Source organism: Fistularia commersonii, chromosome 2 (assembly GCF_037954325.1).
Source record: "Fistularia commersonii isolate RoL2024-O1a breed Wild chromosome 2, RoL_Fcom_v1.0, whole genome shotgun sequence".
In the NCBI taxonomy this organism is placed as follows: Eukaryota; Metazoa; Chordata; class Actinopteri; order Syngnathiformes; family Fistulariidae; genus Fistularia; species Fistularia commersonii.
Genome location: NC_141285.1, coordinates 21,042,594 through 21,184,960, shown reverse-complemented (window position 1 = coordinate 21,184,960; position 142,367 = coordinate 21,042,594). Strand labels below are relative to the sequence as shown.

Genomic DNA, 142,367 nt, shown 5'->3' with positions numbered 1-142,367 from the left:
AGCGACGAAGAGGAGGAGGGGAAGGCCGAGGGAGGGCCGCTGTGGCTCAGGCTGCCGTCCGCTGACAGACCGGGGACGCCTGCCATGGCCACCGCCAGCCCCGGCGGCGTGGAGACGGAGACGCAGGGCGGTGAAGGGCTGGCCGCGGGCGGGAAGCTGCTCTCCCCGGCCGGCAGCCCCACCAGCTCCACCGGGTCTCTCTCTCAGAGGTCCCAGCGTTCCGTCGGCTCCCGCGGGGGCCACAGGGGCAGGAGGGTGTCGAGCGACGCGGCCGACTGCGTGTTGGACCTGTCGGTCAAGCCGATCGCCGGGAGCAACCACGCCAATCACCACCAGTCCTATTTCAGCGGAGCGGCGACGCCGGACAGCCTCCAAAGCCCATTGGCTGTCAGGGTGAAAGTGGAGAGGGGCGTGGCGTCGGACGAGGAAGAGGAACTGGGAGGCGGGGACTACGACATGGAGCACAGCGGCATCGCCAAGGTGACGACTCCCAACGCCAACGGCGGCCTGGCCCACCACGGGGTCGGAGGGCCCCTGTCGGTCCAGCGGCGACTTGGCCTGGAGGCGCACCTGTCCGCCCTGCGAGAGGCCTCCCTGGCCTCGGAGCTGGAGCGGGACGAGAAGCCCTCGGCCACCGCGGACGGCGAGGACATACTCGGGGGCGAAAACGAGCGCGCTCAGGCCGAAGCGGCGAGCATGGACAGCTCCCTGCTGCCCTACGTCTCCAACATGCTGTCGGCCCAACACACCCAGATCTTCATGTGCCCGCTGTGTAACAAGGTTTTCCCCTCCCCGCACATCCTCCAGCTCCACCTCAGCTCCCACTTCAGGGAGCAGGAGGGCATCCGCTCCAAGCCCGCCGGAGACGTCAACGTCCCCACCTGCACCATCTGCAGCAAGACCTTCTCCTGCATGTACACGCTGAAGCGCCACGAGCGGACACACTCGGGCGAGAAACCCTACACCTGCACCACCTGCGGCAAGAGCTTCCAGTACTCACACAACCTCAGCCGCCACGCCGTGGTGCACACGCGCGAGAAGCCGCACGCCTGCAAGTGGTGCGAGCGGCGCTTCACGCAGTCCGGGGACCTCTACCGACACATCCGCAAGTTCCATTGCGAACTGGTCAATTCGCTGTCAGTGAAGAGCGAACCGCTGGCTCTGCCCAATGTCAGGGATTGGGCGATCGAGGACAGCTCCCAGGAACTGTGGAAGTAGATTCAGAGCGCGGGGCAGGATCAGGAGGGCGGAGGGTGGAAAAGGGGCGGCGAGTCCCGGGGAGGCGTTAGGGAGATGGAAAAGTTAATATTCGAGGGGTTTAAGTGAGTCATGTTGTATGTTGCAAAATCTCATTCAATTGCACTTTAATAGCACATGAAAATGTTACTACTGAGTTTTTGTTTGTTTGGGGTCATTTGTTTTTATTCTTATTTTATTCAGACTTTTTTTTTTTTTTTTTTTTTTTTTTTATTCGGCGCAAGTTCTGCTCGGTGGCGCCCCATCGTGTCCCCTCCCCTCTTCCCCCTTCCCCCCCGCCCCCGGCACGGGCTTCTACGGCACCGTCCCCCCTTTTCGAAAAAGGGGCGCACCGTCTCGGCCTCATCTCTAGACCCAACGCTCCCGACCCCGGCCGGCGTCGTCCGACACAATCTGCAGGTCGAACACACTGAAGCGAGACAAAAAAAAAAAAAAAAAAAGCATTACAATACACTAAACGGGTATCTGTGATCACCGCGAGTCGATACCGCCACACACGGGTTTAAAAGGTGTGTGCGTGTGTGTTTGCGTGGGTGTTTGCGTGGGTGTGTGCGTGTGTGTGTGTGTGTGTTGCTTTTTTTCCACTGGCATGGAAGTGTGCTGGCGAAGCGCTCCCCGCTTCTCGTGCTAAGCTCCTCGGCAATGTGTGTTCAGGGGAAAGTTGACTGACAGACAAACTGATGTCGCTCATGCAACGCACAGCCTCCTTTTTTTCACTTCCAACCAATCTGAAGTATTTTCTAAACCCGAAAAAGATCTTTACAAATTATTATAATAATTATTATTGTTGTTATTAATAGATTTTTTTTTCTTAAATCTAGCTGGCAGTCTTTTAAAACATCTCTTCTTGAAAAGGTATTTAATTTAAGGTTGTTGTATATTGTTCTGCTATAGTTTTAAATCTTAATTTTTTTAAATTAATGATTATTATTATTCATATTTTGTTACTTTTCTTTTTTTTTTTTTTTCGGGGACCTGCTGTTGTTGCATGACGTCCAAACCTGTATATTTTAAAAATAAAAATGTGAATTTGCTGTATTACTGTACACATTGTAATTGATCAAATATTTGACCACGGGCTCTCCTTTTCTTTTGTGAATACTACTCCAGGGTGCAGTCTGTTGAAAAGCTGAATATATTTCTCACAAATATAGGGGGGAAAACAATTGCATGAAATTTTGATTTTTATTTTATTTTTTCGTCCTAAAACCTTTTTGAGTTGTATTTTTTATTTTTTTTTTTTTCGTTTTGCATCGAGGGGAGGGGTCGAGGGAGGGTCGGGGAGGGAAACCTTGAAACATTTACACTCAGCAGAATTGCTCTACTCATCTACGCACGTCTTGTCGCCGGGCTCCGAGAAGAGTGTTACAGAATGTGATTCTGTTGGATGTCGAAGTGATTATGATGAAGCATTTTTAAGCCTGTTGTCTATATGCACTGATCTCTCTACTGTGCGTGTGTGTGTGTGTGTGTGTGTGTGTGTGTTTACAAGCGTGCGTGACTTTGTTATTACTGGTCAATTGAACCTCCCGAGGCTCTGTCCACCCAGCACTTCCTCCCCTCGCTCCCCCCTGGCGTTTGTTTTCCATCTTTTGCCTCCACCTCCAGCCATTTCACAGGCTTTTTTTTTTTTTTTCTGCCTATGGGGCTGAAGTCTGGAGAGCGGAGGGGAAAACGGGCGAGGGAGGCCGAAACCGAGCTTTCTCGCGTTTGTCGCCGAAGGGGTCAGGTGTCTCCCGGCACGCCGTCGAACCGAGCAGCGCCGATTCGGTAGCGATCGACACTCAACATTGAACACGGCGGCACCAATGCCTCGAGGCATCGCGTGTGAGTGCCTCTCCAGGTGTGTGTGTGCACATGTGTGTGTGTGTGTGTGTGTTTCACTTAAAACATGATCAAGAGATGGAGGGAGAAATTGGCATGCCTGAATGCACCTTCTGAAGCTAAATCTGATTTTTTTTTTTTTGCTGAAAAGATGCTTTTGATAAAACAAACGGACAGATTTCTGGCCGTGTGGAAGAATTTGATACTGTAAACGCTCGTTTAAAAGAAAAACATTGACATTTATCGAATATCAGAAAACAACGTCTTACTATATTTTGACCATGTAATTGGGAACTTTTTTTTTCTTTTTTTCTACGCTGAAGTTTAATTTTTTATCCCAATCTCATTTGAATTAGGTTTAAATCATTTTCTTTTTGCTTGTCTTCAGAATAATGGTCCAGCGTCAATACAATCCAAGAGGGGGGGGAAAATATAAAAATGAAAAAATTCACGCGGAGGTTTTACCGAAACGCTCGGCGTTTCGACTCGTAGGCACTACTTTACGATGAAGCTCTCAGATGAGCGCGTTATTGAACGCGCATATTCGCGTGTTCATTAATGTCCCTTTGACGTGTGTATGTGTGCGCGTGCGTGCGTGTATGTGTGTATGTGTGTGTGCCGCCCTGTCATCTGGTGGCACCTACAGGCTTTGCCAATGCAGCAGTGTGGGTGACATTGCGGCAGTTTGCACTGCGTCGTCTCATTTTTCCCAGAAACATTCTCTTATTCACTGGCAGCGTCTCTGCATATGGGCTCACTCCTTCCTGCTGTTGTTTTCATCGTTCACTGCTGTTTTTCCGTTCTGTTCCTCTGGTTGTACTTGACCGCCTTAAACTGCTGTAGTCTGCTGTTTTGTTTTTTTTTTTCTTTTTTTTTTTTTTTCTAATTTAATTTAAATATTATAAGTGTGAGTGTAGGGTGGAGCTGTGGGAGTGACGTCAACTGTTCAAGACGCTGTGAACTAACCACCCTGATGTAACATCTCCCATCTTTTGCTGTGTTTACTTGAAAACTAACGGGAAGAGGGGGGTTTCTTTTAAAGCAAGGTATAAAGAAAATGTCTTAGACAGTTTATGGGGTAGGAGGGTGGGGGGGGGGTGGGCGTGTGTGTGAAATGACTGAGTCTTTTAAAAAGGACAATCATCGTCTGGGGGGTTAAAAAAAAAAAAAAAACAAGCGGATTTTGATTGAGATATATTTGCTCCCCGTTGAGATTATTTTCTTTCACTTTTATTTTAATTTTTTGGGGGGAGATTTAGTCATTTAGCTTTGACAATCATAGTTGGGTTGATTTATGTTTTATTTTTTTCTCAAGGGGAGTGAATTCTAATTGTGTTTAGTTTTGTAATTTTTGGCGTGCTGTTATTGACATTTTTAAATTGTGTGCAAACTGCAATAAATTATAAGAATATTGAAATTAAAAATCAATGCGTGAAGTTGTTTTATTCGTTCTTTGTAGTCGTGGCGTGACTGTTAGACGATGAAATGAAATTAAAACGGGACGTATAAATCATAGTTCTGTGCAGGGACACATGAATGTGCCAGGTTTTCATGTGCGCGCACAAACACACACACACACACACACACACAGTTAAAGCTTCCAGAAGGGCTTGTGCAGGAGGTTTTGGCGTCCACTTACTCAGTAGCTCGTGATGTGGGTGGAAGCTGTTTATGTGTTTGTGTGTGCGTGTGTGTGCATGTTCGTGAGCGCACCCTCCGCGGTGAGCAATGCTTGGACTCAGCATGGCGGCGAGCGTCGCTCGGCCCCTCATGCGCACATGCATCGGCTACCCTCCCGCCCCTGGCGAAGGTGTGGGCTGCACTTCAGGAGAAAATGTGTAGCCGCTTCTCGAGAACCCCACCGACACACACACGCACAGCAGCGTGCGCACATACACGCGTGCACATCCAAAGCTCCTCAAGTAGTTTCCAGAAATCAGCTTTAGCTCGTGTCTCGCTGCTCAGAAAACCTGCTCTTGCAGATGCATTAAAAGCCCCTGCACTCAGAGGCCAAGGAGCAGCGTTCATTAGGCCACAGATGGTCTCCTCGGTAAGCCCCCAACGCACACTCACGCGATAAGCTCGCTCCTAATCTTCAAGACATTGTCCGCTGTCTGATGACTGCCTGCTTGACGCTTTAGGAAACTTTGAAACTGCAAAACAAGTTAAACCAAAGCTCGGGACGGAGGTGAAGCGTTAGACGGACGAGCAAAATGACCATCGGAGGAAAGGTTTTTTTTTTTGGGGTGGGCTCAGAATGTCTTTTTCAAGTTTTAAATTAGCCAAAACTGTAATAGCACTCCGTATTTTCAGTGTACCTGCCTTCCTCTGCGCCATAATTCCAGCCAGACCGCAGACATTATGATAACTGCTGCAGAAAATACAACAACCCCGTCCTCTGGTTGCGCGCTGCTCGCTGATCATTAATTGCAATCTGCAGTGTTGTAAGTGAACATCTGCTTGTAGACAACTGCTCTCTCCCCGTGTGTGTGCGTGTGTGTGTGTGTGTGTTTGTGTGTGTCTCCGTGAGGAGGCCGTGCGAGGTTTGCCGTGAATGTAGGTCATTAATTTGTTTCTGTCCTTTGTTTACTTAAGGAAGGGGGACAAAGGGGCAGCTGCAGAACCATTTGGCTGTGCCCAAGGCGGGCCAGCTCAACATGTTGGGAGCCTGAGACCGGCTTTGGCTCCTGTCTGGAGCCCGGGCCCCTGCACTCTGCGGCTTCGCGTGAGGGTGCGGCCTCTGCCAAGCTGCCAGAGAGGGCTCCTGTACCCGGAGAGGAGATAAAGAAGAGTGTCATGCGGACTGAAGCCTCCTGATGTTTGACGGTCACGTCACATTCGAACCAGTTTTTACAGTTCATCTCTAAAAAAAAAAAAAAAAAAAAAAAAATGAAACCTCCGGATATCTGTCTCCTGCAACTTTGCGCTCATGTTCAACTTCAGTTGATCACTCTAGGCCTGGTGCGGTGCAATATCTATTTTTTTTTTTCAATTTTCAAAACAACAGGAAGAAAGCGGATCCTCCAAATGCAACACCCTGTGTGAACACAGACTAGAAGAATGAACGCATTGTTTCGAAAAGATGATGCGTGATACATTACCAAACAAAACGTCGGCGATCCCTTTTCACCGCTCACTTGTCGCTATAATTCTCATGCACTGGAGTGTGGGGATAAAGAGGGGGAAAAAAAGCAGATGCTAACTTAGACAAGAGAACCTGAATGCAACACTCAGAGCGTTCATTAGAGCTCGGAGCGGTCTGCGTTTTGTTGATGGACACACTCTCAGGTCTGACTGTGGAAGAACAGACAGGGGCAGAGAAGAAGACAGGGATAATTGTGTGTGTGTGTGTGTGTGTGTGTGTGTGTGCGCGTGCGTGAGCTGAGGGACATGCATTCATGTGTGTGTGTGTGTGTGTGTGTGAGCGATCAGGGATTGTCTGCATATTTAAAAGAGCCCCTTTGTCAAACCACTCAGCACAGCAGGACAGAAGGCAAGCAACAAGCGGCCCGCCTGCAAGTAGACAATACAGTGGCACTACACTGGTTGTGGGGACGGGAGGGAGGGGGGGGTAGAAGGGTAGGGGGGTGGAAGCTGAGTTTTTTTTTTTTTTGGGCCGGGGGGGGGGGGGGGGGGGGGGGACTTGAGGCACAGTGTCCCAGCAAGCCATCCATCCAGCCGCCCACCGCTCCCTCCTCCCTCACCCGAAAACAAAAGGCGATGCAACTCCCAACTTGAATATCTGTGTGTCTCTGTGAGAGAGGGGAGCCCCCACTATATTACTTACCCATAACCCTGCTCTGCACCCCACTACACACCCTGTACACACACACACGCACAAAACATGCATGAGTGTCATTCACACATTTGCAGGAGCACACCCTGTAGTTGCTCATATGCACGCACACACACAGGTTTATATAACGCTTGTGCCCAGACACACACACACACACACACACACACGTATGCAAGCATAAAGGCCTCCAGCTGGTCTGTCTCTGGGGCTGGGCTACGATGGGATTAAACAGTACTTGTCCTTTGTGTGCTTCTTGTATGGAGGCAGAGCAGCCATGAACTCTCATTATAAGATGGAGAAAAGAGACATAAATCTCTCATTCAAATTGATTCATTTGGGGAGGAGGCATCTGGATAAACAGACAAATTAATCGAATTTTTTACCGCAGATAACGCAACAACGCACAACTGAAACCTTCTTTTCGACCCCCACCACTACAACCGCCGCCACGCCGCATCTCCATCCCCTCCCTCCAACCCCCCCCCCCCCCCCCTTTTGCCATCTTCTCCCAGCTGTGTGTGCGTCTGCCAGATAAGGGGCACTACCAGGGCGTGTTCGGGGTGTAGCTGGAAACTGCTGGCACTGGGACACACACACACACACAAAAAAAAAAAACACACCCCCCCATCCTCATCATCATCATCATCATCATCATCCTCATCTCGGTGACCTGACCGCAGGGGTCACACAGGGAGGGGTTGTTCGCCGTCGGCCCTCGGATGTGTGGAAGTTAACGGTTTCACCGGATGATATGTGTGTATCGGACATCTGCCGCACCTGCCCGTCGAGTGGAACACACGCGGCCAAAAAAAAAAAAAAAAACACAGAATGAGTGAATAGCAGTGAGCCAGCTGTGGTGTTGTGAAAGAGTCAAATTCATGGCTTTCCTCCCGCTGTAGCACCGTGGAGGCACGATGAAAGGGACACACAAGGTATTCTGGGTAATGGCTTTCAGCCCTGTAGGTATCAAAGGCCGCGTCGTACTATACCTTTTTAAAGCATGACAAATGACTACATTTACAGTTGAATTTGACGTGTCAGAGCACCGTTTTGCTCAAATTTATTTGTTTTTCTCCCCCCCCCAAATCAGACTTAACGAGCAGTTCGGATCTAATTTTTTTCCTGTGAGCAAATATCCTTCAACTTTTCAAAGTTCTGGATTGAACTGTCGCATGAAAGTGTTTTTTTTTTTTTTTAGGTAACCAGTTTAGAGCAGCTTTCAGGTAAGCATCGCAGCGGGTAGAACTCTCCCAAAAATATAGTTTTTTGTTTTTTCTTTTGTGCAAAGAGTCATGGTGACGGATTAAAAAAATAAACTTACAAAATACTTGAATATGATGCACGGCCCTATAGTATGGCATCACTTCATGCAGTTCAATGCACCATAATACATTAATATTCAGGTAAATAAATGTAGTAATAGGATATGAACACACAGCAAAGCATAATAATTGATGCAATGCTGGATTAAATGATTTCATGATGTAATACCTCGTCACGATGTGAGTGTAATGTGAGGAAAAAAAAAAAGAATAACAGATTCGCCGCGATGCCATTGGATGCCACGTGACGTGATGCGACGGGATATGACGCGGTGTGATGTAATAGGACAGGAGTGATATCACGTTGCAATTTAATGGAAGCATTTTTAAAGATCGTCCGTTCCTCTGCGACTCATCGCAAGCAGAAATGACACCCGGCGTATTGAACGATCATCCCGCCATCCCAAAAAGTGATCTCGGGAGTAGGCAAAAAAAAAAACAGAATGTGGAAATCTGTCTATTTATGATATAGTCCCGATTTCTTGACGCGAGCAGAGGAGCTGAAAACACTCCTGGCAGCAGAGTGCGCGCGTGAGAAGAGTTAACCGGCGTGCACGAGTGTGTGTATGTTTGTGTGTGTGTGTGCTCTCTCACCCTGTGATGCCAAACTCTCCGCTCCCTCCCAGCTCTGGCCAGGCATGACCCATCTGTCACATTCCTCCTTCCATCCATCCTTCCATTCCACCCCCATCCGCCACACTGTGTCCATCTCTCCGCGTACCTATCCCTCCTTTTTCCGATCCCCCCGGTTTCCGCCTCCGTCACCCTCCGGCCGACCTCTCCCTCACTCCCGACGATGCCTCTCTGCCAGCTCGCTTGCGATTGTTTCCCACCTCAGCTGAAGTTAGTTTCTTCCCCCGTGTCCTGCAGCCAGACGCGATGAAATTCTCCTTGATAATAATAATAAAAACACGGGCCAGCTCCAGCTCGTGTAATAATAATAATAATAATAATAATAATAGTGATAATGATAAGAGTCATCTTCAAAAGATAAAACAATCGAGCCCCAGAGCTTTTTTCCGTAGCAGCCCAGCCTTCTCCAGGCCAATGTGGGGCCTTGCAGGCCCATGTAGAGCCCCGAGGCCCCGTGTTCCCGCTCCATGCTGAATCAAACCGATCCAATCTGGGCCAGAGAGACAGGGGTCCAGCCTAGGGAACTGGCACTGTCTCTGTGCATGTGTGGTTGCATGTGTGTGTGTGTGTGTGTGTGAGTGGTGTAGCATCAGGGGTGTAGCCCGGGGTGTACTGGCATGGCGGTACATTGGATTATTGAAGGCAGCTTGGGACCATCTGTATAGTGGTGGGGAAGAAATAGGAGAGGAGAGGAGAGGAGAGAACCGAGTCATCGTCGTCATTATCTTCTACTAACTTGGGATGGAATCCCGACTGGTTTCCCAGCTCTCGCCGCGTCTGCATGGACACCCTCCGGGGTTTTAGGTCGGCCCCGCGGTCCAAAAAACATGCGGGAGGTTCATTGGAATGAGAGGGTGAAAGGTTAGGATAGGATTCCTAGAATCATCCCCAATGGGGAAATGACAATTTACGCGTAGCAGAAAGTGGCTGGTGCAGTAGAGGTAGTTGCAATGCGATCAATATGATATTTAAATGTCAAGAAAACACACTCACGTTAATTCCCTCCTGTCCTAGCATAGACGTTTATCCATTTCGATCCCTCTACTGCTATTGTCTTTGTCCTTTTTTAATGTCTCTATTTATATTGTTATTGTTTAATGTCTTTGTCACCCGAATTTCCCCTATGGTGATCAATAAAGTGCTTCTCTTAAAAACATAATGGTAATAAAACAAGAAATAAAGAATATAAAGATCTACAACCAGCATGGCTGATGTGGGAATGAAAGTGAATGGTTATATGTCTCTATGTGACATTTGAATGGAGACTGATTGGTTTACAAGTCAAAGTCAATTTCTCTGAATGTCCTTTGAGAAGTTTCTCACAATCTCACGGTGAAATGAAATTAACAAAGTAATAATAATAGAGTGCAAATTAACAGTATAGTGCATTGTTACATTGAATATTAAACTATAAGGTATGAAGAATAAATTGCACGCGGATACAAACTGACAGAGATTTGAGAGAGTAGCAACAGAGGTTTTGCAGAGGTTTCTTTTTTTTTTTTTTGTTTTTGTTTTTGTGGATGTAAATGAAAGAGTGAATGACAACCAGTTCAGGGTGAACCAGCTGGAATTGACTCCAGCACCCCTGCGTGCAGGGGAACCGGTATAGAGACTTGAATGAATGAAAGAGGAATCTTTCCCCTTTCCAGACGTCCAAGCGGAGTCAGAGGTGGGGCAGGAGGCTGAGGGGAATCATACACACATTCAGTCAGAGTTCAGGGTCAGCATTCATGAATATTGATGTGGACCCCAACACCCCCCCCCCCCCCTCGCCCCTCTATCTCTGTCCCCCAAAACATCTGACTTCCTGTGAGGTTTAAAAAGTTCTTCTAACACCACTTCCCTCCTCGTGAAGTGAAGCCACCACTCCACCGAGTGTCCACCGTCTCTGAAAAAGAAAGAAAAAACAAGCTGAGGGAACACAATGGGGGATGCTGCGGTTGCCGTGGTTGCGGGACGGGGAGGCCGTGAGGGCCCGCGAGACAGGAAGCGTCTTTTGCTTGTTGAACCGTAGCACCTTTGCTGTTGTTGTGCTCCTACATGGAGGTTTTCCTCCTCTTCCTCCCCCCCCGCCGCCTCTGTGATTGGACGTCCGGGTACAAAGAGACCGCGACGAGTGTCTTCGGCGAAGATGAATGGGGTTTCTTTTTTTAAACTCCTCGCATCTAGAAAACATTTTTTTTTTCTTCCCAAAGGCTCGGGAGTCTGCGGATGAGACGCTCGTTGGGCAGATGGCATTGTGGCGAAGCGCGGCGCTCCCTTTGCAAACTAGTCCCAAATTATGCCAGTTTCTGAAACGGGCCCCAACTTTTTTTTTTTTTTTTTTTTTTTTGACACCCACCCCCCCCCCCCCCAAAAAAAACCAGTTCCAGTTCTTTCTAAACAAAATCGGCGACGTCCCGCTTTAATAAGGTCATCGTTTTCCGACGATGGATCTCCGGAAACTTCTTTCATCGACACTTGAACAATAAGCACCGTTTGAAACCCTCAAGCGGAAAAAAAAAAGATGTGAAAGTCAACATTACCTCAAAGATTCTGCATCTCATACGCAGGAAGTACATCAGATGAATAAACCATTAGCAGATTATCATTACAAGTAGCCAAAGACAGTGTGTGTGTGTGTGAGTGAGTGTGTGTGCGTGACATGTGACATCAGAAGATCTCCTCAAGAAGGCAAACAGGCTGGCAAACAGCTGTGGTTGTAACTCACACACACACACATACAGAGAGAGAAAGAAATAAACACATACACACACACTCATACACACAAGCTGTTGTTGCTTAACGACTGGGCTGCTCCGGAGCACATCTGCACTCTGCATTATCATTAGCTCTCTCTCTCTCTCTCTCTCTCTCTCTCTCTCCTGCATCCCCAGGATCGCTGACAAAGTGAACAATACCGACAATCACCCCCATCAGCTGTGGCCATATGGGCGCCATCCATAGCCGTAGCCCCTCCTGGCTGGTGGTGGTGGTGGTGTTGAGGGGGGTTGATGGCAGAGACGGTGGCGGTGCCGGTGGAGGGGTAGTAGCGGTGGTGGTGGTGGTGGTGGTGATGGTGGGGCGACTTGAGCTGCAATTGTACCAGCATCTGTTTGGCACTCGGTGACTTCATCTAGAAATTTTTGAAGATGAGCTGGATCAAATGAAGAAAGTTTCTATTTGGTGGTGGTATGTTTATCTGTGTGTGTTTGTGTGTGTGTTTCTTGCCACCCTTAATTTTCCAGCCGCCTGTCACCCCCCCCCCCCCTCCTCCCTGCCCCGGACAGTTAAATGTATTGCCAGGTACGCTTCTGTCGGCTGCGTCTCGTAATTGCCACCACCTTAATCCTCCGTCCTAACAGTCTGGGAGGAGGAGGCGTCGCTGGAGGACCGGGCGGAGGAAGAGGAGGGGAAGGAGAGATGAGTGTGCGTCGACGGTGGAGGATTTGGCCCAGATGGCACAACAAGGTGCGCTCCGCCATTCCTCTGCTAGATCCCCAAATCTCCCCTTTCCTGTAGCCTCCTCTACCGTCTCCTCTCCTCCTCGTCTCCTCTCCCTCCTGGACTTTGAACCCAGCTGGCGGAGGTGTTTTTTCTGGGATCAGCAGCAGAATCCTCCACTGCTGTTCTAATTATCTTTCAACTCCAACCCCCCCCCCCCCCCCCTCTACCCGACTGTTGGGGCCTCCATCATTCTTTTATATCCACATTTCTCTCTGTCTTTGCATTTCTTTCTCCTTCTCTGTGATGGATCAGAGGCGAAAAAAAAAAAAAAAGCTTTAGTCACTTCTGGGAGACTTTTAGGGGGTAAAAAAAAAAAAAAAAAAAGGAAGGAACACAACGCTCCGAGTCTGCGTGTGTCACCTTGAGATGTGTCGATGCTTCCCTTCTGCTGTTGCAAAAAAAAAAAAAGGATGAAAATGTTGACTGCAGGTGCAGATATCCACTTCACCTCTGCTGCGCCGCGTGGATTTTTTTTTTTCAAATTATCCGTGACTACCCACCGCGTGGAATGGAAGGGTGTCGTGAATTCCTCGACGTCTGCAAGTGGGGTGGAATTTTATGCAGAAGAGGCGATATGCCGCGGCACCGTTTACACGGGATGCGACGGGGAAAGGCTAATAAATAATGTAACGTGGAGAGAAATCAGAAACTCGCATAATCTCGCATCCAAGACTTGAACAAACTCTTTACAAATGTGAGGTTTCAGTCGTAAAAACTATCCTCAAACAGCTCGAGATGTGAACTTAAAAGCTTTGAATCGTCACTGATGTCATTCTTTTGATGGGAGGGGGCGCAAAATTAACATATATTACAATGTAGTAACAGATGTTTTTTCTGCTCTTGTCCTTGGTTATGCTTGTTTACTTTGCAATAGGTTAAAAAAAAAAATAGCTGAAGTAAATGTCATTCAGGTATGATAAAAAAAAAAGAAGGAAAAAGGACGATGGTTACTTCAAGGTTACTTCCAATTTCAATATATGGTAATCTTAAAAGGATTAAATAGAGACAAGCAGGGAAAAAATACCGAGGTTGAATAAAAATATTGTGAAATGGTTCAAATGCGACAGCGGGTCGGTTCACAGGGCTTTTAAAAGTTCCTGCAAAGCAGTTTCGATGACATGGGATCAAAATGCACAAATTCACCAAAAGACGGCCGGTCCTTTGTTTTGATTCGAGATTCTGGGGCAACTTAGCCGCAAAATGCTACAATATGGCCGCCGTTTGAGGGAAACGACAGCGAGCCGCCATTTGGAAACGGATGCTCGGCCGTAAGTTGGCATGAACCTGCTCAAATAGAGCTTGACGGACGGCCGCTTTGTGCAACAGAAAGCTAAAAGAGCAGCTGTGAAAGGAGACTCAAACAGCACAATGGCGTTACGGGGAATGTTTGCATGTATTTGCAAGTTCCGATCGGTCCCGTCGTGAATTTTCGGACGAAAAAACACGGCCTAGAGGCATCTTGTCTCCAACCTCGCCGTGTGTCTGATCCCCGTGACCCTGTTACCTTACAGTGCGTGCAGAGCAGATAAGGAGGTTTAGGGTTAAGCAAAGAGAAAGTCATACGGAGGCCAATTGTATTTAAAACAAAAAGTCGATCCGGACACTGCTTTGCCGACTTGGTGTGCCGAGAAGAGATGGAAAACCGAGATGGTTGTCTCCCCGAAAGGGAGTCAGAGGGTTAAACACACTTCAGACCATTAAAAAAAAAAATCAAAAAAAACGAACTGAATCACAGAGTCCGGTGACAGTCGTTCCTCGGCCGGTTTTGCCACAAAGAGCTTCTCGTATTACGCAGCGTCACTCGATCTTTGCAAAGACACACACAAAAAAAAAAAAAAACCCAACTGAGTTTGTTCTCGGAAAGCGTCTGCCTTCCGTATTGAGGCCCGAGCGACTCCTCGCTGTTTGTTCACGCTATCAAAACACCTTTGCGTGACGGTTTCACTTCAAGAACTTTGGTGAACCCACGGAGAGACACGTCGGGTGGCGTTTCTTTAAGGTGCCGTAAAGAAGAAAATGCTGTAAAACATCCATTTGCTCTCACCTGTTGTGCTTCTCCCTCCCAGCTGTCGGCTCCTCGTCTTCATCGTCGGGGGCGACGGATCGGCGGACGAGGGGGTTTCTTTTTTTTTTTTTTTCCTTTCACCTTTTCCACTTTGTTTGCCCGCCGCTTTTAATCTGGTGACAAAAAGAAACAAACCAATACTTGCACCTCTGCACGTACAGGTGTGCATACATGGTTAGATGTGGACCAGCATGCACATATCATTACACAAACACACACACACAGACAGAAATCTTATATGTGTCAGGTTGCAAGCTGACCCCATTCTTCCCCAAACAGAACATGCGCCTCCTGGGCAAATATTTAAAGTCAAAACAGGCCGGGCCCATAAAAAGCTGAGAGGTGGTGGTGTGGCTACATCTGTCGGGGGGGTGGGGGAAGCGAGGGACGGGAGAAGAGGGGAAGAAAAGGGGTGACAGCAGCTGCCGAAACGAGTCTGGACACCGCTGACGCCAACACCTGTCCTCGCTGGAGACATGCAGCGAGCAAATGTCCGGCCGCAAGCCCCCTCCAGCACGCACACACACACACACACACACACACACACATAAACCCGCGCACACACAAAAGGAAAAGGTGAATTTGTCCGGTTGTGGAATAATCTATCGGTGAGGCTACACGCGTGCAGACAGAAAAATACAAACACACACCTAACCGAGGCCTTTGTAGCCCGCCACACCCCTCTCCTCTGGCTGACCCCCATCTGTTGCCTCCCTGGGGATTGTGTGCATGCATCTTTGTGTGTGTGTGTGTGTGTGTGTGTGTGTGTGTGCAGGGGGTCAGGGGAGGGGACAGGCGGGCGTTGGCCCCGGCTGCCCATTGATCAACAGCTGCTAGTCCTCTCATGCTGAGCTGGACGGCTGGGAAGACGACAGCCGCGGGGTTGGGGAAGAAGGCGAGAGCTCGGGGCCGCAGGCTGAGACCCCGGGGTTGGAGTGCAGGTCGGGGGCCGCGAGGGGAAGGGTGGGACCCCGGGAGGAGGGTCCGCCGGGACTTCGCGAGCGAGTTCAGGATTGGGGCCGGCGGGCAGGGAGCTGCCAGAGATGGGCAGTGAGGATTTGGACGGCGGCCAGATGCCGAGGAGGCGTGGATGCCAGAGAGCACTGAGGTTAGATAAAATATATGGGAGGCCAAGATAGTTCATATGAAGCGCTATCTACGGCTTAGGAGGTAGAGCAGGTCATCCCGTCCCAATTTTCCTCCAGTAATGAGAAGCTTCCTGGTTTGATCCATGTCAAAGTGCCCCCCCCCCCACCCAAACTGCCCCCGCTGCCTCCATGATCTGTGTGTGTGTGTGTGTGTGTGTGTGTGTGTGTGTGTGTGTGTTCCAAGCTCTCTGAGCGGTCAGCCGAGTCGAAAAAGACTATATAAAAAGGAGTTCATTCACATTGTCTGAAGGGAGAAATGTTTTACAGCAGGACGCTTGAAAAGCCAACGCCTGCTGAACTGCAGACGCGGCGCCGCGTTCACTCTCGTCGGCATAAAAAGCAGCTTTGCAAAAAAAACAACAAAAAAACCCATATGTGATTAAAAAGAAAACCAAGATTTTTGTCCAAAACTATAGTTATTACATAAGAACAATGAGCATTTTAAAACAAGCGAACTGATATGTATAACCTCGAAAAATAAGCATTTAAAACATTACAATTGAAACAGCAAAGGAGCTCAATTGGGATTTTAAAGACATTAAACAACTCTATTCCTTTATTACACATTTAGGATGAGAGTGATGTTAATAGACAGAAACAGAATGGTTAAATCTTTTTTTTTCCTGAAAAGCAATTTTGTTTTAGCCCTTTTGATGGGTTGGTCAAATATCAACGAATGATCATTTTTAGACACACACACACACACACACATAAAAAGTCTTTCGCCATGCTTTCGACCTTGAAAACTTGTGCGTGGACTGTAGGGGGTCTTTGTGAGGCGGACGTATCGGTCGCGCTCTGAAACCAAACAGGAGCTGATATAAGAGCCAGCAGCTGCTGAGAGTGTCGGTCGTCACACATCTGCTGCATTTGGGGGCTCTTTTACAGGGTGGCACGGCGGCGGGGAGGGCGAGGAGTCGAGGCAGGTGAAGGAGGGTCAAGAGGGACGCAGAGGGGAAAGGAAAAAAAAAAAAAAAAACAACACCTTTACAGACCTTTTACAGCGCATTCCACAAATGTTCCAGCAACAGATCAGCTGCACAGCAGCACCTCTGGATCAGAAATAACCAATAACCTTAAATCACTGTCAAGGTTTTTCTTCTTTCAAAAGATAAATTTCACAGTAAAAAAAAAAAAAAAAAACAAAAAAAAACACAACCTTTACCCTCCTCTCAGGTTGGTATTTCATCGAGGGGGGAGTCGGCAATATTTCAGACGCCGATTCTTTACGTTGAACTTGCTCCGGGCTGGAATGCCTCTTTTTCAACATGTAGGGAAATGTGTCTCGCGCTCGGCCTGAACAAAAACACATGTGACGGCTCCGACGCCGGCGGCCCGTTGACCTTTTGCAGACCAGACACACGGTGAGAAGGCAATGCCGGCTAATGAGATCGTTCATCTCCGCTCCGCGGTTTTGTTTGCTTTCTCATGGCGCCAAAATACAGGTCGTTATTGTTTGGTGTTTTTTAAAATCACGTTGAATCCTAAAGCGCAAAAATCAGGGAAAAATATACCCACGAATAGACCTTTTCCTGATATATTTAAACCATCTAAGGTTCACGTGTAATATATGTGAGTATTTTCAAGTTGTAAGAAAGCAACGGGTCAGGGGGAGAATCGCTACATATTCATCTGGATTTCAAAAATATTTCAAGGATAAAGAAAGAAAGTGCCGCCAAATGACCTTCAGCTCGGTAGATTTTCCTGAAAGAAAAAAAAAAGACAGGAAAATTCCTAAATTAGATAGAGAAAAATATTTGAAAACAATGTGATTATTGTCATCATATACTAAGCATCACATTTGGCTTTAAATTGTGGGAAATGCGATAGGAATATTCTTCACGAAGCCCAGGGGTTTCGAGTCATCGATTCTGGTTTTGATAATGCTTCTATGATTTTTCACTGCCGAAACAAATATGAAATAAAAAAAAAAAAACGACAAAGATTTGGAAAGATTGTAACACTCCTTTTGTGTTCTGCCTCACCGACAGACTCGCCCCGCGCAAAACACATTCCTTGTTCAGAAAGACTTCACAATACTTCTGTTGCACAGTGGGGGGAAGAAAAAAAAAAAACGTTGCCATAATGAAGCTCAGAAATCGACATCAGAAATCGCTTCGAGTTCACGGACGAACGGTGCATTTGAAGTACTTGACAATGGCCGAGGATCACGCATTTCCTTTCCTAAAGAAGCCTTTATGTTGGGGGGTCAGAGGGTCACAGACGAACACAGCAAATACATTTAATTTGCTAAGATGCTTCAAAAGACAACCTCTGCGAAGCATGCGTCTATACTTTAATGTTTGTGTGTGTGTGTGTGTGTGTGTGGGTGGGTGGGTGGAGTGCATCGGAGCTTGTGCATGTGTGTGCTCGGACGACACAGTTGGCTGAAGGAGAAAACTAATTTGTTTGTCCATGTTCTCTCCTTCCTTTTGCAGCACAATGCAGTGGCAGCCAGTGGACAAAGAGGCCTCACTGTGGGATTCAAATGAGGGGTGGGGGTGGGTGGGTTGGTGTTTGGAGGTTGAGTTCAGAGGGGAGGGTTGAATGAGTATGTACAAGGAGGGGGGATTAGATGAAGAGGAGTAAAAGGAGGGGCGGCGGCTGCCCTGACCCACATGGTGGACGGCGGGGTCGCGGTCCTCGGGAAAGCCCAGCTCGCTGCCAGATGCCACCGGGGTTTATTACGCTTCAAGGTGACACGCTTTACCCGACACGGTGACCTTTTCGCCGGACACCGGCGGCTCAATGTCCACCAAAGAAGAAAAACCCCTGTTTTGTTTTTTTTTTCGGTCACATCTGGATGGATGATGTGCGGCCCCGCGAGAGCCTGGAAGCAGGCGTTGCATTCAGATTTAGTCAAAACAGGAGAGGTGCAGGGAAATCAGCTGCAGGTGACGCTGCGGTCTCAGGAGTTTTGGTGAGCTGAGATGGAACTTGGGGAAAGAATTTCTCTCAACTTATTTGATCTGAAAAGGCAGACCAGAAGTAATCAGATCCAATACTTTAAGTAAATCCAGTCCAAAAATACAGTAAAACGCACGACTTGGATGTTACCTCAGCAAATACAGAGATATCCTCAGCTAGATTTAGCCAGTATGTACTCATGAGGCAGACATCATATTATCCTTGTATTTTTGGCATGAAAAACATTTAAATGATGTTATTGTTGCAGCTAATTTGGGGAGATTAATGACAGTTGAGATTTCTCAATCACATTTTTCACATGTTTCATACAAAAACAAAAAACTAGTCAGATATATACGCTTGCTAATAAGTGGAGGAAAAATAGATGACGTTTCCAATAGAGCATAGCAAAAATACTCATGACTTGGGTAAAACTATGGTCTTAGGTTGTTTGTTTTTTATTTATGATGATGAAAAAATGTTATAAATATTAAAATAAACTGCCGTATCTCCACAAACCTAGTAGGTGCTTAAACAGCAGGTAAGTGGGTTTCAGTCATTTACGGCCACACAGCGCTCTCTAGTGTCACTTAAGGGAATTTATAGTCGTGTGACACAGATAGCAAATAAGAGAAATTAGGATTAACACTGCTATAACATCACTTTCTTATACTGTTTTTAAAGAGCTTGATAATCGAAAGAATTGTGTTCATATAAGAGAAAAAGGGTGGCAGATTGTGCTGGAATGAACCCAATCTTTTAGTGTGAACACCTTGTGTGCGTGTGTTTGCACAAGAAACCATAAAAGAAGAAACGGGCCCTCATTTATGTGAGTCTTGAGGTCAGGGAGAAGCCACGCGGCTTCGAAACAACCCGGTGACCACATATTTTCCATTTCTTTCCCCCGATGGAAATAATCAGCGTTCGTATTTGAAAAACAAATAAAGCCACGTGGAAAAACACGTGTATTTTTTAAAATTTTTTCAAATAATATAGTTCTGCATTTCAAGCGGTGACTCGCATCCACGCAGACGCTCACGATTGAGGTCATGTCAAATTAATCTGAGTGAAAGCTGCTGACTAAATCTATTTAAATTGTAAGATAAATAACCAACTTCACTGTCCAATTCGCAGATGTTGTTTAACCTAATCCATGTGTTTATGGGGAGTTGGCTATTATATAAGAAAACGCCAGTTTAAACACAGGATGGTCCACATCCTGATAAGAACCAACTTTGGTGTGTCTGGAATTCATGTCATGTGGAGTCCTCATGACGGCCAGGGGTTTAAAGGTTGAATATTAACCGAAGGATGAGACGGACGGAGGTTGCCGATGGCTGTTTAAGATCTTAACAGCGGGCCAGAGCAAACAGACAGGACAAAGTCTCTGCAGCCAAACTTTGTTCGAAGCCACAGAACTTTTATTGGAGATTCTAGTGGCGGCAAAGTTTGCAATGACATTAAATATGTCAAGATACAGTTAAAGGGGAAGTGGTGGTGGGGCTCTCGGTTACTGGCAATAAAGTGCTAAAATGAAAAACAAAACCTGCTGTTGGAGGGATTCACTTTAAAAGTGCCTGAAACATTACAGCTTGAACCATGAACATGACCTAGAACATCATCAGAGGTCGCGAGGGACGCGGATGAGACACTAAGCGCTGTAAAAAAGTTTTGATCGGTCAAAAATCCAAGCAGATGTTGGCAGTGTGAGCGGGTACTAAAGGGTAATTTCACTGTAATGGTCCAAGACGAGAAAGCAACAGCGTCAAGACAAGAGGACGAACCAATGCCACACAAAACACACATGGCTGACCAGAGGATACATCTTTGTACTTTTTAAGACCTTAAAACACTTTTTAGCCTTGACTTTGACACTTTATATTTTTATTTGTATTTCTTATTCTCCCTCTTTCCTACTATTATTGTTATGTTTTACTTGAAACTCTGGCACAACAATTTCCTTCAGGATAAATAAAGTTGTTCTTATTCTTATAAGACCCAAAGGTTCCCACTCGAAGGATCTACAGATCACCGACAGCCATGTTCTCTGGGGACAGGTTTTGTATGCTGGAACACTAAAAGTGGACAATTCTACGCATTTTCTGGGTTTATTAACAATCTCAAAGGGAGTTAAGGTGCTGGCAAGCCCATAAGGAGTAAAGCAGGTTCATCTGAGTATCTGTATAGTTTGACTATTCAGTTAATGAGCTGAAAAGACACATTCATGTGGATCCACTGACTTTTGTTTGACAATTCTTACTGTCTCCCCCCCGCTATATATATATAAAGTCACAATTCTGAATGACAGTTGTGAAAGGAGAGGAAAAAGTCATTAACATAACAGAATGACAAAAGAGACAAACTTAATCCTCCTCCATACCTTCCATTTTGCCGCTCTCTTCCTCCTGACTTTTGCTTCCTCCTCCTGCGCTCCACGCCGTACCACCGACACTGCACATGAAGATTCAAAGCCTGGGCTCTTAACTACAGTAATATTTCCTTGTGTCAAAACTCTACATTCAAAAAAAAAAAGGAAACACTGAGATATCAAGGTTGGCACTTTGTCAAGGTGAGGGCAAACAGAGAGGCTGCGTTAAAACGTAACAATCAATTTAGTGGAAATGAAAGAAGTTACCATTTATTCTCAACAATTGTGATTTTTTTTTTTTTTTTCCAGCCATCTCTTAGGTCACATTTGTTTGGTGTCTTTACCACCTATATCTAGAGCGTGGTTAGGTTTCATTTTTGAAATCATGCAGACTGGATGAGCTTGAATTACATCTGAAATATGGGGGCCGGAGAAAAAAAAAAAAGGGTTATTTTAATTAAAAGGTTCTTTGCGTCTGTGGCACTTTGACCCGGGCATATAACCGTCTTCAGAAGAACGGCTTGGCGCTTCGTTATTGTCACTTCATCAAAATACCTTGTTCATCCCTGACCCCTCGAGCAAGTGTCGACATTTATTTGTGCTCCACAGAGCTATTATAAGTCTGTTGAAAAAGTTTTTTTTTTTCTTCCCTGCAATGTTTTCACTCACTGACAGGGAAAAATAAAAAGAATATTGCCCAATGAACAATGTTGAAGAAAACAAACAAAAACTTCACACCAACTTCACAGTATCTGCTGAGGCACAAAAAAATCTGTGTGATATACAAAGGAAAATATAACACAATTGTATGAACACACATTCATCTCCAGCATGACGAGCGGAGGAGTCGTCTTCTGAAATGTTCACAAGATTTTTGATGCAAACCACCTCTTAATTGAGCTCTTCCTGATCTTTCTTTCTTGTTATCATGTATGCTGCAATTCAGACACGGCTAGTAAAATAAGGCATCGCAGTTTCCTTTATGGAAATCCACAACGCAATATAGATGGCTTTAGCTTTTTTTTTTTTTTTTTTTTTTCTCAATTCAGGCCAATTCAGGATCCTGGACAATTCTTGATTATGCTGAACAGAGCTGTAATACAAGACAAAACATGAAAACCTGTAAACTTTTATCCTGTAGCTCAACACACTACAATATTTTCCAAGAAATTATGGAGGGATTAGCAACTTGTCTACCAGTCGTCCTGTGCTAAATATTCCTTTGAACCGAATCTATTTGTTTGTAACAGATCGTGAAGTCAGTCAGCTTGGGGCAGATTTGGTCTGCGTGAGTAAAGCTGACTTGCAAAATTTCAAAAAACGTCAAATGAGGATCCGGTGAAAGGGATTGTTTCAGCGGAGTTTCGGCATCAGATGAAAGGAAACTCACCTGTCGAAATCAAAGATAAAAACCTTTGCAACATCATTATCATCATCATCATCACCAGTATCTGGGGATGAGTCATCACCATAGCAACGGCTTTCAGAGGAGCGACGTGCTCGCTTTCGAGTCGTCACCGTACTAAACCATTTGGACAGAACGCAGCAACTCAAGATGCTTTTACACCCAAACGTCTGGTAGATGACAACAACAAAGAGAGAAATAGAAAAAGTCAAAATTGAAAATATTAAAGGATCCCTTTATCGTGTCAGCACGTGCAGTAAACCTGGCAGAGTAAAACTTTAAGAAGATACAGTCCAAAGCATCTCAAATGCAGGGAGTCGAACTTTTAAAGTGATTTACAACAGACTGGCACAGCGCATTTTAAACACAGCATAGATTAACAAAAGTAGACAAGTTTGACCGACTGAGCATCCATATACAGTTCCTCCAGAGGTTTCCCGCGTGTGTGTGTGTGTGCGTGTGTGTGCGTGTGTTGAATCTGTTTCATCTGAACTAAGTCTGCAGCTGATGCCACAGTGTTTCAATGTCTAAAATAAAATGCTACACTACAAAATGAGGGAGGGGGTGAGAGCTCGAGTGTAAAGTTTAAAATCCTAAAAGTAGACGGTCATTCATAGGTGGAGGTCGGTCTGATGCAAAGGTCGAGCCAGTGACGTCTGACAATCTGACGATTAGTTAGAAAGCATTAAAAACATGACAGTCATGTCTCTGTCATAGAGCCGAGTCAGATAGGTAGGTTTGTGTGTGTGTGTGTGTGTGTCTGTGTGTGTGTGTGTGTGTGTGGGGGGGGGGGGGGGGGCGTAACAGCTGAAAGGCTGCGGTGCATTCTCTTTGCTCCAGGTTCTTCTTCCTCTCTCTAGAAGAGCTGGATCATGGACTCCCGAGACTTGCCCACTCCGATCCATTTGACTGAGGAGACAAAGGTGACGACAAAGTCGAGAGTTTCAGGTGATGTCGATGCGGGTGACAACAGGTAATCTAAGCCAGAATGGTCTCCTGGTGTTTTAACTGGAAGAAAGAAGTCAGCATCTTGCACCCATGTTGAGCGTTCGTGTAAAAACTGTCTAAACCAGACGTGGGCGTTTTACGGCCCCCGGGTCACAACCGCTCTCTGCCCGGCCCCCAGGAGGCGAAAAAACATTTAGTCCGTTAATATTATACAAGTGCGTTGCTTTTATTTAGAATTTTTTTACGTTATGGCGCGCATACGTACATCTATGTTGTGAGTGCGTGTGAACTGAGACGATTGATGCTAGCCAGTAAACCCCTTAAAATGTCAGCTCATGCCCAAAAAAAAAAATAAAGAAGTTGATACCGAACATTGCGTCTTCAGCAAGACATGGACCGCTAAATATTTATTTACAGAAGCCAAAGGTAAAGAGGTCGATAAGGATTAAAATTTGAGTGGTCACTCCGTGACCAAATATGAAAACTGATACAAAGACTTGTCTGATGAAGGTAATCAGATATTTTACTTGCGAAACCGCAAACCCAACAAAGGTATTTTTTCTAAAGTTTTGCACACCAAGAAATGTAGCTTTCAAGGCAACTTATGCCATATCCCACAAAATCATGAGAAAAAGTAAGCTGTCTTTGGACAGACAGTTTACTAAGACGTGTTTGTTGCAGCAGAATGCTTGCTTTCATATAAGACCAATATAAAGCACTTTTTGCTTTTTGCATAAAGTTGATCAATTTCATATCCTTGGCATACTGCGAAACACCTTTTTAGTGTTTGTGACGGTAAACACGTCGGGCCCTCTGAGAACACTGACGTAATGATTGATTTTGTTTGTATTGTTTATTAGTTTATTATTTAGATAACCAGTAGCAGCTAATCAGGATATGTAATTTACGGCCTTTTACAATGGAGCATAATTAATATTGAGCAGAAATAAATTTAAGCCCTTGTAAAAATGTATTGCCCACCAATGGTCTAAACCCAACCAGATCCAATAAATTATTCATACTAACAGTGATAAAGAGGGGGAAAATGCCATCAAAAATGATGTTCTCTCCTTCTTTCAACCAAACTGATTGACATACAGTAGAAGCTAGCCATGCGGACATATTGATCTTCTATATGATCAATAATGTACGCGTCCCCAAATACTTAATAAAATACTACAACGGTCAAGAACACCTGTAGAATGCAGGTGCCAAACATTCTTTTTGATTCGGTGTATTTTATTTGTATCAGTGCATGGATTCATACCAGGCACTCTCACGTGCTCCTCGATGAAGCGGACGTATCTCTGAGCGTTCTCCGGCAGCTCGTCGAAGCTTCTCGCGGCGGACGTGTCGCTCTTCCAGCCGGGCAGGGTCTCATACTGGACCTCCACGTTGTGCAACACTTCCTGATTGGCTGGCAAGTGATAAGATAACAGATCAATACGCTTCTGCCTCGCAACTGAGCTGATTAATAATGCAATAATGCAACATTTTGTTGTTAAACAACAGCTGTGCAATAAAATTACATCTTATTGCTTACCCAGTGACGTTATTCAGCAAATGTCTATGAAAAGGCTCACCTGGAAAGTGAGGTATAGTTTTGTTGTCAACTTTGTAAGCCACACCCACTTTTATCTCCTCCAAGACGTCAAGTATGTCCAACTTGGTCAGTGCTAAACTGGGGAGGGGGACAGGAAGGTCCTATTAATGTGAAAAATGGAGCCTCTGATCATCATTCTGCAACTTGACTTGTGAAGATCATACATTGTAGGCCATCGTTTTCACCTGCATTACCATTAACTTGCACATCTGGCCTTACAAAAAGTTGTGTGGGGATTTACAATCTGGTGACAAATAAGGCAACTTCGAACTCTCCCGTGTTCTTTGACGATCAAGGCCGGCATGCTGTATATCGAATGGTTCATCACACTCACGCTGTAAAGCCATTAATCATGTGTGCATATTTGATGAGCACCAGGTCCAGCCAACCACATCGCCGCTTCCTGCCTGTGGTCACACCCACCTCCTTCCCACGGGTCTGAAGCAGCTCTCCAATATCCTGACGAGGACGAGAGAGGAAAGCAAAGACACCGTTACACTCTTGGCTGTGCCATTCTGATTTGGCCTGCTCGGAGAGTTATCCGACATCTGACATGACTCGATGACGGTTGGATCTAAAGAACAATTTTTAGAACCGCTGACAATTTGCAGACTGTGAACATATCTGACTCTTTGCACAGGCTTCAGTTTCAGCCGTGGGCAGCTGTCACAGACAGACTTCTAGAGGTTAACCAGGGAAGCTTAGCTGGTTATTAGTGGCAGTGTGAGAAGACCTGCTCTGGGTGGTGCTGTTTGAAAACAAACCAGCTCAGCACCGTCTCAGTTTGGGTTTCATCACCATGCAGTGGTGAGAGAGGCCTGGGAGATGTGAGGACAGAATTAATCTTTTTATATCCAGAGGCCTGTCTCTTCTATGCTGTTGCACAAAAAAAAAAACAAAAAAACAATTGTATGTTTATGAATGAAGAAAAGTAGAATCCACCGTACTTTTATCTGATCTCGCTTGGAATTTATCATTTGATTTTATCATTTTTGACTTAATTCCTCGCTAATGTTCAGGTCATTTCTTTTTATGATTTCAAAAAAACAAGCAACGGCAAAGAGAAATAAATGAAAATAGCGACAAATGCATACATTTATAAAATTAGCAAAGAGTAGTGGTAAACAAAAAGCATGGGAGAGAGAACGATTTGTCTATGCATACAAATTGCTAATCTGAGATAGGAGTTAATTAAAAAAAAAAACAATTTCGATGACATCCAGTAGTAATATTGATAGTAAAAAAAAAACAAAAAAACAATAATTTGAAAAATTGAAAACTAGCACCTTTTTTATTTGATCCTACATTCCATGAGAACATTGTCCTCTGGGCCATTTTGTCATGTCTGCATATTCATAGTTGATGTAAGTTACTGGGGGTGCCTTCTCACATTGTGCTGCTCCGATGGGAAAGCACCGATGCCCACTCTGGTGGTGTAAGCCTTGACGACGCCATAAACTTCCCCAACGTTCTGGGGGGGCATGCCGAGGCCTGTGCACACGCCGCCCACAGTGCAGTTGGACGAGGTCACGAACGGATATGTCCCTGCAATGACATGGTGTGTGAAAAGTGATCAAACTTTTTCCACTAATCGCGAGAGGTAGATCGTCAGACGTAAAATTGAGAACCACAAAGGCGGGGCGATTAGGTGCTGGTGTTACGCCTCTTGGTGTAATGAAGTCTCGAAATATTCATGGCATTGAGGTGTGAATGCTAGCAGTGAGTTCTTTTTAAGATAAAGGCCCTTGACAGCGTAGCACGTTAATTTTAGCACACGTCCTGAAATAACTGTCTGACTTGTGCAGCCCAGACCGTCACGTGACCATGAAATGCTCTTCTTGTCAATCTGGAAATCATTCTGTCTTCAGATTGTTCATTGATGCAATCTGAAATGCACTGGTTTGTGCAAAAAGCAGACTGAAAAGCCCTGGTTTACATTATGAGATCAAAGTGCGAGAGCAACATCTCCATTGGCCTGAACTGAAGTTATCTTGTGAAAAAAAAAAGACTAGGACTTTCGGGTAATTTTGAAAGTTTTTTTTTTTTGAAAGATTTTTTTGCCACTATCATTGAGTCTGAAACTAAAGGAACTCAAACTAACCATGGGTAAAACCAGTGAAAACTACAGAAGCCAATTTTTATTATTAAGTAACTACACTAAAAATGTACCCAAGCATAGTCTCAATAACTGAGATATGTACTGATAATTTACTTTTAGACCCCATTTGAATCTTCTTTTGTTTAAGACCTTCTTCATCACAAGGACAGAGGAATGGCATCAGAAAACAAACTGCAGGAGATCCAAGGACCTTGTGAAAATGTTTGACAAAATATGAAAAGCAATACTTTGGATGAAAGCAGTTATAGGAATTGGGACTTGGTGTCAAGGATCCCGATGGATAAGATTCTCAAACATATGTGAAATTTGAAGATTTGTCTTTTGTAACAGACAGGCAGGAACACTTGGGTAAAGCTTCAACTCCACTGTGCCTTGTTGTGCAAAAGCTTTTTTTTTTTTTTCGGTCACTGTGATACGTGTAAATAGGACTCGAATTTACGCCCTCGGATGTTGGAAGCTGCCCACATGCAGTGCATCTGAGGGGTGATTCCTTTGTTATGTCAGCACAGGGCCGCAGGGCTGATCTCTGCAGCAGCACAGCGTGGTCTTAAAAAGGCTAAAGCGTGACACCCAACATGCTCTTGACTTTATCAAATAAACCCGCTACAGAATGATAAAATGAAGGCTTGATGCCACCATTGCATTCAACGTTGTTTCTTAATGGCTAAGTTACTAAAACTGTTTATTTATTATTATTTTTTAAATCAGACACAAGGACACTGTGACCTGATATAAGTGGTGACCCAGGAACAAAGTGGAATTCAATCTGTTCATTGTCTGTGAAAGACGACAGGGAAGCCGTGATAAGACGACACACCGTGACTCCAACAAGATTAGTTGGGGCCGAAAAAAAGAAATTGCTTCGATAATTCCAAGCAAAACTGGGTTTCATATGGTTGCTCGCTGACAGGGGTGCCATTTGTGCTCATGCACATACCGTTATGGTTTTTATCTTGTGAGCGTGCCAAACCAAGCCTCTGTGTCATAGCACACTAGTAGCAGTTAGCAAACTTACCCTCATCTCTAGTCACAGCTCCAAGCAGGCTTTTTCTAAAGAGCACCACAAAGCTGAAGCATTTCAGGGCAACACCAGCGGGTGACTGCTAATGCACAGCACCATGTGCGTCGCAATTAGAAATGACATTGATGAGGGAGAGTACAGGTTAACCCAGAGAAAATAGCTGCTTATTCGATAGTTACAAAAAATAATATGCAGAACCATAGGAATTAGTAGAAAGGAGCGTGTAACAACAGTGCACAGGCAGGCTCACACTTCCACAAGGGGCTTAAATACTGACCAAAATCAATGTCGAGCAGCGCTGCATTGGCACCTTCTACTAGGATCTTCTTAGGGGGACCGTGGAGAGCCTCGTACATGTAGTGCACGCCATCCCTCACCATAGGCTTGACCTGGTCCACATAATCCTTGAACATGAGAGCAAAAAAACAAACATATAAGCAAACAAGCAAACAAACATATAAAGAAGACACTTTCTACCACGTTCGTGTGCAGGTTTTAGTTTTCTTTTTTTACCTTTAGTTTGACCAGCTCTCCCTCTACGTCAATTTCCAGGGTGGGGTACATGTCTTTATACTGCTGGGCTAGTACTTTATACCTACAACAAGCAGATATTTAAGGTTTATAGGCACCTGAAGTGAGCAAGTTCAAATCAAAATCCCCTCCCCTCTTTTTTTTTTTTCAAAAGCACCACATTCCAAGACTTTAGGATATTTTCAGTGACAATCCAGCTGCTATGATAGATGAGCAAAGTCACTGAACTCTATGTGTAAGTTTAATGATATTTTCTTATACTCATTGTATCAGATAATTAAGGGCTTTGAAGATACTTTTGGAAAAATGTAGCATTATTTTAAGCCAACAGACTTACTTCTAGTTTGTAAAAGAACAAAATAATATAAATATACATTGTTAAAACAAATCAACATTTAAAGAACCTAGTCCTTAATGAATGCTATGATATTGATGTTAATATGTTTTGGACTTTACTGCGCCAGATGAAATGTTTTTAATTTCTGAAACAGCAACCATTTAACTGAGAATCGTTTTTTTTTCTTTTTTTCTATCATTTCTATCATTCTCTTCAATTACAGAAAAGAAAGACAACTGTTTTTCAGGCACAAAGTTCAAGTTTAGTTCATATTTTAGTCCCTGTGGTTTTTCTGTGGCTGAGGTGTTCGTTTGAAAGCATCACACATTTAGTTGTTCTGTATTTAGTCGAGGAAAGAATTCCCCAATTTCAAAAGGACATGAAAACTGAAAGGACCTGTGTAAAATCTAATGCACTTTAGAAAAAGAAAGAAAATACACAACGGTGCTATTTAAGATTTCTAAAGGCTTCTAGGAGTGTCAAAAGTTTAATGCTGTTTTATATTCACAGTCTCGGTAATTCATTTAGGACAGTGTCTGTAGTCTTTGAAGAGTTGAACACACATCAAAATTAAAACTTTTAAAGCTGGAGCAAACCTTTCAGAGAACTGACTGAAGTCAGCCAAAAGGTCACATATCCTGAGGCCGCTGCGGGCTGCCTTGGCCGAGTACACCGGTCCGATACCCTTTTTCGTCGTCCCTAAGCTAGGAGAGAGAGAGAGAGAGAGAGAGAGAGAGAGAGAGAGAGAGAGAGAGAGAGAGAGAGAGAGAGAGAGAGAGAGAGAGAGAGCAAGGGGGAAAAACAAGTATTACCATGTGATTTCACCATTACATGCCTTGTTTTATTACAATTCCACAAGCCACTAAATTTCATCTGAACAGAAACAGAGGTCATCTTGTCTCAGCTCAGTTTGACAGTAATTATGTGATCAAAGGTTAATGCGCTCAGACCCACAAGAAGAATAACATAATCTCAGTCTAATTCAAGAGAATTTTTTTCCATGAACAGACATAGGGAAAAAAACAAACCCAGACTCAGATATTTGAAAGGCCAACAAAAAAACGATAATAATAATACTATGCTGAATATGGATGGATCCCAGCCCTTAGAAAGTCATAATGCATGGCGAAAGCATCCCACAATCTGTTTATGACAGCGCAGTCTGTCTTGTCTTGTAGGCTGGATGTGCACGTCGACAGGGATTTTGTCATGGTTTGTCATTAAAAGGGCAGCATGCGCAAGTATTTGAAATACTTAAACAGAGCTTAGCTTAACGAAAATAAAAAGAAACTCAAGAACGACTTACGATCCCAACAAATAAAAAAATATGAACACAAACATATAATATAAGCTTAAGAACAGTACATTCATGGTCCTGGCTTATCTTGAGTGAGTCACTGATGAAGTTTAATTTCAGACTACTTTTTTTTTTTTTCATATAAAAGTATGGCAATCCTAATCCTTCAATCTCCCAGACCCCTGTTATCAAATAGCTCTTCACACTCCTGTATCACATGAGACTGCAGACTTTTACGAGTTTGGCACTCCAGATTACTGACACAGCGCAAACATAGCAAGCGAATTTAAAAACCTTGAAAAGAAATATGTAATACATCATTTTTCAGTGTCACAAGTGTCACAAGTACCGTTTTGCCAGGATCTTATAGCAGCCCATGCCTAAACATGCCATATAAGTTTTGATCGGCTGCAAGCTTTTTGTTAATGTATAAAGAAATGCTATGACTGTTTTTTTTTTTCCTTATATATAATTTTTGTCATATGGGTTTCAAACGGTGTAAATTGAATCAAAATATGACCAATTATCCTGTGGTCAGACCCGAAACTAAGACCCCTTCCAGCTGAGAGTCTTGGCTGATCTTTCCAGTCTTATATGACTCTCCTGACTTCTGGGAGCAGAGCTCGTCTGAATGCTCTGAGGTGCTGGAAATCCACCCGGCTGTAGTAGCGATCCGCTTAAAGCTCATAATGACTGTGACTAAGGCACCCTTCTGAAAACACATTCTTACAATCTCCTTCACATCCAGGCACACACACGAGGCGGCTTTTGTTCTGAGCTGCTAAAGACAGCCCAGCTCTCGACAGGAATACTCAAGAGTTTATCTTAATATACTGCTCACTCCACAGGTTCACCTTAACATTCCTCACATTCATGGGATATGACTGACTGGATTGGATTAACTTGTATTACAGCAAAAACGCTTTACCCCCTTCAGATCCCTTCCTATGGACAGAACAGTTGCAGGGGTGATTTACAATTCCTGCTGTCGGACTTGAAATCTATCAACAGCACACACTGTGCACACTTGTGGTAGCCTCACAGGAAATCATACCAATGTTGTTACATATTCAATGTAGGGAGCCTCATGCTGGGCCTAATGCTGGGCTTAAGGCTCACGATTTTCAGTCGCAGACTTAAAACTGGAAGTTGGAAGGAAATCTTAAGAATTGTAGGGTCGCAGCACGCTGCCATCATCTTATCGTTAAGTGTAAGCGAGCAGTCTTAAAGTCTTAGCGCAATCATAGCTCAGTCTTTGTCTTGTCTTGGGGCTTATGATGATATCAAACTTGCGGGATATCATCTCAGGTATTTGTGTTTTGTAACCGTAAAGACTGAATCAACAACCAACAGAAGAACTCCAGCAAAACCGCCAACTGGAAACCTGGTACAGTCTATAATCTCATAAAGCCTGAGACTAGGGCCTCTAAAATCAGTCTTTATATGTGAGCTGGTGCGAGATGATACTTTTACTTTTCAAAATCTTCTCAAAGTCTAAAGTCGTGAGCCCAGCATGAGTGTCCATGACACCAATGACTAACTGTCTCAACAGCATTCAACCAACAGTCATTTGTTTAGTACCACACACACACAGGAGCAAGTTTGCAGATTATTGGTAATAATCCATATACACCCCCCCCCGACACCAGGCACTTTTCTCCCCGAATATTTTGAATATTACTGAAAGCATTTTCACTTGAATGGCGTTTGTGTTGCTGTAAAGGCATATTCATTTACTGTAATTTCTATGAGCCACTACTTTTTTCACGCACTTTGAACAATGCGGCTTAAAACAGCTAACTTATGGATTTTTTGGGATAATGAGCTTCATGCCACCAAAACACTTAGCCTCGTCACATTGGACCAATGAAATTACCGTGAAGTTCGTTCAATTCAGACACTGACGATTTTAATGGTTTTAGTGCGTAGGAGGAAGACGAAGATAGCTATCAGCTGGAGTAGGACAAAGCGGGGATGAAAATGGATGGATGGATGGACTTTTCCTTGTGTTATTTATAATTAATCTTTTTCATCAGCCGTGTTAAAGGCATTGTTTGGAAAAAGCATTCCCAGTGCGCATTTAATTAAAAGTTAAAAAAATGTTTCTGTGTAATATCTTTCTGTGTAAATATCTCATGTTACAACGTGGACACCTGCGGATTACAGACAAGTGCGGCCTATATATCTACACATATATATATATTCATTTTTAGCCGGAGCGGCTTATGAGGTGTGCTCAATAGTCCGAAAATTATAGTAACTGACAATGTTATGGCTTCTGCAACACGCTAAAGAATGAAAATTGTGCAGAATTACATCAGTAATTACCTTACGTCAAGCACACGTAAGGTATGTTCCATGAAAGAATCTCCAAAATCTATTAGGTTATATTAAAGATCAAACAGTGAAAAGTAAGAGGAGTTGAGGGTCTATAGTCCTCCTCCAGTTCCTGTTTCATGTACAAACACTGCGTGAAGGAGGAAAAAAGTCTCTCTTCCTGGGTGTTTCATGGAAACACATGTGGTGAGCAGCTTCCTCAGATCTATCCCCCAGCAATTTAATGATTGTGTGTATGTGTGCATTGCAACCATTCTGAAGTAGCTGATTTCTTACTTCTTGCCAGCTTGCGCTTGCCTCTGCTGTTCCTGAACGCCATCAACAGCTTGGTGGAAGTCAAACACTGCGGAGGGAGGAGAGAGTGGACACACACACTCACACACCTCAAAGAAAGCTGGGCTTGTGTGTCCAAGCACACATTTTTTTGGCATGTCTTCATTCAAACACACACAAACACACACGCACAAAATTACAAGGACTCCAGGTAAAGACCCGGTGAAACTTACCGATATGTGCTCTGTCTGAGATGATCAGTCTCTTCTCCCAGCCTTTCAAACCTAAACATCAAATGTAGTTACAATCTCCGCACAGGAGGGAATATTTGCTTCTGACAGACGGTGTAAATTTTCTAAGCCCTACCCACCATTTCCTTTGCGTTCGTTCTTTTTCGCCTCTTCAAACAGGCCTGGAAGGTGGATGACTACGCCATTACCTAAGGTTAAAAAGAAAGGAGAATTAAAAGGAGAATCGAAAGATGCGAAGATGGTGGAGTTCATTAATAGATATAATTGGAAAAAAAGGAATAATAACAAGACTGTAAGATCTCTAAAGGTTTAAAGTATTGATTTATACATGTTTGGCCCTACAGTTCTTCATTATTCTTTAAATTTAAATCTAATGCAAATGCAAAATAAAATCCTGACCCTTTGATGGGGTCTCATCATCAAAATATGAGAGTGGCTCTAGGACTTTTTGCTCGGTATCTGTCAGTCATTGCAAAAGAACCATAGTGACTGCTGTATCAGGAATGTATTTAGGAAATATATCTCGTGACCCATTTATTTCAGTGCACCTGCTTGACTGGTACACCCAGTCAAGTAGATGCTTAAACAAGGTATCGGGCTAATTTTCTTTACTATTGTAGTCTAATCCAACAAAGCTAAATTTAATTTCAGCTTTTCCTGCTTTACTCTGAATGTGAGACATAAGAATAAAATGCCAGCCGCATGTGCGATGAGTGAAACATCAGTCCGTTCGCCTTTGAATAATCTTACCACCTTCTGTTGCACCCTTTGGGTAGACTTGATAAGATACCCTTAAATTAACCTGTATTAATTTAGAGTTGATAGACTCATAAGAAAGACTGCTTTCAAATATGCAGTCAAGGCAAAAAAAAAAAAATTAATACACACAATGTGATGGGCTTCAGATTCTCTTCATTTGATGCAACAGAAAGGTAATTAAAGAATGAGAGAATATATATATTAAAAATGCCAGTGTATCTGCATTTCATTTGTCCTTTTCCCCTTTTGTGAAATTGATAAGTAGATACATAGACATTAATAAGGAGAAGAAACTGCAGTGCACTTAGTATAAATTGGGCTGTCATGACATCAGACATCTCTGAGAAAGGAGGAGCCTCAATTGATATCCCCAGATCACACAGATGCATGTTATAGTGTAGATGTGTGGACTCTGAGAAGCCCGAAAGAAAGGAGTAAGAAGCCATTAGCTAATGGAGTTACTGCAGACGAGTAGTTACACTCTTGCCTGAAGTCTGCAGTCTGGCTGTAAGTCAAGCTTAGTGCACTCTGTGTGGTTGTCAGAATGGAGGCTGTTCCTCTAGAGACGACGAGTGCGCGGCTAAAAGCCGCCTCAATCAATTCATCAAGAAAATAGCAAGTGAGGGTGTCCTTGGTGCGTGACACTGTTGATAATTGTTTGAGCAAACGTGCGTGTAGCTAAATTGTCCATTTGGGTGACTGGAATTGTGTGAGTGTATAACACACCGATGAAGGCGGTGACCTTGGGGTTGATGATGCCGCTAGGGAGGAGGTGAAAGTCGTACTCCACTGAGTCAACCACCACCGTGTGACCTGCATTGTTGCCGCCCTGCAGGGAGAAATAGGGACCAATGAGAGGAGGCAAACACAGCTATATGGGCCTTGTGGAACGTCTTAAACTGTTTGGCGCTAACTGGAAAAGGGTCTAGTTTTGCACGTGTCAACATGCTACATACATGAAGAAATACGCTGCTTTTAACTGTTGTTCGGAGACTCACGCTCAACATGAACTCCAATCAAAACATAACCAAAGCTGTTAAAGCAATGTAAACACAATGACAAATATGTAAATAAAGGAGTTGACACTGCCGTAGATTAAAGTGGTGTGAATAATATTGTGTACGCAATTTCAAAACAGTTGACAGAGCCTGCCAAGGCATTCCGCTCCAAACACCTCTGTACACAATATCATGAGTGGATTACAGTTCACAGCCCTCTGCTGCTTATCCTCAAAAGGTCAAAAGAAGATTAATGAGAGTGTACTGGTTACACATGTTTACAATATTCACAACGATGGTTCTGTTTGTTTTTAGGGATCGGAAAGTAAGAATTGTCGTGTTTTCATTTGCTGACAATCGAACGCAGATATCCACAAAGAGTTTCTTTTGTGTTTCCATTTAAAACATGGAACACTGTTACCCTTCTAGTTTTAGGGTCGAAGAAGCGCCATGATTTGGATGGTCAATGCACCAGTTTGAAAACTGTGTTTAAGTGAAAACAACAGTTTGGCAATCCAAAGTTGCACACATGGAGACCCACTATGTGACTAGAAATAGCACAGGGCAGTGAATTCTCACAATTAAAGCGGCATCAGTAAAAGGCAGCAAAACGCAAGGGCTGGTTAGGACTTTCACAAATGAAATTTGTTAAAAGGCAGAACAAGACGGTGAAACTTGAGCTTGGCAGATTCATGTGCTGCCCGCTCGTCATATGGTCACTCTGGATGGTATCTGGTCCAGGCAAGGTCCTAGCTGTGTTATATTTAGGTTTTATTCTGATTAAGTTATTTATTATGTTGTGAAAGTATCAAACGGATCCAAAAGTAAAGAGTTAGACAGACCTCATTGTGACCAGAAAAATACATTTTTTTTCATGAAGCTGGTTCTGATTGATGCGTGCATCTAGGATTCAGCGGTTTATTGGGGTCATGGTTGATGAAACATTCAGCGGGTTTAAATATTTGGGCTGTGGTTCTGACTCTTGCTCATTGCTCTGACGCTGAATGTTACAGCTGATATTCGCACACACATGAAAAAGGAAGACTTCATTGAGCAGAATACAACCAGAATATTGAGAAGAAGAAAAACCAGCCTCTATTTAGCTTCTGGGCGTCCAGGCAAACTGGGAAGAATTCAACTCTAATGAGGCAGTTGTGGATCTTCTCTTGCTACTGAGGAGTGTATTGATTTTCACTACCTGAGGTGCCAGCTCTACTCTGCACTGTCCTGTGACCAGGATGTGTTTTTAGCCCCGTAGCCCATGGGTATAAAACAAGCCCAGCATGTGCTTCTACCGCATGGTTATTCCTGGCACAGCAGGGCCCTGGAGGATGAGCTGGGACATAGATGGGAGAGTGGAGTCCCCACGATTTAAAATACTTTAATGATTTTCTTTCAAGGTGCCCCTCCCCATTAAAAAAAACACCAGCTGAAGTTAAGTCCAGTTCTCACACAGCCCCATGATCTGGCTCTCATTCCAACATTTTTAAACCCTTGTTCACCTGCTACTGTGCTGAGCTGCCGCAGTAGCGTGGGTTACCCGGGGTGCTCCAAGATTATGAGTAAATGTCCAAAAGATTAACATACCCGTGTCTGGAAACATGATCTGTTTGGAAAGCTCATGGTGATGAGGATACACAAGGTTTCACCAGGACATGGGCGGCTCTCACAGCAGAGTGAAGACACGAAACAGAGTTAAACATGTTAGTAAAAAGTTCTTTGTACTAAACCTGAAAGTGACACTTATAGCTTTAAAAGGGGGAAGACCTAAGAAAAGCATGTGCCCTGTTAAGTGAGACATGTTATCTGATCCAGGCATATGACCCTGCTCTTGACCAGCAGAATCTTTAATACACAAGGGCAAGCACGGCATATATGGCTGACATTAATAATTTAAAATAACCAGGTCCATGGAAATGTATCACTTTCAAGTCTCTTCATAGAGTAATACATGACTGACGTGACAGGATTAGGCGTTTGCTTGCAAAAATATTTAGATACCTGTCAATTAACTTCTTTTTTATAGAACCAGCCATACACACCCTGAGAGCAGAAATTTTAATGAATAAATAAATCCATTTATCAAATTCGTTCCTGTGTATATTTGATGTGTTTGTTAGATGAATGTGTCCTGTTTGAAACAGAAATTGTGTCACACTCCTTCTGAGATATGGTGGTCACAGTGACACCTCCTGAATAGATTCGGGTTATTAAGTTCGTAACCCTATGTTGGCAAACACCTTGCAATCTGAAGTTTATTTTAACAAGCAACTGAAAGCACTTGAGTCATTCAGCTGTGGCCGAACTAACGTTTGACCGGACCTTTCGCATTTTGACGGATTTTTTTTAACACACCTCTAATGAAAAAAAGCCAAACAGACACACCAAACCAGACCTTGACTTAAGCCTGCATTGTCATAGCAACTGTGTCAAGGGCATTAAATCTGCATTGAATACAACTGTGTGTGACAGATAAAACACACTAATCAAAGGTGTATATACTACACTTGAACTGTCAGGCATGCCCCAGCAGGCCTACATATCTTCTCTCAAACTTGAAAAGCTTGTTTTAGAGGCAGTTCTCCTGTTCTGAGTGGCATTCCATCTGAAAGGGCAATTATATTATTAACTATCCTCCTTTAAAAACATCACCTCGATTGAGTGACAAAGGTACATTGGCCTTTTACGATACTCATTGACAAAAGCTGGAATGATGACAAAATTCATAGATATGAGCATGGAAAATTTCAGATATTAACAAGGTTTATCAGCTTGGTTTCTATTCTCATTTACTTCACCTCAAAAAGTTATTCTACAGATTAAAGAAATTCATGCTTGCTTTGTAGCCAAAGAATGTATAAATCCAATATTAATAAAATTAGAAACAGCTGCTTCAGCTATTATTTAATTCAGAAATACTTTCAAGACAAAATTGTACTTGATACTGTAACAATTTCTGAGTTGCAGCTGTGATTTAAAGTGGCCATATTGATTAGATAGGACTGGATTTGAATTTGATTGTGCTTGCAGTAAATGCTGCCTGAATGAGAATGACACAATGTAAATAAATTCACAACATGTCAACATCTCTGTCAGTCGTACTTGAAAATTCCAATCCTTATGAAGTGAGGACTGAAACGTGATTGCGGGGCTTATTATACTTCATTAGATTTAGCCAGATGTACCCAATTAACCACAGAACAGATGTTACATTAACTTTGTACGATGCGGATAGGTTGTATTTCATGATAATGATGGCCACCTCCCTTGTGTGTTTCATACCACACATCTGCTGTAAGGAACACCGCACAAGACTGCTGGCAAAACCCATTTTATGAAAAGATCAACACTATACAGCCTGACAGTGTTAACTCAAGCATCCATGAGCCCCCCGCCTTCTCATCTTCTCATTCTGAAAGACACATGCACGACATAATGCGTGGAGGGGACACCGTGCAGAAGAACACTGTCAGAGTAGAGTTTATTTTTACACGTCTCCGGGCCTTTGGTGGAACAGTGTTCCAAGACTCAAGAGGGTCTCAGCTGTGTAAACAAACAGTCCAATGGTCAAACGATAACCACTTGGTTTTCAGCCTTTTTCCCCTCTGCAAACTTCCGATCTAAAGACGTTTGTCAAATTTCCTCTCCATTCAAGTTGAAGGAACAGATCATCCAAAATCTGCGTGTTTCTCGGACATAAGAACCCCCAGAGATGGGAGTACTTTTTCTTAAACGCAAAAAGAATTTGACGGTACTGTCTTTTGTGTTGCTCAGAGTAGCATTTTCCACAGACATTGTTTGAGGCATTGAGGAACTATTTCCTTTTTGACTGCCTTATACCCCCCACCATGTAAATGAAACTGCTCACAACAAAGTCAGTGGATTATCTTGCATGACTGAGCTGTGATTTTGGGAAAAGGGACTTTGCCGTTGAGATTTTCTGAATGTCAACCAGTTCTATTGTATTTGCAAGAGAGACATATCTTCTTTCACCATCTCAAAAATGCTGCCACTTACAACAAAAAAAATCTAAATGGATAAATGGCAGCACACACATTTGGGGAAAAATATTATTTAGGGAGGAAATATCTTTCTGAGATATTTCATATGGCTTTTTTGGTAAGATTTGGAAAATATTTCACATTTTATACATCAAAAAAAGGATATGTTAATAAATGTTATCAGAACTGTTGGTAGTTATAACAGTAAGTAATTTCTGTAAGCGTACAAAAATACCAGGCCATGCATCTCAGCCCAGTGAGGGGGGTAAGAATGTGTCTGATGAGAGGGGAAGAATCAAGTTGCATTATCACAGCAAATAAGCAGCCCCTTCGTATCAAATTCATCCTGAATACAACTTTGCAGACAGTCTAACTATGGACAACCATTTTAATGGCAAAAGCCATAAACATCCCAAAAAACCTGCTTGAAGCAAGTTTTCAGTAAAATTTACCCCCTCAGTCAGAGATGTGCTACACGCCAAGCAGGCACTACAGCAGGTGATTCCAGCCACTACTGAAGACTTTGAAATATTTTCGAGACGCACAGGGAGTGCTACAGATTTGTATTTACTCCCCCAAACAGACCAAAATGGCTTAACCACTACTGTCAAAACATATAATTATATGCTTTTTGGTGATGTGTTACAGAAAAGTGTTGGAGCTGTCTGAACACTGATTGAAAAGATAGATCTGAAGAAACAGCATGACCATTCTTTTATTTTAACAAATGTTAAATATGTGGCTCAAGGCTACTAGCGAACAAACATTTTGTCCAGATAAGGGCATGTCAGTCTTTTAGCTGTATCAGAAAAAGGCACAGCCTTGTCACCCCATGGAATTAATCTGGTCTAGCTGTATTTGAATATCAAAACAAAAAAAGCCATGTAAATTCCAAAAAAGAAAAACAGCAACCTGATCAGAAAGCTCTGATGCCACGAATGTAGAGGATCTGAACATAGTAAGGGGATTGTGAGAGGGCAAAAAAATAAAAAAAACACAAAAGATAAAAACAATCACCATCATTCATTGCACGGCAATATACAGTACACTCTCTTCAAGGCTCATAATAGACAGCAATGATCCATTGGTTCTGTAAAAAGGCAATCTTGGTTCCAAAGTTCTGTTAAATAGATATAGATAGATGGATGGATGGATGGATGGATAGATAGAATGTACTTGACTGATCCCATAATTGAGAAAATATAAGGGCAACAGCAGCACAACATGCAGTAAAAAAGACTGAACACAAGGAATAAAGTACATATTAAAATAGAAACGTGACATACTTTAAGAAAGACCTCCTTATACGTAGGCATTATACACAGTTATGCAGAGGGGTAGGTTACCAAGCAAGGCCGTAATCTTCAGTCACTTTACGCTACATACTCCCAATGTGTCTGAAGTGATAAGATGAGGTAAGTTTAGGCCCCCTGCACAACCCGGATCAAATTGGTTCAGTATGCAAAGGACTGGTTCATAAAAACACTTATCTACATGGTCTGTATGAATGATACGAAAGGCTCTGTAAGTAAACCCCATGTCATACAATACTGCAAAATGTTTACAGGTTATGATGACACTTGAACAAATTTAAACAGTACAATTACATACAATTACCCTAAAATCCCTCAAGACGGTTGCCTTGGGGGTGAAAAAACTAATATAAGTCCAAGAATTTGACTGTTTTGTTTTCCTCCAGTGCCACAGTTGACCGACCCTCGAAAGGGAATGGCTCCATGGGTCGGGTATTACTCACAGGAGGTTTTAACCGATTTCTTCTCCATACTGTTACTGACAAGGAAGAAGTGTCACTATCTTGGTGTAGATGGGAAAAAAAAACACAGCAATTGCACAAAAAAAGCCACAGACTTGATATGTTTTGTCGTTATATCGAGAGTAGATAAATTGAGGATGCTTGTAATGGCAATGTAAATGGAGAATAGGAAACGTTTATCTTACCCCACTTTCATCATTGTCTACTCAAATGTAACGGTTTAAAAGATTAGGTCGTTATATTATGACATTTATATAATTATAGGACATTCGTCTTCTTAAATTTTAAGTCGATAAGTATGTGTCTGACAGCGGGAGTTAAACTGTAACTGCTGCCAGCATTAGTCTTCCTGCTAGCGAGGTTAACCGACATTTCATTCCCGTCCTGAGTCAGCTTCGATATACCTTCGGGAGCCTCCGCGACATGTCATGTGTAAACGACAGAAAACAGTCCAGCGGCGGCTTTTTATGGGGCCCGGAGAACCGAGCGGTTAGCAACAATTCAAGGTGACATTAGCAAAATAAAAGGGGGGACAACACGCGGAACAACCGCGGTGAAGGAGACGTTGGTTTAGCTAGCGAGTGGGTAGGGTTAGCTTGAGCGAGTCAACTAACCGCCGCGCCGTTTCAAGTCCCGTGCGGCCGTCAGGTGCAGCGAGTGAGCGGTCTAACTGGTGAAAAGGAGGGGGTTCCGTGAACGCAGCACGGCGGGAGGCGAAACCACCAACCTGACATCTGCAAACCATGTCCGCGTCTTGCGCCAGCAGGTCCACAACTTTCCCCTTGCCCTCGTCGCCCCACTGAGCCCCCAGCACCACCGTCACTCTGTTGCCGACCGGCGGTCTGTTCGGCCGCGTCGTCGGGCTGCCGTTCGGCGGCCGCGCCGGATCCTGACTCCCACTTTCCGACATTGTCCGTTGAGACCCCTGGGTGACCGCCGCGGAGAGCTGGGTGGTTAACTGACCGAGCGGAGGAACTCCCTCCACGGCTGACGCGAGGAACTAACACACCTTGCACATGCGTACAAGTCACTTGAGAAACGAAACCATACATACGCTACATTTTTACGATATTAAAAAAAAAAAAAAGATTATAATTGACAGTGGAGTAGAGATACTTCAATATCGTATGACAACATAAATGATCAGAATCATCGATTCATTTCCCTTAATACGCATACCATCTGACGCCAACTGCTTTAATATTTTTTATCCATTCGTTTCTTTCTTTGCCACTTTGTCACCTGTTTTATTTTTATTTCTATTGTTTATTTACATCTGTATTCTGTACACATGTACAGGTCTGTGCGGTGACCTTGTGTGTAACATAAGGCACCTTAAATAAAATGTATTATTGTTGTTACATATTGTAATAATGCCATTGTGTTGCAGCTCAAAAATATAATTCTCCACTTCTACCCTGACTTCCAAAACTTCACTATTAAGTCCATTCTCATTTTTTGTAACTTAAAAGAGCTGTTATTTTTGATCTGTCAGAAATAGCTCCCTTGCTTTTTAAAACTGGTTCTTAAAAGTCAGAGAAGCACTCAGAAGAGTAAAAACTTCTTCATTTCACAGGTTGTTTTTGTCCAATTATGCAGTCTGACTTTCATTCAAGCTTCAACTGGATACTTAAACACTTTCATAAATATTCAGTTTATTGCCTACATCTAGACTGTTGGTATCACAAAGCTGCATCAGAAAACGCTATCCATTGTTGGAAATTGGTTAAAAAAACAACACATCATTAGAACAATAGGTCAACACATTGACCCATTGTTCAGATGATGTGTTGTTTTTATGTGTGTTGAACTATCTGACACACACTACCTATTTTGCAAGAGAAAAGAAATTAATGCAAGAGAAAAGAAATTAATATAATTAATATAATTAATATAATTTGAGATCCCATGTGAGGAATATTGTATGTGGAGTCTCGAACCAGACATTTGTATTCCAATTTAAACTCTTGTTAATCTGGCAGTATGTGCCTCCATCTGATGCTGCTGATGAATGTTTGCAATATTAAAAATAGGCCCTATGCCTAAGGGTAGCAGACATTAAAACAGAAACAACTTTGATTGCAAACCAACCAGTTTGTTTTATCAAATCAAATGTTTAAAGTCTGTCCCTTTACTCTCTGTGCCTCCTTGTGTTTGACCCAGCTTGCATTGCTGTCGTCCTTTCCCCTCCTTGGAGCGCAGCATGGCACAGATGGACAGGTGTGTGGACGAGGGAGGGCACCAGGAGCGGGAGGGTGTATGTTTTTTGTGAAAACAGTCCATCCACACACACAGCGTGCGTGTAAGGTCAAGGTCAAAATTTCCTTGACATGCAGAAATGAGATTTTCATGTTTGTGAGACAGACCTATTTTTAAGTTTGTACTTCCGTGAGCAGTGAGTGTTTGCAGGTGAACTGTTAAGTTTCCTCAACCATGTGTCTCACAGACAGCTGAACCGAGACCAGTTCTTTGTGTCAAGTTCTTGACGGCAGATCACTGTGTGTAAAAGCAGCACATATCCTGTTCTCTACCTCGTACTTTGGAAAAAACATTTGGTTTAAACTGTTTTTCTCATTCATTTTGACTGTTACCAAACTCAAGGAACTCTCAGGTGGAAGGCTGGTCTGTTTTACTGTGTGCCAACTGCAAATAGATCAAACTTGTTCTCATCGTTTCATCCCAAATGACAATTAATTTTATCATGAACTCCCAAATTAATCTAAACAGGCAAAGAATAGGAACCTGATAAAAACCTGATGAGAAGTTTTTATCCGAGGCATACAGCAGTATTTGCATCCTGTCTTACAAACTGCTGCTTATAACAGCTTGGTTTCATCGCAGTCTCCATGATTCAATATTTAGCCTGGCAAACACATCGGAAATATCCTGTGTTGAAAATTCATTACAAAAGAAGCATATTTACCTTCATTATTAATGAGTCTAAACTATTAGAAATATTCTACATCTGCTATTAGTAATTATGAAGTCTTGTCATCAGATATTGATTCTTGCACCCAGTATTAGAAATCTTTCTTGAATCCAGTGATATCAAAGTTGTTTTTTTTCAAGTTTTACAACTATGAAGTGTCACACCAGCTCTTTGTAATGCTTTTGTCAAAACGTATAGTTATCCATCTTCCAGACATATTGAATCTTCATTTTGGGTATGCAGAGATGTATGTATCAGTGAAGGTACGACTATAAAGTTTTGAGTAAGGCTATGTTTTAATTTATTTTTAAAACTGACCTAAAAACTCTTTACTGACAACATACTTGGACAATTACCAGTTGTTGAGACTTAGTACCTTTGAAAGCTCTTGTAGGATTTTAAAGTGAAAGCTCTTGCAGGATTTTAAAATATTTTATTTTGGGATTTATGCAGTAGCCCCCCCCCAAAAAAAATAAAATTAATAAAAATTCAACATTAAAAACCCTATAATTAACAGTTGGGAAAATACCTGGCTGAATTATCAGCCAAAGAAGCACAAATCATCAAACTGATGTTGAACTTGTGAATCAAACAGTGAAACACAATTTGATGTTTTCATTTTTTATGTAACAACAATAACAATTTCAATTTGTATTGATTCCGTGTTGTTGTGAATATGTTTTAATTTCACTTGGCAGCCTTTCTCCGATCCCTTTTTCTGTGTTTGCCCTGTAAAGAGTTAAAACAAAAGAAAACACATGAGACTCTCTGCCTTACATTACCTGATAAAACAAGAAATATGATGTGAACCTCTGTGTGTGTGTGTTTTGCTGCAAGTGACCGGGACAGACTCACGTAGTTTTCTTTACTGGTCCAGTTGGGGTGCTGCTGGTAATGGAGTTTACTAGCTTCAGCTGCTTTCTTGTAATACTTTGCTTGCTCTGCATGAGTCATTGCCTTCCACTGTGGACACATGAGCACACACATGACCTTCAGACTAGCGAGTGCACACAGGCAGATGTAAGAACAAACAATTATATACACAGAATCACATGAATTACAACATAATCTCATTTGTGTGTCAAGATATTTCCTGTCTTTTTCCGAGATGTGAGGACAGTTGTGTGACAATGGGTAATCAAAGACACTCACCCTCTGGCCAAGCTCTGCGTTTACAGTGGCATTATTAGTTACTCCTAGTTCAGCCACAATATTGGGCCTTTGCTCTTTGATGAAAATCATGAAGGCGTTTGGTGGTCTCTTCACATATGGCTGATCTTTGTTCTGCTTGGATTCAAACTTTCTCTTTCTGTTGTAATATGGGGGGGAAAAGAACATGTATATCATTATGATCACAGGGCACTTTAAAAAACAAAAAGGTGGGTTTGGTGGAGCAGCAGGTAGAGCAATTGTCTATAGAGCCGAATATTCCTTGTTCAATTCATGGCTTTTCTGAGTGTACCGAAGTATTGTTGAGCAGGCTGGTGGACAGTATGCTCATGGTTGATTCATTATGGGTTTATTGCAGAGAATGAATTCCCCCACGGGGATTAATAAAGGATAAATTATTATTATTAAACCCGTGGTGTGGTAGAAATTGAAAGAAGCTGATTATGATTCCCTTTTAGAGTATAACTTTGTAATAACAAGCCTACCGCCGACCACTGGGACTGATCATGGTCCCTACATCTAAATCCTGGTAAGTTTTTGTCCAAACGGGTAAGGCATAATCTTACTTTGCTTTGGCTGAAGGAGCAACAAAGGTGGAAGGATCGGAACGCTCATACTCCATTTCTTTTGTCCTACATGTATACAGACAGAGACACGCACGTTACTAAAGAACATGATTTAATGGAGATTCGGCCATCTGGTGTGTTACTTACAGAAATCCCTCTGGCAGCCTAATAACTTGGTTGACAATCTTGAGAAAACAGAAACACACAGAACAGGGTGTTAAACAAATTGCAGTTCATTCACTCCTCCGCTGGGTAGCAGCATGCACCCTGGCTCAGAATCCTAATAAACTGCTGTGACAGCTGTGTAACAGCAGAAGCACATCAAGAGGTGTGTGTGTGTGTGTGTGTGTGTGTGTGTGTGTGTGTGTGTGTGTGTGTGTGTGTGTGTGTGTGTGCGTGTGCGTTTATGTGTACCCCATCAGGGCCTTACCAAGTCTGGGGCAGCCAGGTGACTGTCTGCTGCTGATGCTGTTGCAGTGACTTCATGCACAGGCATCTGGTATGGAAAGCACTGGTGGAGAGAGAGAGAGAAGTTAGTCCGTCCTGGTATGCAAGCATACCGGTAAATAATTTTCATCCGTTATTTGAAAATGGCCATGTTTTTGCCGGTGATCTCCTCCGTCCTTGCATTATCACTATTTCCTCTTTCAGCACAATACCTTGCTTAAATGTGGGAGAAGTGTCTTATTCACACAACTTAACTTTAAAAGGATACTCTACATGAGCTTCCAAGTGACTTCAAGGTAAGTAAATGCAGGAGGTTTAGTGAGGATTATGTTAAAGCATGCATTTAAACTCAGTTTTCTATTTCTTTTTTCAAAGTTACAAGTATTTGTTTTCGGTGTCATGCAATGTCAGTTTATTCAGCCGGCTCATTTCAAAGCAGCAACTGACAGCAGTTAGAAGCCTCCTTTACTGTACTGCTAATAATCAAACTATTTTTCCCATCACGTACTGCTGTGGGGGTTGAGATGACGCCCCTTTTTCATCATCATCTTAAAGATCAACTTTCAACACATGCATCTAAGACAGGCTGGACACATCTTGATGTGCCTGTTTACAACCAGCAGAGGGGGCGCGTAAGACTGGCGCAACCAGGGTCCTAATAAGCACCTGGTCCTGGATGAAGTCGAGTGGCGGCGGGTCCTGGTGAGACAGTCCGTGAGACAGTCCGTAATTTATGTGGGATTCGGAGACACTGTCCTCCAGACAGAACAGTGTTCCGCGATCGCTGCTCTGATAGCGCACAGGTTCCAGGTTTGTGTAGGTTTCTGTCTCAGCGGGGGGCGATGCGTTGAATGTACCGCCCAGCATCTCGTACAGCGGGGAGAACACGTCGTGCCAGTCCATCTGTGGAGTAATTAAGGTATGTTGTTGAGAGAAGACGAATTTCTTCGTGTACCTCACACACACACAAACACCCAAAAAGTACAAGTATAAACTACTTTTTTCTTTAAATGACGATTATTCGCCATAAACATGAAAAATTCAGGCAGTGCATCATGAGCGTGAGCGGTGCTAACGGGGACAAAAACAGTACTGGGTCGTAACTTAAATAATTCGTGTTTTATAAACACCATGGGTAGAGTGACATGGTAATCTGTGTGTTAATATTACATTTACTGTAATAGTGTCAAGTTTTTGCTTCATTAAAAGCGCCTCTGATATTTTATATGGTTGCTAGCTTCATAGCTAGCTTAGTGGCTAGCTAAGTTGCAGGGTAACCGGCGCCGTTGACCGAGCTGTGAGTAAACTAGACTGACTACAACTATTCGAATCAAACACTCGGAACTTATCCTCATTTAACTTGGGAAATGTATTAATTCTGTGTTTTTTTTTTTAGTACTTCCTCTTCACTTTTCATTACCAAAGTCCAGACACGCGTTTTCATGATGTTACACTTTAGTTTTCACCTGTAGTGCTATACTGGATTCAATTTATTGCTTGCTTGAATGTTGGAAATAATATGTGTCTCTAAAATGACAATGAAGTTCATTGCAGGGCGTTTTCTGTTTAAATTCCTTACCATGTGAAACCACAATACAATTTTGAAATTAATATTCATATAATTATTTATATAATTGATAATACTCACTTCTTTTTCTGCACTTCTTTTTATTCAGCCGCTCTCCTAATTCCTTTTTCTTTCTGTCTTTCCTTTTCTTTCCACGGCCGATGGTCACTCTGCTCTGGCTATTAATTTACAAATTTTGATTTGTAAATTGCAGTGCGACTGATCTGATACTCAGCTTTAGGAGATATCGAAATGGGATAAAACTGAAATGATCCACTGGTGGTCGGTGTGATTTCATAAAGAAGATGTGATGTCACAAAGCAGTAGGGCATCTCTTCATTCGGTCAGATGTGCACATTAAAGATAGCCCAATATGTGGGTGTGGTCAGTGATGAAAGGAGAAAAACTACCACAACTAAATATATATATTTTTAATGGGAAGTATTACTTGAACCGTGAATTTGAAAGTGATGACAAGAGAACTAGACGGAGCGTTAATGTGGCTTCTGGGATGCGGATGCCATGAAAATCTCACCGAAAAAGAGCATCATTTTACCGTACCTCGTTTCAGTTCAATGGTGACACCATAACCAAGCTAAATGCAAAGGCATCTGGTCTTAATGGAAATGATCACTTATGGAGTATTCAGTACGCGTCATCATTTCAGTCATAGTGCCAGGGGAGGCTCAGGGGAGTATCTTTCCGAAAACTTTTCGTTTCTCCCTGGGGGAGTCGAAGACCCAAACAATCTGGTGCTGACACTTCTCGGGCTAAATGTAGTGCCCATTGTGTGGTTTTCTCATTTGTTGATTATTTTGATTGAAACTGATTATTTCTCATGCCTTTGGATCTATATTGAAAGATTTCCCTAAAACCTTGCCTGTCAAATGATAAGATAATTTGCTTTGTCTTAAATAATATTCTGATAAGATGACAGATCTTTTTTTTTTGATTCTTTCATATATTTCGTGTGTTGTATAATTGCATTTTTTACGTCTTTTTAATCTGATAATTTTGAAAGAATCGTGAATTATTGGTTACTTTTTAATTCGTCAACTTGATGTTGTTGAAATAGTTTACTACTATCAGTATTACTCGCCAGAGACTTAAAACATAAAAAAATTCTATACATAGATTGGCATCCTGACAACCTGTTTTAGTCTGGACAAATCATCCTTTTTTTACCACTTTATTTTCTAGCGTTGAGCCCCTCGGTGATTACGTGTCACTTATAGTTTTCTCCCCCACTTCAAAACTCAACAAGAAGCCACTTTTGTTTTTTAAACCAAAGCGGTATACAAGGCATTATGAGAAACTTAAGTGGCCAACACCTCAGAGTCATTTGATGTTTGTAGCAGGGTGCACCATGGGGGGGTATTTTCTTTTGGGATGTTGTAAACTCATAATAAAATACGAATTTTGAAGAATTTTCGTTATCTTGAGTTCTCCGTTGTCTCGTTCACAGCTTATTGTCGTAGATCATTGTCTCTCATTGTTTTCTTTTTTATTATCCCTTGTGTCCACTAGGGGGCAGTAATAGTCTTAATACCTAAACGCTTTTAGTAGTTTGTTGTTTGTCACTTCCGTAGCTGTTAGCTGGACACTAGCACCGCCGGAAATAAACCCAGGGTCATTCACCTCAGTATAATTGCCAATATTATCAGTTATCTCGTAATGTCTACCCCTCTGCTCCTTAAGGCTTTCGTTAACGAGCGTTTGACCGCGGCCGCCGAGGAGATATTCGGGGTTTTTGAAAGAACGATAGCCAAATACGAAGAAGAAGCTTCCAGCTCCGAGAGGGAGATCCAACGCCTCCGAGGTCTGCTGCTAGATTTGGTTTCAAACCAGAAAACTGGTGAGTGTCGTTCTTATTCTTCCATTCTACCCCCTGTTCGAGAGATTGGAAAACATTTTGATTTTAAAAACATGAGGATTTGATAAGTTTTTTTATGGTAACGTTACATGTAATCGATCTGATATTTGATGAGCGTTTAACGAGGCCCCCGAGATACAAAGATATGCGTTACGCGTTTTAGCTGCTTATTACAAATATTGGTTATTTTTTATATCTGAACATTTGTCATTGAAATATCAGCACTAGTCGGTAGTTCCCCCTTGCCTCCCACTTGTGTCTTCAAACTTGTGCATTGAAGAAAAAGGTTCAGGTCAGACGCAAGGACTTTCTGTGTGTAAGTCTTCAAAAGTCTGTCGGCTATTCAAGGGGTGCTGCTTTCAAACGAAAATATGCATTAACAGTTTATTCGACAAACTAATATATGTATAGTCATGTAATTTATCAATACGGCCAAATTGCCATATAGAGCCACTATTCATGTGCGTGTTTCGATCATTGAAATTCACATCAGGCAGCAATGATTTCAAACGAGTTTATTTTAGTTTACTCACTGGCTAGAAATATCTAAGAGGGAAAGTGTGTTTTCTTATTGGATACTGATGTCCTCTTGGATTTATCAATTTATGGTATTTCTGAAAGAATGTGGGGGGTTAATGGCTTGAGTCAATGGACCTCATTGGGTGTACAGTGACAGCCACCTCTCATCTTTGCAGTGATAAACTCGGTCAACAGTTACAAAACAAGAAACTTCAAATTTAAAAACCTCCTTCGTTTTTTTTCTCCAGACTTCTCTCAATCACCAGCATATGAAGAGGAAACTCCCCCTGAGCAGGAGCCTTGCCCGAGAAGCAGTCAGAAGGAATCAGAGCCCCGGCCCATTAAGGAAGAAGATCAGGGGCTCTGGAGTGTTCAGCAGGACACAAATCAGGTTCAAGAATTAAAGAATGACAATGTCTCATATATGCCTCATTCTACTGCTTGGTGCCCGAGTGACCAAGAAGACACAAAACCGTCTTTGGAACCCCAGAACAATGAAATTGAGAAGCAGTGTCAAAAGCAGAAGGAAACGAAAACTGCACACTTGATGCTTTCCGTCACCTCTACGCTGTCATCTTGTGCCTCAGTACAAAATGAAAATGGCCACGATGACAGAGAGAGACAAAGACCTGTGGAAAGTTTCGCTGCTTCTGAGCAAACGCAGACAGAGCAAAGTCAGGCCACTGTTTTAACTGAATTATTTCATTCTGTGACACCCGACTACAACTGCTATTTGTGTGAAAAATCTTTCCCTACCAATCATCACTTGATTAATCATGCATTTCAGCTGCATTCAAATGATGCAGGTGTCCTCTGCGCTGTGTGTGGAAAGACCTTGGAGTCCACAGAGCGCCTTCGCGTTCACCTGAAGTCTCATAGGCGCTCCAAGTCTTGTCACGTTTGTGGCAAGCAGTGCAGCAGCACAACCGCTCTCTCTGAACATATGACCAGCCACACGGGGGTAAAACTACACCGCTGCCACGTCTGCGGGAAGGAGTGCAGCCGCAAAGGGGATCTAAAGATACACATGAGGATACACACTGGAGAGAAACCGTTCTGCTGCTCGTACTGCTGTAAAAGCTTCACTCACAGTGGACATCTGAGGAAGCACATGCGGAGCCACACAGGGGAGAGACCGCACCGCTGTGACGTCTGCGGCCGAGGATTCCTACAGAGCGTACACCTCAAATATCATTTAGGAACTCATGCTCAGAAATCCTGAATAACTTTTCATCCCCCCTGAGCTATTTGCAGTTGAGAAGTGTAACGATCCATGAATTCCCACAAATCCTCAGTTTTGTCGAAGAATATTAGCTCTTCCCATAAGTGCATGGAATGAATGTGTCGCTTTAACTACTTCTGCACAAAGGAAAGGAACCAGCTCTCAGAGGTCCTCTCATATTGAGTTATGACCCTTAAATACCATTTTTAAAGTCTTCTTTGACAGATATAAAAGGGGTATCGGACTACAGCGTGCATCAGTTTATTTGTTCTGAACCTCACAGCTTCCCAAAGTTGGTTTGTTATACACCTGACTTGTTAAGGGAGGATTTTTCGGAATCACCTAACATTTAAAATAGACTTAGTCATAAAAGTCATGAAACTATCTTTGATTCTTTGATTTAAATTGTCAACACTTGCTATTTGTTTCTTTAATGCATTAAATATTTTAATAAATCCCTCAATTTCTCTTTCCAAATCAACTTTCAGAGAACTAGGTTTTTCAGGAAGAATATCGCATGTGGATTTTGTCAAGAAATGACTGTTTAAAAAAAAAATTAGAAAAAAAAAATAGAACTTAAAAAATCATTAAATAGGGTACTTCTGGAATTGTTACAACACACCAAAGTATTATTTTTTGAAATATCAGAATCAGTGGCGGTCAATAATCTGCTATTTTTTGGTGGATTGGGTTTTTAAAGAAGAGGGGGAAAACATGTATTCTTATTTTAAAGTAATTGGCCTTCAATATTTAGAGTTTAAGAATATTTTTGATTCCAGGAAATTGTTGAACATGAGGCATCTCAGTGCCTCATGTCCCTCCCAGGGGTCCAAGCCCTCACTTTTGAAACTAGCCCGTCTCATCTGAATTGGGCTGAAAATAGAAAATCAAGACCGAGAGAAGATGGAGGAAATTTACATTTTGTTTATTTACCCCCACTGTGCCAAAAGTACTGAGCTGTAAACTTGAGTGCAAAGAGAAATGTTATTTTAATGCCCTCTCCCACTGACTATTTCAAATAAATACAGCTTATTTCACGTCTGACAAAAACTAAAAAATGGCAGAAAAGTTCAAGTTATTATTGTGTTAGAGATTAATAGGTCCACATTACAATTCTTGGTCCTCTCCTGCCTCCAGGCAAAGAATTTTAACTCCTTTTTTGATTTTCAACTATGGCACAGTTCAAAACGAAATCTAACAATTGACAGATTCATTTTGATGTTTGTCCATTTTTATTTTTTTGTTTTTTTTTCAGTTTAAAATGAAGCGGGTGACAGCAGCATTATCAACTTATTCAGAGGAACTGCTGTTTAAAAATAAAATAAAATTCATTGAGATTGAAAGGAAATAGAGGCAATTTATATGTTTTGTTTATTTACCCCCGCTGTGCCAAAAGTACTGAGCTGTTAACTGAAAGCCAAGACAAATGTTTTTTTTTTTTTTTTTTAATGTTCCCTTTTTCCCCCCTCATTGACTGTCTTATAGCCTGTGCTGGGAACAAGATCCTTTGTACTAACCTTAGAGAAATGTGCATTCTTCCAGTAAAGGCACACTATTTTGGCTAAAGATGGTACCCTTCATTGAGACACTCTGTTTTTATTTCTCACACAAAACAGAAGGTAACAAAGATATCAATGGTTAAATTTTCTCTTTGCTGCATCGGTAAAATAATAATGATGATAATGATAATAATATGTTTGGCTACAACCCAGCTATATGTATAGATGGATGTTGTAGGGCAGCATTCTCACTTTCATGGAATAGCAGCCACATTTACAATTTTTTTGTTACTAGACTCTGTCAGACACTCAGACAACCAGTAAAAGAAGGGAGAAAAATCCAGGTATTTTGGGGCATGGTATTTTTGCTCCTTTATTTTGGGTGGTCATGATTGGACATATGCCTAAAAACTGACTCCATCCCACTCATTAAGAAGAGCCTGGCCATGACCTGGTTTAATTAGCGAAGGAAAAAGTCCAGGACCAATTAAATTTGGTTTATTGAGTTTACCCTGTGTGATTTGTTCACGGTGTGAGGAACTGAGTCACCAGCAGGTGGTGCTATCTTCATTGCAAATTATGCCAAGTTGTCCCTGCACACAATCACTGCAGTTCAATAAAAGCTGCATGCACAGAATAAATTGGGGGTGGAGGGCGAGCAGTCAGCTTGCTGCCTTTTTGCAAAAGACATTAAAAAGTGTCTTGATAGGCAAAATGAATTAAATTCATATTAACTTAATTCTGAGAGGAAATTGTGGAAAAAGACTTGCAGATGGCTGCCATTGAAACTTAAGCTCATCAGTGTGGCCCCTTTGAGGAATCGTTGCTGAAGCTTTTGCACCATTCAAGTGTCAAGGGGGATCGTTGCAATAGCTGATCTATAGTATATGTGTATACATTTGATTTGAATAGTTTTATCCTCCAGGTTTTTATCTATTCATGGCAGATTCTGGCATTTATTCAAAGGATCATCGAGTGAAAAAAATTGGATCCCTTCCAGGTGTCCTTAAAATCTCCCACACACAACAGGAACTCTTTCAGGAATCTGCGGCGTCAGGCTATTCAGATTGTAGCTTGTAAAGCTAAAGAGCTAATCAGCCCTTGGTGACCCCAAAACCCCAAACCAACTTGACCTAATCTGGTTATGCAACCATGCCTATAGACTTGGGATCACCAGAAAGCATTCCATAATCCTTAGTAACCATGTCCCCTCATATGTACTCTTAAGGGAGCTCAGTAATGGTTAGTGACTTGTACAGTACAAGTACCAGCAAATTGCTAATTTTCCTGACGGTTTGGCGTCCTTGAATTCATTGCTCAATTTTCTTTTTTTACTGGTATTATACTGTCTGTTGTAGTCGCTAACTAGACCGTGTGGGTGCCTTGTTTCAAATTGTCCCTACGTGCCTGAACAAGTGCGAGAAGAGGTTTATGGTTGGTGGAATTCAATCATGTAAAACTGTGGGATTTTCAGGCAGGTCCTGTTATCACTGCGTTCCTTTTGCGTTTTTGAAAATTACTAATTTTGTATCCATAAACCCCTGCAAAGAATTTGACAAGCACTCGACAATCCGCAGGAATGCCATGCTCCCTGTGTGCATACCGGGGCCAGCTAGTCTTTCACCAGCCCACCAACATCCCACATAGGACCAATAAATCCTCAATTTCTAAGGGGACTTTTAATGTGCATGTAGAGATGGAGTAGAGGGACTGCCTCCATTTATGTGAGATAGTGGAGTTAGACTCCTCTATGGGCAGCAAACGTCAAGTGGAGTTTACAATCAAACCAGAAATGTTATCCGATCACCTTAATATTTTTATTTATTAATTTTACAGTTGTGAAACACCACTCATGACCTCATCCTTGAGGTTGAACTCCGACAAAGTGATGCGTTCGTGCAGTTCATGCTCCTGCATTTGTAAGAATTATGTTCATTCTCAGGCAATCTTTTTTCTGGTAGTTGGATGACAGCGCCTACTTTTCAGAAACTAAATGTTATGTCACAAGATATCCGTGTTTTTCAGCCACATGACTGACCTTTGACTGAATGAGTAAGCGACTGGAAAAATAGAGTGACGCTGCTGCCGGATTTGCTACGGGTGACATTTCTATATGTGTGTTTACTCTGTAATTATTTTATCCAGAGGGGTGTGATCCACCAGTACTTTTTTTTTCAGTCCCGGCAGCCCATCTCCCCCCCCCGTTTCTCTTTCACTCTGGCTGCCAAACTGCATGAATGCGGACCTTTGAGGGAGAGTGGAGAGAGAGTGAAAACAGGGGGAGAGAGAGAGACCAAGCCTGTGTGAGCTTTGCTGTCTGCGACCCGACATGCTGCTCTGATGCGTGGGCGTTACACAGCTTTTGTGTGAGGGTAAGTTTTTCTCCTTCTCATGGCTCAGACGGGACAAACTGCCAACAAAACCTGATAAAACGGCAAAGACCAGAGGGAAGATGTTTGCGCATCGACCTTGAATACTTTTACCTGTTATCATTGTGGAATATTTGGTAATGTGATTTGATGTCGAAATTAAAGCACAATCCCGCCTCCCCCCATGGTCAAAGATGACCGAAAGTCGCAGTGTGCTGCTATGATGTGAACGATGTAAAGCTCCAGGGTGCCAGCTGGTGCAATGTCAAACAATGTAATGCATTTGCGCATTTCAAGCGGCCTATATTAAGACTTGCAACGTCTTGTGTAAATGATGAGTGTGCATGTTGTGATAGCTGCAGAGGATGCTGACACCTGACCCTGTGGTTTCTTTTGATCAGAGCTTAGGACTTATTTTCTGTCTGAGATCAGGCGTCACAGCAGATGAAAGTGTTAGACTATAGTTTCTCTCTCTCACACACACACACGGCAGGGGGCAGCACGAGAGGTCTGAGAATAGACCTCGCTCAGCTAAAAATCACAGTCGTTTAAACAAAAGTCCGGCTGTCGCCATGCACGACAGCACATCAACTCACGGTGGGTTTGATAATGTCTGGATGTGTTTGCTTTGAAACATTGCAAAGTTTTTTTTTCCCCATTGCATGTAAACTGAGGAAGGTCATATTTCCTCGGGCTGCTGTAATCAATCAGCTAAAGATTAATATGTGGCATATCTAATAATAAATGAGGCAAGCCCTTGTTCTGAAATAGTTTTCAGATTCATCCCATGCAATAATTTGGATTGAACTCATATAATGAATCCAAATTAATTCACTGGATTATATTGGCACAGCCATTTCCCAAACCCCCTTTCCCCCATCCTCCAGCTAGGTCTCTGATGTTATTCAATGATCCAGAATCACAGCAGTCCTGTTTTGCTTTGCTCTCACTCTGCCCTTAACGGCTGGCTGCTCTGCGCTCCTTGTCTTTCTTTTCTAAAATAAACTCTTAGCAATTTTCCTCATTTGTCTTCTTGTGAAATGCCTCAATTTTTAGTACATACTGATGCAAACTCTTCATTACTGGATTGACTTGACACGTGTCCAATAGTCTTGTAGAGCCAAAATGCTGTACCACGCATTCCCAGCCATTTCATTATCCAATGCAAGGCTTGAGTGTCAGATCTGTCAGTTGTGTTATCTGCGTATCTTGGATTCTAAATCGTTTTGGAATCCTGACCAATTGCTGTGGCTTTTATGATACCATAATTTCCGGACTATAAGCAGCTACTTGCTTTGAACACTGCAACTTAAACAATTATATTATTATATGATGGATTTTTTTGAGGGGGGGCTTATGAGCTTCATACTGCCAAAACATTTAGCCTCGTCACATCAGCCCAATGAAATTACTGTAAAATTCAGAGGCTGTTCAATTCTGACACTTAAGAAGACGACTTTATTGGTTTTAGTGCACAGGAGGAAGACAAAGATAGTGATCAGCTGGAGTAGGGCAAAACGGGGTTAGAAAATGGATGGATGGATGGACTTTTCCTTGTATTATTTATTATTAATATTATAAAATTATTATTTTTTTCATCAGCCTTATACTGGCACTGTTTGGGAAAAAAAAAACATTTCCAGTATATACACTGCTCAAAAAAATAAAGGGAACACTTAAAAAACACATCCTAGATCTAAATGAATGAAATATTCTTATGAAATACTTTGCTCTTTACACAGTTGAATGTGCTGACAACAAAATCACACATAAATGATCAATGGAAATCAATTGTATCAACCCATGGAGGTCTGGATAAGAATCACACTCAAAATTAAAGTGTAGAAACAAACTCCTGGCTGATCCAACTTTGATGTAATGTCCGTAAAACAAGTCAAAATGAATCTGTGTTGCTTCCTGAGTGGACACTATGATTTCACAGAAGTGTGATTGACTTGGAGTTACATTGTGTTGTTCAAGTGTTCCCTTTATTTTTTTGAGCAGTATATTTGTGGAGGGTACCGGTATGTTTTTAATTAAAAGTAAAAAAATGATGTCTCTGTGTAAATATCTCATGTTACAACAGGGACACCTGCGGGTTATAGACAAGTGCGCTCAATAATCTGGAAATTATAGTAGTTTTAAGTAATAGCCCAGTTTCCTGCTAAACGGTATCTTGACTTTCAAAGGTCACTGGTCTTTTCACAAAGCAGGGAGTGCCAATATGTCGATAAACATAGAGCTGGTTAGGAACCAGTTTAATTGATAACAGATTTTAACAATGTAGAGTAACATCGAGGGTACCATAGAAGAGAAGAAGGATGAAAAGGGTGTTTAGTCGTCTGCTTGGAAAATTCAACCTTCAATTATGACTTGTTTGTTTACTGCCTTGGTTAAGCCTCGGTTCTATTGTGCCCTTTGCAAAGCCCACCACGGATGATGCAACAGTCCTGCTCTTAATTGTTGGGAACATTGCCCAGAGTTCTATGTTGGTTTCAAGAATCTTGAATAGAACAGTATCAGGAACCAGCACTTGATCTTGCAAGTCGATGGGAAAAGTAAAAACAAAGTGCAAGTTAAGTTCCTTCCCTGAAACCGCACAGTGCTTAGTCTTGTGGAACCTTGTGGTTCGAGTCCCCCTGGTGGTGTGTTGAGGCATTGCAGGTGGTCCCCAGCCTTGTATGTAGTTTCAATGTCTAGCCAGCACCATCATGGACCACTTTGTAGTAAACAGACAAAATAAGATGATTAATATTTAATCCACCTCTAAAAACAGCTAGAAAGTAGTAAAGCAAGTGGTACAACAAACACAAGTCTGATGTATTATGGTTTTTTTTTTTAGTTTGTTTTTTTTCCACCCTCATCTATGTCTTCAAAAGAGTAATATATGTATTGGTAACCAACAGTCTGTGATGGCGCCACAGACCAGTAAAGTCAATGTTAGTCCAAAGCTTTGGTCAGCTCACACACGCAAAGTAGTGACTGATCCTTGCAGAGCTCTTCAGGTTCCCTTTTAGTAGTTTTGTTAAGAACTCAACGCCCCCGCCCTTCCCATCCGAACTTCCCTAACCACAAGGGGGAGTACTGTGTACTGCTGGATTTGTTGTGGTAGATATTCTCAAAGTTTTTTGCCAACCTCGATGAATGTCCCTGTAGTATTTATTCATATATTTTATTTAGCAATAACATTGCTAGAGATAACTCATTTGTAAAACTTTTGGAATGTGGCCTTTTTAACTTTCTATTAGAAAACAAGCCAGGATTTAAAAGCAAAGCATTTCTCATTCACACACAGGGCTCAATCAGAGATTCCGGTCCGGTTCGTTCAACACACCGCTAGGTAAGATTATATAATCTCTTCAAGGACACAGCTTGAATTAATTGGAAAATTGTGTTTGGCAGTTTTATAGGAAAATAACTGGACATGTGCCAGTGATGACACTTTTGTAAAAAGTTGTTTTTCTGGAAGATCACCATATTCACACCCTGTTTCTGGAACAGCAAAGTAAGATTTCCAAGAAACACTGAGCTCAGCAGTGAATTACCCTTTACGGTGGCTTCGCAGTATCCGAAATGTATGCCATTTGGTAATGAAATGTTTTCAGCTGGAGAATGTATTTCACTCCCTTTTGGAACTGGAAGTCAGCCCTAAAACAGTTTTAGGCTGGATGCCCATATCTTTTTAAAACAACAAACTGCGCAAGCAGTGAAACCTCAAATCTTTTAATTTTTGTGCCACTGGTTTTATCAGACAAACTATTCATCAATGTTGATGAAACACCGTGCAAATCACAAATGCCTCATAGTGGGTATGAAAAGAAACTGCTCTCAGGATAATCAGGATATTCTGTACTTCCTAATGCATCTAGATTTTCTTCTGGGTAAAGGTCCTCCGGTAAACTCAGTGTATCAAATGAACTCCTTCCTGGACATAGGAATTCATTTTGAAAGTAAATATTTTTGGAGCATTATTGGATAAATCTTGAGACTGTATTACAAAAAACAATTTAAAATTACTTAAAATAATGAGAAAAGGCAGGAGGAAAGGCAAGAGTCTGGGACTGAGAGTAGGGACCTTGAATATCGGGACTGTGAAAGGAAAGGTAGAGAGTTGGTCAATATGATGCAGAGAAGGAAAGTGGATATACTGTGTGTCCTGGAGACCAGGTGGAAAGGTAGTAAGGCTAGAAGCTTAGGAGCAGGCTTTAAGTTGTACTATTATGGTACTGACAAGAAGAGAAATGGAGTAGGAGTTATCTTGAAGGAGGAGTTTGTTAGGAATGTTCTGGAGGTGAAAAGAATGTCATCTCATAGACAAATGAGTCTGAAACTGGAAATTGAAGTTGTGATGTTCAATGTTGTTAGTGGCTATGTCCTGCAGGTGGGATGTGAGTTTGAGGAGAAGGAGAAGTTCTGGAATGAGGTAGATGAATGGATGCAGAATATCCCCTGACACGAGAGAGTGGTAACTGGTGCAGACTTTAATGGGCATGTTGATGAAGGCAGTAGGGGGGATGAAGAAGTGATGGGCAGACTTGGTATACAGGATAGGAACGCAGAGGGTCAGGTGGCGGTAGATTTTGCAAAAAGGATGGAAATGGCTGTAGTGAACACTTTTTTCCAGAAGACAGGAACATAGGGTAACTTATAAGAAAGGTATTGACAGATGCTGGAAGAGTGACGGGAAGATGGAAATAGTACTTTGAACAGCTGATGATAGTAGAAAATGAAAGTGAAGCAAGGGTAGAAGAGGTGACTATTGATGGCCACAAAGTAGCAGAGAGTAATAAAAGTGAAGTGAGGAAGGCGTTGAGGAGGATGAAGAGTGGAAAGGCAGTTGGTCCTGATGATATACCTGTGGAGGTGTGGATGTGTTTAAGGGAGGCTGCAGTACAGTTCGCGACTAGATTATTAAACAAGAGCTGAAGAATGGAGACTAAGTGTGATGGTGTCCATTTTTAAGATTAGGGGGATGTGCAGAATTGCGGCAACTAGAGGGATAAAGTTGATAAGCCATACAATGATGTTATGGGAAAAAGTAGCGGAGAAGTAGCGCAGAAGTCAGCATTTGTGAACAGTAGTACGGCTTCATGCCTAGAAAGAGTACTACAGATGTAGTATTTGATTTGAGAATGCTAATGGAGAAGTACAGAGGAGGCCAGAGGGAGCTGCATTGTGTTTTTGTAGACCTAGAAAAAGCATATGACAGGGTGCCAAGAGAGGAGCTCTGTATTGTATGAGGAAATCTGGAGTGGCAGAGAAGTATGTTAGACTGGTGCAAGACATGTATGCTCGCTGTGAGACTGTACCGTAAGGGTAACAGAGAAGTTCAAGATGTGCTGTAGGGGTAACAGAGAAGTTCAAGGTGGAAAAGGGACTCCATCAGGGATCAGCTCTGAGGCCCTTCTTGTTTTTGTTGGTGATAGACAGGCTGACAGATGAGGTTAGACAGGAATCTCCATGGACCATGATGTTTGCAGATGCCATTGTGATCTGTAGTGAGAGCAGGGAACGGGTTGAAGAAAATCTAGAGAGATGGAGGTATTTGCTGAAAAGGAGAGGAATGAAAGTTTGTCGCAGCAAGACAGAGTATACCTGTGTGAATGAGAGGAACCTCGGGTAGAATGGTGAGGCTACAGGGAGTGGAGATCAAGAACTTGGAGGATGTCAAGTACTTGTGGTCAACGATCCAGAGTAACGGAGAGTGTGGGAAAGGGGTGAAGAGACAGGTTCAATCAGGTTTGAATGAGTGGGGAAAAGTGTCGATGCTAATCACCAGAAGCCTTCAAGAGAAACGAAGCAGTTTCTTGGGCTGCAGATGTTTTCACTGCATCATAAAAGTTGTGCATATCGTTGTTATTTGGCATATTATGATATCTCATTGGCCTTTGATGTCGATCACTCATTCTGAAGGGCATGCAGTTTTGACTGCAGGTCTCTCAGCCACTTCTGCCGGAGTGCAGCTGATGTTGGGTTGTTGAGTACAGAACTGTGTGATGCATACTTTTACTCGAGCATGGTTGTGTTTCTTGGCCAGAGGGATCCTTAGTGACATAAGCCTTTCTGTTGCAATGAGTGCAATCCTCTGTGACCTGTCACTGACTCAATCAGGAGTGTCCAGGAGGGTCCATATGTTCCATGTAGCCTGTTTGAGAGGGATTATTTCCTTCTGTTTATTTCGACCGCTGGATGGAATGTCCCGATAGGTGTGGTTCCCTATCTAGGATGATCTGAGTGGACAATTTTTGGCCACCTTTTCTAGACCCCTCCCCAATCGGGGTAAGTAGTGTGGCTCCTAAATAGGGCTGCTTAAACACAGGGGTCTGCCGGAAGCAGCTGCCACTCAACCCCAGCTGCTAACGACCATAGATAGCCCTGTGCTGCTGGTGTACAGAGTTCTGACTAGGAGCTTCCAATGCATTCAGACCTGCTCCTGCCACCAGACTTCTAAGTCACCAAGGCAGAGTTGGATACCTGTGCAGGGAGATTATTTAGAGTGCCACTGGGGGTGCGCATGTCCCAGCCGCACTTCTTCACTGCCAGAGGGCGTAATCTGTTGAGAAGGAGGGCCCAAGACAACCAGTACTCAAGCAGTTGCAGGGGGGCTGCCGGAGCTCCAGTTTTCACGAGTACTGCTTATCGTGTGCCACCAGCACAATGCTTTTCTGTTGGGGTATGCTCCCTTAGCCTTTAGTCCTCCCAGGCTCACCCACAAGCCACTGGGGCAGAGGTTGATAAGTGCCAGGAAGTACCCATTAGGGTGAGCCTGCTCTCTGTATCTATGGGGCCCAGTGCTGCTCCCAGATCTTCTGCCAAGGTAGCGTGGGGCTGCAAGGCCCTAGTTACCATGTATGCTATGAGGAGGCCTGCCAGGAGTCTTGGTGATGGAGAGGCTTTGCACTGGTATGAGAAGGCCGATGCATGAGTTGCGTCTTCATTCACCACAGGGGCTAGCCAGCGGCAGTTCTGAGTGGTAGCATGCAGACAGGAAGTAGGCATGCTCCTTTCCTGTAATTGCACTAGATGTGTCACAACACCCTGTGTTCAGAGAGCACACACACACTTTTCTGTACTGACACTAGTCAGTACTGAACAACAGCCAAAAAATCTAATTGAAAAAAACAACAACTGGACTTTGGGAGTATTGTTAGATGTAGATTCCCATTAAACCCCACTGCCTGTTTTTTTCACACATAAATTACAATTAAGAAATTCCAGAAAATAGTCAAGCCATTCAATGAATCCAACAAACCGTGGCAGGTTTTCAAATTCTGTCTGAATGTGTTCTTTTGTAATACAATAAATTCATTGTGTTGCTGTTCTGGGAAATGAATGGTTTGGTTGAGAATTATATCTCACCAACAATATGTCACTGTTGAATATCACCAACAGCCAGGTTTCGGTCAGTTTCACCTTGAATTATGTTACACACGTCTATATTTAGAGCACAAGTTCAGATGCAGAGTGCAGTTGGATTAATGTGATCATATGTTTCATGTGCAGCACAATGAATTTAAGATTGCCCAGATTTTTTAAGAACCAAAATAATTTGGTGATTTAAAATATTGTGCTGAGCAGAAAATTGGAAACAGTCATTTAACAGGCCCCTCACATGTCCCACACAGCACCATCACCATGAGTATCACAGATGTGGTTCATTCATCACATGTGTGTTACACTGCTCCAGTCCATTGTCAAATTACTTGAAAGGAGAATGTTATTATTTTTTTAATTATTATTCTTATCACACAGCTTCTATATATAGATAATAGAGAGCATTGAAAGGCCCTGAGCAGATTGATCCCATATCTCGTCGTTACAGTCAGTCAGTATATGCACATTTTGGTCAATAGCTTTAGGTCAGTTTTAATTCATTCATGAACTGAGAATGGTGGTCTCAGTTTACTCATCCCTCTGTGAAAGTGTCTGCATTTATTTATAATATTTCTCTACATTATATTTCTCAAAATCACTAGTATGACATTCACAGAGACAACAAAAAAAGTGTCATTAAGTCGGTAGATCAGTTACAATTTATTTGCAGGGAAATTTGTTAAACCCGTTTTGTTTAAAGTAAACATTTCAATAAAACAGAAAAAGACATGCCGCAATGCAGAGGAAAAACAAACACAAACGGGTATCGTTGCACACCACATTAGGAGGATTCGAGTGCTTGTAAGTTAAGAAGTGGTCAGATTTAATGGTAGGTGGGATAATAATTGATTACATGGGTGAAATAGCAATTATGGTTTGAAGACTTGTTACATGGGAGGAAGCCATGTTATTTAGGGCTTCTTGAAGAAACAAGGAACTGTTAAAATTATCTATTTCTCAGGCCAGGATAGGGGTGATATCAGTCTCTACAGGAAAATAGCCTGCAATGTCCAAAAATATATGATTTAAATTAACACTTGCTTTCATTCAGCTCAAACAGTTCAAGTGTCATCAGCATAAGTGTGAAATGGGGTGCATTTTTTTTTTCAGTGATTTATCTTGAGGTTAGCAGGTATTTAGAGAAACTGAGACTAGCTTGGGGTGTGGAAAATTTCCTATGCTATGGCAGTTGTTTTTATATTGTTTCTCCCTCTGTGCTGGAGGTATTCTCTTATATTTTCGTGGTTGAGATTACCTGTCCCTTGCTTATTGTAATGCCGTGTCATGATTAGTTTGGAAACTGGACTGAAATTCAAAGATAATTTTTCTGTGCAGTTAAGGGAGTAATCATTTGGTACTGACATTTGCCAACAAATGAAGTTCATTTTTCATGCAATGTGCTTGGGAATTTAACTGCTGGTACACGAGAAAGTCAGATTTAAATTAATGTTTTCAACAGCATCTCAAAGACTCAGCCTCTTGCAACGAATGAAGTAACAGTTAACAGCCTATTACGATAATAAGTAGTGATTTTGCAGTTTTCGTAACATGCTTGACAAAGTCAAATGGTAATGCAAAGCAAATCAAATAGTAGAGGACATACTAGGCAGAACAGACAAAATATGAAGTTTAATAAATATGAAGTTTAAACAAAAAGTATAGCAAATATATATTTAGTTATGATACTTAGAGCACAGTAAATACTAATGCAGCATTACTTAACAAAGAGAGAGAATGCTAATTAATTATGATATTAATTAATATATATGTACTTATTTCCTTTTCCTAGATTTCTTTTTAAATGCTTTATTTGTTATCTTAAAGAGCACTCCTGATTATCTGATGGTTTCAACAGGTGGCCTCAGGACAGAGAATCAAGAATCAGAGTTGAGGAAACAACAGAAGCAAGCTGCTGATAGCGTGTGGATGTTCTGATGCTTGTACAAACAGATAGAACAATAGTTAATGTATTTCAAACATGTGGTCTGACTGCACTGAACCATATCCGTTAAAATGGAAAGCATTCATAATACTCAGACAGATATACTGTTGATTACCCTCAGTCACCTCCTTTTGTTCGTAATCAGTGTCAGGACTGGTTAAAAGTAGTGGCAGCCTGTGATAAGATAAATAAGAAAACACCATGATTAGAACTGATAAGGATTGTCTTTTAAAACAATGTCGCTAAAATCCCAATAGCGTGTTAGCTGTTTTTGCTGACTGCATAACTGATGTAAGAACAGCTTCCCAAGCAGCTGTGACTGTCAACTTCCTAAACAGATCCTTGAATTCATTGAACAGGTGATGTCATGTACATTGCGACATATGAAATCTTATCTGAGAACATGTACTCACTCACACTCCTACACACACACACGTGTAAATTACACATTTTGACACGTGATTCGATGTGTACGTCTTGTGCAGGAATGAGGACCTATGGAAATCTTGCATGTATACAGACATCACCATTAATAATTAACAAAATTAATCATGCACCAGGATTCCTCTTTGAAATTACAAACTATTCACATGGGCTGGGTAAGCAAAATGTGTATAAAAGATCAGAACATCTGCAGGGCTACTTGGATGCAAAATGGTCAAACCTATCAGTTGCTCAAATAAGATATTTATTTGAGGATGTTCTTGTATCAAGAATCAAATAGTTTACTTGGGACACTGACATCTGCAGATTTACTTGAAATGTCATCGACATCTGAACTTTTGTTTTTGACATTACACAATGAACGATGATACCAGTAGTGCAAAGAATCAGCACTGATGTCAATTATGAAGTTGTATCTTTATTTTTGTGAACAATAAAAAATGTTCCATGCAATATGAGACTTTGACAACACACGTAAACACTGTGCAACAATCAGACATTTTTCACTGGAGACAAATGTATTTTTAGTTTTAAATGTCAAAGCTTATCAAACATAAACCTCTTTTAACCAAGGCTTTTTCTCTTAAAAACCTAAAACTTAAGTTTGGCCAGAACAACGTTCTGGATACTACACTTGTTTCAGCAGATCTGCATTTGGATCTTCATTTTGAGATGAATTTTGTTTGCCAGAATTGTGTTTGGCAGAAAGTCTTTGCAGTGAAATATTTAAAAAAACAATCCTGTTTGAAAATCTTGTCTTTGTACATTTACAATTAAGGGGTCTTCTCCAAAAGACATTTATCCCATAGTGGTCCGGCTCAAATCATCCATTATCAGTTTTCATCCATTCTGCTTCCATGCTCGAATATGTACCCCATTTACAGCATCTTTGAGAAGTTCAGAAAGATTTCATTCATATGGACCTCCCCAGTGAGTTATTCTTTGCTCGTCTATGTGGCTCCAATCCAAGGATTAATTCCTCAAAACACGACCATAACTTAAAATTCTAATCTCAAAAGGAATTCACTTCACCCCTTCCATGTCTCCAGAACAACTCAGGGGTTGAAGAGGCCATCCATTGGAATTCTGTTTCCCAAATCGGTTCGCTCAAATCTCAGTATGTGGTCAGAAAGCCACTTCCAGTTAATTCTTGTCATACCCTCCTCCTCTCTGTGGGTTGACTCCTATTCCACAGCTTTCACAGGATATTCTTGAATTAGACAGAGCAGGATGTTTTTTTGCTCATCAGATTACATGCATCAAAAATGGTAGGAGGGAAGTGTATGGGAGGGGGTTCAGGCGGAAGTGTAGGGATCAGTGTCATAATATTCATTTTGAACAATAGAAAGATGTATATGGGTTTCATTTCCTTTGGGGCATGTTCTGTTTTTGTATTCTCAAAACAAGGAGGCTGATTAATATATGATACACTACAAACACCCCCCATAAAATGCACACGCTGAGCTACAGTCTAAAATGATTTTTATGTTGTTTTTTTTTCTGTCCTCTAAGTCATCTCTCTCACATTTCTGTTTAAATGTCTAGCTTCTGTGTGAGTCTAGACGTAGGGAGGTACTAGTCTCCTCTGGTTTCACCCACTCTCAGTGCCTCAGCGGGTGTGTAAATGTCTCTTGTATTTCCCCTCAGAACTTTGGAAAAACCCAGTGAAGATATGATTTATGGCTGTGAACTCAGTCGTGCAGACCTCTCAAATGACTCACAGGAACAGAGAAAGTTTAATGTAAAGAGACATGAAATTAAAAGAAAAAAAAAGGTGCATACATCATAGATTCGTATCAGCAGAAAGAGGCACTAATGTATACACTCAGTCCTGACCTTGTTTTTGGCTGTCTTTTATTTATGAAAAAGACAGAATCCGTCACAGATAGTTCCTGTCTAAAACCTCAGGATGCTTTTTTTAGACGGGGAAGGCAGGGTGTGGACGACTACGTACCTACTATATAAGCAAACAGCCAAGACCAACGCTTGGTTTGTCCCCACGCAGCACACAACAGTCATAAACAACGCCTCAGCAGCGCTGTGGTTCAGACTGACCCATGTTATGATGGAATTAGACTGCACTTCTTGCAGACACTTGGGAAAACAAGCTCCCCCCTAAATGCAGGAGAGGAGGATGTTAAAAATGTCTTTACTCTGACCTTTCTCCTTTTTACATATTCATAACAAGACTGCGTTGAATTATGGCAAACAATTGCAGACACAGCAGCACCGTTGAATGAGCAATACTCTGACAATCTACTCATTGTTTTTTAAAAAGATATGTCAGTTTAACACGTTGTGCGTAGTCTGTCGACATCTAAATACATGTAATGTCTTTGATTGTTTGACAAACACTTTGTCTCAGCATGAATCATGAATAAGCTGACTTATCCAGGGTAGTGCTTTATATTCCCTTCGTACCAGCTGTCATGTTTTCCACCCGTGGTTCTCAAGCCGTATGCGACCCGAATGCTCCTCCTCAGGTGTCCTGATAAAACACATGGATAATAGTATTTCTAATTCTACAATATCACCATTACTTCTTTTCCTTTTGGCTACTCCCTTCAGGGATTGCCACAGCGAATCAATCTCTTCCATCTAACTCACTACCGTCTCACACCAACTAACTTCATGTCCTCTTTCACTACGTTTCCTCTTCTGTCTCGTGCCTTCCTCCTTTCTTTCTGCGACCCACACTAGCCCAATTTCAACTCGTACCCTGTAGGTTATCGGCACCAATGGCAGTTGTGGTTGACCCAGGCCTCGCCCAATCTGGTACCAGATTTGTAGATTAGATTTGCATATTTGGTTTTGGAGCAGATTTTAGGCCGGATGCCCTTCCTGATGCCACCCTCTGCATTTTTCCAGGCTTGGGATCGACTCAGAAAGACACTGGCTTGTGCTCCCCTGAGGCCATTATGGGCCATTTAAGACTATATAAACAGCAAGCCAAACACAGGAAGATAAAAAAAAAATCCAACACAAAAAGCGATTACGAGCCTACAAGGACTGAGGCAGTCAGAACAGCACCTGAGCTTGATATCAAAGTCGTGTCATGTCTTTTAATATTTTTTAATCATCATCACTGAGAAGAGCCTGAATAATGCAAGTTGTGTTGTTTTTTTTTTAATGGCATCCCATTCGAAGTCCTTATACATGAATATTTGCCTATGATATTATGTTGTTCTGCTTTTTTCAGCTTTCTACAAGACATTGGGATTTTTCTGTGGGGGATTTTCGTTGATTCATTCAGGAGAACATTCTTCCTGTTAGGCGGTGGCAGCGGGTGAGAAATCCTCCCTCTTTTGGACAGGGGTGATGTCAAGGCTGTGTGTCATCAGTCAAGCTCTTCCAGATTGAAAACTTCAAGACGCCTTGTCTGCAAAGGTGCAGTCATAGTGGATGATAAAGGAGCCCATCCCATATCATTGGCATCATTCTTTCCCACAGTGAAAGGACGTGACCTGTTCAAGTCCCTGAAAAACAACACTGTATTATCATTTCTCTTCCACACAGCTTTTGCAGCCATATTGTTACATTCCACTGGCACCCACTAAACAGGGACTTGTCCATCAGACAGAGAGACAGAGTTCATTTCCACCGCTCCACACTCTCATGGCTATGCGCTTCACACTGCTCCATCCGCTGTGTAGTGTGGTGGAAATTTATAATTTGCCCTGCAATGAAGCAAAGAAATCCCTCTGACATCAGACTGTTCATTTATTAACTAGACTCAAGTCTAATCTAGTAAACAAAGTCACAGTGGCCAAATAGGGCCAGGACCTCTTCAAGTCAGATGAAGTTCAGCCCCCGTCCACATAGCATTGTTTGAAGAGCAGAAATGAACGCCGCTGTTTTTGTTGTCAAATGATCTTTTTTTTTTTTTTACTCCCACATTTAGCACAGCACTGAGGGTTACGTAAGACCCGCAAGCGGCTTCCCAGCCATTTAAAGACATTAAAGAAAAGCTCCTGGTGACAAGTTGTTGTGTTGATTACAAGGTGAGAGGAAAATGGAACTGCAGTTTCCTTTTAGGAGCTCTGTGCTTCGTCTTCCTTTAGCCTCGCTCTCTTACTTAAGGTTATCCCTTACTCCGTGGCTGAATTTATTTTTGTGCTCTGAAATGTTTTCACTTTTCAATAAGACTCCTAATAGCAGACAGTAGTACATCAGACAAGGAAGAATATCAAATATTACAAAAACGGCATCTGGCCGGCATGGTGGCGCAACTGTTGGCACTTCTTAAAAAAGCAAGAAGGTCCCTGGTTTGATTCCAATAGTGAAGATTTAGGTGTGCAGTTCTCCTTGCATGGGTTTTCTCCCACATTCCAAAAACATGCATTGAAGACCCAAAACTGTCCAGATGTGTGAATGAGTGCAAGATAAGTGGTATGAATAATGAATGAATAAACCGAGATGGCATCCTATGACACAATCCAGCGTTAAGACCCCTTTCTTTCTCTTGTGTTCTAAATGAAATTGCAGCGCTGAGTGCCTGATTTTGGAAAACTAGCAAAAAGTGTGAATGAAATATCTAAACTGAATGAGAAAGAGTTTTGTCCCCAATACTTTTGTCCACAGACATAAAAATGTTTTCATTCATACTTGTTGAACTGTGCTTTCACACCATCATCCCATTATGAATGAAACATCTAATTCAGGCATCACATATACATTATTAAAGGATGAAAATGACTTATTTTCTATCATTCAGTTCACCTGACTTTTCAGGATATGTACTGTGTTTGCATACGTGTGTGTGTGTGTGTGTGTTTGTAAGGTCATATACATGCATTAAGAGTGTGTATCTTAAGATGGGAGACTGCAGATAAAGACAAACCTGTGGTTTTGAAATTGCAGGGTCACTTCTATAGAGGTACTAGAGGAGAGTTAGTTTCCAGGAGGAGCCAGAGAAGGCAGTACGTCATTCGGGACGCAGAAGCTCCGAGGAACCAGATCGGATCCATCATTCTCTGATGAGAAGGTAGGAGGACTTATCCCTCTAGATCTTTCTCTCTCTTTCTCTCTCTCTCTCTTCGCTCACCCTTCGCCGTTCGCGTCCGATGATTAACTTTCGGGGTGTTTACGTTCAACACCCCGAACGTGAAGTTAACGGTTCGAGCCGCGGTGCGTTCACGGTCAATTGAAGTTCGTAGCGCGATATGTGACTGACAACCTCGGCTCGTTGTTGTTGTTTTTATTTTATTTCATTATTTACTATATCTCCGGACACGGCGGGCTCCCTTAACTGACTCGAAGTTACCGCCAAACGGGTGTGCGGACTGAGGCTCAACTCGAACTAGCTTAAGCTGTTGGAATCGTTTGAAACTGGGGTTCACTGCTATTTTTAGACTCGACGACGACAAACGTCCCCCCGACTTTTACTTTATTTCGGTGAATAAAACTCTCATCGGTTCATAAAAAAACCGACTCGTCCCATTCGGCTTCATGAATGGGGAATGTGTTTTTTTTTTATTTTCTATTTTTTTTTTTGTCCCACGCGTTCACCGTGGTTAACCCGGAATGCTAACGCACACGCGTGAAAAACCCGGGGCTTTGACAATGTGTGTGTGTGTGTGTGTGTGTGTGTGTGTGTGTGTGTGTGTGTGTGTGTGTGTGTGTGTGTGTGTGTGTGTGTGTGTGTGTGTGTGTTCGCGCACGGACATGTGGAGTGTATGTACGTGCTAGATAAACTGCTATTTAGTGATTAATTTCATATCATAAGTCATGGGTGGATCTTTTTAGTAGTCCCAGTAGGGAGGCAGGGCTGCGGTGAGGTCCCTGGTTAGATTCCAGCAGATTGCTTTCCTTTGTGGACTTGACATGTTCTCCTCCCACAGTCCAAAAACATGCATTTGGTGTTGTGGAAATCCTAAATTGCCCAGATGTCTGAATGAGAAAGTGAATTGTACTTTGTGTCTATACGTTGCCCCACCGTTGACTGGTGAGAGATGGTCCAGCGACCCCGAGTGCAGAATTGGCTATATAGATAATGAATGAGGTGACAGCTATGGGTGGTTTTGTGTAGGTATGGATCACTCTTCTATCTGACAAGCAGTGCCTCTAGGTTAGGGCGAAATGGCGTGTATCCATTCATATCATGTGTCTGTGCTATTTGTGACTCTGCTGTCCTTCAAGCAAGAAGAGGAGCGCACCAGAGCGTTAGCTTTGTTTTCTCTGAACAGCTGATGGAACACAAGCAGTAATTCACCACTGGGCGTTTATGGCCATCCGTTTTATTTGAGTCATAGCAGGTTCCATGAGTCAACCGTTACTACAGTCGAACAAAAAGGCTGGATTTATTTTTATTTGCTGGCAGCAGGAAGAAGCATTAGTCGTAACTTTCCTGTTTCGATGATATTCGTGTGATGATTAGATCAGGGTAAAGTGAGTCATGAAAGAGAAAAGCTTGACTTGCCACCTCTTTAGACAAAGTTGTTTACACCCATGAATAGCCTGGCAAAGAGGAGGTGAAAAGGGGATATGATAGACCCTAGTTCATCAGCCAGCCCTTTATTCAATATGACCGAGGAATTAACTGAAAAGACAGGCAGCAGGATAATGACATATTTCCTTCTCATTGATTGTCAGGACATTGTTTCTTTAACAACTGAAGGGCCAGAACATGGGGTTAAGGTGACATCCAATGGAAACTCCCTCTTCCTTTTGGCACAAATGTTTTTTTTCTCTTTTTTTTGTTTCGGAGACTCATGCAAGAATTGTTGATTGGTATGACGTTCTCATTAGTGCCACATCTTCTCCATCATGTCTCCTACGTCAAGAAGTATAATACTAATTACTTTATTGTTTGTGTCTGTGTTAGACAATCCAGAGTTAAGTAATAGTTCACAGATAAAGGTGTGGCATGTTTGCTTGACTGAAACCTGAAAACTGAAACATGCAGTGTCAAAATAAAAATGGGGGCATTGAAAACCCTTCAGAACAATGATTGACATTGGGGAACTTTGACAGTAACAATGGACCCTATTTGGAGAGGTTTGACACTTGTTTACATTTCTTTAATGAACGAATGTTTCAGTACAGTTAGTCGTCTGCCCATGGATAGTCAATAAGTGCTAACTGTTGCGCATGGATCCGTTTGTGGCCCTATCTTATCATAAAATAACATCCAGTTTGGGGTTGTCAAGGCTTTGTTTGGTTCGTTTTTATCTGTCACCATGTATCTTTGTCAAGCAGACAGTTAACCCCCCCAAATATATAAATAAACAGTGCCTATCATATCCAAATGCCAAATGATGTAACTTTTTGTTTGGGCACCAGTTGCTACCTATAATGAATCTCTCATTAAATTTATTTTATTTTTTTTTTGTTTGTTTTTTTTTAATCAATGGGATTTTGTTTTTCTTCTTTTTTTATTTGGGACCACAAGCATAAAACCAGGAGCTCAGTACGCCATTGTGGACAAGCTGCTTATAGTAATGGCCTCTGGCCAGAGATTGGCTTCCTGCCAAATGAAGTGTGTGTGTGTGTGATGAAGGGTTGTGAAAAATAATAGAAACTTTTTTTCTGCCAAAGCTAGAAATACTATGAAAAAGCACTATACCAAATCCGTTAGAATCTTCATGAGATGACTGTAGTCGCCACAAAATGTGATGATTACATTAACATTTTGCTCGGATGTAGATGCGGAGCCTGATTCCTGACAACTTCAAGAAAGTAAGGGGAGTTTAGGGCAGCCAGATTTGAAAGGCATATTTGACTGCATTGAAAACAAAGGGATGCAACCAACTGATTTCCACAGCTGCCTAACAGTCAAAACGTCACTGGAGAAGATGGGCCATCTGGTTAAGCTCAAATAAAGATTCTTCAAAGAGGCACCACCAGCCTCCATCTCCAATCCTGTCAGACACTTTTTAATATTTCAAACTGCTCTTCATTTTGATCGATTATCAAATCAGTCTTAAGAAATCAAAAACTCTCTGCATCCTTACATTTAATTTTTGCAGGCATTTCTTTGCTGTCCTTGTAGTCACGACATAGCTGTTTTTGTTTTTCATCTGAAATTCCAACTCCCCCAGTCGATTTGTGCCATCCTTCAATTTTATAAGCAAACGCCAAGCATGCATTCAGAAATTCAATATATTACTTAAGATGCCTACTAAGTGCAGTTAAAATAGAAGCTTCGCCCCTTTCGTGTCATCATGTCATCTTTGTCTTCTTCAGTGTAGATTTATGGCAGTCAGCATTTAAAGTGCTGCTAGAGTATGGCACTACCTCTTTCACAGGATCCTCATGCAGCTAAATCATTTTCTGAGGCCAGTTGTCCAAGTGTCTTATGTTCACATATCCAAAGGGGGGGGGCTGTTTTCACCTCAAACTGTGACATCTGTACAGACTTTGTTTTTACAATTTTAATAGTTTCCTTCTGGCTGACTGGAGAGGAAGTCAATGTCCTCTCCCAATAGAGCAGCATTAATGAGAAATGGGAATTGAGAATTGCCGTTTGGCATGGCAAATGTCAATGTCTTGCAACATGCATGTAATGTATTTATAGGGGCTGTGGGTCAGACGGGGCTGTATGCAGGCACGTGTACGTGCAGACCGCACACAGATCTTTACTTAATGGTCTTATTGAAAGCATTTTCAGGTTGGAGGTGGTGTGGTTCAAATAAACGAAACAAATAACTTCCTGATATTTAATTTCACATCCTTCTCATGGTGGTGTGGTGTAGGAGGTAGGGCAATTGTCTTTGGAGCCAAGCATTCCTGGTTCAAGTCCTGTCTCCTCCTAGTGTGTTGATGTGTTACTTAGCAAGACACTGAACCCCTGATGGATGGCAGCCGACTGCTCATGGTTCATCCATGATGGGTTAATTGCAGAGAATGAATTTCCCCATGAGGGATTAATAAAGGATTAATTATATGAACTGTGCTTGCTTTACAGTTGGTCGTAATTTCAAGTATTTTCTAGCCAGCTGGAAATTGCTTTGTGGTTGGCCTCAGCAAGAGACCAACATAAAGCCATCCCATTTGATGAGGCATGAAAATTGTACTCCTTCAAAAATATATAGTTGGGTTTTATAGGCAAGGACACTTTCCTCACCAGCAGCAAAGAACAAGTCATCCAACACTACAAAACAATAGCAATAACAGAAGTATAAGGGATAAATCTATTTAATCGAAGCTTGTCAGGAGAGTAAACACAAAGTAGATCTTATGCATTCCTTTTCAAGTAAACTGCCCGCTCAATGCTCTTATAGCACATTTTCACTTCCACTGTGACCACTTTGGGCTTGACATGGAGCCAACTTATCAACAATATAGCCTCACACATTCATACGCTGATGAAAGGATCATGGTCAGCAGGGGTTCTGTCTGGCTCAAGGACAATTTACCATGGTCTCTGCCAGAACCCGGGATGGAACCAGTCACCCTCCAATTACTAGATGGCCCATCATCAACATTGTCGAAACTGGGGCATGAGTTTTGGTAGGAAATTTGTTTTTCTTTTGTTTGTTTTTTTGTGAAGAGGGTTTTAATTGAAATAGAGGACCAGACATATAAACAAACAAACAAAACTATTGAGTGTTAGGCTATTTTAACAGTCTGTTCAGGACTGTCCCTGGTTCTGGAACATTATAATTCAAATTACTTGAGGATACAGCAATATCTGACAACTCATAATTCTTTAAATTTCAAAGTGCTGGTTGTATTAGAGTTATGATGCAGAGAAAGCAAATAGTTTAGTCTCCCACTGATTATTTGCTGTTCCCCAGTGCGTGTGCGTGCGTGCGTGCGTGTGTGTGCATATGTGTGTGTGCGTGCGTGTGTTTGGCTGCATTTTAACACCAGGTGGTTTATGCCAGCTGGCTCATTTTGATAGCAGGTCAGGCTAAGAGAGATGTCTTGTAAAGGAAATCATGGTGTTTTAAGCTTTGTGTCCATTGCAGGAAAAATAAGTACTTTGCCATTGTATTTGTTGATTTTTTTGATAAGTTCAATATAGTACCACATAGCTCATGATAATCGGAAAGTTCAGTATAAATAGACACTTTTTGAGGAAATGTGTTAAAGGGACGATTTATCACAGTTATGACTGTCAAGATGATCTCATTTCACCATGACAATGGCATGCTTCCCGAGACCGTAATTTTTCCACTCGTCCTCTTTAGGAGAGAATACATGTCACCGAGATGCGAGTGAATTCCACTGCTCTTTGTACGCAAGGGAATGTCAATTAACTGTGGAGAGATACTTCTGAGCATCTCAGGTGATGCCCGCGTGGGCTCATGCAGTTGACCATGGGTGGATGACCACCAACAGTATGTCATCATATATAACTCAAATATTACTGTATTTGCAGAGCAGCTACTGATATTTGGCAAGTACTGTATGGCTCATATCTTCTCTCACAATATAGGTCAATTACAATAAATGTCACAGCACATTCATTTTGATAGAGTAGATGGAAAAATGTTATTGCTACTTAAACAGACCAATAACTACTGTTTGATTCTTCTTTCTTTTCCTTTCGTCTTTTCCCTTCAGGGGTCGTCACAGCGATTCAACCCTCTCCATCTAACCTTATTCTCTGTATCCTCCTCTCTCACCCCTACTCAGTTAATATCCTCTCCCATTACATCCATAAATCTTCTCTTTGGTCTTCCTCTTGACCTCCTGCCTGGCAGCTCCAAGTCCGTCTACCAATATATTCACTATCCCACTTTCCCTCCTTTGTATATGACCATCTCAGTCTGGCTTCTCTGACCTTGTCTCCAAAGCGTCTGACATGCGCTGTTCCTCTGATGGACTCATTTCTGATCATATCCATTCTCGTCCCTCCCAAAGAGAACCTCAACATCTTCATCTCTGTGACCTCTAGCTCTGCCTCCTGTCTTTTTGTTGTTGTTACTGTTTCTAGACCATACAGTAGCACTGGTCTCACCACTGTCTTGTACACCCTTCCTTTCATTCCGGCTGATAGTCTTCTATGGCTTAGTAACCTTGACACTTTTCTCCACCCGTTCCAACCTGCTTCAACTTGTGTCTTTACCTCTTTTCCACACACTCAGTTGCCCTGGTCTGTTGACCCTAAGAACTTGAAATCTTGATCTCTCGGTGTAGCCTCACCATTCCACCCGAGGTTCCTCTCATTCATGCACATATACTCTGTCTTGCTGCGCCTAACCTTCATTCCTCTCCTTTCCAGTGCATACCTCCACCTCTCTAGATTTTCTTCAACCCGTTCCCTTCTCTCACTATAGATCGCAATGTCATCTGTAAACATCATGGTCCATGGAGATTCCCGTCTAACCTCATCTGTCAGCCTGTTCATCACCAGAAAGAGGAGGCTCAGAGTTCTTCTCTCGGCACCCTGTCATATGCTTTTTCTAGGTCTACAAAAACGCAATGCATCTCCCTCTGATCTTCTCTGTATATCTCTGTTAGCATACTCAAAGCAAATGCATCTGTAGTACTCTCAAGCCATACTGCCATACTGCTGCTCACAAGTGCTGACTTCTGCTCTCAGTCCTGTTTCCAATACTCTGTCCCATAACATCATTGTATGGCTCATTAGCTTTATCCCTCTATAGTTACAGCAGTTCTGCACACCCCCCTCATTTCCCTTTTACTCTTTTGACAATGAGTGACACAATAACAAATAGTTTTTTTTTCCATGGTCAGATAAAGCTGGTCATCCTCTTCCTTTGGAATGCTGAGGTGAAGGAACTTTAGGCGTGCTGTGATAAACCCATAATGGAAGTTTGTGACTGCCATTGGTCATCACAGCTTTCTGATTTTTTCATTGTTTCCAATAACTTGATGTTGTAATCATTTAAATAGAGGCCAACATTACGGTATGCTGTTGGCTGAAGAATGTGACTTCCTCTCTGATTCACTAGTCATATTTCTATTACCTCTTTCTATTTTCTGATTCTTTATCCTCTAATTAACATACTTTTCCCCTTTTAAAAGGTAGCATCTCGATTTCATTTAAGAATTTTTGTCTGTTTTGATAACTTCTTATGCTTGGAAGCATTACAAATACGGCCTCTGTTTGTGCTGTATATGATCTGTCTCTTATTTTGTTTCCAACCAACTCTATAAGCGCGTGCCTGCTGTTAGGCTGTAACTTGTACAGTCCAAACTCCAATGACTTCCCAACTCACATGCTAGTCAGGCTCCCCTCAATCAGGCCAGTATAGTCTTCAATGCATGTAACTTAACGGGCTATAGCATTCAGCCCCATCCATATAGAGCTGTCTCTGTTCTCACTGAGAATATACACATGACCAGCAAGATTGGTCATGTGATTCCCTCATCACATCTGTCCGTAGCAGGGATAATGGATTTAGAGGGCTTCCAACTGCAAAAGATGCATCTGTAGGACTGCTGTATCCTATTGACCGATACAAGTCTAAACAAATGGATAAACATATTCAATGTCTTTTCCGTACAGTGGCTTTTTTTAACATTAATCAGTGTATTTCAGTTTTTGGCTAAACAATGGATCACATTTTATGAAGAGCTAATGAATGATGTGCTCCTAATCTCTGCACTTACAGATGGCAGACAACTGTATACTTTAATATAAGAGTAAGCACTTGAAGCACTTGAAGCACTTGGAGCGCTTGCAGCGCTTTCGCATCAAACCTCATTGTTTGAACTGTCACACCGCTTTATAATCACATGTACTCCATCACATGTAATGGAAAACATGTTAGGAGAGGGTGGTGCCGAGAACAATTTTGGTTATTTAAACACTTTTCGAGAATAGAATTAAGGGGACAGAAGGGGAGCTCGATTTGAAAGTAAGAAATGAATAAAAGTTGTTTTGGCATGCCCAAGTTTGTGAAACATCTAAATAGACATGAATACCTAAGAGAAGTATGAATGATTATGTGGCATATGTGAAGGTCAGTGGAGAGGGAAATGAAAAGAAATTAATGAAAAATAGAATGACTGAAAGAAATGATAATTCAAAGACGTAGCTAACTAATGATGGAACAAACAGACTAAACATTTAATGTGACTTGAAATCACAACCAAATGTAAGTATTTCGACTTTTCCTGTATTTTTAAAGTACTGTTATAGAAATATTGACATTTAAGGTGACAGAGCATCACAAATATTTGTAATATAAAATAGGTGTTGGAAAGTTTGGGATGTGGCATAAAGGGAAGTTAAAGGGTGAAGGTAGGATAGGAGAGAGTCAGAAATGGATAGCGTTTCAAGTCAGGGTGGCGGTCCAACAAGTAGCAAACCAGTGGCGCTGACCACCTTCAAAACAGTGTGGGTGGTACAAGCATTAACATCGCAGCGCTAAATTGTGCTTCTGCCCCAAGGACTCCCTGAACTCTCCACTAAGTAAGTTTGTAGTTTATGGATGGTTGTTCCTCTTTCTGTCACTGTAAATCATATTGATTTTCTTTTAAAAGCTTTGCTTTGCTGATTTCAGGTTGTCATGTGGGTTTTCAGAGTAACAGTCAGCAATTTTTCTGTGCCATGCTTCAGAGTTTTGCAATGTAGATTGATTATGTGGCTGTTTTGTTAAGATATGACAATTTGTATGTGGCTGTTTTGTTAAGATATGACAATTTGCATCACAGAAATCAGGAACAATTCCTCTTCCTGTACCTGTGCAATGAACTTCATCTGCTGTGTGACTTCTGACGTTGGAGCCAATGCTGTACATCACCTTAATAATAATAATAATAATAGATAGGATTTTTATAGCGCTTTTCATGGTACTCAAAGACGCTTTACAAGTGAAAGACAGAAGACACAGGATATACACACAATTATTGGGAGAGGCTGTAGGTGTTGTGAGTGGTTTAGAAGAGGTGGGTCTTGAGGTTTATGCTTTGATTTAACAGTCCATTTTTAACAGTTTAAATGAACAGTAAATTACCTAACGGCTGTATTTGCCCAAGAAAAAGGATCACAGGGGGATGGCTAACTGCTTGCACACACTTGTTTTTTTTAATGTGTTTGAAACTTGTTATCTTCGCCTTTCAGACCTCCTTCCAGCCTTGCCCAAAATCGATATCAGCACATGTCCCCAGATCAACAAGAACCATGACCGCTGTCAACACACCTCGAGACAAGTAAGAAACCTTGTCAGCCAAAGGCAGAAACTACACCTTTCTTTGTCCACAAGACACTGATCATTGATTCTAACAAAAACTAATCCATGTTTCTCTAGCTCTGACATTCTTGGTATTTCCCGTGTCTGCCTGTCTGACCACTGACCAACCGGCAGTGGCTGGAAAAACTCAGAGAACCCCAAATTTGGACCAGAGCAATAATGTCTTGACTTTTTCATATACTAATAATTTTGGGTATGACGAGCATTTAGGCTTTTTCAGCATGATGTACATAGTTTGCTCCAGTCCACATTATCTATTTTATACAGACAATGAATAAAATCAAGCAAGATACAGCTTATTCCCTTCTGGAGATCTTAAAGTTAATTGTTTCTTTTGTCTCATCGATTACTCATTAGAAGTTGATATATTGATCTTTAGTGCAATGACGTGATGTACTGCCCTCATTCTTTTCCAGATACAATGCAGTGTGGATTATTTTTTTCATCCTTGGCCTGGGAACCCTCCTGCCTTGGAACTTCTTCATGACTGCGACTATGGTACATTAAAACACACTTAGAGGACAACTCTCCCCAGTGTGGGAATGTTTGCAGGCAGAGGCAGATAATCCCTGTAACAACACACAGTTGAAATGAAGGGAAGACCCTGTTAGTGGCTTTACGGTCAGTGACAGCAGACTGAAAAGATTCTACCCTGCTAAGGGTAAGGTCACCTTAGGGTAGAGAAGAAATATAGTTTGTTTGCAGCCTTTCACAGACCACCCGGCTTTGCCAGATCTTATGCAAACCAGTCCTGCAGTGGAATATCCCCTCTAATCCACCACTATTATTTTTGGCCTTTCACAGGCTAACGTCTTACGCAGTGGAACTCAAGTTTAACTATCTGAAAGGAATTTGACATTCAGCTGTGGATGGGTTTATCTGTCATTTTCCCTGTAATCTCTATTTTCATGTAACATCCCTGTCCAGTTCAATTTATGTGAAATAACATCAACTTGCGATGCTTCTCCTCCCTAGTATTTCACAAGCAGGCTGAAGGACCCACTCATAAATGTCTCCATCAGTCCGAGTGGTAACGTCACCATGAACAGAGAGGGAGATACTCGCAACATCCTGGAGTCAAAATTCAACAATGTGATGACACTATGCGCCATGGTGCCGCTGCTCATTTTCACCTGCCTCAACTCCTTCCTACACCAGAGGTAAAGACCCATCTCTGTGCACACACGATATCAACAAGTGTGAGCGAGCAGGTTCTTGCAGACCCTCGGTTTTTTAAAAGTGGCAAGAGATCAGTTTTTTGGCCCAGATTACTAATAACTGTATGTTGATTTTACAATGTCTTGTTGACTGAACCTCTGAATATTGATTTTGGATAGAAAATAATACAAAACCGAAACAAACACAAATCTCTATTTAACTTTTTTTGTGCTTGCTCAGCCAAAGGGGGAAGATGTTCTTCTAAAGAATTTAGTAGCACTGTCCAAGTTCCATTAGAGGAGAAATAGAATAACACCGAGTACTTTGGAAAGTTCTTCTCAACAATAAAAAAAAGAAAAAGCCATCTTGTCAGGGGAATTTCAGAGAGAGATACACATACCAAATTTTAGCATTAGTGAATCATGCTTTCATTAGTTGTTTGGCGACGTGATCAAGAATAAACGACGCAAGTAGTCATAGTTCTGCAGTATGTATTTTGGAAACAAATGACAATAGTTAACTTTGGGAACAATTGTAGCACAGTATGTGCATCATATGTCACCACGACTTTGAGCCAAACGTTCCTGGTTCGATTCCCGAGCTCCTCCTAGCCTGTGGAAGTGTCATTGGGCAAGACACTGAACCCCTAACTGCTATGTGCTGCCTGAAGCACAAGGTTTCATCTGCAGTGGGTCAATTCCATCGATATTTTGCTTCATATGTAACTGACAGTGACAAAATAGAGGGCTTTCTTCATCTTCTCTTTTTTTCTGTCTTTGTATAGAATGCCCCTCCCCCCAAAAAGGATTTTTAAAACAGAAAGCAAATTCTATAAGCTTCCATTAAGATGAAAATAATCAGTAATCTTCTTCTATCAAATATCTTTAAGGTATTTGTGTATTCAGATAAGAGTACGCAAAACCGTGAAATCAGTCGTATACACAGATATCCATGGTCTCCATTCGCCGCTTTAAGTAACCCGATCCTATATGTCAACATATGTGTGCACGCCTCCTCTATGTTTTCTTTAATTAAAGGAGGACTGAGAGATCTAGGGTGACCCCGACCATGCTGAACTCACCCCTTTGCACGTCACAACCAAGAAAGTGTTGTGCACTTCCCCGTTTTTCTTCTCATATTTGTCCTACTTCTTCTTCAAACTCGATCATGGCCCCTGCTGCCTTTCTCTCGGAAACACCTCTCAGTTTACTCTGTTTACGCTCATGTCTATAAAGACGTGCCTGTATGCTTCTTGTGTTTTGAAGAACCAAACACTGATAATTGTCATTCGACCTGCTTCTCATTGTAAAAATTGTGTGATTCTAAAATCTGAAAATCTGTCTTTTCACTTTCCCCTCATGAATCAGAGATTTCAACGAAATGCTATCTTTAAATTTGTGGAAATGGGCATGTCGATTGGTCAGTTCATTTCTCAGTAAAGACATATGTGCGGAGTTGTTGTGAAATGGTCCATCATATGTTACAACAGATGATTGAAGTTTCACTTCCTTACTGTTCTTGTTAAGGATCCCTCAGAAGCTCCGGATCTCAGGTAGCCTCACAGTAATCCTGATTGTCTTCCTGTTGACGGCCATACTGGTGAAGGTGGATGTGGCCCCGCTGCCCTTCTTCACGCTCACCATGATCAAAATTATCTGCATCAATTGTAAGTTGGCTACACTTGAGCAGCGATTATAAATGCATGATTCCTTTCCTTATGAATCACAGACCGAACTCCACTGAACTTATTCCAGACTTAGAGATCAAAATCTGTTAAAGTAGCATTAAATACAAGGCAAGGACTGATAATATAACAAAGAAGAGGAAACACCACATGTTAGATGTTTTGGAGAGAAGGTCAGAGAAGCTAGACTAAGATGGTTCGGTCATTTACAGAGGAGGGATAGTGAATATATTGGTAGCTGGAATTTTAGCCGCCTGGCAGGAGGTCTCGAGGAAGACCAAAAAGAAGATTTATTGATGTAGTGAGAGAATATGAAGGTAGTCGGTGTGAGCGAAGAGGATACAGAGAATAAGGTTAGATGAGGAAAGTTGATTCGCTGTGGCGACCCCTGAAGGGAAAAGCCGAAAGTGTGGCATGTTGAACAACATTAAACAACCTTAATCTTTTTATAGTATTGTGAGACAGTATGTCTGGTCATAGGAACACTCAAATGTAGAAATCCTCCTCTCTGGTCATCCAGGTTTCTTTTTTTCGCACCAGGCATACAATGACAAAATACACCCAGGCCAACATTTCTCTCTTTCTCTCTCTTGTCTTTCCCGTCAGCATTCGGTGCCATCCTTCAGGGCAGCCTATTCGGACTGGCCGGGATACTTCCTGCCTCTTACACCACGCCCATCATGAGTGGCCAGGGGTTGGCCGGCACCTTCGCCGCTCTCTCCATGATCTGCGCTCTGGCAAGTAGGTGACAAAGCCACCATTTAACACCATCATAGATTACACCAAACTAATCCAAAGCCCACTCTCCCCACAAAAATCCATTCCTGTCAAGCTCTTTATCTATCAAGGTGATTTAGTGCTGCGTGCCAAATACCCGCAATGTTGCCCTCAGATCGGCACGAATGGTGTGTTTCTCAGTTGGTCCTCAAATCCTCATAACAACATCGTTTCGGAACAAAGAAAGGGTTTATCCCGTCTCGTCTTTCAATCCTGGCTCTTCTTGCCGGTTCAAGATAACCAGTGGACCTAAAAAGTAGTGGCTTGTAGAGGGGAAAATCATACCTTGTAAAACTGTGAACCAGCACAGATACTCCATTTAGTTATTTTCTATTTCAGAGAAAGTGTCTCTGTGACTGGTATTTCTGAAATTCCAAAACTCCCAACCAAACAATACAGATGTGTAAAGAAGCCCTGAAAAAGACATTTTTTTTTTTATTATGTTTTTGAGCGGGAGGCCTGCTGTCAGGAGTTCAACGTTTTGTTTGCACAAAACTAACTCACAAAATGCTCAAAATGGTTTCACACAGATCTTGCTCCAAATGAATCATTAAACCAAACAAATTGTGATTCAGCTGAGAATTAATCATTCTTCTTCATTCTTCTCTCGGTAGAGACTGGCTAAGTGTCCCATTGCAAACAGTAAATTCCTAAAAACCCCCATTGTGAAACCGTTCCCTAGACTGATTTTTTTTTTTTTTTTTCTTTTGGTGCGGACAGGAATGTTTTTGCTTCACTCAACTATTCTAGAAGTGCAGTGGGCTTTTCCTTGAAATCACGTGATTTCTCCAGCAAAGTTTTGCCATCTTTTTTGTATATATGACTGTCAAACCAAAAAAGGACTTTTATTTATTGTCACATTATGTCTGTCTGAAGCCCGTTCAGCCCTGCAGAGCAGTGCCTTTGGCTACTTCATTACCGCCTGCGTCGTTATCGTCCTCGCCATTGTCTCCTACCTGGCTCTTCCCAAACTGGTAAAGCCATGCATCCAGTAAAACAAACTTTTATGTTTTCATAATTGTGCCTGTTCATGCTTTATAACATGGCTCCAAGTGACTCTGCTGCGCTCCATCAACAGGAATTTTTCCAGTACTACACCGAGAGTAATGGATCCAGACAGTCCGCTGACGAGGAGAACAAGATGGATCTTCTCAATAAAGGTATATTTCTGGAAAGAATCAAAAATGTAGAAACGGAAGTCGGTTCCACCCACATTAAGTTGGAGAACGTTTGTTTTGCCAAAGCTTTCCACCAGAACTGTCCAGATGTGTCCCATCATTCAGTTAGATCACATCGTTTCGTTTCCCCTCTTCCTCCTCCCCTGACTTGCAGCACAAAATAAAGTGTTTACAGCTTTTGTTTCAGCCAGATGGTGACCACTGCAATGTTAATTACACATCGCGGTCCAGTGCAAAAGCCCAGTGTTCAACATCTCCCGAGATGTTTTGACCCCCTGAGAGGGCAGGGGTGTGTTAAGTTTTCCTCAAACATTGTGTAACTTCACCAAAATTTCTTTCTCAGACACCCGGGCAGAGAAACAACCAGGGGGCGGGGAAGATGTCAGTTCCGGCACGTCCGTGTTCAATATCTTTAAGCAGGTAAATGTTTTGAACCCTGTGCTTTTCCACAATCTTTGGTCAGCAGCTTTTACATTTTTTCATATTTGTTCTCAATTATGATTATGAATTATTACAATCAGTGGTTGACGGATGCTTGCCTTGCATCAACAATGATACCATTTCCTTCTTTCTCTTCCTCACACAAGTATGAGCCCAAACCACTTCGGTAACGTGGATTATATTTATCCTGTGCCTCCTTACCAGATTTGGGTGATGGCTTTGTCGGTCTGTTTCATCTTCACTGTCACCATCGGAACCTTCCCAGCCGTGACCGTGGAGGTCAAATCCATCGTGGAAAAGGAGAGCGAGTGGAGTGAGTTGCCATCTTTGATGACGTTTTAAGCCGCCGTCACGATTAGCATTGCTAACTTCAGTCCAAGTAGACTAATTACTTAGCTTTCAGGATTTCTTTGGCTTGACCTCATTGGCTTTCGAGCTGACCTGCAGCCGACATGCAGAGCCCACACACTCCCTGCAAGTTCGATAGCCTGAGTGGGGAATTTCGAAAGAATTTGGTGTGAAGAGATCCTCTCCAAAAGGGGGTTGTTTTCACAACATTCTTTATTTAGTTACGCTTCACAAAAGACTGGGTTTGTCTTTTGAGGGCACGATTGAAAACTTTGATTATCCCAGGATGAAAGTAAATAAAGCTAAAATCGTAATGGATGGGACGGGCCTGTTTCTTCACAGAGGAGAGTCATGGCAAAGTGGGCCGTTTTCCATGTTTCTCTCTCTGCTCAGCCTGGGTTTCCAGAACAATTCGTGCAGTCAGTGCCATTTTCCATGTGGAAAGAAAACCTACAAAGATGTTCCCCCGTCAAACCGTAGACCTCTCAGTGATGTGTATTTAATATTGGAATACTTAAGAGAAAATCTTTCCACCGTCTCGCCCTGAACAACAACTTTGCTCCCATTTTAGACACGTACTTCATCCCTGTCTCATGTTTCCTCCTCTTCAACGTGATGGACTGGGCTGGCAGGAGTCTGACTGCCGTCTGCATGTGGGTCAGTAAGAACATGATGATAACGATTACACACAAAGCTTTTCGGATGTGGGCGCACGTCCACACGCTGGCTGGGGTTCGTCATAAAACTCACCGTGACTCGTACCTCTTAAAATACTTTGGTCTTTGCTGACAACTTTTGGACGGTCTTTATGAACCGTACAGCTGAAAACAGGCTTCGTGCTGGAATTTGACGCGATTAGATCAGTGAGATCCTCATCTTCATCTCGCCTCATCAACAGTGCAAATGAGCTGTCTGTTTAAGTTCCGGCCCGGTGGCCCGATCTGACCGGGGAGGAGACACACGCTTGTCTACGTGCAGTATTTGCACATTTAAAGTCAAAGGTGTTGCGGACGACTATGTATCCTGCTTGTATAGGGATTTAAGGACACCTAGCCAGTGACTGCAGAGCCTTGCAAAAAACCTCGGTGTTTGCAGCGTTTCTAGCCCTGGAGTGATGAGTGGAACGTAGATGTTACAAACAGATGTTGGCAGAGGAAGTGGTCTGGCTGTTTTGGTTGACCCCTGGCTGAGGTTGGTGCTTTTTCATCCACATCTGGCGGAGAGACTATTGCGTAAAAGTCGTGAGTCTGAAAAGCCAAAAAAATATCAACCCTTAATTAACATTTGAAATCTCTTTAATCAGTACTGAGGTAATTGCAGTTTATACCGTTTTCATGTTTCCTTGATGAATAAGGATTTTCTATCGTTTTGTTTTATCACCCTCAGATGAAGTTCCTCAGTTTTCTGTATCTCTAATTTTAATGCGCGGCTTAAATTAATTCTCTGGCGGGGCCAAATGCAATCGCTCTTGAAATCTGTGAGGTACTTGAACAAAAAAAAAGTCACATTTCAAGCATCCCAGAGCAAATAATCCCATTCAATCAATTCACTCTGTACAAAAGGAGTACGGTCTCTGGAATGTGGCCTTGGATGGGGCTCGTGAACCTCGGCTGGGCGTGAACTCTCCTCAGGCCAGATATTACTTGACTGAATATTAGTCCCTTTGCTGATTGTTGTCTCGTTCTCTCTGTCTTGCTCTCTCTTCCCCTTCAGCCTGGGAAGGACAGCATCTGGCTTCCTGTCCTGGTGGGACTGCGTGTCATCTTCATCCCGCTCTTCATGCTGTGCAACGTCCAGCCCCGCAATTACTTGCCTGTGCTCTTCAGCCACGACGCCTGGTACATCGTCTTCATGATTTTCTTCTCGTTCTCCAACGGATACCTGGCCAGCCTCTGCATGTGCTTTGGACCCAAGTATGAAAACAACACAAACACACACACGCACGTTCATTTCTTTTTATTTATCAGATAGTAATCTGCTGATCCAGTGAATACGCCCCCTCGGATGATAATCTACTGGCCTTTTGATTTGAAGAAGAACTGATATCTTACTTCTCTCCACGTTTCATTTTCTCTCATTTTCATTACTTTATGTAGCAAATGAGACCCAGTAAACTGAGCGCACACACAGGTTGTGTCAGCACCGGAGCAGATGTGGTATAAAATCCTCAGTTCCTTCCTGTGTCGACCGCAGCCACATTGATTCTCTTTTTATTGAAACACATCAACTCTTAAAGAGAAAGAAAAGGAAAAGAAAATTCCACACCCCTCGCTTTTGAAGTTGGTGGAGCAGCATTACAGAGCGGAGCAAAGGCCAAATCTGCAAAGTTCAACTGCTGAGAATGATAACTGTGCCTGTTAAGACGAGGGAAACGGCACAGATCAAAAAAAGCAGCACGAACCTTGTTTCTGTCCGGCCGTCTAAAAGTCAAAAGGCCTCTGAAACCATCCTGAATTATTTATGTTGCCAGTGACGGAGGGAAAATCTGTGCTAACAGGAGCAAGCAGGAGCTAATGGCAGCTTCAATATGTCAATTAGTGAACTTAAGATGTCAGCAGCATCTACTTGAGCCAGTTTAGCAGATCCCAGTTCTGCCTTCGTACTAAGCAACTTTTGTTATCATTCAAAGTTGTAATGTGAAACGGCGGCTGATAGTGAATCCGCACACTGATGATTTTCGTCCCTCTGCCGTATCTCTACAGAAAAGTGCCACCAAATCAAGCTGAGACTGCCGGCGCCGTCATGGCCTTCTTCTTGTCCCTTGGCTTGGCACTGGGAGCTGCCGTCTCATTCGCCTTCCGGGCCATGATCTGAACAGAAGCTCCAGCAGACTACAGTTATCCCTCTGTCATCCTTGCTGTTGAAAATTTCATGGGTGAAAGTTTTCCCGCCCTAAACATAAACGCCATCGGAGAATGTTAACAACAGGAAGACCAGAGATCCTCGGCCTTCCTGAAGCCCATCCTGCCGCCGTGGCTTCAGCGGAAAACGGAATTTCGTGACTCTTCGTTTTTGTCTTTTATTTTGGTCCCCCCTCCAAACCGCGAGGGTTCATTTGTTTTCAAAGGGCTTGTTGCTCTGATGTGAATTGAAGAGCGGTGTCAAACGGCCAGAGCCAAAGATAAGATAAACTGACGAAACAAAACAAAAGGAAACTCCTCTCATCCCGCCAGCAGAAAAACTGTGTTTGAGTCCAAACTTCAGGACCTTGACTCCGGACCGTGTTCGAGTGCAGTCTGTACATTCACAATGTCCTCATAACCTCAATTATGGAACGCCCCTTTTCACAAAAGTCCTGTGATTCACGATTGTTTTTATGGTTTATACTAAGTCAGGGCGCCAACCTTAAATGTCACCAACCTAGACACATTCAGCTCAGTGTCAGAAAATGTTGAAAAGAGAAAAAAAAAAACCTAAATGCTCAGCATAATGGATTATAAGATATCTAAATGTTTCTCCAACCAGTCATCGAGGTGTTGGACATTTAAAAAGGTGATGAAAGGAAACAGTTCATCCCTGCAGCTCCAGATTGGGTTCTCTCACCCTCGCAGTCACATTTGCAGAAATGAAGTGCAGCCTCTTGGTCTTTACAAAGGTGTGCCACATGATTTCGCCTCTTGATATTCAGTGTCCCACTGCCAACGGGTACGTTTGAACCAACAGTTTGTCCTCAGCCTCCTTGACGATGTGTTCGAAAAAAAGAAAAAAAAAAAAAAAACATGGATCCATGTCTACGTGCTGAGCAGGAGCCTCAGCTTCATCACAGACTCTTGTCAGCGTCTGCTGGGTTTCGAGAATCGGAAAATCGGAAAAACTGATTCATTCTGGCTGGAATCCCTGAGCTGGCTAACACGGCGCGCCACATCTGAAGTGTTCTGCTGCCTCTCAGGTGGGAAAAGGCGCCACGGATCACATCAGATTGAATAATAGGCATGTCTGGGTACCTTCCTGCGAAATCCCCTTCTATTATGCCAGCATTGGCCTTGAGTTTTATTTGAGTTTGACCTTCTTCATCAAATGGAGGTGGAGGTCATGTCTTTCATTCACTTCTCGCCAGCTCTTTATGTAACCGTTTCCTCCTGATCAAAACAGAGCGACCTTGAAATAAGGATGCATTTCAAACCAAGGAAAATATTCGGCTAAAAATGTACAAGTTTGACAGAGCATTTAAGTCTTGCTGCAGTCGATTCAAGTCACTTTTACCGGTAAAGTGTTAAAGTGTCATTATATGTTTTTTTTAACAAGGGCTTGAAGAAACACTGCCTTCATTATCTCCTGTACCGTATTTTTCAGCTTTTGAAATTCAGCTATAGAAGGTTTTATTTACTCTGTTATCCAGTTCATACTCTGTTGATTCTGACCAGGTGTTGTTGCAACATATAAACAGCTTGAAACATGTAAAAAATACAGGTGCATTTTTCAGAACTTGGCGCCCTCTGCTGGTCACTTTGTCGGAATGGAACAATCTATTTTTAATTCCTGCGCTGGGAGAAAAAGCATGAGAATAAGGTGAAACTTCAGACATCTGCCAGGGAGTGACAGATGGAGGATACAGAAAAAAAGAGAATTTTCAAGTTTTAGGGTGTTTCTCTCACTTTCAGGTAACATTGTAGTCATTAACTCCCACTGTGTTTTCAGTTTTAGTGTGACTCAGTAATTTCAGTAAATCTCGAAACCATGTGGCTTCCTGCAGGCGTTAGGCTGGTTGGACGCCCTGGTTCAGTTTGCCAGGGGAACCGCATGGTTGGGTGCTTCTACGCGTGCCAGGTGATGAGCCAGCTTAGTGCCCACCTCCCCAGTCCAACATCAGATAGGCTTCGCTCCAGCCCAACTACATCCTGTATACAAGGTAAACTGAATATTTGAAGAGATGTAAAAGTTTTAAAAGGATATCGAGTTCTCCATAGAAGTAAAAAAAGACAAATAGATGCAGTGTATGAATGGTTTATTCTTAAGGTAAACACTTTATTCAAAAATAAATTACCAGAGATATCTTTTTAAAAAGTAGACCAACATCTCCAACTCCTTCGACACAAAATGTTCCTAACAGAATCCAAAGATTCGCACTGTGGCATCAACATCCTCACAAACAGGACACATCTAATTAAATCTTACAGCAACTTAGCATTCTTGATCAAGAGAAAAAGAAAAAAAAAAGTCTTTGTCAACTGATTCACTATAAAACGTATACAAAGTTTATTTAAATATTTAATCCAACAAACATGCCCATTTCGTAAAGTGTGCTGAGACTGTTTCACGAGCCTGGAGGCGAGAAGTCATGTGGATGGAATTGATGCAAAGAGCTCAGACAGTGTGGATCTTAAGGTAACTGGGCCTCCAGTTCATCTCGAGTCGTTGTCCTGCTGTGGAGAAATCACATTTAGCTTCTGCCTGCGTTGTGGGATGCTCAGTTCTGACGGTGGGGGAGGATTGTCTAAACTGTCCGAGTCACTGGCCTGATGAGGTGAACGTGATCCGAGATGCGGATTCAACAAAATGATTTTAGAAACTTGTCAGTTAAAATTAATCTGGCGTTTTGTTTTTTTTAGGATGTTAGTTTTTGCTGTCAGCTGCGTGACTTATGTTGATCTGTTAAAGGTGTAGCTACAGCCTGTTAAGTGTCGCTTAAAGCCAGGGAAGTAAAAACAGGACAAACCAGCAGAAAAACCACAACATTACAATCGCACTTAATGTGTATATATAAAGTAAGTGAGAAACTACGCTGAGCTTAAGAGGCAACTGAATGGAGCTTCAAGTTTGAAGACGTGAGAATGATCAGTTTAGGTGTTTTGACTCTCCACCGCAAAGCAAATTGTTTTTTCCCAGAACAGCTGTCCCGCTGTCCCGGTGCGAGAGGGTTTGACCCGACGGTCAAGGCAACGATTCAAAAACCCGGCAATGAGTCGCTCAAGACGACTGCTCAGGGGGGGAAAAAACACGGGTTATTGTGAAGGCAGTGGAAATGAAAAACATGTCTGGTTTTCCGATTACAGCTGGGCTCTAAGAGCTTTATGCTACAACAACCATGCAGAGGGCCAAACACTGGTGGGTCTAAAGGGGCCAGATAAAAACATCTACAACAAACTATTCTTACAGCTCTCTTCAAGGTTACATTCTGAAGGGAGACACACCACCTGAGCCCTGATTGAGACTAGAGTATTGAACTCCTCTCCTTTGCTCAGTGTGAAAACCTGAAAGAGCAGTTGGAGGCAGAACCGCCGCTAACGTGCCAGACGACAATCGGATTTCGGCGCAGACGACCAGGGCGAGTTGGGACACCGGGTTGTTCAGAAAGCCTTGCCAGCTGGTCCATGATAAGGGAGGCATATTTATCTCCCCTCAAACAAGCCACTTCCTGATTGGAAAAAAAAAAAAAAAAAAACAAGAACCAGCACCGCGATATTAGTCTCTCAACTCACTTGTGCTTCGACGAAAACAGCTAACATACTGTAGAGAAATGAACGGAGCACTTTAAGACGAGACAAATACGACTATTTCGGTTTGCATCCGTTGTTGAGAAACAGCTGCCCACAGCTTATCCCTGAATTACAGCCAAATCCTGAAGCGAGTGCGTCGACGGGCGGACACTCGACGGTATCGAAGTGCGTGAAGGCGTGTCTCGGTCCGCGGGATGCGTGGAAACGGGAGAGCGATCCGTCACCGCTTGGCGCGCTGGAGAGGATGACAGTCCGGTTTTGGCAAGAGACGACACCAGCTTATCTGCTCGGCCCTCGGGATGCAGTTCATATTCTCAGGCACTAGAGGGCGATGAGGGTCCACTAAGTGTCAGAGACGGGGACGACGACTGGGGGCGGGGGGGATACGTGTTTGCAAAGGACGAGGAAGGTCAGCTTTGGTGTTGAACTAGTTCCATAGTTAAAAGGACTGAGCACACTGAGTGAGCAGGCGGGGTGGGGGTGGGGGATGAGTGACAGTAGAGGATGAAGATGAGGAGACGCGTCAGTGAGTCTTTAACTTGGTGTGCTGCGAGCCTTGTTCTGTCAAGCTGGCTTTGAGCGAGTTGACCACCGTCTGTCTGACGTTGTCTTCCATATAATGTTCACTTAGCGGCTTCAGAACCTGCGGGAGAGGAGAGAGGAGGGGACAGTGAGAACCGATCAAGTTGGGGGGAACGAAAAAACAAAACAAAAAAAACAACCCAACTGTACATCCAAGGAGAAAAGAGGAGAAATTAAAAAAAAAAAAAAAAAAAAAGTATACGTAAATAAGTTCGAGGGTGCAACATGCTGGGCAATCCTCCGCATCTTTTCAAATGAAAGAGAAACTCACAACACCAAAGAAGAAAACAGGTTTCAACTGAAAATACTAGACATCCACTCAAAGTAAAGTGTCAGAAACCATTTGAGGAGGCGACACATCCTGAGGGGAGCCCGCTGCTGTTCAGAAACCTTCAGCGATGTCTGTCAGTGTTGAGAGACTCCGCATTTCAAGCAAAAAAAAAAAAAAAGAAGAAAAAATCCAGTATATATAAAGAACTGGGAAGCCAGACAACAACAGAATGTTTTTGAAAAGAAAAGTCGGTCTGCCGAGGGTCAATGGCTAGTTAGCCTTTTTGTAGTAGTTGTTGTTGTTGTTGAGGGAAGACAAAGCTCCGAGTCCCAGTGTCACTCCGGGGGGGAGGGACGGGAGCGGGCAGGCGGGGAACACCAGGCGTCTCCTGACGGGCTCCACGAGTTTGGAAAGCACCTGAGAGCAGAGCAAGGGAGGGTTAAACAGGCACAGGGGAGGAGGAGGAAGACAGACCCAAGAGCTAAGGAGGTAAAAAGAAAAAAGGACTGGAAATACAGAGATAGAGGAAAATCGTGGACAAGGAGAAGCGTTCGATGTTGGTGACAAAAGCTGGACGGCAGGACGCGGGGAAGTAAGAGAAGTCACGGCCGACCAGAGACACTGAGTCTGCAAGTCACATGAAGAGGGAGGGATGAAGGAAGGAAAGAAAAAAAAAAAGCACTGACTGTTGGAGTGGAAGAATTGCTGAAACATAAAATGACTTAATGCTTTATGGGCGGAAAACGAAGAATGAATTAAAAAAAACGTTCGACACAGGAAGGATTCCACCATTTCTCTGCCCTTTTTAGCTCCGTCGGGCAGGAAATGACGGTCAGGTTATTCGGGCCCTGACAGGAAGTGGAATGAAAAGAAGATGAATTGTTCACATGGCGTTTGAGAATCATCTGAGGAGGGGGGAGGAAAAAGAAAAAAAAAAGAAAGAAAGAGAGAACTAATCAACTGTTTGCATCAAGGAGCGTCACCTGTAAAACCTGCTGACGAAAACGAAACATTTGGGTTATTTCAGATAAAAATGAGAAAAGCTTGGGTGCTTTGCTCTGCTGAGCCGCGCCGGCTACCAACCTGTTCCCAGAGGGTCTCGGCCACCAGATCGATCACCGTTCCCACCTCTCTGAACTCCCCTGAGTACTTGACGTAGGCCCAGGTGCAGAGCGACAGGAGCGCCACGCCCATGACCAGGTTGGCCAGCACCGCCAGCGTGCTCAGCCCGATGAAGCCGGTCAGGCCCGACACCACGTAGGTGAAGAACATGACGGCGAAGAGCGTGGCGGGCGTGCGTGCCGCGTAGAAGATGTTTTTGCCGTCGTTCTGCTTGGAGAAGTTGGTGTAGGCCTCGTCCAGCTCCGCCTCCAGCTGGTTCTGGTAGCGCTGGCAGAACTCTTCGCCGCCCATTTTCTTCACGGAGCGGAAGTAACGGACGGAGTTCTCGCGGAACTCGTCGTGGCAGCGCTCGAGGTCGCCCGGGGCGATGTAGGGTTTGTCCCCGCCGCAGATCTGACAGATATTGACGACAGACACGAGACGTGAGCGTGCGTGGGATCTTTTCCGTTTTTTGACGCGGCGTCAGAATGAAATCGGAAGACTCTTGTTTTCAAGTGTCTCCCTGGCGTTTTGAGTTTGTGAAAGCATCAAAAATGTCACCTGGAACGGCGTAGTGTGAGTTTGAGCTGACTTTGACCGTTTCAAAAATTGACGGGAAAAAAAAAAAAAACGCTTCATCTGAGGACCCTTTAACCGAATGGGACGGAGAAACACGAAGGAAATGCAAAGCGTCCTCACCGACTCCATCTTCTTGCTGTACAAGTCTTTGGCTCCTGCGACAGCAGTCAGGTTGTTTGCTTCTGCTGTCGCCTGGGAAACGGGAAGAATATCTGGTTGTCCCAACAGCTGCTATTCTTGATGACTGACGGCCCGTGACGGTGATTTTGTACCGACCTGCAGCATGGACTTTGGATGAGGCAGCTCCTCGCCTTGGTAGATCTTTATGTAAGCCTGGAGAGCGTTAGAAGGAAAATCCCATGTGAGCCGGATGAACATTAAGAAGAAACTATATATTCTCAACCCAAGTGGGATTGTGCTGCATGACATACTGCATGAGGTGGAGATAAAAATAATACTCTGTCGCTTGAGCCTCAACCCCTCTGGGTGTAAAAGCTCCCTGTTCCAACCTTGAAGTACTCCAGCAGATCTCTGCAGGTCACTTTGTTGCCTCCAATCTCCTTCTCCACCAGTCGCTCCGGGGCCAGCAGAAGCGGCACCAGCTTGGCCAGCTCTCGCTTGAAATCCCCATCGATATCTGAAACGCGCACAAACGTTGAGGATCCTTCGAAACCGGGCGGCTCGCGCCCGTCCGTCCGGTGTGGTCTTACCTCTCAGTCTGCCATCAAAGTAAGGGTTTGTTGACACCTTGAGTCCAGGGTGCGGCAGCAGGAAGCAGCCGATGTTGGAGAAGCAGGAGTGGATGTGCTTCCTCACGTTCTGCAGCTCTTCGTGCTGGTTCTGTTTCACCTGTTTCAGGAGGGGTCGGGAGACGTTTTGGAAAAAAAAAAGAGTCTCGGTTTTTCTGCGTCGACTAACGGCCTCGGCGGCATCATTCGACAGATTCCTCTCACCTGTAGTCTTTTCTCCAGGAAGGTTTCGCCGCCTTCCACGCCGTAGTCATGTTCATACGGGAAACTCCAGTCCCGAATCAGAAACATAAGGGACTCGAATAACAAGAAGATAACAATTAGTAGCAGAACTAAAGCCGACGGCAGAATAATGGCGACTTGTTCCTACAACAGGGGCGATCGGAATTTGGTTTTTCCCACCGCCTGCACTTGGAGGGCTCATTCTGAATTTGAACACGGTTCTCAGTCGTTCGGAAATCTATCACTGACCGATCTGTGTTGGTGTTATTTAGACCCGCAGCTACACGCCAACTCCCTAAACAATACGCTGGTTAACACTGAGCTGACTTCAATTATTTTTTTCTCCCAAAACCCCCTTAGAAGACACTGGCTGTCAGCAGCCTGCATTTTTTTTTTTCTTTTGTGATCCTAATACTTTCTCAACTTCCGGTAGAAGCGGAAGGGCAAGTGAGGTTATATTTTTCAAAGTTTTGGCAGCAACTTTGCGCTGATGTTTGGGCTCTTGTGACAGCCCCATGATGTGGAATTACTTGGAAAGGCTTCAAGTAAATCTCTTCCAGGGCGAGGCGGCCATATTCTGTGAAGAGCTGACGAGAGAAGAACTAGAATTAGACACACACTCTCCGGCGACTTTTTTTTTTTTTTTTTGCTTTTAAAGACAAAACTAACCTGAAGATGCTGAAGGTCATCCTCCTGGATATTCTGGGAGAGGTTGTACACCTGAAAGTGAACGAAGACAGGTTGGGAGGCCCTTTCGATGAAAGCTCTGCTTTCCCCGCGTGGCAGTGAATGCATGTGGACTCGCCTGCACGGAGCTGGTCATTGTGCTGAGGGCGAACACAGTGGCGCAGTCCTTGATGGTGGACTGGCTGTCAAACGCTCCCTGGGTGTCGACGAGAAGCACGGCGACCTGTTTGGAAAACGCGGGGGGAAGTGAGCAGAAAAAAGGACCGGCCCCTTCGGTGGACGGATCCGGGTCGATACGGGCCGCCTACCTTGCTGCCGTCGGGTTTGTCGACCACAAAGACCTCGCTCCAGACCTGGATTCCCGTGGTTTCCCTCTCACAGCCTCCTCGCCAGGTGAACCCGGTCAGGGGCTCGTCATCGCCTCCGATCCACTGCTCATCCTCCTAATTCAGGGAAGGTAGGGGGTGGAATACAACTCAACTGAACATTTTATAAAAAGAAATTCACAGACCTCTTTGTACTTACTGCTACATTATATAATGATTTAATGTAGAGCCCGAGTTTTCACAGCCCTCGCAGCACATTGTTTTTTGTTTTTTTTTTTTCCCAGTTGCTGCGTCAAAAATTGACTGCGATAAAACCTCACTTCAAAACATCCCGAATGAAGTCCCTGTTCACGGCGGTACAAATGCACGCTTCATCAGTCACATGGTGCCTGGGCCCCCTGAAAAAAAACATCACGGTGGTGGAAAGGCCCCCGTGGATTCATTGGACATGAGGGGCCGAGAACGTCGTCGATGTGTGCAATTATGACGCCGAAACGGACGAGGACGGGCCGGTATTTGGATCGATGAATGTTGGAACGGCAGACGGGCAAAGCGAAAACAAACTTTATGCGCATCACATGGCAAGGAATGCCCAAGAAGTATACACATACCCCACCAGCCCACTGAAATTAGGTCGTCAAATTTAAGAATTAAATTCAGTTCCTGTCTTTTTCAAGGTAAGCAGATGATGTATATATTGTCACATGAAGGTAATTATGTAGGAATAATAATATGGGGATAGTAAGAGTTACATTAAATTGCATCCAAAAATATAGTTAAAACACATTTTAGAGGGACGCACTTGACTTATTTTGACAAAATACATACTTGTTTTTGATATGTTAAAATGATCCTTAAGGGATTCTTATGATTTCCTAGTTAACATAGGAAAAAAAAGATCCACTGAGCACAGACAGGAAAATATAAAGAGGCCTCAAACCAAATAAGCTATTTGAGAGGCAAATCCTGCACCGATGTCGACATGTCACAGAGGTCTTTGACAAACCCATTACACAAAATAAGTGTGTGCCATCTGCCAACGTGGGAAACATCCACTGGTGATCATAAAATCAATACTGGAAAAGGGAACAATAAATCCAAACAAAATGCTCATGTTCATGTTTGTAACCCAACAGCTGTGAAACATTCCTCTGACTGTCCCGCTTTGTTGGACTCCTGCTGTCAGAGTGTGTGTGTGTGTTGCAGGATGTCTGCACACGTGTGTGTGTGTGTGTGTGTGTGTGTAAGGTGATCCTTTGTGCCTCAGCGTGTAGTTTTTCAGACACCACATCGCAGGATCTGGACGGACTCGAAAAGGAATGTCAGCATGACTCGATGAAATGCACAGGCGATTGCGTCTTCGGGTAAGAATTCAAAAGGAGGCGGTGAATGGAACGACATCTCCGATACGTCTAATATGCCAACACCTGTTACTCATGTCCAAAAATCAACCAAATTTGATGCCTATAGGAGTCGAAAGGATCGAGTGTATCGATCAGCCGGTCTTCTCTCACGACACCTTCTGGCACACATGTAAGTATCGATTGGAATCAACCCCGCGGTGCTCGGTCATCTCTCCGCGTTTACACAACCTGCACAGGCAGAATGTTGTGCAACATTAAGCTCCAGAGGAATGTTTACTTTGCACGTGAATCCACTTACCTCGGGTGAAGCTGCCGGGCTGAATTTTCATGTCTAAATACTTGCAGTTTTGCTGCCATCACGCATGTGCCTTCGCATTATTCGGCCATTTGGGTGTATGGAAAAACACATTTCAAAGGATTTAAGCGAGAATTTTCCTGGCCTTGATTTTTTTTTTTTTTTTTTTTAACCAATCTGAATTCTTTTGACAAAAAGCATTCTTAAAAATGGCAGCATCTCTAATTCTTTAGACACTCCATCATAATAGCTATGCAGCACCAGTATATAACATTGATGTGGAACATGTACAAACAAACATCGTGACTTCAGACTGGACACACTGATAGCGGGAGGCCTTCAGTTGGGCTCCATTTTGACAGTGTGTTTTTCCACTTTAACTGTTAAACAAACAAAATTTAGTTGCCCGTGGAGGGATTTTAGCGGTTCCATTCAGCTCACCTGGTTGTGCATGTAGCGTAGCATGAAGTCCAGCAAGAAGGACTTGCCCTTGCGGAAGGCCCCGGCCACGGACACGACCACCACATTCAGGTCCTTCACGTGATCCTGCAGCAGGATTCTCTCCAGTGCCGCCGCGTCCAGCTGAAAGCTGTGCTCGTCCTCATCGGCCAGGAGGATCTGAATGGGCCTGGCCTTTTCTTCCTCTACTTGAGCCTGGAGACACAAGTTTGCAGTCACTCGGGGGTTTTCCCGGGCAATGAGACGTCCACGTGATCGTTACCGGAAAAGGTGAGACTTTAAGGATGTAAAACTGACACCCGAACATAACTGTAGGCTTCACTTCCTAATTTTCAGGATGTCTTAATTTCATTGTCATTAGAACTGAAAAGATCAGCAGATACGGAATCCGACTGGCGGAGGGAGATTCGAGAAGTTCGATGATTCATTGCAGGATTTTCTAACTGCACCTTGTTACCGGCAATACTGAGGATGTTGATCTCCAGCGAGACCCTGCCCAGAATCCAGACCGCTGGATTTCAGAGCCACAGTACGATACCATGATCCACTCACAGAAACCATTTCACCATATCAAACCACCTGTCTACTATAGGTCCCTCTCTTTTACCGCCGCCACCACAAAATTTGACTTTTCCTCTCATGGCCTGCTCACTTCTGTCGGGTACTCTGTGCCTCACCTGGTCATCCATGATTATTTTTCCACCGACAAGGACGGAAGCCTTGTCTAAAGTAATGCTTTACCTTTTCTCTAACTTTTCTTGGTAAAAAAAAAAAATCTTGATCTATGGAATCTTGAAATACAATCTTTTAGTCACAAATTAAAATATTAGTTTCAGTCATTTTGTTAACTTTAATGTATTGCTCTTATTCTGGGGGGGGGGTTTGAAAATCCTTAGTCACAGCCCTTTTGGCTTTGACTTTGTTTCTACTTTCATCAGATTTAGATTCTTTTGACACAATTGGTGAAGCAACCCGGCCTTGCAGGAGGGCACATACTTAACCTTGTGTTCCCTGAAGAGTTTCTGCGTGAACAGAATTGACAGGGTGTGCTTCCAGGGAAGACTCCACTCTCCTAAACCCCAACCAACCGCATGTCTTCCCTTCAGTATTTCTAATACTTTTCTTCAATGACTGATTTAAGAATCAGCCAGACTAAAAAAAAAAAAAAACAAAAAAAACTTTGGCCCACCTCTTTAACATACATTAATAATTTCCAAAGAACTACTGATGAAAAACAGTAAAGATCTGGTGGTGCATTCACTAAAAGAATGACTTTGACTTCTTCTCTCCCTCAACCTTCACCCACCGCAGTGAAATGTGTCAAGACTGCCTGTTGTGATTTCCTTAATCGTCCCATGGCTGCTCCGGGCGAGTTCTTGAGCCACCTGGCCCGGACAGATTAACAGCCATCTACCCTGCTGTTCTCCGGTACGTTTCCTCCTCCAAGAAACCCCTCCGTTACTCCGGTTGACAAATCCAGATCTAAACCGTGTCGATGCAGACTCCATTCCTACCAGTTGTTTAAAGCCTTCGCGGCCAGATCTAACTGTCCTTATCTGATACGCACACACTCATTGCAGTCATTGCTCAGATCCTGCAGTGTCTAGAAGCCGTTGCTAGTTCCCAAAATATACAATAAAAATATCCTTTTAGAAAAAAATACTTAGTATAGTGTGCCTACATTTACCATAAAACGGGACGAATGACAGAACGTGAAGGCGACAACGTCACATTTTTCAGAAGATGTGACCACAACAGGAAGTAATACAACACACCTCTTCCTCCCAAGTCTCTTCGTCGGATGAAGGTGTGAGAGGGCCTTCTGTGTCCTGCTTTGAGGTCATTGTTCTGGGAAGTAATTCATCTTCCAGTTCCTCTGGCCTGGCAAAATGGGGCCTCTGGAGAAAAAGCGGGACATCTACGCCACTCGAGCCTTTGGACAAAAACACGGGTGGGGGGGGGGGGGGGCGACACACACGACACAATGACATTGGTTAGGTAACATCATTTTAAATGGAAAGGTTAGATGGGCAGGAATGGACAGAGGTGTGTGGAAAAACCCAAACACACATGCCTGGGGATTAAGATTTATTACAATGGGTCTGCTTTGTGTGCCTTTGACCTCTGCTCTTAGAACTTGAGGAGAAAGTTAAACGCCCTATTTGGGTCAAACAGTGGATGGGATTCTTACCGGTATTTTGTGCTGGGTTTCATATTCTTATCCACTATGATAAAGCCATGTAGGTCAAGCTCAAAAATAGCCTTCTGTTGAATATCATAAAAGGCCAGAGAAAAAAAACATTGAGAAATAGGCTACTTGGGAGGAAATTCTCTCAGGTTCTTTTTTATTTTAAATCATACTGTGACACTTTTCCTTAAATCCGTACACATCTCTCAAACTGAAAAGTCTCCACTCAGATGCCAGATTAGATTCAATGACTTGTCGTTTAGGGATGATTATCAAGTGTGAAAGCAAGAGTTTCTTCAGAGCTTAACATTACATTAGATAATGTGTGTGTACTTGGGGGGTGACAAATACTGACATTTGGAAATGTGACCAATAACCCACCAGCTTTAAGATTCAGTAGCTGTAAAAAAGGACTCATTTTCCTTTGCCTTGTTAAAGAAAGCATGGATCCCAATGAAAGCAGTATTATAGTATTATTATTCAAACATATACTTGTAAGGCCTAATATCACAACTTTATGTAGTCAAAAAATGCACTGGCCTGTGTACTATGTCAAAATGGTGTTTCTGTTGGACTGTTTTTGAAAATCAAATTATCAATTGGAATCCCTGAAAATAATTAAATACAAGCTTGACACACGCATTGTGCATTTCGCAACACAAAAACACAAATACAGTGGGGAGAGCAAGTATTACACTGCTGATTATTCAGTTTTTCACACTTGCAAAGCATGTAGGTTTCTGACCTTTTTTGATATGTACTCTGCCACTGTGAGTGACAGAATCTAAAACAAAAATCCAGAAAAACACATTGTATGATTTTTAAGCGTATGACAAGTATATGATCACCTACCAACCAGCAAGAATTGCGGCTCTCACAAACTGATGAGTTGTTCTTTAAGAAGCCCTCCTGTTCTCTACTCATTACCTGTCATAACTGCATCATTTTGAACTCCTTACTTGTATAAAAGCCACCTGTCCACACGCAAACAAACAATCTCCAAACTCTCCACAATGGCCAAAGACCAGAGAGCTGTGTAAGGACATCAGGGATAAAGTTGTAGATCTGCACGAGGCTGGGATGGGCCACAGGACAATAGGCAAGCAGCTTGGTGAGAAGACAAGAACTGTCAGCAGGATTATTAGAAAATGGAAGAAGTTCAAGATAATGGTCAACCTCCCTCGGTCTGGGGCTCCGTGCAAGATCTCACCTCGCGGGGCATCAATGATCATGAGGGAGATGAGGGATCAGCCCAGAACTACACGGTTGGACCTGGACCTGGACCTCAAGAGATCTGGCACCGCAGTCTCAAAGAAAACCATTAGTAACACACTACGCCGTCATGGATTAAAATCCTGCGGCGCACGCAAGGTCCCCCCAGCCCAAGCCAGCGCATGTCCAGGCCCGTCTGAAGTTTGCCGATGACCATCGGGATGATCCAGAGGAGGAATTGAAGAAGGTCATGTGGTCTGATGAGATAGAGCTTTTTGGTCCAAACTCCACTCGCCGTGTTTGGAGGAAGAAGGATGAGCACAACCCCAAGAACACCATCCCAACCGTGAAGCATGGAGGTGGAAACATTCTTTGGGGATGCTTTTCTGCAAAGGGAACAGGACGACTGTACAGTGTTGAGGGGAGGACGGATGGGGCCGTGTATCACACCATCTTGGCCAAACACCTCCTTCCCTCAGTAAGACCCTCGAAGATGGGTCCTGGTTGGCTCTTCCAGCATAACGACGACCGGAAACACACAGCCAGGGCAACTAAGGAGTGGCTCCGTAAGAAGCATCCCAAAGTCCGAGCCAGTCTCCAGATCTGAACCCAATAGAAAATCTTCAGAGGGAGCTGATAGTCCATATTGTCCAGCGACTGCCCCAAAACCTGAAGGATCTGGAGAAGATCTATAAGGGGGAGTGGGCCAAAATCCTTGCTGCAGTGTGTGTGCAAACCTGGTCAAGAACTGCAAGAAACATCTGATCTCTGTCACTGCCAACAAAGGTTTCTGTACCATATATTACATTCTGTTTTTCTGATGTATCAAATACTTGTGTCATGCAAGAAAAAGCAAGTTAATTACTTAAAAATCATACAGTATGTTTTTCTGGATTTTTGTTTTAGATTTTGTCGCTCACAGTTAAAGAGTACTTATAATAAAGATATTACAGACCTCTACATGCTTTGCAAGTGGGAAGAGCTGAAAAATCAGCAGTGTATCAAATACTTGTTCTCTCCACTGTATATCTTTAAAATGGATTTACATGGATTGCTTGATTGAGAAAAAAAAAACAAAAACGTACTCATCCTTGTTACGCCAAGAAAATAGCACTAGAGGTCAGAATGGGAGGAGACAAGCACTTGTCCTCTAAACTACCTGACACTTTCAGAAATGTGTTTAAATGCGTACTTAAGCATCCTGAAGACAATGTTTCCTGCTGTGAGGTTCATTCCCTTGCATACAGCAGCCGTGGAGTGCCTTGCAATTCAGCCTAACAGTTACAGGTCAGTTTTATCTGTAAAGGTCACAGTCAATAAAGATGACTAGATGACAATTGGACTTAAAAGACAACTTTGACAGCACATAAACTTGATGGCAGTGATGTAACTGTGAGTGCCAACGGCCTTAAGGCCTGAGTCACAAAGACGGGAACAGTTGACTGAACGAACACACAGAAGCAAACAGCTTCAACACACTTGGTGGTATTTGGTTTTCATCTGGGCTGATGTAGATTTTTTTTGGATCACCACTATACCGACACTCGTGATTTTGGAAACCTTTTTTTTTTTTAATTTCTTTAATTGTTTTGGCTGTCTGCATGCATGCAAACTATATACTAGCTGATGTCAGACATTTTGAGAAACCCCAGCTTGTAAAGACAAAGCAGAGGATTCAGGTTAAGAAAGTCAATGCTCGCTATTATTTCATTTGCCTTTAGCATGTTTACTCATTCTGTGTAGTACATGCTGTGTAGTTTAGCACTCCCTCGACACAGAGCCTGAGTTTTAGAAAAAGATCTGAGATACAGTTTGATTTTTACACCTTTGCAGCAGCACAAAAAACTAGGAATATGAAGTGGAAAACAGTGAAAAAGCTGACCAATTCCCTCCATTCTGAACATTGACCTGCGAAAGCTGCGAAAACCGTATCGTCAACCGGTTAATGTCCAAAACAGCAGCCCAGTCTACTTGGCAGGATGGGGGGAGTCATCATTGTTTCTACTTGCACTTTGGTAGTCTTGTATCAAACAACAGGTGCAAATTTGGTCTTCTTTGCGGAACATCTACTTAGCTGGAAAGTCCACGGTCATTGCACAGAGACAGAGGGCAGCTGGGAGGATATTCGCTGATATTATGGATTAAAAAGAAAAGCCATAAATGGTAAAAGATCAGCTCGGAGGCTGCTCAAATTCCTGAAATGCAGCAGTGTTTTGGTTAAAAGTAATCTGCTCAGCGTGCAAATGAGCCCTGCACTTCTTTATCCAGATTTTTAGTCGTGCAGATTACTACCCAGGCCTTTGTGGCATACAGCACCATGAAGTGGCACAAACTGCAGACATAGGAGCCACTTCACATTGAACGGCTAAACAAAAGACACTATTCTTCTGGTACCATAAGGATTATCACTGCAGAATGTCAGTAACACTGAACACAATAAGTATGCAATAGCGCAGTCAGTGAGAACACATTGGCAATGCTGGTATCTGCTTTACGGAGACACTCGGGATAAAGTGTCTAGTGGACTCATACACTGCCCTACTCATCAGCGGGAAGAAAATGAGGGCGCACTAAAATTAGCGACCTTATCTGTTTGAGGCACTGAGCAGATGTGAACTGGCCTGGTTTTTATGCCCAGATACACAAACTTAAAAAAAAAAAAAAAAAAAACGCTCATAAACATTGATGTTTTTTTTTTTAAAGCTACATACAAAAAACACAAAGAGTTCATGTAAATATATTAAGTTTTGCACTGCTTCAGTTCTGATGGTCTAAGTTGACTGACTGTGCAAGCTGGCAAACATTCCGCAACGTTTCCTAAAACCAGCTCTCACGTCCCTTGACTCCTGCGCTCTATAATCCCAGGCAAGCTTTGAAAAGCAATTACGAATTGATCATCGTTTCTAAATGTGGGTGTTCAGAAGTCTTGGATGAGGGGATGGTAGCCTTTTGAGAATACCACACACACAAGATACTGCTACAGAACTGTTGCAAACTCACACAACTTCTTCCACGAGCAAGATGGTCAGAAGTATTAAAGTCATTGCATTCAGTCAGTATCGCTGACTGGGATACCGTGTCTCCTGTTACAGTATTTAGTAAACAGGAAAAGATCATTTGGAAACCAAATCGGTGCCAGTTGATCTAAAGCAGTGTTCGCTATGGGTGGGACTCTCAGCGGGCCCGACAAAAGTATCACAATAATTCAAAACATGCGATATAACTGCAGTGTGAATATATCACATATAGTGATTTGGTTTTGTCAGTTGTGAAAATGCAGCCAAAGGAAACGCTTTATTATTGGTTAAGATGGAAACTGGCTCAACTTGCTTGAAGTCTATGTGGAATTGGTTAGATAGATATCACAATTGTTGTTGAGTAGGGTAGGGTTGACTTGTTTTATCAGAAGTCACATTCTTGGGAAACATGGCACGTGAACATTTTTCAACCGATCTTCTCGGGTAAAACAAGGAGACGGCAGATTTCTGTGTAAGTGTTGACTTCAGCAGGACTGGACACAACGGAACAGACTGCTTAACTGTTTAATTTATGGGATGGGGATATATTGCAAAGCTTAGAAATACCTTTTTATTAATAGGCTAGTTGTAATATGGCAGTTATAGGAAGTATAAGTGTCCGCCCCTGATTTAACGGTCATTGCTCGGCGAGTTGAACTTACAATGTTATAGTAAAAGCTTGTTGCATCATGAACATGCCTGTCTGTGCTGCTACACGGAGGCTCCTATGTCATTTTATGTTGTCATACTCAGAACACTAATAGTGAGCCCGCCATTAAACTTGAAACAGTTGCTCTGTGAAAGGCTGCTTTCATAGAGAAGAGTAGATTTAAAACACAGCTTGCCAGATTTCTCAGTTATCTATAGGACTCGAGCATCTCTAATTAGATATGTCTGACCGAAACGTGATCGATTTTGCATGTCATAAACACCGCCCCTGCTAAGATCGTCTCAATGTCAGAAATGGAAGGCTGTGATCGAGTCATTTCCAGTTTTGAGAAATTAATATTAATACTGACATCACTTTTGCCTCATGAAACACCCTTTGTACACAAACACATTTTCGGCAAATCCCAGGCCTTATACTTTGAGCTTAGATGACGTTCGGGCATAAACAACAAGAAATGTCTCCATTTGATTAGTTTTGGAGTTCTCAGTACTGCAAATACTATAGGACAATATGGAAAGGTAATGATCATTTTCTAATGATTTTCATTGACAAATGAAATTGATTAAAGTCAACATTTAAAACCCCCAACCTACTTAATCTCACTCAGCTAATCTGGTCCTGACTTTCCTTCCTCTGTGCATGTGTTTCTGCACGGTTCACTTCAGAAAACAACTGCATCATGTCTTATTAATAGTCTGAATTCAATATAAGGAATTATTGGTGATGAAACAGGCCAGGGGAATAGGCCCAGCTTCAGCAGCTTTGTAGAAAAAGGACTCAACATTGGACGCTTTGACCGGCCAAGACGTCGCTCAACAGGGAACAGTCTCTCCTTATAGAGCGCTTTAACATCTTGCAATTTCAAAGCACCTTCCACCGGATTGCATTCACACCCCGATGGCGGCAAAGTAACTTGGGGTTCTGTCTGCACATAGACAGGAGGGGCCGGGAATAGAATCGCAAACCCTCTGATTGGAACGACGCCTAAAAACTAAAAAAAATGAAACCTGCAAATCACCGCTGACTTGAAAGGCATCATCATTTTACATATTGACAAGCACTTGGGAAATGTACTGTCAGACGATTTTCAAAATCAGAGTGAGGAATCTGCCGTAGCCCGCTGAGATGCAGGTACATTAGGCCGGCCACGCAGGGGGAACGTTCTGTTTCAGCAATCGGGAGTTTGCACTGCAGGGACAAAGTGCAGAATGAGAATAACAATTGGCAGCTCGTCCGTATTCATGTAGACATAAGGGTTGCGACGATAAGACAAGTCCAATCCTTTTTGGTTGCTGACAATCAAAAAAAGTATTATTACAAACCACTTAGGAAGCACCTCGAAGATTGTTTATTTCCCTGTCAAAACGGAAAGATTTGCCCTCCACCACCCCGAAATAAAGCAAAATAAAAAGTTATCTGTTCAGATAAGCAGGGTGCCAGCTCTCCTCTGAATGTTTCCACAAACACAAGCTAATCTAAAAGTTAGGGATTGCAGCAACGTTGACATCAAAGCAAAACACAGAAGTAAAAAAATAAATGAATTCTAAATACGTTGACTGAAGTTATCATGGACACTATGTTTTCAAACGCGTTTGAAAACGGCAAACAGTAAAGATGCCCAGTAAGACTTCTCTTGAAGCGCGGCTAACACCGGCAAACATCACGGCGGCTCGCTGACGCGGACACGGCTGCTAGCTCGCGGAGCAAAACTAATAATAGGGCACTTAAAAATACCCGGGCGATTAGTGGCTTGACAGGATTAAAAAGTAGGTGTTTGAAAGTGGACGGCCGGACTGGCTGACTGGACGGTCGGTCTGTCGAAACATGGTTACCCGTGAAGCTACACGGGAACCGGGAGGAGGGAGAGAGAGGGAGGTCGGTGTCCGGACCAGGTGAAAGTGACGGGCCGGACAAATGAGCCGACAGGTGTCGCCGACTTTTGTATCCGGGCTCGACATCCAGCTTCATACTAAAGCTTATTTTCTTAATAAAACAAATAATTCCAGCTGAAACGTAACTATTTGAAAAGGGCGACAGTGTACGGTAACTTTAGCTAGTTCCCGTGTTAGCAGTCCTTCCGGAACCAGCGGGGGTTAGACCGGGGCAGCGGTACCATTTGGCCGGACGCCGCGGGGTCTCCCACTGAAAACACAGGCTAACGGAAAAGCGAGTTTGCCGCCGACAAAAGACCAGGATGGGGGAGGCAAACACTTAATTTACCGCCGTATTCCATCCGATTCCGCCCTTATCGACTCGTAAACGCAAGCCGGACCCGACTCGAAAGGCCGACCGGGTTTTACCTGTGTTGAGAGCCCGGGTTTTGCGGCTCGGCTCGAAGTGATTGCTGCTCCTCAGCCCGCTCACCTCCGCCATCTTGGACAACTGAATTCGAACGTGGCTGACGTCAAAGGAGCCGCCGCACTGCTGAAGTTCACGCCGGGCTGGGCAGGGCCCTGGGCCGGGCTTCGGGCTGGGCCGGGCCGGGCTTCGGGTCGGACCTCCGCGGTGCGAATCACCCGCGAACGCTCCGGGTCCAAATCCCGATTTAAGCTCCAGCTTGGGGCATTTTTGTTGCACGTTGAGTCCGCAGCTGCGCTCCAGGGGCGGTGTGAAACAGCCCGGAGTCCCCGTACGGACACCGGGACCCCCCAGAGTTCATTTATGAAGTGAGTTCATAAATCATGTTTTTTTAAAATACTTTGTAACTCAATGGTGATTTTTTTTACAGCCGCCCCCCCAAAAAAAAAGAAAAAAAAAAAAATCACATTACTCATATTTTCCACACCGGCGCAGAACAGGTGCATAATTAATAAAAGGAAGTGAATAGATTGCAAACGCTGTCAAAAAGTTTGAAAATGTAAACAAGTGCTAACTCTGCTCCTGTTTTGTTTATTCATTCATTATTGCTAACGCAGAGAAGAATTGCAGAAGGGCTGCTGACTATGTCAGTTGTCATTGCAGGAAGGCAGTGTCACATATAGAGATGTACAATCATTCACTCTTCCGATCACTCATCATATAGAGACATCCAGTTATTGCCTTTTTATTCACATGTCATATAGAGACATCTTCTCCTTTTGCCTTTTCCCTTCAGGGGTCGCCACAGCGAATCAACCTTCTCCATCTAACCCTATTCTCTGTTCACTATTCTCACACCAACTGCCTTCATATCCTCTCTTACTACATCCATGAATCTTCTCTGGTCTTCCTCGAGACCTCCTGCCTGGCAGCTCCAATTCCAGCATCCGTCTATGAATATATTTTACAATCCCTCCTCTGTACATGACCCAACCATCTCAGTCTGACTTCTCTGACCTTCTCTCCAAAGACGGTTTCTCTGATAGACTCATTCCTGATCTTATCCATCCTGGTCACACCCAAAAGAGAACCCCAACATCTTCATCTCTGCAACCTCTGGCTCTGCCTCCTGTCTTTTTGTTATTGTAACTGTTTCTAGGCCATTGAGCATCGCTGTCTTGTACACCTTTCCTTTCATTCTGGCTGATAGTCTTCTATCGTATTGTACCCCTCTCCACCCTTTCCAACCTGCTTGACCCTATTTCTTTACCTCTTTTCCACACTCTCCATTGCTCTGGACTGTTGACCCCAAATACATGACATCCTCCAACTTCTTGATCTCCACTTCCTGTAGCCTCACCGTTCCACCCGGGTTCCTCTCTTTCACATACATGTACTCTGTTTTGCTGCGACTAACTTTCATTCCTCTCCTTTCCAGCGCATACCTCCACCTCTCTAGTTTTTCCTCAACCTGTTGATCTCTCTCAGGTTACCTCGTCTATGGAAGATGTAGTCTACCTGCGTGCTCCCACCTCCACTCTCATAAGTTACCCTATGTTCCTGTCTTTTCTTGAAAAAAGTGTTCACGACAGCGATTTCCATCCTTTTTGCAAAATCTACCACCACCTGTCCCTCTGCATTCCTATCCTGTATACCAAATCTTCCCATCACTTCTTCATCCCCTCTATTGCCTGCACCAACATGCCCATTGAAGTTTGCACCGGTTGCCACTCTCTTGTGTCAGGGGATATTCTGCATCACTTCATCTAACTCATTCCAGAACTTCTTCTCCTCAAACTCACATCCCACCCGCAGGGCATAGCCACTAACAACATCGAGCATCACACCTTTCAATTTCCGGTTTCGGACTCATAAGTCTGTCTGACATTCTTTTCACCTCCAGAACATTCCTAACAAACTCCTCCTTCAAGATAACTCCTACTCCATTTCTCTTCGTGTCAGTACCATGATAGTACAACTTAAAGCCTGCTCCTAAGCTTCTAGCCTTATTAACCTTTTCACCTGGTCTCCGGGACATACACTATATCCACTTTCCTTCTCTGCACGACCAACTCTACCTTTTCTTGTCATAGTCCCAATATTCAAAGTGCCCACTCTCTTTCCCAGACTCTTTCCTCTTCTCTCTCTGCTTCAGAACACACCTTCCTCTCCTTCTTTGACCTACAGTAACCCAGTTTCAATTGGTTCCCTGTAGGTCATCGGTACCAATGGCGGTCGTTGTTAACCCGGGCCTCGACCGATCCGATGTGATCTGGTTATTAGGTTTGATTCGCATGTCTGGTTTCGGCAAAAGTTTTACACCGGATGCTCTTCCTGACACAAACCTCTACAATCATCTGGGCTTGGAACCGGCTCAGGGAGACACTGATCCGTGCCCCCCCGAGGCTGCATTATGTCATATAGAGACATAAAAGCATTAATTCTCTCATTCACACATCATCTTGACATAGTCGGTCACTCTCATTCACACATCATATAGAGGTACACGCCCATTCACTGTCTCATTCACATGTCTGGGCAATCTAGAGTCACCTCTTAACCTGCTGCATGTTTTTGTGCAACCACAACCACAAAGTTTAATAATGTGCACAACATTGTGTTCAATCTCAGGTTTTTCCATCAGAAATATGTTTCAGGGAAGAGTTAAAGGTATGCTTGTTTTGTGCTTGATTCACAACCCAGGGATCAAGTGGAAGGAGCGGAACACCCTTGAAGCATAGAGGGGCCCAAGGTGAGAGGGAATCCGAGAGAAAGATTACACGAGCGGATCATCTGCGGGGGAGCAGGGAAGCATCAGGTATCATCAAGCGCACATCCTGTGCTGTCACTTGCAGAAGCCTTGGGGATTTGACGCGTAATATTACAGGATCGTCAGTGACGACACAGCAAAGGCTCTGTAAAAGGCCTCTAGTCACAGCTAAAACAATAATAAACTACTACTATAATAATAATAATAATAATGGAAACTTAACATTCTCATCTGTCTTTTATTATTGGTGCACTAGATCTGTTTTGGCTCGATTATGGAGGGTTATGATCCTAGTGGCATCCAGGAATTCACTCAAACTAAGTAAACTGGCTACAACCAAGGGTTACAGTTTTACCTCCACTAAGGTTGAGGGCTTACAACTAACACTTGAGGAAATGTACGCTAAACTGGTTTTCATCCCAAAACTCAGGAATTGCAGTCTTGCTTTTTTTTTTACTGCCATCTGTTTAAATAGTTATGTGCAAATTGATATTCAAATGCACTTATAAGTAATTAGGAAATAGTTTGTTGTCTGTTTTGTAAAACAGTTATTTTCCAGTAGCTTGTCCTCGCCACTAGGGGGCGTGGCGAGGACCTGAACCTGTGCAAAGTGTGGGTTTGTTCTTTGCAACTGTATACGCAACTCGCAAATACTTCCATTATTTGTCGGTAAACAAATGAGTAAACTCGTAGAAATAGCCTGAAATGAATCCTATTTAGTAGCTGACATGTGAAATATTTTTGATGTCAATAAACTACAATCAGGGAATTTGAATAGTGCCTCCTTAAAATATTTCAGAATGTCCAATTGATCATGAAATGACTGGCAATAGAATAATTTGTCAACGATTGGTTGATTTTTTTTCAGATCTAACATCCTGCAAACCACGCCCCTTAAAGTTTTGTCCCATACTATCATCAGATCAAGTATCAACCCCCCCCCCCAACTTTCTTCTTTTACATGCTAACAGCCCACAGTAAAGATAAGATATCTGAGATGAGGGAGAGATACATGCAGTAACTTTACAGTGTTTAAACCTTTAGGCAACAATGACTTCCAAATATCGTGTCATAAAAGCTCTTCAAATCAGCAGTTGAACAGGTTTCATGTTTACCCAGCTGTTAATGTCTCACATCGTGCACTGACATTAAGGAAAGGCAATCAGCTGACAGAGAAGCAGAAATAGGAGGGCAGGATTTCATCAAGCCTTCTAATCCTTTCTTAGGTTCCTGTGGACGATGCGCTTCTCAAAACAGTAATTAATCTTGTGACGGTGGTTATGACTTGCAAATGTTATCATCTTCATCTGCCAAGGAATGTTTTTTCCGACAATGTCTTCTGATTTGATAAAAGAACGTGTCCAGTTGTGTAGCATCGAGAGGAGAATGGGAAAAGTCAGCAACACTGAAGGTTTTAGATCGTTCGTCGAATTGCACTCCAACTCCAAACATGTACACAAGTAGATTTCAGAGACGTTTGGAAACGGACTGATGCAAGTGAGCCCAAGTTTGATTGTGGACAGCTCAAATCATGGCGCGTGAGCGGAAGAGTACAACAGCGGCGTGACTTGTGAAGCCTGTTTGGGTTTCAGAACATGCTCGAATTAATAGTCAAATTTATAAAGCGCGTAAGTACAAAGACAGTGGTCTGATCGTACCCGGTGAATTAAATGGCAGTTGCCTTGTTTGCTAATTTAGTTGACATTATAATGGCACATAAAATAAGTAAAAAAAAAAACAAATGAATCAATTTGAGGTCACCATAGTTGGACGGGAAGCAAGTTATCTCACCGATCATTGGCACATTCATCTCAAAGGTTGACTACTAGTCCAATATGGGTGGAGGCAACAGTTTGAATGATATAAGTGGGTGGACACGGCATAGAGTGGATTAAATGTACATTCGCTTTCTAAAAGACAAGTGAACTGGAAAGTCCAGTTTGACAGCAATATAATTTGAGGCGATGCTAATGCATCTCAATGATTGCTAACTGAAAATAAACCTCACAGAAGACAGAGAAGCCAGGCACCGGTTTATGCTGCCTGATGCCATGACAAGCCAGACAAGCCTGCAGAACTCCATCTGGGAAATTTCCATGTCAGAATTTAGTAAGGTGATGAATTTGTAGGTGTATTTATGAACTTTGGTGTTCTGATGTCTATCATTTCAAGTTAATTTAATTTTCCTGAGGTATTTCTTTTCTTCTATTATGTCTTCTTCCTCCTCCTCCTCCTCAGCGAGGCTTCATTGCACTTGCATTTTCTTGCCCGCTGTTCATTGCTACCCAATCCAGTTGTCCTTGAGTTTGTTTTACGTCCCACTCGAAAATCAGAAATTTCCTCTGCAGCTGTGTGTACTCCCGGAGGGGTTCATATTCATCCTCACTTATTTCTCACGAAGTTGTTCCCGCTCGATCATTTAACATTGTACCACTGGATATTCAACGCTACGCTCCTACGCACATTGGTGTTTACCCTGCTTGTGGAATCCGAATGTTGAACAACAAAACGGACAAATCCAGTTGAATGTTAGTCACTATGCTAAAGCCTCATATAATAGGCATCCACTGCACTTAACACTGCTGGAAAGAAATATGATTTCAAAAGGCATTTAAAGCGTTACGGTTGTTTAAGACGATTTAGAGGAAATCTGCAAATAAAGGTATGTTTTTGTGCAGGGTCATGTTGGAATTGTCTATATGGTAAGCCGGTAGCCTAGTTTTGCTGTGTTTGCGGTGGCATTTAGCTAATCCATACATTGGCTGAAGCAATACGGCCTGACAAATAAGCTGTTTGGAGAAAGTAATTCAGTCGCTGCAACTTTACAGGTCACCGATTTGACCCGACACACCAATGCACACACACAAACACAAACACAGTTTGTTTACACGGTTAAGCAGAGGAGGATGGTGAGGAAAAAGACAAGGGGTGGGCAAACAGAAAATTGACTCATAGCTTACCCTAGACGACCCTGCACACGAGCCAGGGATGTGTTTATTTGGTCGGTTGCGAGAGGAGGGACAACCCCGAGTGTCCTGCCCTGTCCGGGGATTAGACGTGACATTTAATGTAGGCTTCGCAAACCCACCCGACCCCCATGACATCACGTTTTCTCTTTTTAAACTTTTAAACACAACTTTATCATTCCGTTATTTTGTCCAATGAATTTCTACACCGCGTAAGGACTCATAAGGAATTCCAGGAGAGTAAAATGTAAACGTGTTAGTGTTAACCTGCCTCTCTCCTTCTACTTTCGCGCAATAAAATCGGGGTCAAGGTCAAGACGCAAGCAGAAAAGGCATAAGTCCGTGTAAGACGAGTGACAGATGGGGAGTAATTGATTTTTTTTAGAGAGCGAGGAGGAGCGAGACCACGCAGGAGTGTTTATCTGTGTCAGCGCTCTATTCTTAGCCGCCGGTCCCGTCGCCCGGCAGAAACATGAGAGTCACACGTGATGACGACGGGATGATAAATTTAGAGAGCGCTGAAGAGACGAGTGACGGAGCAGCACCGAGAAATCCAGATGTGCGGAATTCGAGCGGTTTGACTCCGGAAGGCACCGTGTCTCTTTTACGTCGCTATTCGTGTTTTGTTTCGTGCAAACCCCAGCACCGGTTAACATTTTTTTTGAACGTTCTTTCTGGACGGATGGGGAAGTTGGTAAAACAGCATCTCCTAGTGTCTCCAAGATGAAAATACATTTTCAACGAAAACAGCAGCGGTCACGTGCTTACAAATAATTCCAGATTCATAAAATCCCAGATGCAGTTTGACACCACGGTCTACCTTGAATGATAGACCGTCCAACATGGAAGGGCAACCAGAAAAGGAGGGAGCGGCAGCCAGACAACTTTAGAATAACATCTGTGACAACGTCAACATCGTGGCCCCTTTTATAGGACACTAAGTTACAAGCAGTCGTTCTAATCTGGTCGCCTACTGTTGTAAAATCGCTATATATGCAAGTAACGATAAAAGGCAATTGACATCTCTATAAAAACACAGCGACGTACAGTAAACTGAAGAATAACCATCACAATGGCGGAGGACGACGTGTTAATGTAATGACGTGTTTTCTTCGAGGAGATTTAACACTTGAAGAAATAGCGTGAGATCAGGGAAGTGTGAGGAAGAAACGTCACTTAAAGATGAGCACACGGAAGTTGGAAAATCTGATTCGGGAGACTTGATATGTAACTCGAAGTATGAGCGACTGGGATCTTTGACCGGCACTTTTTAAACGTTGATATGCTTGACTTGAAGAGGACACACACGCTCAATTTAGAAATCCAGTGGAGCCGTTCTTCTGCATTCACACGCATATCAAAGAGTAACTCCATCCGTCTGCCTTCCAGAACCAACAGCAGTCGCCGTTTTGGCTCGAAACGTTGGCTGCGTTTGGAAGCCCTTAAGGCCAAATGCGCGTCTGTTTGTCTCCGCCACCCTCGGAGTCGGAAAAGATCTAAATATTAGACGCTTTGAAAACGAGCCCAGTTCTTCTCATTAATCCCGGCTCTGCCTAGAAAACGGCCAAAATGAACAAATACTCTTCAGCAGGCGTGTCTTACGATCTCGTGTTATGGGCTCTCACAATGAACCCCTCGGAGTTTTTCAGCCCGACTTGAGATTTTCTCACCGATTTGAGTCAATAAGGAATACATGATGGCGGTTTGGTACAAATCTGCGCTTCAAAATTCAGCATCGTGTTTTCTTCATAGTGAAATTGTCCTTTGTAATCAAAGCTAATATTTCACACATTGATTCGATCTTAAATTATATTGTGCGTGTTTTGCTTTTTTCTACGCTAAAATGCCTGCGAACACTTTTTTTTTTTTTTTCCCAAAAACCAGAGGATTCATTGTGAAATATGTTAGCTCGATTTTATTGTCTGCTTTTTGGTTATGTAAAGAAATGGGCATGTTATTTAAAAGGAAGGGGGACTATATTAAACTTTGTATTTAATACTTGTAACTTCCGTGGCGTCCACATGGTGGCAGTGTAGGCCCGGATCAGGCCACTCTGTTTTTTTTTTTTTTTTTTTTTTTACTTCTGGTAGAGGGAAAACTTGGACTCTCGGAGAATAATTATTTCTGAAGTATCTTGACCATTTGTCAAATCCGGCTTACTCATCGACACTTCTGTTCAGATTTATTTCCATAGCCGGAAGACTATTTTCCCGACTGAAAGTTTGACAGGAATTTTCAACTCAGTCAGATGATCTGTAGATCGACCAATTAACAGAAAGTTCAATTTGACATAACTTTAATTTCAGTGACTCTCAGCAACAGTATTTCCCCGTGTAAAAAACTCAGGGACCCAGATTGACGATTATAAATCTACTGAATCCCGTGAATTTATTATTATTTTACGTCGCTACTCCACTGATTTTGACAGGTGCTATTTTTCACTTTTAAAGCCCGTGTTTTCCCCCCTTTTTTTTTTTTTTTCAGAAACTCTCATCCTTGTATTAAATCAGCCAGACCTCATTTTAATTAATCAGCAATTCGTGATTTAAACGGTAATTTTTAATGTGACCGAAACACTTTGTGATTATATTTTCCACCCGATAAGCCCTGGTTATTTCCGCGCAGGGATTCAAACTCAAAAGCGCTTTTCGGCTCCTTCGGTCCCGACAACTTTTGCTGCGAGCAACAGGTTTATTGTCCCATCCCTCCGACTCCCCGTACAGTTCGGCCGGGGTTGCTGAATCAACAGCATTGCTGCCGGGTTGTCATGGCGTCTCGATTGTTGAGTATCATGTCACGCGCCCCGTCACACAGCCGGACGTCCCTCTGAGCTCGCAACCGATCCCATGGTCGCCATGACGTTTACCTTGACAACCGCGGAAAATAAAGGGGGACTGGCCAAGAGAAGGAGTAGGTAGAGGTCGGCTTTACCTCACGCTGTAGATAAAAGGTTTCAGAGAGATGTGGGCAAATTCGATTTTCTTTCATGAAATGTTCATTTCGGTAGACGAAATGACTAAATACGAACGCTCCCAACCGGCAAAATGTACAGAATCGGGCTTTTTATTCTTAATAGTTTCTCTTCTTTCAATCACCGTCGAGGTATTGAGATGAATTTCATCACCGATCTGTTTATAACGGGCGTGAGATTTCCGCGTATGCATTGTTTTTTGGTTTTTTTCCACGAATCGCAAATGTGGCTTCAGAGCCGAGCAAAAAGAAGGGCCGCTGAATTTGCATGGGAGGTGATGGTTGGTAAACCGGACTCGGCGGGACCCTCGTGTCTCCCGGGCTCCGGGGCCTCCGGGGGCATGGGGTCTGAAAGGGAAAGCCAGAAAGGACACTCCGGAGGCAGGGTTAGCTAACACGCCGGCGGGGAGTCTCATCACTCTCTCCACACTTCTGCTGTCAGGCTTTTTGTTTCAGCGACATTACTCAGTCACAAGGCCCTGCCTCCCAGGTAACACCGGAGGGAGAGCCTGCGGGCCGGCCCCGGTGAGTCCTCGCACAATGTGTGTTTGCCAGTAGATACAGAGCTCTTGTTCAATGAGAGAAAAAGAAACTCCCAGTGCGATTTCAGTTCCCTTACTGCAACGAGCGAGACTCCTCGAACCGTGAGTTTCGCTGACGTCGGCCCCGGCGGTTGCCCAGATATGCAAACCAGGCACGGGGTTTTTGAAGTTTACTTAGCTTTAGGTTTTAGCTGGTAACATCCATAAAAATTGAGGACGTGAGGAGAGTTTCGGATGCGTTGGAATAGAAATTGCCGTTTTTTTTCGGATTTCAAATGGGAAGCAGATGTGAAACATCAAGCATTGGAGGTCTTATTTCTCAGGTCTCAAGCGGCTTTCTGGTTTTCGTGCTAAGAACCGAGTGTGAGCTTCGCATAATGAGTCACAACTTCAGAAATGTATGATAAGAAAATAACCTTTTTTTTTTTTCCATTTTCATTAATTCGCTCGGTGTAGTCGAAAGCATTGTGATAGCAATGACAACGGAGAAGGAGGAGAAAGGAACGAGAAGTATCACAATAAAAGCATCAAGAAACAATTGTTCAAACATGCCGTACATTTATTTCAAAACACAACCACATTACAGGTGTGATACTTTGCAGTCTGTAAAGTATTACGAAGAATACTGATATTAAATTGGCGTCAACTTGTGGCTTCTGTGGATAATACCCCACGCCTCTGGAGCCGTGTCGCTCTGAATAATTAGGAATCCTGTTTCCAGGTACCCTTTCAGGTTGTAAAGATAAGCTGCCGAATAGAATTAATTTGATGTGCAACGGCAATGTTTTTAATGGCGCCGAAGCAAAATAATTAATCAGCCTATTGATCTATTTTATTGCTTCAGCAAAAAAAAAAAAAAAAAAAAGAAAGACAAGAACTTTCCCCTTCTCTGAAAAACCACCGAACCACGAGCTGGTGCAGCGGCACACATCCAGAAGAAGCGCAATTCTTCGAGCAATTTGCTTTTTTTTTTTTTTTTTTTTTTTTTTTGAGAAGAAAAGTTCATTTCCATCACTGCTGAAAGATGCGGTTTAATGACAGGGTGCAGTTCTGATTCCTCTGTATTTAAATCCTTCTCAGACGACGACGCCTGCTAATGACTCATAGTCTTCTGCCTTCCTTCACACATTTTCCACTCGCTTCCACCGACAATTAAAACTTACAGCCCCCCCACCCCACCCCAGACCCCCGGAGTCGTAGCATACAGAAAAACAACTCAATAAACGGGGAGACGTGGAACACCCCGGCGGGAACCACGCTGGGTTTTTTAAATTCACTTTTTCGGCTACTGTTTAAGCTTCTACTCGGCAATTATGATGCTTCGGTTCCCGTTGACCAAATTTACGACCCCCCCCCCCCCAAAAAAAAAACAAAATAACTTAGCCTGCCGCCGCCGAACAAAGAAAGCCCAAGTCTTTTTTTTTTTTTTTCCCATATTTCAAGATGCTGATGACTTCAATGCATTTTGCAAAGGCTTTTTTAGGAATTCGTACAGTAACCCCAACTCATCCAATCACGCTCATTGTTTGTCATTAACAATAAAAATAAGCACAACTTTATGTATCCCGAAGGGAATAGTTGTGCCAGAGTTACAAGAAAAATATAACAATAATAAATAATAGCAGAAAAATTGTATAAACAGTAAAAAACATACAAATAAACTGTAAAGTGTCTTAAGTAACAAGTGAAAGATAAGAAGTTCACATTAAGCTGCTCACATGTAGCACGATGTGGGATATGAGCTTCGGCACCCACTCGGAACAGTGTTTGGTGAGCAGGTCGAGGCGTAAGCGGCCAAATAACCCCAGTCTGACTATTTACATCGAGCTGCAGATGGTTTGTTCGGACATCGGAGCGCACACAACTTATTGTCAAAACAGCTGGCGCTGCAGCAGCAGTTGCACCGGAGAGTTTTGTGCAAAGTCTGGGGTGTTATTTGTCACGCTGCTAAATACATGTGTGAGTTTTGGTAGTAACCTAGAGATCAGACAGAGAGAGAGAGAGAGAGAGAGTTGAAAACAGGTAGAATAGAGTGGGAGACCGGGAGAGAGCAAAAGGGATTTAGAGAGACAGATAGATGGAGAGGTTTAAAGAGGGAAAACAGCGAAAAAGACAGATTATGAGGCGAAGACAGCGAAAGGGAGAGAGAAGGACGGATAGATTCATAGAGAAAGAGAGGGAGAGGTTGGGAGAGAGATAGATAGTAGAGGGAGAGAGAAAGGACAGATTTATAGAGAAGGAGAAGACTGATTTAGAGAGACAGACAGGGATAGACAGGTAGATGGGTTGAGGGAGAGAAAGACTGATCGATAGATTTAGAGAAAGAGGGAAGGGGAGACGCGCAGGGAGTTAGAGAGAGACAGAAAACAGGTGGATCTGGAGCGAGAGACAGGGAACGGGGGATTCGGCACCTTTCCCTCTTTCGGGGACGCAGCTTTGTGAGCCATCAAAAGCCCTGAGCAAAGAGACACGGGCCTTAATTGTTGTGCTTTATCAGGGGGATAAAGGCAGGATGGGCATCAATTACGGGGCCTTTATGGCACCACAAAGTGTGACAGACTGACGGAGAGATAATTGGCAGAGAGGGGGAAAGGAGGATGGCACGATCCGGGGGAAGGACGGAGGGATGGCGAGGAGACGGCGGTGCGTTTGATCAGACGAAGAGGAGATGAACAGAACGGAACGGCGAAAGAAAACTCGAGCCTTCGGCGTGTTTTGCCGGCTTTCCCTCGATTTCCCGGCGCGGATTTCACGCAGGACAATCCAGGCACCTGAAATGTGGCCGAGAAATATGTAAAATAACCCGCGCGTGACGTTTATATTGTTTTTCGCATTCGCTCATCTCAGCCGATGCCACTTGTTATTACTTATTATCATCCGCTGTCGCCGGAGAACAAATCGCCGCCATCAGACGTCTTAAAGCCTTTCCTGGATTCGAACATTTACCGGGTCGTGTTCGCCGGCCCGTTATATCCGTCTCACAGCTTGCTAATGTTACCGGATTTCCTCGCCTCCGAAACCCAACGGCTCTTCGGATGGCGGGGCGGGTAATTCCGAGACCGCGCGGCGGAAAAAAAAAAAAAGTCGGGCGTCATTTCCAATCTGTCCCCGCCGCGGCGCGCTAACGGCGCTAACGGCGCTGTTTGGCTTTTCACATTAAGATGTGCGGGAAGAAAACAGTCAAAAAATGCAACCCCCCCCCCCCCACCCGATCCCCGCCTCCCTCACCATTCAATTCTACTTAAGAGGCATTAGATCAGTGGCCGGGCTCACACTCGTCATGTCACTACTGTCAGTCCCACAAATCACCGGGCGCTCTCGTCGTTCCCGGAGTTCACACAGTGCCCGCGCCCCCCGGCACCTCTCCTCTCCTCTCCACTCCATCCCTGACATGAATATATGAGTGTTTTTATGTGTGCAGTGAAAAGGCGTCGCCGAGTTAAGTGGCCTTGTTGTATTCTGCCCGGGCCCTAACGGCTTCCAGTGGCGGGAGGGGGCGGCGGCGGCGGCGGGGGTAGATGAAGGAGAGGCCTGCAGCACCATGCCTAATCAGCCTTTCTTGCCAGGGTCAAGACTTTCTGTCTGGGTCCGCGGTGCTCCCTGCCACCGAGGACTCGCCCATTCAGGCGCACAATATCCCTGTCAGTCCTGACAACGTTTCCTGCCTCCGCTGGCTCCAGCCCTCGCAGGGATACACAATATTTCACAGCTCCCAACAATGGCCTGTCTGCCTGCACCCACCATATGGTTACTATGGGCCACAATATTGACACACATCACTAATTATTTAAAAAAAAACAAAATGGCAGAGAGAGCGAGCGAGGGCGCGAGGGAGAAAGGGACGTTCTTCCTGCCTACCGAGAAAGTGAGATTACACTTTCGGGTGCATTCACACACCGCGGGGGGGAAAAAAAAAAAAAAAAAAAAAAAAAGGCGTCGACAAATAGTCGGACAATGTTGTCCGGTGAGATTTATCGCCGCGGAACAAAAAAATATTCGGCCGCCTTTGTGTAACGCCTGACACGAGGGGATATTTGGAGGATTTGGCGTGAGGATGCGTTCCATATTGACGGGGGATTTTTGTAAAAGAGTGAGACATCTGGGCCGCATCCTACAGGCATCCAGCACACCTCTGTCTGACATATGTCCGCTCTTATTCCCGCCGGAGTTTCACTGACGGCGCAGGAAATGGCGGATCACAATAAATTACCGGGGCCGTCTGACAAAAGGTTGAAGATGAAAAGAAAAACAGGTTTTAGTGTTACCTAGAGGATTCGGATTATTTACGCGCCGGGTGACGTGCAACGCTTCGATAGGTCCGATCCGATCCGGCGTCTTTATTTTTTTGATAATAAAAAACACGATTGAAGGATGTGTGAAATTTCAAGTTAGCACAAAAAAAAACAAAAAAAAAAAAAAACGCAGATTTTTTTGCTCAATTACTCAAGGGGAATACGGTATATATTTATATCTATATTAATTTGCAGCGTCCGTCTATTAGATAATAATTTGCATGCATGTATGCCTGCAGGGGGTGAAGAGGGCGGGAACGTGATGATTTTCCTTTTGCGCGTGTAGATGTTTAGCAGAGATGCGATGAGCAGAATTGATTTATTGATCCTGCATCAGGCCGTCCTCCAGACCTCAGCGCACGTTGGACCGACCGCGAAGGCGGGGCGCGATGTTGAGAACGTGCATGAAAGTTGGTGCAGAAACCGCGTGGGATCTTTCCGGAACTTTGTTAATTATAATTTCAGCATTTAAGGATCTATTATCCATTCACTGAAGGAGACATCCACCGGTGTGTCCACTTAATCCGCAATATCCGATTGGTAATCTCCCTCCTGCTTGTCACAGCTTAGACTTCTCGTACTTCTTTCTTTCTCCGTCTCATCTGTGGATGTTTTTATGTTGTTTCTGCACGCGGGAAACTAAAAAAAAAAAAAAAAACCAACAACATCCTTGTTTGGGAAAGTCAGCTAATTACCTCGCTGTTTGCTCTACTGTGAAATTGTTCCTTGATTGTCTAATTGAGCCTGGCTTCCCTTGTGTCATTACGGTTTGTTGCGAATGCTGTCCGCGCGAAAACGCTGCGCCGAAACACGTTTCTTCATCACCGGCCGTGGCGGGAGGGAGACGTTTTTTTTCTTTTTTTTTCAAGTGTGACTAAATTCTCGCATTTCAAAAATTTGCAGAATTCCAGCCGCGTCCCTAGAACATTTTCACAAACTTTGCGTGGTAAATGGGAATTCTAACAAAATACTACCAGTAGTTCGACATGAATTTAAGATATATAATATCATATATAATTGGGCCTATTATACAGCAAATTATTGATTATAATATTATATCGAATCAATAAATCACTGAAATCCAGCAGATAAGCTCATTTAAAGTAGCTATTCCCTTTTTGTTGATTTTGTTTTGATACTGATTGCCTTATATTTCTGCAAGAGATTCAATTTTTCCATAATCTGACTTAAATAGAGTTTATACAGTTTATACAGTAGAATCGAGTTTCGAGTCGGTGCCAACGCTTGAAATAAACTCCTGTGTGCTTACATGGTAAAAAAAAACAAACTTCAATTTTAGTGCATATTTGGCTTTCTTTTTTTTTAATTGTTTTATTTTCATGGATTTAATCCAGTGCTTTTTTGCAGTGATCCACTATGTAGCTGTATCGGTAGAATACCCTTTCCCGGTCCTGGACTTGGAAGATGTCGGGTCCACATCTGGAAAGACCTACAAATGTGTTTTATCAAAAACTTTTTGCAGTCCGCCTCTCCTGTTTTCATCTCTCTCTCTCCTCGCCGGTGCTTTTTTTTTTTTTTTTTTTAAGCATTTCCCGCTTCCCCCTCCCTCCCCCGTGAAGCCCCCGGTCTGTCCTCGGCCCGGCCGGCCCCCCGAGTGGTGGGAATGTTCCCCTGTGCATCCGGCCATGACAGGCCCATGTTGGGACCGGCCACGCCGCCGCACTTCACAGAGCAACTGATTGACAGCTCTCACTGAGGGAGGCGGGATTCCTCACCTGTCACTCAGAAAGAAGACGCTTCATCTCCAGGAGCTGGAGATGAAGATGCGATGCGGAGGGGGCGGGGAACGAGACGCCGCTTCTGTCTCGGCGCTCCCGTCCCGCTCGTTAGCAGCTAGGTAAAGTTAGCTTGTTGGCGGAGGGTGAAGGTTACCGCCGGTCCAGATGTTGGTGAGCGTTCCAAATCCTCTCTCTGCCCGGCACGATGTGCTGTGCCACATCTGTCTCGGCAGAGGTGTGCCATATTGCCTCCCATCTGCCACATGGCACGCCCGCGCTCGCACACACACACACACACACACATGTGCAGCGTGCCCAGAAACTGCTCATTTTAACCAGGGCCATAAATAGTTTAATTCATGGGTGTGAAGCAGCGGGTTTCTACGAGCGCTCGGAGGAGCCGAGCGGAGTCGAAACCTTTGGCAGCTGATGGACAGATTTTCTGTTCCTGGTTGCCACATGAAGCTCCGTGAGCTCCGCGGCGAAAACACGCCGGCGCCGAGAGCCAAAACAGGACCTGCCGGTGTAAGAAACCGAGTCGAGCCGTCTTTCTACTCCCCTACCTTTGAATCTGTCCGTCCTCTCGCATCCACGCCATCTGTCTCCCCGCCCCCCCCCCCCCTTATCGTTTCCAGCCTCCATCTCGTCCCGTCTTTTTTTTTTTTCCACGTTCTATTTTTTTGAGCTGGAGGAGGTGGTGCATTATTGGAAGTGAATGTCACCCCTGTCCCAATGTTGCTTAAGGGAAATTGACTCTTTAGCCTCTGTGCTGTCGGCAGCCATATGCTGATGTTTTCATATTCCAGAGAAATGAGGAGAGGGAGTCGTAAAGAGAGCTTAAGTCAAAATTATAACGGCATCCACCGGCAAGGAGAGGGAGAGGACCCTCCCCCCCCCCCCAGCCACCCCCCAGCCACCCCCTGCAAACTCGTCTGTCAGCCTCAGAAAAGTGCCACGGGTTCCTGAAGCACCGCATCAATGCCGGCTTTTCATCAAAAGTTGTCTTTTTTTTTTTAGATTTTTTTTTAACACACGGGTCTGTTGGCCGAACTTATCCACAGCTCGCTTGTTTAGCGCCGCTCACGAGGAAGAGGAGGAGGAGGAGGAGGAGGTGCAGCGTTGGTGCAGAGGCACCACTTGCCCTCCTCCGCTTGGACCGCTGAGCATCAGGCAGTGTTTCCAGCTTATCTATATTTCATGCTTTTATCTGCTCTCAGCATTTTTAATTAGGCAGTTAGCAGATCGTTAAATTCTACCGAGAGCAAACTTTTACCTCCGCGCAAAAACTTGTGCTGATGCGGAGATTTTCCGAGCCTCGGAGGTTTTTGATTACCTTGCATCCACGGCGCCTTAAGTTGTTGTTGAGTTATGTCGTCGGCGCAGTTAAGAGCCCATTATTTCTCGCGGAGAACATTCTCTTCTGACACCGTTTCCTTCTTATTGAGACAGATGGAGGGATAAATAGTGTAGAAAGAAAGCGGCCCGCCACCTATGGCACGGGTTTTTTTGAAGGGATTCCAGCTTTCCTTCATGCTTCGGCCGACGTTTTATATCGGCCCGGCATCTGTGGTCACAGAATAAGCAATTATTGAAGATGCTGCGTCTCAAAATGAAAAAAAAAAAAAACAGAATTATTTGACTGCTGTCGTCGTTACTCGGTTGTCAAATTTGCGCCGCGCTAAGGACAACGATATAAAGTCCCGATATAAATGCAACACATGACGCTGGCGCATAAAGGCACTTTAGATGGACGTGCACGTCCTAATGTTTGAACGAAAGTGGACGTTGCCCGTTATCGAAACTGCCGGGATGCGGTCCGTGTTCTCGTAACGAATGAGGATCCCGAAATCATCGTCATTGCGTTGGGATGTCGCGCAATACTTCGATAGCGTCACGACACATAATGTAGCATTCAGAACTTTTGGCTGTTTTTCGTGTTTTCTGCTAAACCGCTCTGGCTTCGAGCGCAACGGCCCCTTTACTGTCGGTTGTATCTGCAGCCCGGGGAGTTGCCGGGAAGAGGATGCTATTTCTGCTTTTTTTTTTTTTTTTTTTGGTGTTATGGGCCGCCGTTAGTGGACAGCCCCTGCTAGAAGACAAGCCTGCCAACCTGCTGGCCGTAAACAGAATTGCAAAACCCAGTTTTCTGATCCCTTCGTAGTGCACACGAAGAGGCCTATAAGACAGGCTGTCTTATGGGCTTTGTGAAACTTTTCGGCATCGAAGCCGTCGGCGGACCCACGTGTTCCACGCCAGCCAATCGGGGCTGTTATGTAAGTTTAGGTTTTTTTGTTTTTTTTTGAGGGGGAGGGAAAAATGGCGATGCCCGGACACTCGGATATGGCTTGTTGCTTATAATCGGCGGCGTGGTGTGGTGCGGCGTGCGGCTGACAGATGCCTGCTCCAGCTGGTACAGGGGGAGTTTATCGCCCAGTTGGAACTCGGGTCCTCACACCCCTCCACTGTGCTGGCCACCGTCGCCGTGTTTAATGAGTCACGAATTGCCTGTTTGTCTTCTGCTCCCTGCTGTTTCTGCACTCCCCCTTCCAGAACAATCCCTGAAACACATGCTGCTGCGCTCCGCAGAGCAGCCAGACAGGCCGGCTCAGCCAAACTGTTATAAAGAACAAAGTTGTCATATTTTATTTCTTCCTTTTTTTGTCCTTTTTTTTTTTCGCCCATCTTGGGTGTTCATCTAAGAGAGGGATGGGTTGTTCTGTAATAAAGCTGCCTTATCAGATGCTGTGTGTGACCTCGCCAATATGGCTACCCTGAGAAACCAGTGCCCATTTGAAGCCCCTGACAAACACATAAATGGCTCTATAATTGGGCTGCTGTTGCGCGAGGCACTGGCTTGTCTGAAAAGTGCCATCCGACACTTTGCCGCGAAAAGGAGCTACATTACGACGACACATGGCAGCCGCTAAAGGAGGAAAAAACTGGCACGTCGATGAGAGATAAACAGGTGGCGTCGACACAAATGCTCCGTTTCAAGTCACAAGAAAAACGCAATTTTTTTAAAAAAAGAAGTTTTTCCCGAATAAATCCGCAGGCCGGCGGCGGAGACGCGCGGCCTCGGCGAGATCCGCCTTCCCGCCCGTCACGCGGTCCAAAAAAAAAACTAGCGGAGGCACTTGGATGCCCATCAAATAGACGGGAGTGTGTGGAACTCAAACGCTTTCCCTTCTTTATCCGCAGAAAGGCAGTTTGTGCAGCGCGGGGTTGGAGGATGTTCTGCAAGCTGCGCGGAGCTTTGCCTTAATCTCACCTGTTTAATCTGCGGGGATGAGCGACAGCTTCGCTAACCGCGCAGGTGGCTCCAACAACTGCCGCAGGACAAATTTCCAAGACATCTCTCCGGAGAAATTAATCAAACCCCCCCCCCCCCCGGTGTAATTTTCTTTGCATCGGATTTTCGAGTTCGGTTCCTTCCGTATCGATCCTCGCGTCGGACAGAACGCGAAACGCCGGGGCCGAGGGATATCCGTGGAATCTTGGCAGCGTCCGGATTCGTCCCAGTGCCGTGAAATCCTCATTCTGCAGGGGCCGCTCTTTGTGGTCGGCCCCGCAGCTCTCAGAGTGGCATTCTTCTCATTGTACAGGTCACCGAGACAGAGGCGGACGGCCTGAAAAGATCCTCGGTGAGGGGAAACAATGGCTTAAGGCGGCCCATAAATGTCTCCTGTTCAGTTTCGGGCCATTGACTTCTTGCCTCCCCGCCAAGCAGGGCCCTGTCAGACCAGCCCCTCTCTCTAACAGCTTAATTAGCAGAAAGAACAACAATGTCCGAGCCTTTTCGGGCCGAAATAAAAACAAGAAAGGACCCGAAAGCTGCTCTCCCCGCCTCTCATTGTCCCCCGTGTGTCCCGCCATAACAGAGCCCCGACTTTTCTGTTCAACTTAGTACAAATAAAACAACATTCCGACACATTCGCGCGAGGAGCATGACGACTCGCTGATGGACAGGCGTGGGGGGGGGCGGAGGAGGCGGGGGGGGGGGGGGGGGGGGGTCCTCGCCCCTGCTCACGCGGCTCCGTTTAAAAAAAAAAAAAGAAAAAAAGAAAAGCGTATTTGTAATTTTACAACCGGTTGGGCTCGGTAGAAACCCTCATCCGCGCGATGTGTCTATTTACTTATTTATGCGTTTATTTATTCCCAGGATTTATTTCCGGGATTCAACCCGAGGGTTGAATCCGATCAAAAAGTCATCGGGCCGAGAGCTTGGCTTTAAAAGTCAATATGATTTTCATTTTTCACGATTATGGGCGACGCCGACGATGATAATGCACTTTGCATTGTGATGCTAATGCGAGTTCCTGGCGTCAAGGGGAGACGGAGAGAGGAGACGCCGCCCCGGTGGCTTTGAACCTCCTTTTTGGTGCTCAGGGTCCGACTGATTGATGGATTGTGTCCTGTCTTTCAGTTTGTCCTCCTACTTTCATGTTTCCGTCAATCAGGGTTTCTTCTCGGACGCGTTTCGACGCTCTCTTTTCGGCTTCTCTTTCCACTTCCTCGACTTCCACCGCAGAACGCGCAACCCGGTAACTCCCGGCTCCTCTTCATACTCCCCGACATGTTTTTATCTGCCAATTAATCTCCCTGTCCGTTTGTATCCCATCTTTCCATATCTCCCCACCGTCGCTCTTTGTTTTGTTGCTTTTTTATCTGTGAATCACATCAAACGCTGGCACCAGATTGATTCTCATGTGAACAAGGCTGCGGCGGGGGGCCACGGACCTCTGCCCCGGCCTTTGAAGCTGCTTCCCATCCTGTTCTCTGCAACGCCCTCCCCCCTGGCGCCCCCCCCCTCCCTCCGCAGCCCCTACCCCTGTTGCACGGTGGAAGTTTTTGAACACTTTGCCATATTCAGTAGCGTCTTCTATCGAAATGCGGCGGACGGCCAGGCGACCGGTTGTGACCATCAAAAGTGGATTCGACTCGCAAGAGGAAGCGGAGGGCGACGGTATCGGACTCGTATCGGGTCACGCGTAGTTGTACCTGCGACCTGCTGCAGCTGCGTGCCACAGGGAGGCGTTTAAGGATCACGACTGCACTGCTGATGGAAGAGCGGGGAGCACAAATGGGATCTGATCTGCAAATAAAAAAAAAAAAAATTGACAACTGGTCATGTGAGGAGGACTAATTAATGGGCAGGTGATCGATGAGCGAAACCTCCACAACCAAAGCGCCCATAATTTTTTTTTTTTTTTTTTTAATGTAGAGCATCTTTCCGAAGCTATACATATTTTAATTACATTACATTACATTACAGTCATTTGGCAGATGCTTTTATCCAAAGCGACTTAAAAACAGTGCAATTCAGTTACCGAAGAAGAAGAAGAAGTGACCACTCTACCGAATAGCCATTTCAGAACCATATACATACATACATTCATTTCTTTTGTTTTTTTGTTTTTGTTTTTGTTTTTTCGGGGGGTTCGATAAGTGCGATTAGTGGGGTGGTGCTTGGTGAAGAGGTTTGTCTTATCTAAGTAGATTTTGTCTTTGACCGAGACGTATGCTTCATTTTGAAGTGCACAAAAAAATTCCAGAGAGGTGATTTTTTTCTTTTTTTTACATCATCTCTCTGGCTTTCCGTCTTCAACCTCCTGAAGCTTCAGTCTTGTCTCTGTCTCTCTCAGTGTGTTTATTTAATATAAACATACATACATATGATTTTATATATATATATATATATATATATACTGTGTGAGTATATGTCAAAAATTTTAGCATCAAGGTTACACGGCTCCGAGCCCCTCTTCTTATTTCCATTAGTGTTCAGTATTAGTTTCAATAAAGCGTTATAAAACATCAATGGGTGAATAAGCCCTTTGGTAAAAAGCACAATTAAATTATCTTTAAACCGTTTAAGCTCAACGGTTGTCGGCCGCGCGAGTGTTTCTCCGGGCGCTTCGAGAAGTTGACGCCGCGCCGGAGAGTCAAAACCTTAAATACGTCTTTTCATGTTTACTTTCATTTTTCTGGGTCACTGAAGAGTTCAAGTTTATCACTATAGTCCAGAGCACAAAGACACTGGGTGAATATAAGCATTATATACGCGCGGCCATTGTGGCGATTTTACACCTCTCGTCTAGCCGGGGCTTTGATGAGCCGTCAATAAATCCACCAGAAACAAGTGATGTTGTGACTCCGTTTTTCAATTGGACAGTCAAGCATGAAGTTCAGTCCCGGGACAGCCTTGTGCCTCGCTGCGACAGTATTGTCAATTTCCTCGCCATGTGAAGACAAACCGCCGTCATAACTTATTTTTTTTAACAGTGAAGTCCTTTGAGAGCATCCCCGGCTGAACCATATTTAACCTTTCCGTGTCAGACCACCCACCAGCGTCCGGGCCTCAAGCGTCCCATTACCGCTCCAGTGGCACCGACACGCTGGCCGAATATGATATAGAGGCGGTCTGCAGACGAGCGGCACAATTTATTCCCCGCGAAACCCAAACATCTTTAGAAGTTGTCTCGCGCGCTGCGTCGGAAAAAAAAAAAAAAGGGGCTCCGAAGGCCACGGTGTCACGGCGGCAGGATAAACGGCGGGTTTTTATGTAGAGAAAGTCTACGTCCCGCTCTTCCCAGGATAGGGGAAGAAAAAAAAAAACCGCACTTTTCCCAGGTTACATCACACAGAGGGGTTCGAGCTGAGTTATTGGAGGAGGCAGGAGCGCAATCGCGTCATCTATCATCTCCAGTCGTGCTTGTTTTGTTTAACGGGACACAAGTGACACAAGGTCTTTCCAGAAGAAAGAATGAGGATCTTTTAGGATATCGGCTCCTGCAAAGAGAACCTGCAAATGATGATTCCTTCATAAGTTCGAAACCTACATTATATACTTATTCACCCATTCATTTATTGATTTTCATCATTTGATAATGCTACCCCATGAGCCCCCCCTGTTACCCTTCGGGGATAAATATTTTTTTCTTCATCGTCTAAACGCAATGAGAAGGCGTTTTCAAACATAGCTACATTTCTCGTCAAAATACTGAAGGCTTATATTTGACATCTTGTGACAAAACACCGAAGCTTTGACGAATCAGATTTGGTTGTAATGGTTAGCGCTCACACACATACGCACACTTTTGTTCATCTGGGTTGAAATAAACAAGTGACGCTGGATTTTATGTTTAATTTATGGCAAATATGTCACCGGGACTCCATGATGGGAGCGTTTTAGTAGATTTATTTTTTTATTCACGTTTTATACTGCAAACAGGAGAACCGGGAAGAAAGGCAGAATCCAACCGACCTTCTTGCTGTGAAGCAGAAGCGCCACCGTGCTTCCTTTTTTTTACATTTTTTATTTAGAAAAGTAAAATCCACAATCACACTACTAGTCTTTGCAGATCTTTTGCAGACCTCCGATGGTTTGCATAGTTTACGCCCGCTGGTTATCGCCCCGTCATGACCTCTGCCTGCTGACACCCACTCGTCCCAGATGAGCGGAGAACGGTCGGACAATCCCTCCAGGTTAATAATTACTCCGGTTCCTCTGTGAAGGAAGCCTGACCCCAAGCACGGCACAGCCAGGCTGAACATTGCTGATGAATGAGCGACAGTGACGGCGCACTTTTGCTATATTTGCGGTACAAATGTGTTTGCGTTGAAATAGGCGAGACATTTAAAAAAGGAAAAAAAAAAAAAAAAAACACCCAAAGAAAACAAACCCCAATAATGAATTTAGGTCAGTGGAAAGGGTGTTTGTTTTTCCCCGTTTTTTTTTTTTTTTTTTTTAACCACGCATGCGCCGTTTGATATACAGCGCTGAGATTTGCAGAGCTGCGTGGAGATGAAGTACAACAGAGAGAAGAGAGAAGTCCAGCAGGGAGAAAATGACAGAGCGATGCAGAAACAGAGAGGCAGAGGCCACGGCTTTTCCCAGAGATGAACATTAATAATACCACCAAGTACAAAAGGGACGCTGAGATCAGAGAGATCACCTCCATTGTCCCGCCATCTCCTACTGACACCCACCGTTCTGGTGATGGAAGAATAAGAAGAATAGAGGAGCTTAACCTGGCTGCTAACCGTGCCCCCCCTTTTTTTTAAAAAAAAAAAAAAAATTACATAATGGCGTGTGATCCTTTGCCATGCCTTTTACTCCCTTGCGCCGGCTCACTGTGCAGGGACGCGGAGGTAAACGTCCCGAAAACCGTCTCCGATGTAGCGTCCGCCGCGGATGGGATTGCGTTTGTGTTGATTAATGCGATCTCATTTGAGACTTTAAATCAGATTGTCAAGTCACGCCAGCGAGGCGAGGCCATGTGACACGAGTGAGTTAGTAGCCCAGATGTTTTGGAATTGTGTTATAACATTCAGCATGTAGATTTTTTTAGCACGCCGACAGTCGACGTGATGCATCGCAGTCTGACAGACGGACCCGCGGAGTCGAGCCGGTCGCCGAAATTCCCCGACAGAAAGAGAAGGATTAGGCCTGCTTTATTGTCGCTAAAGTGTTAGCGGCGAGCAAATCTGATTCGTTTATGTTAGCAGATGTTGACGTTCGTCATGATTCTATTTTCTTACCACCGCGTTTTCACTCGCTGGATCCTTTTTGGACATTTTTTGACCAACGTCAATTTGTATCTATGCTGTGATGCACTGGCGGTCCATCACAGGGCCAGATACTGCGGAGACATGCAAACATTCGCTTCTATTTCCTGTCATATAGAGACATGCAACAATTTCAATCTTACACAACAGTTTTATGTTGTATAAAATAATAAGTCGAGAATCCGCGTTTAATTTTGGTTTAATCTAATTAATAGTATGTATATGTACATGTACGAGACGGGAATAAAGCTGCAGATTTTATGGATGTTAGTTTTAGATCTTTCGGTCCGCGCACATATTGAATCGTGTTACGGGCCATTATGACTCATTAGCTGACTGTTTTGAGTCATTTTTACAACTGATTCAAATGTTACATATAATAAAAAATAATCACAAAGTACCACAAACATTCGATTGCTGAATTACATGCAGGCAGGTGGAAACGGGTTAAATTTTCGGTTACAAAAAACATAGTAATAGTCGTGAAAATTAGCAAAGAAATTGAATAATTGACTGAAAAGAGAGAAACGGGATGGTTTTTTTTTAAAATTTCTTTATCCGTTTTGAGTCGGCGTTCTCAGCCGCAGCCCCGTAGAAAGGCGTCGTGATGGGATGCCAAACGAAGCGGAGGAACGTGATTTAATGTGTCAGAAAATAGAACCTTGACAGCGATGGCGATTTAAAAAGAAAGGAAATACATAAAAATCGTACGCTCGATTAAATCCGAGCGCGAGAGAACAAATGCTGACAGTTAATGTTTCCCATTAGACATTTAACACCGGAAAACGTCCGAGGAGATGCGGACAGTTCGGACACGGAGCAATGCCCGGAGGTGCTGCAGAATAGGTGGGACCGTGTCAATAGAGCAGGGGTTCAGTGGCCGAGCGGGGGAATCCCTCCGGTCGTTAATCATAAGACCGGACAGCTGCAGACAAGCCTCTCTTAGCCGGACAGGTGTGGGCCTCTGGACCGCGGCGCGTCCTTGACCTCCGTCTTCCATTTTCGCCGAAGTCCCCCCCCCCCCGTCGCAGTTTCGTTTATTCACTCCATTGCGTTCATCTACCTGTTCGCTCATTCATCACGGTATAACAGCGCAATTCAAACCGAATTAAAAAAAAAAAAAAACAGTTTTTTTAGATCCGCTTGATTTTGAAAAGGGCGTTCAATTTTTTCTGTGTTTTGACCGACCGATTGGTTGATAAATCGATTAACCGCTCCAAGAAAAACATTCCCGCCTTTCGTTGAAAGGATAACAGAGGTCAGTGTCCCAATTTTAGCCTTTCGGTTGTTATTGGCGCACAAATCACAGAGGCGGCGTCGTTCCGAGATTAGGTCGTGACCTCCACGCTGGGCCAGAGGGAGATTAATATGGATTATCAGGGGGAACCGTATCCGTGAATCTATAATGAGTCGCGAAGGATCGGAACGTTAAAGAAGGCGATATTGATCGGGGCGTCAAAAGACGTCTAACGACGGATCGTTCATCCGCGTCTTCTCACCCGTTTTCGTTCCGTCAAGTTTTCGTTCGCGATCCGACGGACCCGACCGCTCCTCGTGCGTCGGCATAGTCACTTTTGGCAAATAAAGAAGATGAATGCGGTCAAATCTGAAAGCAAACAGCCGAGATTGTCAGCACCGCGGGAAGATGATAGGGGCCAAGTGAATGATGATGTCGCTTAGTCGGCTGACAAATCATCCGTTTGGCAGGAGAAGGCTCCTCTCCTCTCTTTTTTTTTTCGCTCACCCGTCTCGTGCTCTTCCTCTCTGGGGACGCTGCTTTCGTCCAGAGCCATTTTTCAGCCAATTTATTTCTTGATGCGGTCTAACCTGGGGCGTCTCCCGCCGGGGGGGGGGGGGGGGGGAGGCTTTATGTGGTGATTAATGACGGGTGTTTAGCCCGGGTACCTGCGGGAAGCGGGGGTCCATCTGCACAACGCTGACAGGTACCGCGGCGCCGAGGTAGACGGAGCGGGACGGTTCCCGAGGCCGAGCGAGAAGCGCCGCGCAGGTGTGACGGGCACCGCCGGCGGAGACTTGATTTTGAAAGCGATTGCGTTTTCTTAATAGCTGGAATTATACCAAACATCGTTTCTTTCCCACCCCACCCCCCCCGCACGCGTCACCTGTATTCTCCCACAGTTCTGAGCGCGGAGGACCTGCCGACTGAGCCTGGATGATTTAGACGTCTATTATACGCTTGAACGCCTTGTCTTCTTCGCTCCATCATAGAGCGTCCCTCATCAGAACGGGCCCAGATGCCAGAAGGACCCTAATGAGATTAGGCTGCGGACAGGTTGGTGGCCAGTAGCTGTCACAACTACTCTGCCCGTGTACCGGGAGATTTATGTGCGCGCGTGCATTCGCGCATCGGTGTCGACCCGCACACACAATCGCGCGGACGGGTGCTAGCGCGCGCCCGCGTGTGCTAGCGAGCTGCCACGTTGATGGTGATTAATGAGCGAGGTAATCCATAGTCTCGTTCCGTCAGTGACAGACACGTCAACGGACCCCCGGAGTCTGATGAACAGACTGTGCGGCTCGGCTCGTCGGGGCGCGTGGGAACACGCGCGCGTACGGGTAACACACACTTAACGTCAGAGCGGTTTACCGGCTGACAGCCTCCTGGTGGGTTTCCAGTTCATAAATTGGAGCTGAAAATTCCAGTCAAATCCGATCACTTCTGGTTTCACGCCGACCTTTACTTTTCTTCTTAAATTGTTTTGTTTATCCTCTTCCCCACACACACACCCGCCCCGCCGCTCACACGTCTGCGCACCCGCACCTAAACACTCAATGCCAAGACCGCGGTAATGCAATCCTAACGATAGGCTATCCACAGAGCCGGCAGTTTGCAGGCACAATGCTCGAAACCCCGCGGCCCCGGACCCCTTTGAAACCCGCTGAGATCAAAAAGCGGTGCACTGTGGAGCGGAGACTAGGTGAGGAGTGCGAGCAGAACAAGAGACAAATGGTTGCGAGCGAGGAGGGAGGGATGGAGGACAATGCCTGCGGGACAGCGCCGCCGACTTCCGAAGATAAAATCATATTTTGAGGGCAGGCGTCCAACACTCCCCGTCTGCCCCGACGCCGCCCCCGCCCTTCCCTCCCCTCTTTCCTCGCCTTCCCTCCTTTTCTTCTCTGAATATGGACAATGACTGTTTGCATTTACAGAACCATAAATCAGAGGTGCCCATTGCCACAGAGCAGCTGGCACGTTTGCCAATAATTATAATTATTAATCATGGCGATTTCACGGTCTTCAGCGGGAGCGGCGGGAGGCTGCACGGGACAGGGCGCGGCTGGCGCCTCCGGGGCCGCGGGGCATGCTGGGAACGGTGGCTGATAGAAAAACGGGGGAGGAGAAGAGGTGGTGAGAGAGCGCGGATGAATTTTTGAAGATTCACATCCAAGTAGACGTGTTTTTAAAAGTGTTACCAACCGTTTCATACGTGTAACATCTTTCATGAAGGCATAGCGAAAGATACAGGGAGCGTCATGTGACGTTCCAGCGACGTTTCAGACTCTTGTGCAGCGGGCGATCGCTCCAGAACTCGTGTTTTTAGCGCTCGGGCTGGCTCGCCAGTTTCCCCCGACCGGCGTCCTCCGGTAACCAGCTGCCTCGCGTTTCCCCCGTTTCTGCGGTTCCGCAAATGACGAGGACGGCTGTATAATTAGACTCTTGCCTCGGAAAATACGGTGCTTTCCTTGTTAAGACAAGTGTGACAAGGGGCGCCGGCCATGTGTTAGCGCACGCGAACATGTGGGCTTTACAGTATTCGCTCCTTTTTTTTTTTTTTTTTTTTAGCCGTCTATTGTCTTACTGTATGCGTTCATCTGTGCCATTATGTTTAGCATAGTGCACGTCTGACAGATGGAGTCTGCACGGGTGTGATCAACAGAGATGCGGACATTGTTTTGCCGATCGCACCAGACAAATACCAGGAGACGGGCAGGGTCCTGCACCGGTCTGAGGTCAACACATGTCGGATTTGGCACCAGGCACGTTCGGAGCAGATGTGTAGTTTAAATGTGAGTTCAGCTCAAAACACGTGCTTCATTTTCTCCCGCAGGCAGCTAACAGGCTACGGGGGGGGGGGCGGCGTGGAGGGAAGGGGGGTGACACTAAGCAAAGAAAACCCTCAAATGCTAGGGCGCCTCCGCAGGAGGTGGGAAAATTGACAGCGCGCTTGACGGACGACCTCCGCCCAACACTCCTTCTCCTTCCTCAACCCGCCGTCTCCTCCTCTCTCAGTCCTTCTTCCCTCAGTGTCCTTATCCTCCCCACGCATAACACAGCATCCCCCGGGCAGGCCCGGACAGGAGGCCGGTCTGAGGGCCAGGCCCGGAGACAAAGCCCTCTCTGCCATTCGAATGCCCTCCCCCTGGACTCCCCGTCCTCTGGGGAGGGCGCTCTCCGCTGGGTCGGGGCTGTTAATAAGCTGCTAATGAGAAAACAGACCTCCATTCTCAGCTCGCATCAAGACAGATGGACGCGCGTGACATGTTTGTTTTTAACTTCCTCCCGGTGACTGATTGCACGGAGGGAGACGGGCTCTGACGCATCAGTTAGCAAGTGTATGATTTGTATGTCACGAGAGAGGTTGCTTTTAACCTTTACATCGCGAGATACTGAAACGATTCGTGTTCTATCGTGGTGTTTAATTTAAGGTCTTGAAATTCTCAACTTGCTTGTTCTTGTGCTGCAGCAGCGCTTTTTCCATCTTTGGGGTTCGTCTCATGATCTCCGGCCGCAAGGTCCACATGCAACACTCAATTCTACTTTCACGATCAGAAAATTCTGATTCTGCAGAAAATTCCGCACTTGTTTTTTTTGCGAGCTCGGTAACCAATGCCCGGCTTCGGACTCCAAACCTACATTTTCCCGACTCGCGACCAGCGCAAGACTGAAAGGTGTCCTCCGCCTGGGACGTCAGACGTAACCCGAAACACGTCGGTTCATGCCGGATGAAATAACTCGCACCGTATGGTTCGGAAACGATAGCCAGTAGTCACGCTTGATTCAATAATTGGGTTATAGCAGAACATTCTTTTAAATAAAAAAAAAAAATCAGCCTAACAACAGGTTCTCCACGCCTTATTTCTTGATTTAACATTATAAACCTCTGGAAAGCGTATCTTTCCCCTCCATATGCGCTCTTTATCTCACTCCTGTCTTTTGTTCGGGATTGTTGGAGGAAGCGGCATGCTGTAAACTCTGCAGGGCCAGATGTGATCCAAAGAGACAACTGATGGTATTAAAGACGCTGACAGAACGGGGAAAGCGCGCCTTTTCATCGGGGTTCATCAGCGCAACAGTAGGCCTGACAGGAGGTCCGCACTCGAGGTCCGCCAATCCGAGCCAGACCCCGTCCTTTTCGAGTCTCGCCGGGAGGCCGCGCGGCGCCGCCTGTGCCGGCCAGGCGGCCCGGCTGTGTCGGGCCGTAGGAGGGCATAACAGGCGGGTATTGATATGGATTTCTACCCGGCGGGCCCCAGCGGAGAGCCCCGGGACTCTTAATAGGCCACTAACGGGATGACCAGCCTGCCGCCCCCCCCAACCCTACGCTCACAGAGAAGGGGATGATAACAGATGGAGGGAGGAGGGGGGGGGAAAGTGCTCTTCCTGCTTGACGGACAGACGGAGAAAAAAGTGGGGATGGGAGGAGGAGGGCGGTGAGTGATAGCTCTTGGTGGGGCGTCAGAAAGCGACAGTCAGCCAGAAGCGGGGAAGGGAAACTTTTCCTCTCCGTAACGCTGTTTGAAGTGTGTTTTTTTTTTTTTTTCCCCAAGAGGCGCTCTCGCTCATCTATCGGAGTAGTAATTACCCCGCGGGTGGAATTCAACCGCTGCACACGCTTTTAAAATAAACCCTAGTTTATCAAGCGGATCTGAAAAACTGTTTTTTGTTTGTTTTCGTTTTTTTTTTATTCGGTTTGAATTGCGCTGTTATGCCGTGATGAAGTGTGCTGCGCCGCGACCGGATGCGTCGGGGCCGGGGACAGTTTGGCGTTTCTCCCCGGTGATAGTTAGTGTCATGGTTACCAGCTGCTAGATTCCAGCGCAGCATCCAGTGGCTATTAGCACAGCATCTGCTGCCGCTGACATTTTCAATATAGCAAATCAGAGCCACTGCTGCTGCTTTTATGACATGGTGTTCTCAGGAGAAAGATGGCTGTCCAGGGCTTCTTTTAGCTCTTTTTATAGATTTGGACTCTGTGTGTGTGTGTGTGTGTGTGTGTGTGTTAACTGACGTTAGCGCTCTTGTGTTTTTCAAGATGAGACAAAACCAACTTTTGAATTCCCCGGATGGAAGATTTCATTTCAGTTTTTGAACCTGAAAATATGTCAACAACAACTGTATCGTTATTATCTCCTTGGTCAGAACATAATATTCAAGGGAATTAGTAAAAAATAGGCTTATAATATAATAATATAATAATATATATACTATTATATATATAATATGATACAAAAAAAAACACTACGCTGTATGATAATGTACACAATAAGAAACAGTCTGATCCATAAAAAAAAAACAAAAAAAACAAATGAAACACCTCTTCCTGTCCCGTCTTGTTAGTCTGACATTTTATTCCACAAAGTTTGTTATGATATGCAATAAAAATCTAGTTATTGCTCAAACTAGATGGTAGTCAAGCATGAAATGACTCTGTGGTAGCAGAAGGGCTCTCTAAATACACACACACACACACACACACACACACACACGCACGGGGTGCGCATTTAAAATTTCAGCCTGGTTTAATGACATGGATTTGAAGATCATTGTTTCACACTACCTACTGCAGCGAAAACACAATCGGACACACACGCACACATACACACACACGCACCCTTATTACACAATAAGCGCACATCCCCCGGCATATCACTTTGTCCTGTCTGATTGGGTGAGGTCTCCGGGGAGTCATTAAGTACAAAGCGTTAACATCTGCCAGACATTACCGAGCCAGAGCAGTTGTGATTTGCCCATATGATGACTCTGGCCCGTACATACGTTTGTGTGTGTGTGCCTGGCTGCCCACTGCTGCTGTCACTTCTGGTTTCACACCCGTGATAATGCCTGTTTATAATTAGGGCAGTGCTTTCCCCGTGTGTTTCCCTCTGCTGCGTTCACGCCGCCCGGCCCCGCCAAGCGGAGCCGGCACAGACCGGCCGGGAGCCACAACATTGTTAACTCGTTTTTGTGTTTTTTTTTTGTTTTTTTTTCTCTCTGCAGTCTTTGTGTTGGGGTTGTTTTGATAAACAGCGCCTCTGAATAGCATAAGCTCATTAAATGCACATAATCAGATGTAGCGAGGAGGATACATTTTAAAGTGGAAGGGTCGAGCAACAGATGACCTCTAGGGAGGAGTCCTATCGTCTTTTGAGCTCGTAAACAGAAATTCAGATTTTTTTTTTGTTTTGATTGTATTGCGGTGAGTCCCCAAGTCATTGCAGTGGTTGGAGATCACAGAGTGCGCCGGGTTCGATATCCGTGTCGCCAATTTTTAGTCGCGCAACATAGCTGCACCGAGAAACCGGAGCGTCATTCGCTGGCAAACAACAAAGTGATGAAAGAAATTAATAAAGATGCGTTTGGGAACTTATAGTATACAATATGGGTGGGTTAGCGGCGCGGTGGTTAGCACTCCCGCCTCACAGCGAAAAGGCTGAATTCCCAGATGGCGTTTGCTTTTTTTCACCAAAACATGAAGGAGGAAAGTCGAAAATAAACGCGTGAAGCCCCATTTTTCGACAAATCACTGCCGGGAACGCACAATTGGCGGTATAGATGAAAGAATGAATGATGCGACATAAGTTTGACAGGGTGTGAGTGAATTTTGTGTGGGTCAATGCCTTTTTCTTAACAGAATAAGCGGTATAGGTGATAAATAAATGAATGAACTTTCTCTTATCTTCTCAATTGTGGAGCGTTTCAAGTCTCAGGTCAGGAAAAGTATTAAATTCACAGAGATAATTCAAGTGAAAGAAAGTTCATCAAGTATTTATCCTTTATAAACACACACTCGCACACGTCAGAGACACACACGCACTTTTTTCTGAGGTCAAATAAATGAGCGTCTCCCTCTTTTCCCTCTCCAACGATAATCGCCTTGTCCAAATGTCAGAACGTGTTGACGCATTATTTACATGTTTGTTTGTTCTCCAACAAGCTGTCTGGGTGTTGTTAAGGTTGATATTGATCAAAATCACCAACTGTGACTGAGTCCGCCTGGCAGCGCCATCAATGGGGTCCGGAGATGCCAGCTGAAACTGGGCCAGAGGGAGGCGACTTACATCTTCCTTAACATCGCCTCCGGCTCGCACAGCGGGCCGGGCTCGCAACTTTGCGGCACGGACCCGAGGATACATTAGGAAAAACTTCCAGAACGTCTGAGAGCCCCCCCCCCCCCGATCGGGTCGTTTTGCCCCGAGAGACCCCTTCGGATGACGCGAGGTAACATCTGGACACGGCGAGGGAGAGAGTAGAGAGGTGTGATGTGCACGCCGTTTCCCGGCGCCAACAGACTAGAAGGTCGGACCGGTGTCGGGTGTAAACGTGGGCCGCCGCCAAGCCACGTACCTCAAGTTGGAGGGGTGTTATTTCTGCTTTCTGCTCCGCTGCCAACAGGGATGTTAGCGAACCCCCCCCCCCCCCGGCGGTACTATTGACGGTACAAAGAACTGAAAATCGTAGAAAGTTGTAATCGCATAAAGTTGTTTATTTAACCTGTTTACTTCTATACTGGACTGCGGCAATATGGCTTTTCTCTTTGTTTTTATTTTCATTCAAACGGTGGCCGTGCGTTTTTATGTCCCACATTTGACTTCCTGTAAAATAATGTGCTTTTCTGAAAGCTTTTCATCATGAAGGCGATTTTCGCGCCATCCGAAGGCCTTTGCTTCGACGAAAACGTTCAAAGCCAAAAAGAATTTGGTTCCCATTCAAACCGCCGTCATTTTGAGTTATTTGTCCTCGTTTCAGGCCGACTTTATCAAACAGATTTATTTCATTTTGTTTACAAAGAGGTGGTCTGATCTCTTTATTTGCGCTGACTGTTCTTGGCTTCAGTCGAGACTCGCTTTGCTCGCGACCGTGTTTCACTTTGTCGCCCAAAATCTCCCTGCTGAGACGGAACTGTCACCCAGCTCTCTGCCAGGCTGGCACACACACACGTGCGCACACACACACACACACACACACACACACACACACACACACACACACACACACACACACGCGCGTCTGTGTATCCGTCCCCTCAGAGGACACTGCATTGACTTAAATTAATATCCTGGAGATTTTCACCAACCGGTCAATCTGACTGAACTATTTCATCAGCTTCTTTTGCACTGTAGGAACTTTTTGTAGCTCCTGGAACGTTTTCAGAAACCGCAACGTTTCTCGGTGCATTGGGACAGCACGGGAACCAGGGACCATGGACCTCAGTTCCTAGAGCCATTTTAGCAAGGGTCTTTTTATCGCTCCATAGGAAGTCATAGATGCTTGGTGATTGGTGGAGCTCATAAGCCAAACCCATTACCAGATCCAATTATGGTCCAAGTTCTTCTGACCTGCTACACCACAGAGGGGGTTTCCATCACATGAACGTTTCTCGCCAAAATAACCGCGGCGTTAGCTAACGTCGGGGTTCTTCACGCGCCGACGCAGCACAGGGAGAGGATAAAAACACTTCAACGCCATCTGCTAGTCCGTGGTTATTATTCCCGCCATGCAGGACATGAACGCTGCGGCAGCGCCGTCCTCCATGTTGCCCTCTTCTCCTTCTTCGATGGTTTTGTTTTTGGGCGTGGAGTTTAATGTGCGCGTCGCGGACGCTTGCGTCACATAGGTCACGCAAAACTAAATGACACCGCCGGAGGAGGATTCTGTCTAGAACTGCGTTTTTAATACCTTTCTGTCAGGAAACGGCTATCGAGATGTCCGACTATAACATATTAATTTTGTGTTGCAAAAGAATTGAATTTTCAGATTTTGACAGATCCCGGTAAAATGACCCTTTTCCCAGTTCTCCCCGAAAACAACGTCCCAAAATATTTAGAAAAAGCCACAGGGTTAAATAACTGTTTTTCCACCTCAGGGGTCAAAGGTCAATGGGGCCTCTTTCCAGACCCAAAAGAATCAACCCCCTCTGACTCCAGCGTATGATTTCTACTGCTGTGTTTACGTTTCGGCCGGGGGTGCGACTGACGGGGCCGGAGGTGCTGGTGAGCTGCTCACAAACCATAAATAGCAGATGGGATAAAAGTAAGATTAGCTGTTTTCATAATTCATACTCACGATGCCACTTTCTGGCTGCGTTTAATCATACTTCATGGTCCATTTACTTTGCTGCTTTTCCCACTAATCATCCGTAAGTGTCAGGAAACAGCCTCCAAATCGTCAATTTTGCAAGGGCTTGTAACCCCTTATTAATGCAGGAATAATATTTTTAATTACCAAAAAAAAAAAAAAAAAAATCTGCCAAATGTGTAATTCTGTTTCGGGGCTGAAGTAAAGCCGGGAGTTAGGTTTGAAATGAATTAAGCTATTCAGACATTTAATCCAAACTAAGCGGGAGTCCGAAGATGTGCTATCCTTGCCGTTCCTGCAGGGTAATCTTGAGTTTCTTTGTCTTTGCTGTTCAACAACAGGCTGTTTTCACTGATAAATAATGACAGCGATGTGCATCTTTGGTGACCAAGACTCCACGTCTGAACCGAACTTGCTCAGGCAAATAAAAAAAAAAAAAATCACACGTCCTCAGCTACACGCTCACACAATCTTTGGGCCGAACAAGAAGCTCGCCGGCACCGTCTTTTCCCCGCGCCGTCTTCCTGCGAGACCCGCGGGCAGATTCGAAGCATGTGGTGGCCAGAGATCTAGTCAGATATATTTCTCCCATTAACATCTGCGCCCCTGGCCTGCTCTGCACTTTTCCAGAAGGCTCGCGCACACACACACACACACACACGCTCACACAGCTCACTCTTACGTGCGCCCCGGTTCGTCCCCGGTTGACAATCAAGGACAGTTGGATTTAAGCAGTTTCAGGACAGTTAGACTCTCACAGGGAGTCTCCAAACTACAGGCGACTGGCACAGCGACAAACACTCAGAGAGCACATTTACGGCCAAACACTGAACGCCATCTGTCAGTCACCACAGGAGGATATTACTGCTCACACACACACACACACACACACACACACACACACACGGGTACTTTCTGGCTGGATAAATCTGCATCTACTAAGGTAGACCTGCCTAGGCGAGGGTGTGTCGGAAAGGATGGCTGTCGGCGCCGGCCGCGTCATTTTGCGGGCGCTTAATTCGTAACGCCTAGAATCGCCAACTCTCACGATCGGGTGTTGAGGTCCGCCGAAGGTATCCCCCAAAAACCCCGGACTCCGAAACGGAAGTCGATAACGCGACAAGATACGCACGACTCATTTTGCACGTCGATGACACTTTTAATCTTTTAAATGGTTCGAAGTCAAGTGTGTTCCGCTGTTACTGAAACCGTTTAATTTAAAGCGGCGTAAATCAAAACAGTTCCTCGGCGCAAAGAAGCGAAAAACAAAGTTTATTTTCGCTCATTCAGATGGAGAGGATTCGATTATCATCATCGACGCGTAAATATATAAGCATCATTTTAACGATTGCAGATGGTCAGAGCGGAGCTGATGTATCTGAACTTTAACGGCTTTGTAAAGTCACCCGATCTATAAAAGCGCCTTGTGTTTTTATTTACTTGTTTCCTGTGCGAGATCTTAAATTGTTCATCTGTCAGATGAATGTAAGCAAAAAAAAAAAAAAAAAAAAAATAGGGACGATATTCATTCGGGAGGCGTCGTCGAGTGCAACTAAGACGGAGGCGTAAAATTCAAACACTCCAGTAAACGCAGTTGTTTTTCCTGTTTCCTGTTGTTTACACCTGCCGATTTATCCCATTTTGAAGTGCTTTCACGGAGACGG

The 142,367-nt window shown here is 43.8% G+C and overlaps 6 protein-coding genes and 2 long non-coding RNA genes across 17 annotated transcripts in view; 4 read left to right on the top strand and 4 right to left on the bottom strand.

Annotated features, from left to right (window-relative positions):
- Positions 1–4,505, top strand: part of zbtb18 (zinc finger and BTB domain containing 18) — a 10,376-nt gene extending 5,871 nt beyond the window's left edge. For all 4 annotated transcript variants that reach the window (XM_086172536.1, XM_086172528.1, XM_086172518.1 and 1 more), the window contains exon 2: positions 1–4,505. This exon is cut by the window's left edge and continues 497 nt beyond it. In XM_086172536.1, coding sequence (XP_086028662.1) covers positions 1–1,218 — 1,218 coding nt within the window. In that variant the 3' untranslated portion in view covers positions 1,219–4,505.
- A 6,191-nt stretch (positions 4,506–10,696) lies between these two features.
- On the bottom strand, positions 10,697–16,790 carry LOC147236696 (uncharacterized). 2 transcript variants are annotated; one of them, XR_015107310.1, is made up of 5 exons: positions 16,694–16,790; positions 16,530–16,586; positions 14,366–14,499; positions 11,746–11,950; positions 10,697–10,723 (listed from the first exon to the last, which is right to left on the bottom strand). It is a non-coding gene; the product is annotated as an uncharacterized LOC147236696 (long non-coding RNA). The 2 variants fall into 2 exon arrangements; XR_015107309.1 differs by lacking the exon at positions 10,697–10,723 and having other exon boundaries at positions 11,503–11,950.
- Positions 16,791–22,428: 5,638 nt separating this feature from the next.
- On the bottom strand, positions 22,429–41,445 carry adss2 (adenylosuccinate synthase 2). The gene is made up of 13 exons (XM_086172420.1): positions 41,191–41,445; positions 34,417–34,519; positions 33,051–33,119; positions 32,914–32,964; positions 32,684–32,750; positions 29,370–29,477; positions 28,419–28,500; positions 28,183–28,309; positions 26,156–26,310; positions 25,100–25,224; positions 24,746–24,843; positions 24,430–24,579; positions 22,429–23,123 (listed from the first exon to the last, which is right to left on the bottom strand). Exons 1-13 carry the CDS (start codon positions 41,371–41,373, stop codon positions 23,071–23,073), a joined length of 1,371 nt encoding a protein of 456 aa, XP_086028546.1. The 5' UTR covers positions 41,374–41,445; the 3' UTR covers positions 22,429–23,070.
- A 2,536-nt stretch (positions 41,446–43,981) lies between these two features.
- LOC147236694 (uncharacterized) lies at positions 43,982–45,623 on the bottom strand. The gene is made up of 6 exons (XM_086162374.1): positions 45,559–45,623; positions 45,276–45,313; positions 45,129–45,194; positions 44,545–44,701; positions 44,248–44,355; positions 43,982–44,121 (listed from the first exon to the last, which is right to left on the bottom strand). Exons 3-6 carry the CDS (start codon positions 45,182–45,184, stop codon positions 44,080–44,082), a joined length of 363 nt encoding a protein of 120 aa, XP_086018500.1. The 5' UTR covers positions 45,185–45,194; positions 45,276–45,313; positions 45,559–45,623; the 3' UTR covers positions 43,982–44,079.
- Positions 45,624–48,736: 3,113 nt separating this feature from the next.
- Positions 48,737–51,341, top strand: LOC147236693 (uncharacterized). Its single transcript, XM_086172408.1, has 2 exons — positions 48,737–48,997; positions 49,783–51,341. Exons 1-2 carry the CDS (start codon positions 48,817–48,819, stop codon positions 50,754–50,756), a joined length of 1,155 nt encoding a protein of 384 aa, XP_086028534.1. The 5' UTR covers positions 48,737–48,816; the 3' UTR covers positions 50,757–51,341.
- Positions 51,342–54,514: 3,173 nt separating this feature from the next.
- On the top strand, positions 54,515–88,506 carry LOC147236692 (equilibrative nucleoside transporter 1-like). 6 transcript variants are annotated; one of them, XM_086172463.1, is made up of 17 exons: positions 54,591–54,627; positions 57,920–57,964; positions 67,584–67,670; positions 68,286–68,385; positions 69,245–69,368; positions 78,366–78,454; positions 78,912–78,993; positions 79,471–79,655; positions 81,180–81,319; positions 81,944–82,078; positions 82,991–83,088; positions 83,193–83,274; positions 83,636–83,712; positions 83,938–84,046; positions 84,653–84,738; positions 85,795–85,994; positions 86,784–88,506. In XM_086172463.1, the coding sequence occupies exons 6-17, from the start codon at positions 78,426–78,428 to the stop codon at positions 86,893–86,895; spliced, it is 1,335 nt and encodes a 444-aa protein (XP_086028589.1). In that variant the 5' UTR covers positions 54,591–54,627; positions 57,920–57,964; positions 67,584–67,670; positions 68,286–68,385; positions 69,245–69,368; positions 78,366–78,425; the 3' UTR covers positions 86,896–88,506. The 6 variants fall into 6 exon arrangements, with proteins under 6 accessions (XP_086028597.1, XP_086028580.1, XP_086028589.1 ...); XM_086172454.1 differs by lacking the exon at positions 57,920–57,964 and having other exon boundaries at positions 54,527–54,627; XM_086172446.1 differs by lacking the exons at positions 54,591–54,627; positions 57,920–57,964; positions 67,584–67,670 and adding an exon at positions 67,756–67,771.
- Positions 88,507–89,009: 503 nt separating this feature from the next.
- LOC147236691 (atlastin-2-like) lies at positions 89,010–106,687 on the bottom strand. Its single transcript, XM_086172434.1, has 14 exons — positions 106,541–106,687; positions 98,929–99,086; positions 97,136–97,348; positions 95,018–95,152; positions 94,828–94,932; positions 94,692–94,742; positions 94,553–94,609; positions 94,005–94,097; positions 93,762–93,900; positions 93,561–93,688; positions 93,328–93,384; positions 93,172–93,243; positions 92,455–92,886; positions 89,010–91,161 (listed from the first exon to the last, which is right to left on the bottom strand). Exons 1-14 carry the CDS (start codon positions 106,611–106,613, stop codon positions 91,042–91,044), a joined length of 1,833 nt encoding a protein of 610 aa, XP_086028560.1. The 5' UTR covers positions 106,614–106,687; the 3' UTR covers positions 89,010–91,041.
- LOC147236690 (uncharacterized) lies at positions 96,845–111,050 on the top strand. Its single transcript, XR_015108704.1, has 4 exons — positions 96,845–97,423; positions 97,515–97,682; positions 98,465–98,581; positions 109,242–111,050. It is a non-coding gene; the product is annotated as an uncharacterized LOC147236690 (long non-coding RNA).
- The last annotated feature ends 31,317 nt before the right edge of the window (positions 111,051–142,367 follow it).

What these genes read in the sequence shown, in the direction of transcription:
- adss2 (XM_086172420.1), bottom strand. Translation starts at nt 41,373, where the DNA reads ATGTCGGAAAGTGGGAGTCAGGATCCGGCGCGGCCGCCGAACGGCAGC. An exon ending in GCTGCTCGACATTGATTTTG is followed by an intron (nt 26,311 to 28,182) that starts GTCAGTATTTAA and finishes ATGTCATTGCAG; the next exon opens with GGACATATCCGTTCGTGACC. An exon ending in ATGATTAATGGCTTTACAGC is followed by an intron (nt 24,844 to 25,099) that starts GTGAGTGTGATG and finishes CCCCCTCCCCAG; the next exon opens with TTTAGCACTGACCAAGTTGG.
- LOC147236694 (XM_086162374.1), bottom strand. Translation starts at nt 45,184, where the DNA reads ATGGAGTATGAGCGTTCCGATCCTTCCACCTTTGTTGCTCCTTCAGCC. An exon ending in GCTCCTTCAGCCAAAGCAAA is followed by an intron (nt 44,702 to 45,128) that starts GTAAGATTATGC and finishes ATATTACAACAG; the next exon opens with AAAGAGAAAGTTTGAATCCA. An exon ending in ACGCAGAGCTTGGCCAGAGG is followed by an intron (nt 44,356 to 44,544) that starts GTGAGTGTCTTT and finishes ATGTGTCCACAG; the next exon opens with TGGAAGGCAATGACTCATGC.
- LOC147236693 (XM_086172408.1), top strand. Translation starts at nt 48,817, where the DNA reads ATGTCTACCCCTCTGCTCCTTAAGGCTTTCGTTAACGAGCGTTTGACC. An exon ending in GGTTTCAAACCAGAAAACTG is followed by an intron (nt 48,998 to 49,782) that starts GTGAGTGTCGTT and finishes TTTTTTCTCCAG; the next exon opens with ACTTCTCTCAATCACCAGCA.
- LOC147236692 (XM_086172471.1), top strand. Translation starts at nt 78,426, where the DNA reads ATGACCGCTGTCAACACACCTCGAGACAA. An exon ending in CATGATCTGCGCTCTGGCAA is followed by an intron (nt 82,079 to 82,990) that starts GTAGGTGACAAA and finishes GTCTGTCTGAAG; the next exon opens with CCCGTTCAGCCCTGCAGAGC. An exon ending in TGCATGTGCTTTGGACCCAA is followed by an intron (nt 85,995 to 86,783) that starts GTATGAAAACAA and finishes GTATCTCTACAG; the next exon opens with AAAAGTGCCACCAAATCAAG.
- LOC147236691 (XM_086172434.1), bottom strand. Translation starts at nt 106,613, where the DNA reads ATGGCGGAGGTGAGCGGGCTGAGGAGCAGCAATCACTTCGAGCCGAGC. An exon ending in CAATGACCAGCTCCGTGCAG is followed by an intron (nt 94,743 to 94,827) that starts GCGAGTCCACAT and finishes GTTCACTTTCAG; the next exon opens with GTGTACAACCTCTCCCAGAA. An exon ending in CTTTGATGGCAGACTGAGAG is followed by an intron (nt 93,689 to 93,761) that starts GTAAGACCACAC and finishes TGCGCGTTTCAG; the next exon opens with ATATCGATGGGGATTTCAAG.